This window comes from Cydia splendana, chromosome 19 (genome assembly GCF_910591565.1).
Source record: "Cydia splendana chromosome 19, ilCydSple1.2, whole genome shotgun sequence".
Taxonomy (NCBI): domain Eukaryota; kingdom Metazoa; phylum Arthropoda; class Insecta; order Lepidoptera; family Tortricidae; genus Cydia; species Cydia splendana.
In genome coordinates this window covers 2726287-2870465 of record NC_085978.1, presented here as the reverse complement: position 1 = coordinate 2870465, position 144179 = coordinate 2726287, and the positions used below count along the sequence as shown (strand labels likewise).

At 37.0% G+C, this 144179-nt stretch overlaps 3 protein-coding genes across 5 annotated transcripts; 1 reads left to right on the top strand and 2 right to left on the bottom strand.

Annotated features, from left to right (window-relative positions):
- The first annotated feature begins 35890 nt into the window (after window positions 1-35890).
- Window positions 35891-104189, top strand: LOC134799864 (uncharacterized). Of its 3 annotated transcripts, none has more exons than XM_063772269.1 (13): window positions 35891-37391; window positions 74616-74738; window positions 85851-85998; window positions 86900-87123; window positions 87619-87765; window positions 88807-88916; window positions 89781-89895; window positions 90940-91054; window positions 96416-96550; window positions 98024-98202; window positions 98981-99119; window positions 99694-99799; window positions 100426-104189. In XM_063772269.1, the coding sequence occupies exons 1-13, from the start codon at window positions 36150-36152 to the stop codon at window positions 100622-100624; spliced, it is 2982 nt and encodes a 993-aa protein (XP_063628339.1). In that variant the 5' UTR covers window positions 35891-36149; the 3' UTR covers window positions 100625-104189. The 3 variants fall into 3 exon arrangements, with proteins under 3 accessions (XP_063628339.1, XP_063628338.1, XP_063628340.1); XM_063772268.1 differs by having other exon boundaries at window positions 88804-88916; XM_063772270.1 differs by lacking the exon at window positions 96416-96550 and having other exon boundaries at window positions 88804-88916.
- Window positions 104190-116853: 12664 nt separating this feature from the next.
- On the bottom strand, window positions 116854-117497 carry LOC134799913 (uncharacterized). Its single transcript, XM_063772351.1, has one exon. The coding sequence runs from the start codon at window positions 117495-117497 to the stop codon at window positions 116985-116987; it is 513 nt and encodes a 170-aa protein (XP_063628421.1). The 3' UTR covers window positions 116854-116984.
- A 62-nt stretch (window positions 117498-117559) lies between these two features.
- Window positions 117560-118759, bottom strand: LOC134799903 (uncharacterized). Its single transcript, XM_063772339.1, has one exon. The coding sequence runs from the start codon at window positions 118457-118459 to the stop codon at window positions 117560-117562; it is 900 nt and encodes a 299-aa protein (XP_063628409.1). The 5' UTR covers window positions 118460-118759.
- Window positions 118760-144179: the final 25420 nt, after the last annotated feature.

Here is a 144179-nt window from a genome sequence, read left to right as displayed (position 1 = left end):
ATACTGTCGGTGAAATTTGTCGTAAAGCTTAAGCTTAATACGAGTATTCTCCAAAAATGGAATACTTTTATGGTTGTAAATGTTGTTGTGTTAATATTGCACTCACCCTCCTGGGGCCCAGCCATACAAGGAAAAAGTCTGAAATTTGCTATTGAAATTTGAATCTATAGTGTAGGATTCAGGGTTGATTTTGTTTTGTTTAAAATGGAACGAAGCAAAACAGATGCAACTCTGCTTCAATTAAACATTAGGTTGTGTCGCTAAGGAGCAAAATGTCATGGTTACGGCGACGGCAAACATTGAATCCTGAACGAAGCGAGGTATTAAAATGGAATACTGAGCGTAGTGAGGGATTCAAGTGTTAACGCCCAAAGTGAAAATAATTTTGCTACCATGTGACCCATACTGCTTTTCACATCACATAATATATGTATAAGGAAATAAAAAATAAAAATAAGTTAGATTAAAGAACCTAAAGTCTTAAGAGTTTAAACCTAAAGAGTCTAAAGAGTCTAAAGAGTCTAAAGAGTCTAAAGAGTCTAAAGAGTCTAAAGAGTCTAAAGAGTCTAAAGAGTCTAAAGAGTCTAAAGAGTCTAAAGAGTCTAAAGAGTCTAAAGAGTCTAAAGAGTCTAAAGAGTCTATGGAGTCTAAAGAGTCTATGGAGTCTAAAGAGTCTAAAGAGTCTAAGGAGTCTAAAGAGTCTAAAGAGTCTAAAGAGTAAATAGTCTAAAGAGCCTAAAGAGACTAAATAGTCTAGAGTCTAAAGAGTCTAAAGAGTCTAAATAGTCTAAAGAGTCTAAAGAGTCTAAAGAGTCTAAAGAGTCTAAAGAGTCTAAAGAGTCTAAAGAGTCTAAAGAGTCTAAAGCGTTTAAAGAGTCTAAATAGTCTAAAAAGTCTAAAGAGTCAGAGTCTCAAGAGATTAAAGAGTCTAAATAGTCTAAAAAGTAAAGAGACTACAGAATCTAAGTTAGAGTCTAAAGATTGTAAGAGTTTAAATAGTCTAAAGAAGTCTAAAGGTTCTAAGAGTCTTGAGAGTCTGAAGAATCTAGAGTCGTACATGTGTGCAGTAAACAGATTTTGTTGAAAATAATTATAATAAAAAAAAAACATTTTCCGAATAAATGTAAAAAAATTCTTCCACCGAACTTAGAAAGTACCTACTACAGCTGGTAGGACCGTGGGCCTTGGGAAGGTATGGATAGCTTAATAATTCTGCCGCGCCAGCAATGATTGCGCGGTGATCGATTACATTTGGAAACTCATGAAATGCTTATCTTGTCCTCCTTAAATAAGTTCTTTATTTAATTATTTAAACGAGTTTTCAAATGCAAGTACCGCGGTTATGGTGGTGGGGCGGGGTTGCTGATGCCGACTATGGTGTATTTAAAATAACTAACTAGACATTGACACAACCTTGCCTATAAATATGAAAACTAGAAAAGTCGAGTTTCATAGGCTGAAAAGACAATGGTATTAATGTATAGTTTATGCAAGATACGAGTTCCGTATAAATAAATACCTACAATTGGAGTGAAGACTCCGTGAGTGGAACCTAAGTCCGAATAAGGAAATACCATTGGAGTGAAAACTCCGCGAGTGCTGCATGGGATATCGGCCCATGTAGTGCAAATGATAAGTTCTTCAGAATTAAAAATAAATATAGCTCATAAAAAAATCCATAAAATTTAAATTGTTAGTAATATGTGACTATAATTAACGTTAAGGAGTGAAACTCAGGTTATTGTCACAAAGACTCGTTGAACTTTAATGTATGTCTTGGGGTCCAATCCTATGTATATGTGTCTACCTGTTCTGTTTGTTACACGTTAGGTTACTTCGATAACTCCTTAAGTACAGAAACTCGGTAGTTAGAAGGTACTTACCTAACGCACATGTTCCGTGCTTACTTACGGATAGTATTACAATGATGTCTTAATTGTCCGCTTTAGAATGTGCCTGAGTGTCGTGTGCCTGCTAACTGCGAGCACTCTTCCAAGTACGCACGTTTCAGAAGCTAGCGTAATGGACATTTTTAAAGTTGCTGTCGACAAATTATAAGAATACTTTTCGCAAAAACAGAGTTTGTATGAACGATTCGTGTTTCGACTGATGCAACAAGAATGGTACTTTGGAAATTTCTAATCTAATCTATTCCTAATGATTCTAAATGTGATTTCAATGCGGAAAATTGAGCCTCCGCCGATCTAAAGGGAAATATTGAATCTAGAGGTTTCAGTTACAATAAACAAGTGATTATGGGAACAAATTTGATAAAATGTTAGGAGGCAACTGAAAGAGTTTTTGGGCAAACATAACAAACAGGTAGACAGGATTGCGATAATGGCGCCGCCTTCCCCCTAAAAGATAAAATGTGCCGGCATGTGATAAATGTGCCTACAAAGGCCAATTCAAAATGCAAAGCTGCACTAGGACTAAATCAGTACCGATAAAAGTCGACGGGCCGACTAAATTAAAGTCCAAAAATAAATAAATTACCTAAAGCCAATCAACTAATTTTAGTGCCAAAAGAACACAATAATTTTAAAAATAAATAAATTACCTAAAGCCAATCAACTAATTTTAGTGCCAAAAGAACAGAATAGTAATTCTATAAATTTACAATCAGGTCAAAGGTCAATTTAAGGTAAATAAATAGACGCTGGGTCCGTCACAATGCCACACATTGTGTAGGTATCTAAAGTAAATGCTGAAAAAAATACAAAGTACCAATCAGTGACGATGCGTGAAACCTTGCACTCCCACTGCGCTACTTAATATATGACTTGTTCCTAATAGTGAAAACATACACATACGAACATAGTAACCAAATCCGTAAAATGGACGGCCAAGCGATGGCGTCAATATCGGACAGTTACCCAGATAGAGATGAGTTTTAATTAAGTGTAATAAAATGGCACGTTAGTGGGAAATTTATACTGTGTACGTATAAAAACGTAAGGACCAGACGTGATCTTGATTGCACCAAATTGCAGTTTGCCTAGTTGAGGTTGAAACTAACAAAATCAAACAAACCTTGTAAATTGAGGTTGCAGATCGAGCCTCTATATTTGCAAGAGTACATATATATTATCAAAGAGTTATTTACTTAAGTCGTTGTTTAATTATCGTACAGGTACTAAGTACCAAGTATGAACTAAAACCCAAAATGGCCTAGGGTTTTATTAAAGCAACGGAATAATAATAAAGTAAATGTTCATGGTAATGAAATTCCATTGGTTCCTTGTAAAATATACATAATTAGAGTTAAACAATATATGCCACCATCAAAATGAACATACACAGGTGCTAGTTTTGCTCTATAATATATCTGTAAGTAATTGAACCTAAGGGAAGCAAAATGTCTATAAAAAAAAATATTAATGTGACTGTAACCATGGTCAAATTAAGGCTGTGTATATTGTAGTCAAGGGCTACTGTAGACTATAGTCAAGGCTAAAATCAACTTCCAATTGTAAGCAGGGATTAAAGTTGTTTTCATAACATAAATAATATCATTCATTGTATAAGTAACATTAAGTTGCTAGATTAACAGTAGGTCGGTATACCATACTTGAATATAATTGAGGTCAATACTGTATTCAGCAAGTATTATAATTAAAAAACGGTAATAAAATAATGTATCCAATGCAATTTATAATAATAACGGTCAAATATGTAGGTACCTACATCATTTTACCCGAGTAATAGAAATCTATTTGTATAGATCATGGTTTGCGTAAATAACATACCAGTACACAAGTAAAACTAAATAGGTTGTGATATCTGGTATGACTTTTTACCTTACTTAACATTGGACCATTTACGTATATTATAAATTGCATTATATCTATATATTATACTATATTACCTATCAAACAGCCAAGTAAAACTGAGGAAATCAGTTGTTGCCAATAAATAATGTACATGTACGAGATGTTATTGGAAAGCGACCTGTATGTTACAATTTTATTGGAAATTCACGAAATAGGTATTAATTGTGTGAAACATGTATATAGCTTGAACGCTAATGAAAATACCTAGAAAAGTGTAAGCATCCAAAGAAAATATGTATCAATTAAGGTTAAACTCGTAAGATATTTAAACCTCGAGTTATTATCATTTTGAATAAAAGAAAGCAGAATCAAAATTCAAAACTGAAAAAAGGAGAAGGAGAGAGACTGATATTGTAAAAGTAAAACCATAATTGTATTAAAACACTTTATTACGCTAAACAAGTACATAACAATAAGAGAATAGAATAAATGTGTACAAAGGCGAACTCATCCCTTTAAAGGATCTCTTCCAGCTGACCGCTAAGCAACTGAGAGAGATACTAGGAATAGTGTAAATATTCCAAGGTTATATTGTTAAATAATGTTTATTGTTGAACTGTTGAGAAATGAATATATCCACACCTCGCCGAGTTTCTTCCGCCGGTTCTTCTCGGGTCTGAGGTTAACGCTGTTTTCCGAACCGGTGGTAGTATGTCGGAATTAGAATCTAAATTAACCTAGCAGTTATAAGATAAACAGATGTGAGATGACTGAACTATTGTTGCATGGCTAACGCAAAAAATAAATTAAATAAATCATTATAAAAAGGAAGAGATGTGACGTTTATACAATAAAAGTGCAATGCGAACTACCTGCAAGTCGACATTCTGTTGTCAACTGTCATGGCGTACAGGCGGGTCGCGGAGCACACGTGACTGACCAACTGAGTTTTATTTATCACCTTGTAATACAACAGAACCTAGACGTCACACATCCCATCGAATTTTTTTGTGCCGGTACATTATCAGGCAGTGGTGTACGGTTAAAATTGATAGAATTTTAGATTAATAGTAAGAGCATTGTAATATGCCTAAATTGAAGAATAAACCTTTATGGATTCTACTTGCGCTAAAAAACATGTAAAGTGTGGCTATTCATTTTCCCATTCTGCTACTATTTTCCAACTTCCCATACACTTTTTATAAAATTAACGTGTGGTAGGTACAAAATTTGCCTAGAAATATTAAGTTAGGACATTTTTTTCCTATTGAGTAGCATACTTAGCAGCTTGTTATCCTAAGTAGAAAAAAATAGCCGGGAAGACAACTCCTTTTGTCGTTTATTACTTGCAATTGTTTTGCCTAGCAAAACAATACAATAGACAAAGTTTGTATGTCTATTGTATTGTTTTGCTAGGTATATCATTCGTAAATTACCCACACATTGCTAGAAAATCTAGAAATATACATGGTCTTCTATTCCCAGAGTGACACAGGCCTACGTCACAATAACATGGCCGCTATATATAGCGCTATCGCATATTGTCATATAGCGCTGTCGCATGATGACGTAGCCTTGTGTCAGTTAGGTGACCTAGAAAAGACGGGAATGGAGTACCAGGCGGAGTATATTATTATACCATGGAAATATAGAAATAAATACTATAAAGATTGTCAACCCTAGATCCCCACGAGGGTGTTCCACACCCAGTCACCCAGCCCTTGGAACGAGATTTAAAAAAGATTGTATTATGCTCCGAAAATGCTGACGATCATTTACCGCTTTTTGTCGAACGACTGCCTTTTTGCTCTCGTATTTTTATTTATCTTTTACTTAGCGTTGCAAACTGCTTTATCATCCGTATACTTTGGCATAATGACAGTAAAAATATAGATATAAATAAATATCAATTTCAAATCGGAGGACCGTTCATTCTTTCGTCTATTTGCCTATCATTTTTCGTCCATCGTCTAAACTAAACTAAACAGTTTTTGACGAGTTTTCACTATGACATTGATGCATCAAGGCGGTTTGTTTACAGGTGGCCTACCGTGAAATGCGCAAAACGAAATTTCGTTATCTGCCTCTCTATCGATCGAATAGGCAAGAGTGATAGAGAGGCAGAAACCGAACTTTCGATTTTCGTGTTTCGCGGTAGGCCATGTGATTGTGCTAGTGACGCCCTCTACGCACAGTTTTGCGTAATATTCCCTATTACACACATACTAGTAGGGCATATCTACAAGGCTTAAACACATACAAATCGCTCATACAACATATCCCTTTGTCACGATCACGACAGCTTACACCGTGTCCAACAGGCCGATTCGAATCAACATTTTGTTACGGATTTGATCATGTTTTGAGACGACCATGACGATAGCTCACGCTGATTGGTGCGAGCGAAATAAACTGGAAGTCGTGTCATTAGATATCTCGCTCTCGCGTATTCACTGAATAATTGGCCTATCTCGTTGATTAATTAAAAAAATAAGTGAAGCTCTCTAATAAAGGGATAAATTTTGATCGGTATCCTAAAACCGATTTTTTTGTATTACAAACCAACCGGTTGGCCGGTGTAACACATATTTTGAATAAATAAAATAAATAAAAAATAAAAATAGTTTATTTAACAGAAAGAATACATACCTATGGTTTACTTAACCTATGACCGCCACACTAGGCTAGGCCTGTCTCGTGGAGCCAGTTTAAACAATTCCAATTTTCAATAGCTTTAAATATCTTCCTACGCTGTTCCGTTTTCGATGTGTACTAAGTAATACATATAGCTTAAAGTATTAAATAAAAATAAAAAGGCGTAATCTACACAAGAGAAAAAACACAGTTTAGGTCTAGTAAAAATTTACATCTATGCTTATTATTACTAATTTTTAGTTCGCAAGTCCCAATTTTTATGTAAATCTATACCAATCGTTGTTTTTCTGCCCTCCGACCGGAAAAAGTCGACTTTCGGCACGCTGCGGGAAACGACGATGCCGCTTTTCGGCTATTCTTACTTAACAGCCTTAGGTACAGTGCGACATGAAAGAGAAGAAATTAAATAAAATGGAACTAAACAATTTCAATACTAAATTTTTTGCCATGTTTAACCATTTTACGTCAAAAATGTCACAGTTACGAAAAAAGTGGCTTCCTCATTTATCTTCTGCTACTTTATCTCGCACTGTAAATAAGTAAGTAAGTAACACTTTATTGTACGGAAGAGAGGAATACAGAAATACATCAGATAGAACATAAATATAGTACCTACAAGGGCGAACTTGGTTATGAAAATATTTCTTTCAGTGTTAGTGCATATGAGATTCACTTTGAGCCTCGTCATTTTCATATCATAACAAAAGCCAAATTTGTAAATCAGAATCAGCTCCCAAGCCCTTGCGACAACTACAAGTATTAGCAGCTAATTGTCACCGTTACTGCAGAACAGGTTGCGCCGGCGCAAGTCCCGTTGCGCGCTCCGAAAGCGATAGATGTCGCGCTGCGGTCATTTCTTTTATTGTGCAGTCTTTTATGGAGAACACGGTTATTTGAGGTCACAAAAAAGGCTAAGGCCCACTTGCACCATCCCACTAACCCGGGGTTAAGCAGTTAAACCGTTAACCTAGTGTCAAATTGTACTGGTAACCACGGCAATTCCAAGTTTAACCGGCTAACCCCGGGTTAGTGGAATGGTGCAAGTGGGCCTAAGCCTAAGATTTTGATAAACCACGCAGTGCGAGTGTTATTTATACGTTATTATTTCATAGAAGTTTGACGTTTAAAATAACACTTGCACTGTGTGGGCTATCAAAATCGCTGCAGGCTTTTCTTGGTTTAACTCTAACTTTTTAAAGGTTTTTCATAAAAACAAGAAATTGATTCCCGTTGTAATATGCTATTCGCATTCGAATCGTTACGGTTTGATTGAATATAATAGGTAAATGAAAAAATGAAATGAAAATGAAAATTAAAATAAAAAATGAAAATGAAAATGATCGCAATATATGTTTTTAGCCTTGTGCATGCGTTTAAGAATTTTTGATATATAGTTTTTTATTTTGACATTTGATTTCACGAAAAAGTGCGATCCCCTTATATCTCGGAAAGTTGTGAAGATATGATATTAAAAAATAGGCTCAAAAGACGCATAATCACGAGAGCTGTAAGGTGCAAAAATAATTATTCGAGAAAGTCAAAAACAAAAAAAGTTATGGTCGAAATAGTGAAAATAAAATTCAATTTTTTCCGAATTTTTGATTTTGGTGCTCGATAATTTGGAAACGAAGAATGATATCAAAAATTTGAGAAAAACGGCTCTGGACAATTTAGTCAGCTACAATTTGAGCCTAAAACAAAGACGATCGGGTTAAGGGTTTGCCCTGTAGCCTAACCTTAAAATAGTCAAAAAGTCAGAACGACATTTTTCACAGGACATTTATGACTTTGTTTCGCAGAGTTCGTTATCGGTGTTTGTTGTGAATTATCGGGATTATGACGGCAGAATAACACTTGCACTGCGTGGGCTTTCAAAATCGCTGCAGATTTTTCTTGGTCTAACTCTATCTATCCTGTTTGAGACGGGCGTAGATAACGCACTATTCGACAATCTATGCATTCTTGTGGTGGTGGAAACAGAAATAGAGATAGAGGCAGAGGCAGAGGCAGAGGCAGAGGGAGAGGGAGAGCGAGAGCGAGAGCGAGAGCGAGAGCGAGAGCGAGAGCGAGAGCGAGAGCGAGAGCGAGAGCGAGAGCGAGAGCGAGAGCGAGAGCGAGAGCGAGAGCGAGAGCGAGAGCGAGAGCGAGAGCGAGAGCGAGAGCGAGAGCGAGAGCGAGAGCGAGAGCGAGAGCGAGAGCGAGAGGGAGAGCGAGAGCGAGAGCGAGAGCGAGAGCGAGAGCGAGAGCGAGAGGGAGAGGGAGAGGGAGAGGGAGAGGGAGAGGGAGAGGGAGAGGGAGAGGGAGAGGGAGAGGGAGAGGGAGAGGGAGAGGGAGAGGGAGAGGGAGAGGGAGAGGGAGAGGGAGAGGGAGAGGGAGAGGGAGAGGGAGAGGGAGAGGGAGAGGGAGAGGGAGAGGGAGAGGGAGAGGGAGAGGGAGAGGGAGAGGGAGAGGGAGAGGGAGAGGGAGAGGGAGAGGGAGAGGGAGAGGGAGAGGGAGAGGGAGAGGGAGAGGGAGAGGGAGAGGGAGAGGGAGAGGGAGAGGGAGAGGGAGAGGGAGAGGGAGAGGGAGAGGGAGAGGGAGAGGGAGAGGGAGAGGGAGAGGGAGAGGGAGAGGGAGAGGGAGAGGGAGAGGGAGAGGGAGAGGGAGAGGGAGAGGGAGAGGGAGAGGGAGAGGGAGAGGGAGAGGGAGAGGGAGAGGGAGAGGGAGAGGGAGAGGGAGAGGGAGAGGGAGAGGGAGAGGGAGAGGGAGAGGGAGAGGGAGAGGGAGAGGGAGAGGGAGAGGGAGAGGGAGAGGGAGAGGGAGAGGGAGAGGGAGAGGGAGAGGGAGAGGGAGAGGGAGAGGGAGAGGGAGAGGGAGAGGGAGAGGGAGAGGGAGAGGGAGAGGGAGAGGGAGAGGGAGAGGGAGAGGGAGAGGGAGAGGGAGAGGGAGAGGGAGAGGGAGAGGGAGAGGGAGAGGGAGAGGGAGAGGGAGAGGGAGAGGGAACTTATACAGAAAAACATAAAAAAGAAAAAAATGCCACGAAATGTTGCTGGCGGTTGCTAGCAGATAGCTGATGCTGAACCCTGGCAGTACCTAAAGGAACTCAGGTTTGTTGCAACATAGGCACACGCTGTTTTGGTCATCCGACTCGTCTTGATGAGCACTTAGGAGAGTAGTACCCAAGATAGAGCTGATGCTGAACCCTGGTTGTACCTAGCGGAACTCAGGTTTGGTGCAACATAGGCACACGCTGTTTTGGACACCCGATTCGTCATGATGAGCATTACCCAAGATAGCTGATGCTGAACCCTGGTAGTACCTATTGGAACTCAGGTTTGGTGCAACATAGACAAACGCTGTTATGGTCATCTCTCGTCGCGTCAAACTGCTGTCAAGAAAATTTCATATCTTGCAGCAAATGGGCCGCTGCCGATCACCACTTCTCGAGTTGACTACGGATTTGTCGTGTAATAATTTTCTTGTACTTTGAACATTAATATATCCTGCTTATTCATCGAAAAATGAAATATGTACCTATACTTATGCGCCACGGCGACAATTATTCAAACTTCGATACGCGTGTGGAAATTTTGCAATTTGTTTGTTCACATGCGTTATGTCCAGGATACTTGTGTTAGTCTAAGAATAAAATAATTATCATTCAACGTTGTAGTTTTATTTTGTAAATTTTACCTTATCCAGACTTTCTCGTCGCTCAGCGACAATATTTTTTCGATTTCCTTAGATTAATTTCCAATGTGCTCGATAGTCGTGTGAGGCACGAAATCTGTGAATTTTTTCAGGTAAGTGAGAGCCAATTAATAACTGCGGTTTGGTATGTAAATCATATTTCTGTGAAAATCGTAAAATACGAATTAGTAGTGGACCAGGGATGTCGCGTAGGTACGCATCTACACGTGGCCCATTCCATGGTGTGTGCTCTCAACCATCGCATGGCCATATCGCTGGGCCATCGTGTAGAGGAGGCGTAACCATCGCATGGCCATCTCGCTGGTCCAGCGCTGGGCCATCGTGTAGAGGAGCCATAAGCTTGAAGAGATAGATAGACGACTTACTTTCGTATACCAGTAATAGGAATTTAATTTCATGCTTCATCTTTAATAACCTTTTCCCTGCCTTTTCCTATAGAACATTAAAATAAAAATTAAATGCAAATTATCAAATTCAATAACATAAATGCAAATTATCAAATTCAATAGTTGAATTACACTCGAAAGCATTATTCAGCCCACACACGCCTATCGAATGTCGTGTTTAGACAGACAGACAGACAGGCTGGGAACTAGGGCGTAATGTCAGAACGTTCTCATGGATTGGTATTGGTTTATTTGGAATTGGTTGGTTATTTAATTATACTGGTTTTGGCCGCAGATATATACTGGATGTATCGAGTAGATCACTCGTCTGAGTGAACCATCTGTTGTGTTTGTACGCAAACCGTCTGGTTCTCCATTAGTATCAAACTGTGTAAATATTTGTTATGTTTATAAAGCTTCGCACGGGTTAACAAATTATACACCTAAATCTTCCTCAAGAATCACTATTGATAGGTGAAAACCGCATGAAAATCCATTCAGGAAGTAGTTTTTGAGTTTATCGCGAACATGTAAACAAACAGACAGACGCGGCGGGGGGAAGGATAAAGAGTACTTAGTGATATCGAAAAAAATCATAAAGTAAATAAGGTGGTGGTACTAGTGCTCGACATGCTAATGGCCTAATGCCCAATAGCTGACACCCTGCTGTCACTGTTGCCTCTATTGACAATGACTTAAGTTTCAAGATGACATATGTACGGGGACCGCGTCGAGCACCAGTACCAAACGGTTCTGAGTAGGTACACAATTCTTCATAATTACGTCGTAAAATTAATTGCTACTATTGCTATATGACTTCATAAATACATATATGCATGAGAAAATGTACTACAGTAATAAAAATAGAATATAATTTGGAATAGGAGGATAGAAAGGACATAAATAAACCGGTATGTAGGGCAGACTGTTTGGCGCCAAGTCAAAACGAAACAGTGGGATATTTTCGAAATTCCGGTGAGTTCCCGATGCGCCGGATACTTGTTTCGTCGGATTCCTGTTTCGCTGGATTTTATTTAGGACGTCACAATTCACAATCCGAGTAATATAGGAGAATCCGACGAAAGGAGAATCGGCGAATCGGGAACTATCTTACCAAAATTCCGGCCATAGGAGTATGTGATCGGCCAGTTAGGGCAGTTAGGTGCTGAAACCTTAGGAGGGTAACTTGACCCTTGGTAGGGTTAACAGATACAAATACGGGATTTCCTGACAAAATTCCTGATTAAATTTGTATAACGTACCTTTTTAGGTACATAAATTTAAATACAAAAGTCTGCTACCTCACTTTTCCCGACATTTTCGTATTCCGGCCGCATTCCTGACAAACGGCCAAAATTCCTGACATGTCAGGAAAATTCCTGTCATCTGGTAACCCTTGACGGTTGATTCTAGTTTAATGATTTGTTATAGTTTTGATCTGGTTTTGATACGACCTTGACGATGGTCTTGGTGATAGGCCCGCATCTTACGCACGAATTTCACTTCATTTAACATGCACCAATCAGCGCGAGCGATCTACAAGGTCAAAATAAGATCATAACCAAAACAAATTGTTTAATCTGAATCTCTCTGGGATGTTGCGAATATTCGCATCCGCATCCGCAACCGCGGAACTTCCGCATTATTTTCAATATCCGCATCTGCATCCGCATCCGCTGCATCCGCATAAAATCGATCCGGAGCTTATGCGGATGCGGATGTCGAACAAGTCGGTACATGAACGTCTTAGCGGCGGCGTAAGTGCTAGGTAATTTCGTCATTACCTATAACGAAATCGTCTAGATCCAGAAAAGTCGGCCAAGTTACTGTTTATTAAAACGCTTCTCAAATTCAAATTCTTGCTCAAATACTAAACGTTTCGTTTTTATTTCAATAAAAAATACTTAAAATTTTATATTTCACGTTTTTTAAGTACCTATATAATCATGACATCCGCATCCGCATCCGCGGATGTGAGCCTTTAAATATCCGCATCCGCATCCGCGGATGTCAAAAAATCTGCATCCGCAACATCCCTGATCTGAATCGACTGAAGTAGATTTTGCCATGAGAAAATGAGTCACTTAACGTCAAACTTCGGTAAATCCATTTCTCAGATTATGCGATTTTGGTATTAAGAAAAGGTAATAGGGTAGGTATTTGCTGAGAGGGTCGAATGGATTTAACCGAGTTTGAAGTTATTAAGCGACGCAAATGTAGGGAACTCTAGAAAATTGTCGAAAGAAATTAAAATAGGTACTTATATATATTTAATTACACAAACGGGTCTACCGCGATATAATTTCATTATTTTTACCTTTAATTCCGACGTTTCAGCTGAGTTGCACCAGCGTGTGTCACGGAAAGACTGACGTCCCAACAAATGTCAACGGAGATATTAATAAAACACCACTAAACTACCCGAAATTAGTTTATAAAAATGTTCGGGGTAGACAAAGAAATTGCAGCTACCCAAAAAAAAAAAACTCTCTAGAAAATTGTCGAAAGAAATTAAAATAGGTACTTATATACTTACAGAAATTAATATAGGAAGGTACTGAAGGCTTACCTACTTTAATTTATACATATATTAGAGAAGAAGTAAATGTCGATGTATTTCTAAATTATCAGTTAAGTTAAGGCACGATTAAAGAATGACTCACGTTAGACCAGGCCATGTCCGGGCCGGAGCTTCCGGGCCTTATTTTTCTATGACATGACAGGCGATCACGTGATGCTTTCCATAGAAAACGATGCGCCGGAAGCTCCGGCCCGGACACGGCCCGGTGTAACGTGAGTCATCCTTAACTGCAACCTTGTATTCTGAAATCCTATTAAGTAATGTATTGAAAGTAATGAAACGTGGGCCGCAGCCTTGCTGAATGCTGATTCACGATCGGTATCGGGGAAGCCTTCCAAATGTTAATCAATCACGGGTTTAATTAATTTTGCTAAGGATTCCCTCGTAAATAAATATAAAAACGCTCGAGCAGAAATCTGAGTCAAAATATTGATGATATTCAAAAGAAAGTTAATCTTCCTTGACGTTCCCTTCATATAAATTATAAAGGATTGCATTAATTATTAACCGTCGTATATTATATGAGACTTGAAATAGATGTCATATACGCATGGTTCCAAGACCTTGCCCGAAAACGCACATGTTGTTGGCAATAGCTGAAGACGCCAGTACGGCTACCACCAGTTTTGACATTGACAGATACGCTCGCGTCTACGTAAATTACTTTCTATACATCTCGCTTGCACTAATATGCGAATACGAGCGAGATGCATAGAAAGTAAAATACGTAGACGTGAGCGTTATGTCAATGTTAAAACTGCAGTTCGAATCCAGTCTCCGCCACTAGAGGGCTTCGTCAAATTTTCCTTAGAATATGATACCTATTTCAGTTTATCACCTTACTAGTGACCCGCCCCGGCTTCGCGCGGGTTAACAAATTATACACCTAAACCTTCCTCAAGAATCACTGTCTTGATAGGTGAAAGCCGCATGAAAATCCGTTCAGTAGTTTTTGAGTTTATTGCGTACAAATACACAAACAGACAGACGCGCCGGGGGACTTTGTTTTATAAGGTGTAGTGATGATACTAAAAATGTCATTGCCAGGCCGATGCTAAATTTATCGGCCAGTCCTCTGACCCGGCACTGCAATGACCGGCTACTTTTGGCTATTTTAGGGCGCAGGGCGAGCCTCTACTAGTGTTGGCCCAAACACTCAAGTCTGAGTCACGTAGGACTCTTGACAGTATCGAAAACTTTTGGATTCTATTAAATATGTTAGAGATTTGACTATTACGGCCAGTTCTCTAACCTAATACCACTGAAATGACCTACTTTTTAGTGCTGCTGGTGTTGGTCATACACTCGAGAGTCCTGTAAGACTCTTGTCAGTGTCAAAACTTGTGGTTTCTTTGAAACTTGTTAGAGACTTGGCTATTGTTCTGTTTGACCAACAGTGACAGTGAATTTTTCCACTTTTCATTTATTTCTAAGATTTATATATAGTGTCGTTTATGAGACGTTTATGCTTAATACAAAAAATAATTTAGACTCGAATAGTTACCAACTCTAGTCTGCTCAGTCCGGCGGACCGGACGGAAGTGACGGTTTTAGCCGTCTATTTCAGCCATTGTTTATGGTGTAGGCTGAAAAGTTATCGGCCGTGTCGTTAGTGTGATGCCACGATGTTTTGATTTGCAATTACGTATTTAACTAAACGTATCATGATCATGTGCATGGTTATTCAAGAACAGCTTTGATTGGCAAATTCGGTAACTTGTAGGCAATTGGATGAAATAGTTATTTGTACAACAAGACATCAAAGTTTGATATTTCTTCGAGTGCTTATTTTGAGTCCCGTGCAAGCGAAAGATTCTATACTCGCTACGCTCGTGAATCTAATTTAGAATCTTGAGCGTAGTAAGGGATTCAAAAGCGCACGAGATGTAAATAACTTTGATCTCGTGGGACAGAGATAATAGAACCCAAGTATATCGAACTTGTATTAGACCCCGCATGTTGAAATGACTATAAAGGTCACTTGAATGTCATTTTGTCTCACTCAGTGAGCAAAATGCGATTTTGCTCACTGAGTGAGACAAAATGACTCAGTGAGCAAAATCGCATTTTGCTCACTGTTTTTAAGAAGCAAAGTACCCTTGTTCGAGCTGCTGAGGTGAAAACGATTTTTGTTGTTTGGGTTTTCCCTACAATTCGTCATCTACCTACTGTGGAATAGTAGAAAATAGGTCCAGTACCTTATTTATATTTTTTTTGTCACTGGACTGAATGCGCTTTTAAATTCTGGTTAGATTTTGAAAATAATGCTTACTTTTTTACTTAAAGCTGCGGTTACATTTAGCTTACACCATGATCCGAGTATTACACCTTTAGAAAAATAGGAGACCCTATTTGTTAGATTAATTCGACCAAATGGACGTTCGAAATGAACACCTCCATCAAAACCTACAGACTTATAATAAACGAATAAAATATACCTACTTGCATTCATCGAAATACCTGCTTAAAACCAAAACGTCGTAACTCCCCACGCAGCGCATGCGCAGTTACGACCTTGCCGTTTCAACTCACGCGCAGTTCCGTTATGCAGAAAGCTCAATCAGACCGTTAGACTGACTTGTTTGGGTATTCGCGAATTTAAAATGGTATTGCGATTCGAATTATTTGATGGATTGGTTACAGATATTACTATGAAATTTCAGTGGTTTTGCAGCAAAAATTACCGTATTTTCGTAGATTAGCTTCAGGTCGTTTCTCAAAAAATGGACACCGCCAGGTTAAAATTTATGTTTTTCTAAAATTTTGCATTTTGCATTTTTTTTATTGGGATCGATAAAATGCAACTTAAACTATTAGAAAATGTGGAACTTGTGGAAGGGAAGCAATTCCTTCGATTAGTTTAGAAGATATAGGCGTTTGAAATTCAGGTGAATGACATCAATACGGGAACAGAAATACATCATCTGTGAAAATATCAACTGTCTAGCTATCACGGTTCATAAGTTACAGCCTGGTGACAGACGGACGGGCAGACGGACAGTGGAGTCTTAGTAATAGGGTCCCGTTTTTACCCTTTAAGTACGAAACCATAAAAACAAACCATAAAATTAAATTTCTAACATAACATAACATTTCGCCACTCATTCAACTGTGATGACTTGCAAGTGTGTAAAGGCCCTTATTGTTTGAGTCATCACTCATCTGACCGTGTATCCGATGCGATACATTGTTAGCCCATACTTAGAACGGCTTTGATTTGCGAGTTTGGTGATTTGTAGGTAATTGGGTGAATACGATTTTCGATTTCCCTTTAAAAATGTGTGTACCTAATAAATCTGGTAGAAAATACTATGTTGCAGTAAGCGTATCTTTTGTTACTGAATATTTTAATCACACTTTTAACACAGAATAAATAATAGTACTGCCGTACAGAAAGGAAAATGTCGAATCATGCTGTCCCTTTCTAATATATGGCACTATCCCTTTCGATTATTTAGGGGTGTCAAAATTCAAGCCATTATCTTATCTGTGGTCGTGCACGCAAAGGGACGACAAGTTGTGCCAACCCTAATAATTGCTCGGAGCAATGCTGAGCCGAACGGAGCCCAGTTTGCCTGAAGGCACCCCTACATTCTAGTTAGATTTAACAGGATAATGTTCACGGCATTATTATTATTTATTATTCAGCTATTCAAAACTGTATTCAAAGGCCAATATAGCTTATACTTAAGTATATTTTGGGTTAGGGAAGGAAACAAATATTACCTAATTAAAAAAAATGTCATATCATATCTACCTATCACATATAAAAAGTCTACTTATACCTACTTATGTGAAGCCTTCAAACTTTTGGAAACTTTTTCGTGACATTATCTAAGTACTTTATGATTGTATGTTGAAACTCACTTAAGTAGATTGACAAACTTCAAAACCTCAAGGGAATACATTGTGTCCATCTTGTGCCTAATCTATTTAGGTAGGTAGGTAGTCTATTGTTCTTGTGCGCGTTGCTCAACAATATTGCAATCATCCGTGTTGACATTACGGTGCGAGTTACAATATATCAGTGGTGTGCAAACTTTCTTCATGGTGGGCCAGAAAGTTTAGGAAATTTAAGTGGAGGGCCAGAATTGTAGTCAAGATTTATTTTGAACTGCGATAATCGTGGGCCAATGCCATATACTAAATATACGAATTATTTCATAGGACCGGCGGCGGGCCGGATAAAATCCATTCGCGGGCCGGAGATGGCCCGCGGGCCGTACTTTGCCCACCACTGCAATATATGGTTCACAATCCCGTTCATCGTTATACCTTTCTAATCAACCGCCATTCAGCGCGGCAATGCCACCAGCCTTCTGGGCACCCTACCAGACGGAGAGCTAGCTACGGAAACAGGTTTGCAATTTATAGAGCAACGAAATCCCTCTAGTTAGTGTGCCATACTATCATTATTAATTAATTCGGGCACCTGGCAGCTGTTCAGCGGTGGGTGTGAGAGGTGTCAAATAAATTGAAGGTGTACAATTTATAGAGCTCTGAGTTTGGTGTGATATAATAGCTAATTATGTATTTAATTGGAATATAACATTGTCAGGCGTTTTAATTGGGGGAAAAGTAGTGCCAGGTGACGTCCAAGATGCGCGAAAAAGTGCCAAGTCATCTCATTTACTGGGTCAAATTTTATCGTGTTTCGTTACCCAAAGGGTGAAAACGGGACCTTATTACTATAAGGTCCCGTTTTCGGTCCTCTCTGTAAATTGCACACCTTCAATTGTTTTTACAACCCTTTTGTTGCCCAACCACTGTCACACCCACCGCTGAACAGCTGCCAGGCGCCCGGATTAATTAATAATGATAGTATGGCACACTAACTAAAGGGATTTCGTTGCTCTATAAATTGCAAACCTATTTCCGTAGCTAGCTCTTAGACCATACCATCTGGCGCAGAGCTAGCTCCCATTTTTAGAGCTCCGCACAAAACAGTCCGCGGAGCTCTTATAGGATCACTGCGGTCTTGCAAATCGGTTAAATGCGTTTTTCTCAAAGACCGTTTGATGTAGGTACTTAGGTATTTTTACTTGTACATAAATATGTGTATAATAAATAGTTGTTATAGTTTAGTTTTAATTTTAATGTTTAGTTTATTTATTTTGGTAATTTCTTAATTTACTGCCATATTGCTAATCTAATCAAACTATAAGTTTAGCCCGCGACTTCACCCGCGTAGAACTCGTAGCAGTCGTAATAAAATGCCAACCCCACTTTCACTAGGGGTTGATTTGCTAATAAATAGTAAGGTGCAGAGGGACAATTTCGACTGTGGGGTAATTTCAACTAATCGAAATATCTTCCATGTTTTACATTATTTCTAACTTACACTGTCCCTTGGCACTGTCCCTTTCGACTATTTAGGGTTGTCAAAATTCAAGTAATTATCTTATCTGTGGTCGGGCACGCAAACGGACGTCAAGTTGTGTCAGAGCAATGCTGAGACGAACGGAGCCGAGTTTGCCCGAAGTCAGGAGTGTCTCCCCACTTATTCTGTGCCACCATTGTTGAGCTGACCCCGCAAGGCCGATGATTTATTTATTTGGAAAGGACTTGGATCTAGGCCGAAGAAAGTTGACTAATGAGCTATTAGCATTTAGATCTAACTGTTGCGGATTGGTTGCCGTTTATAATGTTAGCAAACAACACGGGAGATAATGTTTAATGTTTTTGGAAGTGTTTAGTTTTAAATCATTAACTTAATGATTAAACATACATTTAAAATATAATGGCCTCTCCAAACGTCACCGATAATCGAATGTGATTTGCAATACATTGCTACATTTGGTCGATAGATTGAATTCGTTGTTCCTACTTAGCCAGCAACTATCTGAAATTTCATGGCATTTGTTGCAACTTAAACTAATAACGCATAGACAGATACATAGATTTAATATATAGAGATCCCGTCTCAGCGAGCTGTCACTGTTGCCACTTTTGTTTAGTGTACGATTAACAATGAGGCCCACCTTGCTGTAGCCATGTCGATAAAGTCATATCGATAAACTATCGACATTTCTTGCAATTTTAATTTTACTTCAAAGGTTTAACGATACCTAAAATGAACAAAAACGCTTTTATTCTTGAAAGTGGTTATCAGATCACAATTTTATCGTCACGCCCCAGCAGAAAACTAAGGGAAAGTTCAGATATTTAATTAAAATACATAAATACCTACTAAAATATGTGTTCCGCAATAATTGAATTATTTTATTACATTATAATATATTAATTATCCATTAGCATTTCAATTATGTTTATGTTTAACGAAGATATTGAAGCTTCAATTAATCGCTATTTCGTTCCGCTGTGTAGCGTTTATCGATATATAATATGATTAAAATCGACTTTTCACATCCCTAAAAGAGCACACATATACGCTTTTACGCACACATACACAGCCTGGGCGCATCAAAAAAGGCAACACTTGATTTGAAGTCCATCTTGTCAACAGTACCTATGGTTGTGTTTTTTGACAAACGGCATTTTTAAAAGAGCGAGGAGAGAGAAATGATACTAGTTGCTGCGCCGTGAAAGAGAACAGAAAGCGTTGGGCCCTTGGACAGATAGTCCCCATACGGCTAACCTGCCAAAAGTGAATCCGAAACACGATCGATGTGTGCGTGGAACGCTCGTGTTTTACGCTCAGCAAACACACACATATATACAAAATATGTTGCCAGTATTCATTTACTTCTCTCATAGTAGGAGAATTTTAACAACATCCACACTTGGTTATTAATAATTTGGAAGTGTGTAGATTCGATTTTGTAGCAAAAGCTTTTTGTTTATTTTGGGATTTATTGCATTTCTGTACTTTATGAAATAAGGATTAAATAAATAGCTGATAAGTTTTTACTATTTCTTTTATTTAACAAATGTGCATAAAATAATAAGAATAAATTTAAGAGTCCATCAACGTGCACACTAGCGCCACTGCTAAATAATTGTGATTATTTAAAATTAACGACAGGTATTTAAAAAAGGGGGCCGCTACGTACTGTATTGTGTATTTAAGTACCTTTTGAATACATCAAACTAGTTTTTATGTTGCTGGATTCGTCAATGTTATGCGTCCAAAGTTAAAACGGCCGTTTTGTTTTGAGTTCCTAGATCGACGAATCCAGCAACATAAAAACTAGTTTGATGTATTCAAAAGGTACTTAAATACACAATACAGTACGTAGCGGCCCCCTTTTTTAAATATCTTTCGTTAAATTTAAATAATCACGATTATTTAGCAGTGGCGCTAGTGTGCAAGTTGATGGGCTCTTAAATAGGACAGAGCATATTCGACTGTGTTTAGTCGGTTTCCAATGTTTCCATATTGCGTCATTCCGATTTAGTCTAATTTTTTCCTTCCATCTCGCAGACAGAAGCAGATCAGTCAGAAAACTGAAATGAACATTACGCAAAATAAAAATAAGAAAAAAAACTAAATACCTAAATAATTAACTTAATTATAATTTTCTATAATTATACAATGAAATTCAATTGAGCGTATTTATTTTAGAATGTAGACGTCATGTCCCATTTGGAGGAAAAAATATTCACTACACTGGCAACATTTAGAAGAAATGGCGGCTGACGAAAATGTGGATTTTTGTATTTACAATTATGTAAAAATATCACATTAAACTCGATACTTACGCGTGAAATGTAATATGAGGCGGTTTGTTTTTATTATATGATGTGTTGTGACACCCATTCACTGTACAAACAGCCATCTTTCCTGTAGTTTCTGATTTTTAAACGGGAGGTGTCTCGGAGTAATTAACAATGGAGCCGCCATTAACAGGCGTTCCCCTCTGTCGAAAATAGGCGGCCAATGGTCAACCACATGTCAACCATATGTATGGACTGACGTTTATCTGACATGACGTACCTATACATTTGATGTGCCCCTCCCCCGCAAAAAACGGCAGACTATTTTGTACCGAAAATTTTAGACATGGCGTCTCCGTTGGTTATATCCTCTAAGGGAGGTGTACCCAAACCGATTTGACTTTGAGTACTGCGAGGGCCGTTCGAATACGATGATACGAGTGCGACGTGACGTCGCACTTGAAATGGCTTCACTGGGGGTGTACGGACTAGGAATCTATGCCTTATAAATCTATGTGTTGCAACATTGTGTAGAGTTAGACCAAGAAAAGTCGGCAGCGATTTCGATAGCCCACGCAGTGCAAGTGCTATTTACACGTCATAATTTCATAGAAGTTTGACGTTTAAAATGACACTTGCGCTGCGTGGGCTATCAAATTCAAAATCGTAGCAGACTTTTCTTGGTCTGACTCTAGAAGCCTCACGCAGGACCACCCCACCAGCGCTACGCTATGCGCAGCGCTATGGACAATGGCGTCGCGGCGCATTTGCGCCAATGTTGCGTCGAGCAGCAGTTGAGTAGACGCCGACGCTCGGGGTATGGGGCGAGAGGAACTGTATGGTGATCCCATACAAGCGTCCATCTGTCTCCCATTCGACTTTAGTTTTGTATCCTAGAACGAAATTTTAGATAACCTATACCCCTTAGACCCAGCTTAGATATACCAAGTATTGTTTTTGAATTTGGAACCCTTGTAAACACCCACTCGTATAATTTACCAAGGTATCTTGCTTACTGTTGCTACATCAGTAAAAGTACTTCTAATTTTGTCGATATTCGATTTTTTCTATAAATTAACCCGCTTTGAAGTTATACCAATGCACTTTAATATCTACATTTCCTAACACTAGCTGTTGGCAAACGAAATATTATAAAAACGTTCCGCTAGAATTTTTTATAGTGACGTCGGAGTTATTTCGGTTGTTATTCAATGGGGAAAATTATCAGAACTACACGGTAGTTAAATCCGAACCGATTATTTGCAACCACAGGCCGTGCGATTCGGTAATAAAAACACCATAACCTGCCATAACATTACTGTTACAAAGTTACCATAATAGTAAACAATGTCGCCACAGTCTATGCAGACGTCTGAAGTTTGTACGCAGAATCATTAGTTCCATATTTCGCCACCCGCAAATATTAAGTTTGTACGCTGAAACAATTTCACTTACGAACTACACAACATGTCAGTCATAAATTGTAATTTTATTGTTAATAATGCCAATTTCATTATTGTAACAATAAATTTTCCGTTTTATGGTTATGTCGGAGTATTTCTTGCACATGAATTTTTTTTCAGACTTATAGCGCCACCTAGTGGTGTATTACAAGAACACTCTGTCGTCTCTTGGAGCGCTTCGGTTGACGACTCATACGTAACTACGTCTTGTCATAGTTTGTCTACTCTCCGATAGATGGCATCCTATGTTTGTAATGAAATATGCAACTTTTTTACAAGATGATGTTTAAAAGCAAGTTGAAGCAAGTAATATACTTAGGTATATGAATTGTTACATTATCTATTAATATTATTTATATTTACCTAAATTTATGTATTCAAATATTTGATTAGATTACTGTTAAATTGCAATTTTTACATGCAATAAAATAATTTGGATATTGTAGTTCTGACGTTTACCGACAGATGGATTTTGTAGTTAATGAATATGCATAATTAAATTGAATTATGATTCGCATTCTTGTGGTAAATGCGTCATCGCATTGTGTTAGATATGTATATTTGTCATTCCATATTTTGCACGTAGGGAACGAAGAGTAGGTAATGCTAGCTGGTAGAGTCTGTGCGGAAAGGCGCCATTCATTTATTACGTAAGACGATAATTTTATGTATTAATTAGTAATGAAAAGTGACCACCCACCAATTTCCACACAGTTACCCGCAGCTTCATTTGGAAACCACGTTGCCTCGTAAAATCTTCGTCTTATTATAACCTAATTTGTTTACTAATCAATAATTAGGCAATACGATGAAATAAAAATGTTTGGGGTAGACTTATGGTTTCCTGCATTTGGTGTGTATAATGTCTGTTGGAGGTCTACCGGGGTACCTACCTATACTCTGTATCTTTAGGTAGGTATTTAAATAAAAGTAAACAAATAAATTGTACATTTCGGGAAGTTATAACATTTATTGGTTAACCAACCAAATATCAAACCGCCTGGATCTGTCACTGAACGACCTGACTTTAACCTATATTATTTGATCATGTAATGTTTTCATCTACCCTCAACTGTCTTAAGGAGCCATTTGAGGGTAGATTTTGTTTACTTTTATTTAAATACCTAAAGTTACAGATTATTAGCCAAGGTGACAATCGCTTGCGCTACGACAACGAAACGCTGTGAGACAGTTGCGTTTCGCTACGGAGCGCAAACGATTGGCATGTTGGCTGCGCACCCTGTAAGTAGAGTGTTGTTATAATGATCCAAAGTCACAGAAAATTTGTGATTTCAGCGTAATTTTAATTTCTCTACCTACACTCTTATTAGCTGGTACCATCTGGTACAGTCGCCGTCAGATATATCGAAGCGGCCAAGGCACTCACAAATATCTGAACACGCCTCTATTGTCAAGACGTTAGAGTGCGTGTTTAGATATTTTTGAGCACCTCGGCCGCTCCGATAATTTAATAACCTCAAATACTTTGTGCGGTTGTTTATATTAATTTGCAATAAGTAATAATATTTACTAATTATTTATGGTTTGTTTCAGGTAAGTCTCGCCCTCATAACAAACAGTTGAAAAACTGTAGGTAAGTTAATGAATATTTCGTTGAATTTACATTTTCTACCTCTTTGTCAAATATGTTTTATTTCGCAAAGGCAAAGATACATTGATTGAGTATGCGTAAAATCTAAGACAATTTCGTGCTTCGAATTTGACAAGTAAACAAGATGGCGCTGTACAGCTCCATACAATTTGCGGTAACTCTGATTGTCAAAAGTTGTTTGACAATTCAGTGACCGCAAAACATATGGCGCGCAGTACAGCGCCATCTGTTTTGTATGTCAAAATATGGGGCACGTTTTTTTCTTAGACTATCTCTATTACAATCAATTCTCTTTGGCAAAGGTGTTTCTCTAAACACTTTTTCCCCCTAATTTGCGAGCCTTTATAATCTCGCGCCATCAGTGGCTGATTTGCCCTAAGGCCCAGTAGGGGCCGGGCCTAGGGCGGCAAGATATTAGGGGCAGCAAATTATGACAACAATTTGCGGATGATAACAAAAAATAACTCAGAATGTAGTCAGTATGATTGCTGAGAAAGGGGCGGCTAAAGGGCCCGGGGCCTAGAGCGGCAAAGACTGCAAATTCGCCATTGCACGCCATGTGTTCTTATCATCTTCAAGCTCAACGTAATTTGTAGAGGGCGCTAAAAACCAGAGAAACTTACACCCACATTGCCATTACCTTCCACGGTGTACAAATGCCATAGCTAACCGTATATCACAATACATCTCCCCGTAACAAGTCCATACGTGCATACGTGCATCTAATTATAGACGCGGATGCGTTGGTTCCCGGTCAATAAATATGGATGTTCCTCGGTCCGTCGCGGGCAGAGTACGTGTAGGTATACAGTATTTCGACTTGGAACTACAGACACTGACCGACAAAGCTTCAAAAATTCAAACAAAAGGATATTATATTACCTATAGAGTCATTATTAATTTTTTTGTCGTTTTTTAATTTTTCTCAGATTTCGATTAAAATTTGGTGAATAGATAGAGTTCCTTATTCTGTACAACATAAGCGCAATTTCATTGTATGTTCTACAAAATCTTTAACTGAGTTACGGAAAAAGTATGGAATTTTCCGTAAGTTAATGGGAATTTTCATACATTTTTTGTCCCGAATTTGGATTTTGTGTTTCTTCCGACCAGAATACGGAGCTTTTCAAATCTACGAATATTTATCAATATCTGAGAAAAAAATAAAATCGGTAAAAGACAAAAAAGGGCCCATAAACTCTCTTGCTCTTACACCCACAACTCCTGGAACTTAAAAATTCCATGCTTTATAGCCCTAAATACCAATTTTTTTTCATAAATTTTGTATGAAGTCGCACGATGCAATATTATCGGGATATGCGGCGAGAAAAAGAGTTAATTTCGCTGCTCAGCTATCTGGTCGGTGCCAACATCCCAATCGCTATCGCTCCGTAGCGATCGAAACGCAACTGTCACTGTCGCACTAATATTGAAGAGTGATAAAGAGACACAAAGCGTTTCGTTGACGAAGCGATAGCGATTAGTTATCACCTTGGCTAGGCCGGCTGCGATACCGTGAAGGTGGGAGTTGACAGGTTAATTTTAACAAGAAAACTCCCGTGAAACTGAGACAAGAAGTACTATTAAAAATACATACATTTCGAGTGAAATGTATTTGACCTTAATTACATGAGTGACCCGTTTTAAATATGAAAGCAGATGAATTGGTGGGTTTTGAACAAGCCACTCGCATACAACGTATATTAATTGTCACCTTATCTATAAATAGTTTAAGAGTTTTTCTACAGTATGCAGTTACATACATACTATACGAGTAGAAACACTAACGTTTTATGTGTTTATGCCCATAGTTTCCTGAAAATAACTGATATTATTGATGATAGAAGAAAAAACTGTACAAATAGGGTTTATTTCGCCTGAGTAAATGATTTTTTTTTGTGGACTTTGCCATTGGGCGCCACGACGAATTTGTGACGCCAGTATTTTCGTTCTGGGGCATTTTTTCATACGTAGGGCTCTAATGTCACCATAAATCTAAAATTGGTGATTAAATTGAAGATTAGCGCCAATTATTTTCCTGATCAAATGGACCGATTTGATCAGGCCCATCTGGATACCACTTTAAGCTGTTAATTTATATTTCATGACCATGACGCATTGGTTACGACTGTAATATTATGTAAATATGTTGGAAATAAAATGTAATAAATCTATTGGCACTACACTAAAGTAACCTCTAATTTAAAGTCAATATACTGACCACACCTATACTGTGTGTATACATAATTCATGTATACGTCCACAGTGTTGTATGTTTGTACATTCCTGTGATACGGGCGCAGTAATAATAGGGGTGTGGTACTCTTAGGTGAAACTGGTTAACGATACATGTTCATTAGGAAATTAACCGTTAATGACGCGACTTGCCAAGTCCAGAAAGTGTATACATACGGTAGGACCTAAAGTATATAATAAAATCCAGCTGGAGTTGAAACAAACCACCAGCGACCTATGTTTCAATAAAAAACTTAAATCTAAACTGGCGTCTGACGCATACTACTCAATCGATGCCTTTTTCGAGACCTAACACTGTACCAAGTAGATAATACTATAATATAGGCACTTACACATTAATTTATCTAATAAACAACTACTAGTTCGCTGGCTCAGCCTTGCCTGTCGAACTATGTAAATAAATCTAATAATTAATTAATTATAAGACTTAGCATTAAGCATATATGTACCTGACATATAAAATTATATTTTTATCAATAAACAATTGAATTGAATTGAATGTGATCTTTAAGGGGCCCACTGATTAACAGTCCGCCGGACGGTATCGGCCTGTCAGCTAGAACAAAATTTTGACAGTTCCGAACAACTGACAGGCCGATACCGTGCGGCGGACTGTTAATCAGTGGGCCACTTTAGAGTTTGTGGGGCTAACTCTGAAATTAATTAATTAATATTAATACCTAACGGCTAAGAGAGTTTGATATAGAGGCGTCGTGACAATGCCAATTAACACCGTGGTCGCAAACCTTTCTAATACAAGTCAAATTTGCCTTTTTAGATTAAAGTTTTTATTACAGTGGAACCTGGATAATTGCAATCTCAAGGGACCGGCCATTTTTTGTCAATTAACCAGGTATTTCATTTAAGCAGGTCGTGTCAATTAACGAGGTTCAAAAAATCGTTGTGTCAATTATAGAGGTTTTCATTAATAGAGGTTGCGTTCTGACAAATTTCTTTTATGGAGGTGCAAATAACCATTGAAAGTAGATTTACACGCTTATGTTCTGGGTTTCTGGTCTATATATTGCTTCTGTCTATACTTGCATTTTTACACTACATTAATTACTACTTTATTTTCTTATCATTTCGGTTTAAAAAAATCCCTTGAATTGTAGAAGAAAGTTTTATTAATAGAATGTAAATAGCATAGGTACTTTGTTTTTGATTTTATCAAAACTATTTCACCTACTACAGGCTGTGATAGATACCCAATAAATACATTGAATTCTGGATGAAGATATAAATAAAATTATCATTGCTATTAAAATATTGTTTCTGCTGTCTACAACTACCTTATTTCAATTACAGAGGTAGGTAATAAGTAAGACTCGTTTCAATAATAGAGGCAAAAAAAAGAGCAATAATAACGGTTTTTTTAGCACAGTGTCAATTATAGAGGTCTTAGTTGCGATGTGGTCAATTACAGAGGCAAAATTACGAAAAGCACTAAAATCCAAATTGCAATTATAGAGGTTCCAAATTTTCAATTATAGAGGCCTTTTGGTCTCAAGGGACCGGAACCGGACTTTTGGTTGCAATTATTGAGGTTTTCCATTTATCCAGGTGCCAATTAACCAGGTTTCACTGTATTTATGATAAGTTTTATTTAGAGTTCAAATTCATCGTAGTGCGTTGCCGGTATATTGCCAATCCTAACCAAGACAAAGATGCTCGAAGAGCTCTCATTTTTTCGAAGTTGATACAAGTCTACAGAGCCAAAAAAAATATTACTTACCAAATTTAATAAGGACGGGAAAGATACATGATCCAATTTGACCCTATTTTCGTCTAAAATGTGAGCATTAAACGTGTGTGTGTCGTGTCGTGGACTGATGTCAATAAAAGTTTAACGATGTATCGAATTGACGTGTTAATAGGTCAATAAAGACTGTAAAGAGTCGAGGGCAGCCACTAGCATGGGCAGAGTCTCGACAAATTTTAACTCGTTTTAACATCTCACACATTTTAACTCGTTTTAACATCTCACACATTTTAGCTCGTTTTAACATCTCGACACATTTAACTCGTTTTATTTAACATATCACACATTTTAACATTTTAACTCGTCTACAGATGTGCAAGTTGCAGAAAAAATCCAAAAAGTTGGATATGTTCTAGAAATTTCAGGAAAATTTCACGGAAACATTGAAAACATTTTGGAAATGTTAAATTTCGATTCCTATGCAATAAATATGAGAAATTTCCCAAATTTTTCATATTTATTGCATAGGAAAATTTCACGGAAACATTGAAAACATTTTGGAAATGAATAATTTCGATTCCTATGCAATAAATATGACTAGTGTTGTGAATAACGCTCATTTCGAGGCTTAAAGACTCGAAACCTTAAGACTCTCGAGGCTTAACGCCTCAAAGGCGGCAAAGACAATTTCTTACATCCATACGCGTATAATAAATAAAAACAATTCTCAAATATAGTCGAGTCTTAAAGACTTACGAGTCTTAAGGGCTCGAGTCTTTAAGCCTAAAAATAAGCGTTATTCACAACACTGAATATGACACATTTCCGAATTTTTTCCAAGTGGATTTTTCACAACATTGGAAACTTTCTGACGGCACATTACTGTAACAAAAGTTTTTTGGTATATTTTTATTTTTAGTTGTTAAGAGAGTCAATCTCACAGCCAATGATTGTAACAAAATACCTCACTATGTATCAAGTTACACTTTGCTTCAACAACTTCAAAGTTACATCCATAAAAAATCATACGAGTATGTACATCAGTGCTCTATGAATGAGTGATATCACGAGACCGTTATATTTAAAAGACAACGACGGTAAGAAAGCGAAAGCTAAAAATATATTATGCGTTAAATGAAATACTTTTCTCGTATCTTAGACCATCGTAGGTAAGAGAAGTAAAAAATCTATATATATAGATGGTCCAGCAAATCTTGTCAGTAGAAAAAGGCGCGAAATTCAAATTCTCTATGAGAAATTTCCCTTCGCGCCTACATTTTTCAAATTTGCCGCCTTTTTCTACTGACAAGGTCTGCTTGACCAACTATAATTTCCTATTTTTCGCACTTGTATAGTAATGTACTATACAGGGTGATTTCGGGGTGGTGATCCAGAACCACTTTTTCTGACTCTATAAATGATCCACATTATCATATGGTAGTATTTGATTAAAAAGTAATTACTTGAATTATTCTTATTTTACAAGTAAACTTAATGTTATACTAAGTAATTATGGTCACCCTATGACTTTTGACATACGCTGTATGGAAAGCGACAAGACGTCACATTGAGTAGGGTCTCCAAATTGTATGCAAAAATGTTTTTTCCTACTTGTCATCTGGAAAATAATCATCATTATTGGTGATAAACAATAATTAACAACATCATTAGGCTCATCTTTGGATTCTGTATGATGTCTGGCTCTCTTGCTCCACGACCCCGAAATCACCATGTATAGACTAATTTATTTTTTTCCGCGCTTAGTGGAGAAAATATGAGCATGCTAGAGCGCTGGAGGGTCCCACCTCGATTATGCCATCTGAATCACTCATTTGAATATGCGGGCGCGCGTGTGTAACGGCCTTTATTTATACTTTTTAATTTTTTATTGTCTATGCCTACCAGCCGACTGTCAAAGACCTTATTAGTCTTATTACATTGTAAATTGGTATATTTTTGCTTGATTTTCACTAGTGTTTGGGTATTTTATGCCGGCGTTGAGAATTGATTGTATAGTAAAGGGTGAATTTGATGACTGATGGGATTTATAGTGACCGTGGCTTTTTTAATTTAAGAACAATATGAGTAGTTAATAACGCCTGTATGGCATGGTAAACACTAAAGTTCAGAAATGTATATGTAGATTCGTAACGTAAAAAAAATACATTACAAAGTTTTTATTATACTGTGCGTATATAGTGGTCAAAATTTCAAACCTCGTCGGTTGAAAAACCGCTCTCGAAAACAATGAAAAAGGATGAGTATAAGTTCTGTTACAAATATAAACAGCGACATTTCACATGTAGATACAGATGTACTTAGTGCATAATTGTATTCCATCGTATTTTCTCGGAAACGTTCGTATTTGTCATGCTACTGCAGTCAACCTCAGTAGGTTTTGTACCGAGACTGACTGAACAAGCAAGACTCGTTCGTACGTTTCCGTGAATCAAATACGATGGAAAATAAATATGCATGTGCATTATTGATTGGGTGAAAGTTCACCCAGTCAATTTACTGGCATATTTATTTTTTTAAACCGACTACTATCTCATGGTACTGGTTATGGTTCTGCCAGAAATGTATGCAGCTATCTGTTAGAGTGAGAAAGTAATATAAGTGCCTACTTAGGTATTACCATTACACTCTTCTGAATGCAATAACCATCAGTAAATACTAGGTTTAATCTAAGCCTTGTATTATTATTAGACCGTTATCAATGTTTAATTATTAGTAAGGCCGACCCATTCGCGAGTGAACGAGGAAGTGAATGAATGACTTGACCTTGTTGTCTGGTCGTGTGTGCCCTTTGTGCGCGGGCAGAAGCGTGTCGCACTCGCAAACCAGGGGGGCTACCGCCAAAACCGAAAATGATGCGGGGATCTTTCTCGTTTACTCCAACCAATGAAGCCGTAATTAGAATGACAGAGAAAGATGCCCGCAATTTGCGAACTTTGATTTTCGCGGTTGTAGCCCAGAGAGATCGATAGACCTTATCGCCTTTCTAAGTGTCACCGATAATCGCATGCGATTCGCGATACATTGCGGAATTTGATCGATCGATAGAATTTGTTGCTCCTAATTATTAATTTAGCTAATCTAGCTAGACCCCCAGATTGTGATGGATTGTGGTAGTAGCGCCCCCTACGTCGAGTTTCGCGTAATATTCCCTATTGTAAAGCTTTCTTAACGACGCACGTGCTCGGTAAGCAGTTGGAAGACACAACTATAGTTAGATATTATTCGCTGTTACCAATAAGGTCAACAACCCTTATTAGAGGACAACTTGATTGTTAGTTTGTTATTAACTTTATTATACTCGTAAAGGTATAAGTACTTGAAGTTAAACAATAGGTAGTAATGTCTTCATTTCCCATCCTTTTTAATATAAGCGCTTAGCCGGTTAGCCACCTACTTCTGACATATAATAAAAAAACAAAATACATTTATTGCAGATCAAAGATCCATATAATGTTAGTAACAATTTTGACTTAATAACTAAGTTAGTACCTAGGTACAGAAAATATACAAAACATGACAAATTGGCCCGAGATTGGTCGCGGCCTCATCCTATTTGGCCCTGCCGATGGCCACTTCGACCCAGTATTTAGTTATAGGGCAGTCAAGGCTCTCCGACAATACTTTGAGGAGGCCGTTGCCCGTTGCGTATAATAAACTTAGCTATTTTCTGTTGGCTGTATACAAAACCAATTGACACATTAGCTACGACCTGTAACTAACCCTTTTTCTGCAAATAAATATGAATATGAATATGAATATGAATATGCTATTTGGCAGTGGACAGATGTTCAATATTATGAAAAATTGGGACATAAAAGCAAACTTTTCGCTACGTTGGCCGCAATCATCGAATAAGATAGGTAGTATTCGCATGTAGGGGGCTATTCATAAATTACGTCATTTCAAATTAGGGGGGGGGGGGGTCTGGACATCGGATGACGGTAGCATGAAGTAGGAGGAAATGGGATCATTTGAAGCATGATTTTTGGATGATTATAGGGGGGGGGGGGTCCAAAATCGTCAAAAATCGATGACGTAATTTATGGACAGCCCCTAGCGAATACTACCTATCTTATCTTTGTTTTTTTTCCGCGGGTTAAAAGTCATCTTCTTATCAGTTACAGTTCTCTGCTGTTTGTGATTTTTAGTCTTCCATTTAGAAACCTAATTTATTTTACATTGAGAACTTATTACCTAATAATCATATATATAAAATTGAAAAACCAGAACGGGATAAAAAACGAGCGAAGAAGAGAGATGGCACCTTACAAATTTCTAAAAAAGTTTTTGACACGTATCTCGAATTTTCTTATCATACGTGCGTTGTACACGTATGATAAGAAAAAACTGTTTAAATCTATTATCTACATATGAGAATAAAACTAGAACATAAAAACTATCGCTTTCGATGCGTATTTAATTTACAATAAGGAAAAGCAATTTTCATAACAATCTTCATTTTACGACTTCGACCATTTCTCGGGAACTTTCGGTTGCTTTCGTTTGGCGGTGCTACAGATTAGACCAAATAATCCGTAAGTTAAAGTAAACTAAATTATGTTTGTCATGTTGGTATACAGGTATTTCTGAGTTTTTTTACACGAAGTAAAATAAAAAGTGCTGCCAACCTCAACCTTAGTCCATAGCCCATACGAGTGAATTATGCCATTTATGACATATCAATCAAATGAATATTATCGTATGATTATCGTGTTAATAATTTGTATTTTATTGTTTTAAATTTCTTTATGAGTTATTATTATTCAGATTGATTTTCATGGCTCGGCAAACATTGTCATTCGTCCAGGGAAAGGGCTGCCGAGATGAGCCAAAAATACAAAGTTATAGAATGGGAGACGAGCGTACTTGGGACAACAAAATGGGAGACACCCGATGGCGAGAGCTATCGCAAGATCGCAAGAAACATGACGTGATCTGGTATCGGAGGCCAGGTGAGTCCTTTGGATCGTTGCGTCACCTTAGCCGTAGTAATGTTAAGATCCAGAAAGGGAAATGGGGACTACCTACGTTTGTATGAAAAGGCGATTTATGGGTGGTGGTCGTCCATATTCGTGGCTTAAAGCGGAAAATAAGTAATCTAATGAACGTTTTTGCAACTAGGCTTACAACAATAAGTAATAATTTTATGTTAAAACAAGTTTTAAATAAATACCTACGTACGTTATAATAAATTTTCGAATTAAGTTATCCAAATTTAACGGCTACCTACTTGACAAATAAGAAATCCTTATCACAGTTATAAACCCTGGCAGGGATACATAATAATGTCGGTATTTAACTAAACATAAGACAAACTCTTTATTTCATTTACGCGAGCGGAGCTGCGGGCCCGTCTAGTAATTAATAAATATCGATGACTTTTTTTAAGAAGAATTTCTCAGATACGAAAGGCATAGTTAAGGGCATGTTAGGTTTGCCTTTATTAACATTTTTGTGTTTTAAAATTTTTTTTTATCTGTACGCTCTACTTAGCTAGAACTTAGTAATTAGTTCAATCTACAGCTTCATATTCAAACATAGTAATTAGCTAGGTCACTGAGGAGACTATAAGATATGAATGCACGAAAATGAATAAAATTAAAAAGACTTTATTTCAGGCAACTAGTTGCCCATAGAATAAATACCTTAAAACTAGCATACATATACCTACCCCATGCCATATATGTACAAATATATAGGCATATGATTATAGGTATAGCCGGACAAATAAGTTTGTCAGTAAAAAAAGGCGCGATATTCTAATTTTCTATGGGACGATGATAAGTCTTCTCGCCTACATTTTATATATTTGTCGCTCTTTTCTACTGACGGAAATTTCTTGACAGAATATATCTAGACATTTTTGACAGCTACCGACTCCCAGACAAGACAGCTGTGCGCCACGGTCAATTCAGGCAATTGCTCTAATCGTGGCTAATTGTACCCCATTGGCCCAATGTAGACCAATTAGTGCTTTTCCCCACCACATGGCTCATTGACACTCTTAGTCACACTTGCACCATCCCACTAACCCGGGGTTAACCGGTTAAACCTGGAGTTACCATGGTTACCAGTACAATTTGACACTAGGTTAACGGTTTAACGGGTTAACCCCGGATTAGTGGGATGGTGCAAGTGGCGCTTAGTCACTTTTGTTCAGTCATCATCATCAAATATCGGAGCGGCCAAAGTGTTTACAAATATCTGGACGTGGCCTCTATTATCAAGATGTTAAAGTGCATGTTCAGATATTTTTGAGCACGTCGGCCGCTCCGGTATGTGAGATGGCGACTGTCGTCGTTGACACAGTTGATTGACTATTTCTAGGCCTTATTACTATGTTGACAAGGCCCATCGAAGGGTAGTTATTTGTGTTGCTGTGAAAGCGACAGACGGACAGATATACAGTGTGATTAATGCATGGTGGGTATATAAATGTAATGCAATTTGGATGGACTATAGTAGCTTCGTGCGACTTTGTCTGCGTAGAATGATGATTTCTATGATAAAAACTATCATGTCCTTTCCCGGCACTTATTTATATCCATACCAAATTTAATTTTGATTGGCTTAGCAGTTTAGGTGTGAAGATGTAACAGAAAGGCTGAGAGACAAACAGACAGACAGTTTTGAAATTGCGAGAGCTAGAATTAAATCCGTTTATCTTAACTAATTTATTCAAGAAAATATGTTTTATTGTTGTTTTAAAATAAGTACGTGTCGTAAACACCATGATAATGTTTTCCTTAATAACCTTTAATTAGCAAAAGCCAAGATTATCTGTTAATTAGTTTTAAACCAATATTACACCATTTCCTTGTGTCCGCCATATTTACAAAGTCATTTACCAACATAACATGTTATTTTCATAATCAATCTTATGCCATCAAAACATAAGGTTTAAATTCCAAAATCGCATTCAAAATATAAGAGCATTTATAAGTAATTTCAAATGCTCTTATATTTTGACGAACAGTGTGTACTGACTGCTATTGCAAAACCATAGAGTAACAAAATGCCCGTGAACGATTACAGTATCTGTGGTTCGAAATTTAAAGTCTATTACAATTGACGTTTGCAACGTGTAAATACTACATTCTGAACGACTTTGTTGTGCGAATTTACCACGTTATCTTCGGTTTATATTATGCCAAACTAGTCTTTTTGGTAATGGGTTTAAGCCGTCATTGATTTCCAGGTTATTTTTGTAAATCTATAGGAATGCATGCCGAGTTCGCTCATTCATTATGGGAGCTAAGCTAATTGCTGCATGCATAGCCCGAATGCCACATGAAAGGTTTACATCGTTTGAGTTCGGCTTCGCTGTAAACTTCAATAGATTTAGCGACCTGATTTTTCCTTGTTTAGTTGGTGGGGTTTTTTAATTACCTATTCAAGTGAGTCATAAATAGATTACTTAAATATGTCGTAGAATTTATGATGTCAAGTATGGAATTTATGTAAAAAAAATATGTGAAAAAGAAAAACTTTGTGTAATTTCACAGTCAATGGAATTCTATAATTGAACATAAAACACAAAATAAATGAGTAAATTATAGCTTTTAATGAATGCATGAGATGGTATCGGATCCATAGTAAAGATAATCTAACCTGGAGCCTAGTCTGGAGTTATGTTAGATCGAAAAGTAATGCTGAAACATGCATAAATTTACTCCTGTGGTAAAAAAGCCAAATAAAAACTCAAATTAAAGAATCATTAATCGAATCAGCCACGGTGGTCTCTCGTCTGCATTGCATGATTGGCTATCTGTGTGCATGTAGGTAACGTGGCGCCGATCTGCTTCATTTATCTACTGCATTTGCTTTTAGTTTTTAGTGCGGTTACGCCACGCCGCTCCCATACAAACAACGGCGTATGAGCGGAGTAATTATAGGGATGAAACACCGTTTCAGATCGAGCGGGATCGAGTCGGAAATAACGTAGAATATCGGTCAACACAGACTCGACTCACATCATGGACTCTGAATTAATTGCAGCACTATAGCACCGGCCGCGGCGCGCGCGGACGCCTCGTTCGATTTTCGAACGAAAGCCCGCGAACGGGAAGGCGGGAAACGTTTTGAAATTGTTTATGGTTTCCTTTTTTATTTTTAACGCGTTTTGTTTTTAAGTTTTATTGGTCGTTAAAGTTTCGTGTTAAATAGTAATTAAATTTAAATGTTAAAAATTGTGCCAATCTTTTAGTGTTTTCGAGATAAAACTTGTGCAAAAATAACTAATCAGTAAGGTCAGAGATCTCCGCTGTTTCGTTCGGTCCGATAACGGGTGCAAATGTCTCAAAAGACAGAGTTGCTCGTAACTGCGAGCGAAGCACACGGTTACTGGAAATAAGTAAACAAACAGTGAATCATTAAGCGGTTATCAATGCAGGATGGCGTGTCAGGCCGCGAGTTGGATTCCGAACGCCGTCGCGACAATACTGCGTGCCGACAGCACGGCACAGCCAATAATCGCTTGGCTAACAACTATACGCGACTCTACGGAAGAATACGACCCTTTAGTGACTGTGAAAACGGATTTATCGGACTCGGAAGACTCGGAATCCACCACAACTACAACACCGGATAGCGCGTTCGATGAAATACTCTCGCAGTTAGGGAAAGAGATTTATAAATTAGACGAATATCAGAAGATTTTAGGTCCAGAGGAACAGGAAGTGTCTCTAAGCATTTTGAATATTTTTGACGAGTGTTTGGAAGGATTCGAAAATGGATTCGAAGTGAAAGAAGTGGGAAATGGTTTTGAAGTGACTCCGGTACAAATAAGTGCGCCGAGTGAAAACCGTGATGTTCCAGTGAAAGAAAACGGCGTAGCCAAGGCCAAGGAAAACGGCGACGAGGGTAGCGATTGTGAATCGACTTTATCTGACATCTCTTTCGTTACTAGCACGCCGGCTAAGTGTGAGAAAGTGAATGTTGTAAACACTATTTTTTATCACGGTGAAGGCACGCCGGTCCCGCCTAGGCGGTCTAGGTTAAAAACGCCATCGTCTAGTTCATCTTGTTATGACAATATGGAATTGAAGACTAGTGTAAACAATGGGGTTAAGCGAGATAGCGACAGCGATTCTGAGAGTACTTGTTGGAGTTATAAAGAATGCAGCGACGCGGACGATCCTAAAGACAGGTACGCTACCGTCTGGTCCCAGTCAACAGGGTTTCATAACTCTGATGAGATTTTACGAAGGGTTTTATCGCAGAACCACGCGACTATATCGCGATTGTCTTTCGATACGGCCAGTGACTTCACGCCGACGCAATACTCGGTGTACGCGCTGCACGAGGTGGGAGACAGGTGCGCAGTCGACGCCATGACGCCGGACAAGCCTGACGACGGCGGCTACGAGCCCGTCCGCGACGCGATCACCACCGACGAGAACATTTACGAGGAGATCGAGTACGGATACAGTTTTACGGACGAGGGGTGCTCTTGTGGCGGCAGTGTTGAAGTTGAAAGCTGTTCCATCAGTGCTAGCTCCGAAGGAGTCGGAAGAGACAGTCCTGTGTACGCGAATTTAACAGACAATGACGCCTATGCGGTCACCGCAGACGTCCTATACTGGAGAAACGTTTTGCTACTGGACCCATATTACAATGAAGACGAAGAAGATGAGGTAAGTGTTTAGATCATTGCAATGCGTGTTGAATTAATTATTTTATATAAGGCGGCTTGCGTCTACACCTCTTATATGTACGGCGTTTCCTGTTGTGTGTGTCATTAGTTTCGTTAAATAAATTGATCCCGGTTAGCGTTAAGAGTGAGCAATTTAGTTTTAATTAAACGGAAACAATGACTAATTGAGAACAGTAAGGTCTCTGTAATCATAATAACACAAACAATAATATTACGACGAATGCTAAATAAATGCAAACAAAATGTAGGTACCATTAGCCGCAAAAGTGCATGGCAAACATTGCAATTTTATTGCGAGTAAATAAATATAAAAAACTCAATAAACTACAACCACAATGTGCCTAATAAGTATACCTACTTAATAACATCACTACCTATTAAAAAAAATCATTGTATAATCGAAACCACTCTGATTTTCAAATTACATAAAGCTTTTTATCGAGTTAACATAACATCAAACCACCTTCTACAAAGTTTGCATCCTGACTTACCTACTGCCTGATACCTTGCCAGCATTACGACATTGGCATAACAAATCAAGCAACTAACTGGAACCAAAAACCATTTGCATTATTTGCTTCGTAAACAATACGCATAATGAAATTTAAAAAGTTTGCTCGCAAGTTCTGACGTTTCATTTTGGCGCGAAAACGCCAATGTCAACCATAGACACAGGAACTAGTGATGGCCTCTCAATCGTAAACATTATCGCTTCCTCTATAATTTTATTCACACGTCTTTGGAACAGAAAACTCTTTTACGGCGCCATTTCGTTCCATTCATAATTTCGTTCTAAATTTAACTTCGTAACTCCCATTCATGCGCTCAAGTGACCGAATTGAAATGACTTTTAAATTGATTTAGGTGTCTCTGTCTGGATAGTAAATACCACGTGAATTCTACTCATTCCTCATGTCAATTTAATAAGTTGTGTATTCAAGATAAACAATTATCTTTAGAAACTACTTAATACTCGTGCTATTTTAAAATAGGTAGCAGATTATGATTATGAATGGCTGAATGCAACGGCCAACGCCCGACGTCCTTAAATTAGGTCATTATATTCCGGTTTAGACAAAGAGATCATAAAAAACTCGAACGACATAATGGATAGCCGTCTAGGTTTTTTAGAACGGAATTCAAACTGTTCTGAGAATCGATATGCGATTAAGTTTTTCGAATACCTACCTATTTAACATAACAGTGTCTGAAATTATCAAATCAGTTACTCTTTATAAAACATTAAAATGGTAATTTACAGTCTAGCTTCATTTATACGAGTAAATTATAAGGTAATTCAAAAAATATCTAACGTGTAATTTCAAGTCTTTTCAAGCAATATCTTTTTACAATAGTATCAATAAATATTATTTTTAAATTGCGTTTCCCATTTAACAGGAAGGCAAAAATCTATTCACATAAATCAGAATCACTAACACAGCCGCAATGGAACTTTTTAATCTGAGTTTTTGTTTATGGTCATTCACCCATGACTTTATTATAAGTGGCAAAGGAAACAATATTCAGCCAACATGTTTTATTTTGTATTCTTATTCAGGTTAAAATAGCATGAGTTTAAAAATAATGTAAAAGTTACTCAACAGAAAATAATATGATATGACCTACTTTACAGTTCTTCGCATCGTCAATTACGTGGAAGTAGTTTATTAAACCGCAGAATACCACTGAATATTTCTATAATTTATTAATAATTAATGATCTGTGACATTTAAATACATATCTTCTAAACTCACGGGTATATACATCCTGGTCATTTGATAGGCGTGCGTGGGGATACAGATCAAACACGTAGAGGCCCTTTGGAAAAGTTTGCTGTTATGTAATACACCTGCTAGAACCCATTCACGGGTACAAATAGATACCCGTAAACATTTAAATATTATTGTTAAGCCAGTTATCAGTTCACAATACAAAGACGGCAGATTAAAAAATTTAAAGGCAATAGGTACGGCTGATTTCAATGGTTAGCCATAGCAAAGCCATAGATTTTTTTAGCTTACACCTTTGCAGGGCCGTCTTAAACTACTCTGGGGCCCCTGGGCACATAAGAATTTGGGGCCCTTTTGAAAAGTAACGAAAGCTAATTGAACTAAGGTTTTTGGACTATGATCTTCTATTTATTATGGGTAATCAAATAAACTGTTACCTGTCCTTCAGGCCCCCCTGAGGATAGGGGCCCTGGGCACGGGCCCCGAGTGCCCTTATGATAAAGACGGTACTGCACCTTTGTCTAGCAAACCAGCGATAATTTAACGTTATTTTTTTTAAATTGAGAATAAACAACACAAATACACGTTTTATCGTAAAGTTATTAAAACGTAGATTAATCACACCGAACACACGTTAAAAATATCTGGGTGCGTAGCCAACATGCCAATCGTTTACGCTCCGTAGCGAACGAAACGCAACTGTCATTGTCGCATTAATATGGAAGAGTGTTAGAGAGGCATAAAGCACGTTTGTCACCTTGGCTAGGCATCCTGACTCAATGACTATTGGTAGAGCAATAAATTTATTCAATTTTATATCTTTATTTATTTATTTATTTTTAAACTTTATTGCACATACAAAAAGTACAACAGGCGGACCTTTGCGTGCTTGTAAGATTATTGAAGGTGACTGTACTGGAAAATTGCAATTCCCTGTGAGCGTTAATAATCTTAATTATATGCCATAATCTTAATTAATTTAATACAAGCAGAAGTGTATGAAACATTGAATTTTACGCACTAGTGCACATTATTGCCAAATAAGTCGATCGAAACAACTAGACATTGCTAATTAGGTATAGTTGTTTAAAATAAATAGTTTAAAACAACGTAACTGTGTAAGAAATATAAAAGTACTTACTTCCATTTGGTTCTGGACATGTATAAGTTGTCATTACGAATAGATTTACTGTCATTACCGCATAATTAACCGGTTTCTATTATATGTTGTTATTGCTACCTATTACATACCATACTTTCAAACAAAAGGTTTTTCAACCATTATTAGCTAAAGTGTGTTAGGAGCAGAATAAATAAAAACATACTGTTATCCTTTTTGTAATGATAGTCCTAGTCCTAGTTAATAAATTAATGATCTTTGACTGTAGGTAAATTTAGTTGAACGGTTATTATTATTAAAGCTTAAACTTTAAATACCTTTTCAACCTTATAATTAGCCTAGGGGCTATTCATAAATTACGTCATTTCAAATTAGGGGGGGGGGGGTCTGGACATCGGATGACGGTAGCATGAAGTAGTAGGAAATGGGGTCATTTGAAGCATGATTTTTTGATGATTATAGGGGGGGGGGGGTCAAAAATCGTCAAAAATCGATGACGTAATTTATGGACAGCCCCCTACCTAAAAATAGATTAATACATATTAAAAGTATGAAATTTTCGAAGTTAGCAAACTAAAGAACAGGGCCTTATTACCAACTACTAAAAACTTAAAAACCTTTGTAAGTCATAGTTGCAAAACTCAAGTTTGGAAACGGACAGGAAATAATATGTTTACGTATTCATTTAGTGCCTAAATATACTGATTCTATCGCTAACTACATGCCTAGTTGCAATAACTAAATTCACTCATTACACGCGAACATTACCCTCCTTTCCGTGGCAATGTGGAAACGTCAGTTGACCAACGCTGCATTAGGTGTTGCAATGTTAACCTAAAATTGATAATTTATTGAGGATATCTTACGTGGTGTAACGTATACTTTATAAATAGTTTCTTGAGTTTATTAAGAGCGATGACACGATTTTGAACTATCAGACACGTTTAGTACCCAATGGATTTTTTTCTTTGGGGATACCTTAAAAGTAAAGTTTTTGAGACCAACCCAGTATCTGCTTGAGGAATTGAAGCAACGTATTCGCGAGGAAATGCAAAACATTTCGCGGAACACTTGTCAGGCCGTCACTGAAAATTTTCGCTCCAGGTTACGGCAATGCCAAAATAATGAAGGATCACATATGGATGATGTAACTTTTAATTGATAAACGGTTTTCATCTGATATAGTTATCTATAGTTTTCATTTTATTTTAGTTTGAAATGTAAAAAGACTTATGGTCCACCCTGTACCTATTAAGGAGTGGCAGATTTTGCCGCGTTGTGTCATCCCGGTACTTGTCGTATAGTAGGGTTGCCAACCGTACTATATTATATAGTATTGTACTATATTTTGGCTCTCCGTACTATATACTTTTGGAAAAATATATAGTACGCTAAAATACTATATTTCCGATTAAACGAATATTTACACTAATCTTTAGTATTTTATCTAATGGTACTATATTTTTTTGAAATGTACTATATTTTTGATGCCTTATTCTGGAAAATACTATATTCCACCAAAAAAAAGTTGGCAACCCTCGGTATAGATGCTGACTGTATTTACAATTTTACACACACTATGATCCTCCTTTTTTTCGCGCAGTTTTCCGACCCCTGCCACAGAGGTACTATACTTTACACACCTCACACATACGATCGTCCTGTTTTTTCGCGCACGGTTTACCGACCCCTGCCACAGGGGTACTGTACTTTACACTATTATTACGTAACTCCGAGATATCGCGGACGGCGCAAAAAGCTCATTGCGAATACGGCGCGTGCGCTCCTGGTTGCGGGTGGCTGCGCGCGCATGCGAGCCGAATCAACCGTGCCAGTGTAAAATGGCCTTTAGAATAGTAAAAACTACCCGTCCTAGCCCTTAATTTGTCATTATCTGTAATTTTGCCATTTATGTTTGTTAGAAAGGGACAAAATTTAGCAAAGGTTTGTTAAGTTTTATGAATAAGGGGGGCCAATCTTTTGACCTGTTCGGGAAATATTACTGGGTCGTACATAGATTTTTTACTGTACATAGGTATCTTCACAAATTTCAATTTGGCTCTTTAAGATAAATATTAAGTTAGCCTTTCGTAACTTGCAAATAATTTCTTTTTTCAAATATTTTTTTCTGTACTTTGATATTTTCTTGACTCAAAAGTTAAAACATTGGTCATAATGCCTACAATTTTGATATACCCGAAAATTAAGATCGAGACCACTTTTGAGCGATATAACCTCAACCAGAAACAGTCTCATGTAACATTTTTAGGGTTCCGTATTTGTTTTGTGTAATGATTCAGGTAGATAGGTATAAAGGCATGCAAATGAAACAGTTTTCGCAATAAAATTATCATTTAAACATCATCTTCCTTGCTGACCAGTCAAACAAAACTGTTTAATACTGGTCATAAGCCTTCGATTCTGCAACAGTTAGGAATGACACGCTAGTTTTTTTAATGGAACCGTCGAAGTGTATCCATGTAAATATACAGTTTTCTTTTCCATTAACATTGCTAATCAGTTCAAAATTGTACGGTAATGAGCAGGGTGATTAGGGATGGTAATCGTGTTCAATAACCTCTCGTTTTGTATACAATTACTTTAATAATTGGCATTGGCATTTAGTACTTAATAATTAATTCAGAACTTACTTTAATTAAGATTTACTGACCTATTAATTAATTAAGAATCCAGTAATCAAATGAAACGAGTCTATAATATTTTTCACATAATTAGCTTGGGTACCTATGGTGACAGACGATTATCAACGATTAGTTATATTTGAAAAACGTTTATGAATAACGCTAGTAGAGCGGACATATGGCCCTGGACATATGATATCACGTGTTCAATGTCGAATACCTTGTTATGCTAGTACGTAATTAATCACGCCTACGAAACCTCACCTAATAAGTCTTGTATTTGGCCTCCGTAATCGTACTTAGGAAAAGTGGCAAGATTAGTCAGGTTTAGATTCACTTAATATTTTACCTTATATACAAGAATTGCTCGTTTAAAGGTAGGTAGGTACCTTTAAACCGGCGGTCGGCAACCTGCGGCCCGCGGGCCGCATGCGGCTCGTGAAACTGTCACCTGCGGCCTGCGAGACTCTCTGGCTATGTAATATTGAGAAACGACAATGTCTGATAAAGTCATAAATATTAACAAAGTGCGGCCCGCGTCAACTTACTAATCGTTAACTACGCTACTAAAACTACGCAAAAAAAGGTTGCCGACCGCTGCTTTAAACGAACAATTCTTGTATATTTATACAGGGTGGGTAAAAAATAACTGCATTCCCGTTGCCAGGGAGGTTTTGGGATTATACTGAGCAACTTTTACTATGGGACCAACCCCGAAATCGCGAAAAAATAATTTGTCTGTTTCATACATTTTGGCTGGTCCATTTTCTATGGGCGGGTAATTTTTTTTTTCACGATACCGGGGTTGGTCCCATAGTAAAAGTTGCTCATTATAATCCCAAAACTGCCCTGGCAACGGGAATGCAGTTATTTTTTAGCCACCGCGTGTGCATCCGTATAGGAAATTCGTCATAGGCAACCCTATTTCTGATTAATAACTACATTGACTTAGCGACTGTAATTTCTTCTAATCACCCATATTTCATCTCCCGATACGGCAGCGATAACAGCTGATTTGTGATCTTTTCATCCTATCACCAACTTACTTTTTACTAGTGATTGAATGAGGAACTACATATTTGTTTATAGTTTTATTGTAGTTTAGGAAAGACAGTGGCGACATCGTGATGTGTAATTGTGTATGTTAGGTTTGTGGAAAGATGAATGGGTGATTGAAGTTGACGTTAAATATGTATGATCTTTTGTTGATGAGGGTCAGTAATTAAATTAATGTTACTTGAAGATTAAATGATTTATAAAAAAGTTCAAGTTGTAGTAAATACGTTTGAAAGATAAAATACCGTGTTCAGGGTTACGATAATAATATAATGCTGTGTCTCTATAATGGTATATTATCGTATAGAATAGGGTATATACTCGTACATAACTATTATAGGACTAAACTTTTTTTGCGTCATAAAAATATTAAAGTGACGAAATATTACGCTTTAAACGCCGTAATCTGAAAATAAATTGACTGTTTATTCGCTTTTTCTTCATAAATCGGTCCGTACCGTTCCTCCTAGGAAAAATAAAACGATGTTTTCTTTTAGCAAAAATTACTAAGAATCTGAACGTTTTTTTGAAGGTCTACCTCGTTTCGGATAATTGCTCCCACCCTGTATAGTGCATTTATCACTTGTTAAAACTGTACTGAATTAATAAAAAAATCCTTTGCGTGGTTAAAGTTTTTTACGATATTTCTAGGTTCATGAGTGATAAGTATATATTGTAAACTATATGTTACTTATATACAACATATATGCAACAGAGACACATGGCTCTGATAGGGCCCCAGATGCGCCCTAGATCCGATAAGTGGTGTCAACGTTCAGTAATATATAGTCCACTTCTATTGATCGTAATTCGTTGCATTTGGTGTTGCTATTGGGCCATATTTAGATGCAACGGGTCCTTGAGTTTGTGCAATGCATGCACCAAACAGTTTGTACCGTAAAACACTATAACATTGCGCTTTCAACATAACTTTGCCCATCGCGTCACAGTTCAGTATAAGCGAAATAACTTAAAAGTAGTTACAGGTAGGTACACTCTCTGAAAAAAGTAAAGAAAGTATCTGTAACTACTTTTAAGTTATTTCGCTTATACTGAAATGTGACGCGGTGGGCAAAGTTATGTTGAAAGGGCAATGTTATAGTGTTTTACGGTATTCAACGATATGATTTTCAAGCGGCCCGTAAAAACGCGAATTCTGAAGTTTTGCAGGTGCGAGTTACTTTTTCTGTGACAAAGGATCGAATATCGCGTCACAGTGCAGTATAAGCGAAATAACTTAAAAGTAGTTACAGGTAGGTACACTCTCTGAAAAAAGTAAAGAAAGTATCTGTAACTACTTTTAAGTTATTTCGCTTATACTGAAATGTGACGCGGTGGGCAAAGTTATGTTGAAAGGGCAATGTTATAGTGTTTTACGGTATTCAACGATATGATTTTCAAGCGGCCCGTAAAAACGCGAATTCTGAAGTTTTGCAGGTGCGAGTTACTTTTTCTGTGACAAAGGATCGAATAAATGCAAATGACCGTTATTCATAAACGCTTCTGAAGTCTAATAGGCCCTGGATAATCTTTTGTCCTTATCCGTCATTTCGACATTTGTGTTTGTAAGAAAAAGACAAAATTTGACAGAGTTTAGCTAAGTTTTATGAATAAAGGGGTTTATAAATTAGGCATCAAATTAATACGCTGCAAAAAAACCTTATTGACGATCGAATTAAAATGCATTTGTATGCGACAGCCCGTGGAATGGCTGGAGTAAGTTTTCAGTAAGAAATTAAAAAAAATATTCTTAATCGAACTCTATTATTTAAAGAATATTTATTTTTAATTTAAACGTCTTTTATATTTCAGTAATTGAACAGATAACTAAATAAGTTTTTGGCAAAAATTTCATTTTTGGTACAAGCTTTTATCGCTGACGCTGACTGAACTTTGTTTTCCACAGACAACAAATGATCATCGAGACAATTCTTAAAACCCAAAACACAATTAGGTTGCGTTGTTTTATCACAGAGTACCTATGGCCAACTCCTGTCTCCATCATCAGATCAGCTCGATTGTACCATCATATTGCATTGTCACCCGACTTACGTATGCATGCAAATTTTCAGCTTCATCGGAAACCGGGAAGTGGGTCAAATTTAACTTGCAAGATTTAACCCGTATAGAAACATAGTTACATACATTGCAATACATGCAAGTTAAATAAAAGCTTGTAATATTAAAACTGACAGATAATTCACTACGTTTAAGGTTCTCTCATGAAACTAGACAACGCATGACATTTGCGCGAGTATTTCGCGCAAATTCCACGCAGATGTCAGTTGAATAAATAAAGAAACACGTGTTGAATGGACAGATATGCACATAAAGATTATACCATACCGTGGCTGGCATGTGTAGGCGCAGCTGTTTTGTTGGCGCAGAGCAGAACAAACTGGCCGGTTAAATCATTAAACGATCTGTAAACACAGCGGAATTACTATACAATTCAAGGAATAGACATGTTTGGAAAGATCTTTGTAGGTAATGAGAGACATTTGTAGACAAAACGAGTGTCACTTAGTGTACCGATAACAAATATGCATACTTACTTAGCACAATACACTATCATAAATATAAACTTGCACCTGCTTTTAAATTAGTACCTTTTGCAGTTTACAAAGTGTCCTCTCTTGTATTTTAGTAATGAAATATCGGTTTATTCAATCTGTTATATTTATATTAGTAATACGTAAATAGTGTAAATAGTAAATAATAACAGTCAGTTGAAAACCCCATTACGCTAATCAGCATACTGACCTTTTCCTACCGATTCCAACTTTCGTCATACTAGTAGCTCGTTAAGTTCCTAATGTATACAAACTTTGATTTCTCTCTTTTACTCTATGCAAAAAAAATGGTATCTGTAATTTTTTTGTGCCGAAACGTTTTTTTTTACTGAAGAATCTCCGAATTTTAAAATACATTAGCGATAGTGTATTACTTGTCTTTGCCAACTATTTTACTGACAGCGTTTATTTATGAGTGCTCTTTTTGTTTTAATCTCTGACGCTATGATATTTCTCTAGAATGACTGTCGGTAGCAATGCAATGTTAATGTTCATTTTAACAACCATCTTTATTACTCTCTTTAAAACTCGTATTTAAAGCAGGTTTTACTGGCTAAGGTAATTACATCATTTACTTCCATACAAAGTTTGTATTTAAACATACTTTACAGGTGACGGTTAAAAACGACATTATCGCTTAAAGGCATCCCATCCAGTTCACCTTTGAGGATAATTGTACTGACGTATTAATTTTAAATGGTGGAAGGAAAATGACAGCAAGTGCAAGGTGGTCATACAAAAGATTCCAAACATGTTTCCGATAGTTTTATTATTTAATTTGCCTCTTTGTATATAGTCGACGTCAAAAGCCGCGTATCCATTAGAGGCAGCCTCGGGTCGAGCGGCTGCCTCGCCCCGAGGCCGCGCAAGTGGAGACGCTTGCTCAACCTGAGGCTCGCCGCGACACGAAGCAAATTCGTGGCCGCGAGCCGAGCCATATTTTGTCGGTTTTTTTACCGTGCTCAAAGGAGCCTCAGTCCGAGCCGTGCATTTGATGGAGACGATCGACGCGTTTTGGCTTTAAACTTGCGTTGCGGATCAAGCTGAGGCGATTCGCCTCGAGCTGATCACAACGTGCCTCGAGCCTTTGCCTCAGAGCGAGCAGCCTCAAACTGAGGCTGTTTGCTTCAAGTTGAGGCTGCTCGACCCGAGGCTGCCTCTAATGGATACGCGGCTTATGATATGTTTTTCGCCTTATTATTAAGGTGTAACAAGTGTACGTAAGAGTAAAGATGTTTTTGACGTTGACTGCTTCAAAATGCTTTTAAAATGTTATAGGTATCTATTTTGTGCAAGCTTTAAAGCGTATCTATCTAACTTGTAATGTTTACAAACAAGTCTTGTTTTCGAAAATTGCAAAACAAAATTTGACCACCTACCACCATGCGATTGGGCTGAATACTTAACTGCAATGGTTACCATCGAGCTGGTCTGAGGATGGAAACCGAAGGTGATAGGAACTGTCTGATGGTTGACAACTTTATCGAGCTTGGGTTTGTTAGATCGCCTTGACGAGAAACAACCATGCGATTGGGCTGAATACTTAACTGCAATGGTTACCATCGAGCTGGTCTGAGGATGGAAACCGAAGGTGATAGGAACTGTCTGATGGTTGACAACTTTATCGAGCTTGGGTTTGTTAGATCGCCTTGACGAGAAACATGCGCAGTCGGCAATAAACCATTCATCATCATCATCATCAAAAGTTTATTTTTGTCAAAAAATGTATTTACTTATGTTGTCATGTTGTATCTCTTTTTTGTATTAGTTGTGTAAACTGTGTGTAATTATTATTTCGGCTTATTGTATGTTTCTTTTTTTGTCTGTTACCTTCCGTGATTATTTCTCCCTTGATGGTCTCATCGGAAGATCAGCGCTTGAAGTCGCGAGCAACATGCTGAGATAGGGCCATTTCGTGACACTTTATTGTTCACTATGTTCTTTCTATGTATGTATATTGTCTGTGTGTTTACGAATAAAAAAAACAACGGGTTGCACTCCGGGAGTGCCGGCAGAAGTGAAAACTCAATGACATTGTAATAATAGCAGCGTGTGTTGTATTAATAACAGCGCCATCTAGTGCAAAATGTCTGCATCACTATGTATAATCGAGATTAACGCCACCTAGCGTTAAAGCAGTTAAAGGGAAACTCACTAGATGGCATTTGAATCAATAAAGAAAAACTCATTGTAACAGTTTTTCGATCAGGTCACGTGTCCGTCGTAAGACGTACGATCACGTGACACCTGTTACGAGTTTAACATTTTTTCCCCATCACAAAAAGTGCACAGCGCCGCTAAAGAAGTTTTCACTTCAAAAACTATTCTATTCTATTATTTAAATGGCGACTACTCATACGGAACCATGGACTCTACAACTTATATGTCATCGTGCATTTGCGAGATTTCCCGGTCAGATTGTAGAGGGACCTCTTTCTTCGTTTTGCCGTCTTCGACGACTTCGTCGTAACTTCCTTTCGCGGAATCACGTCTGCATTTCGATATGGCAAAATGTGTTGACCAGAAGGGACATTCGAACGGGAAATAACTGTCCTACTTATAAGTATATTAATGGTATTTGAGCGAGCTAAACGCAGTAAGAGTTAATTAATAATTAATTTGGAGTATCGAGACAAACCTTACTGGTTTAACGATACTTTTGTAATTAAGCTTAGATATTGTGTTGTAATTAGCTGAATAAATAAATAAAATAAATAAAAAATATAAGAAAAGGTTTCAATAGTCACAAAAAGAAAGATACGTCAATTTATTTCGGTGTTTACAATAAATTCTTAATTGCCGTGGTCCTCAAGAATCACACGAACCCGTCGCCAAAAAGGCGCTCCCATACAATCGAAGTTAACATGCTTAAATTACATGAAAGTTAACATGAACATGAACGTAACACGTACAGATGTCTAGCGCTAGTTTTCGTTCCTAAAAACAATGCAGAGATGTGAAAAATACTTTATAAAAAGTATTCAAATACAAAATACAAATACTTCCTTGATATACTATTTCAAATGCAAAATACAAAATAGTTTGTGAATTTGTATTTAAAATACAAAATACGAAATAGGTATTTTCAAAATACTCTTTCAAAATACAAATACTTTGCGATAAACGGTACTCTGAATAGTGAATACCTAGTCTAAATTAAAAAGTATTACTCGGAATTTCCGAGTTGAAAAGACTCTTTATTCTTTGAAAACAGCGTGTCAATCAGTCCTCTATCTAAAGTGCAAATTTCTAGTTGTTTGCTAATTGCATATTAACCGGTAGGATGGATGGATGATGGTTTTTAACGGCCAATTTTTAAAGCATTAATTTAGATTTGTAATGTTATACAGCTAGTATAATGCCTCTCGTTAGAGTGATGAAAACGTCTCGTTTGTTTTTCACCAGGGCAGAAAAGTTTGTTCTCCACTTGTGCCTTGAAACCCTCGCAACACTCAAGATTCCACTTTTTTAACCACTCACTACACAAGCGTAGCGTCATGTGCCACGTTACTAATAAATATAAACAGATTCAACAATTCCATGTTAAAAGAATGAGAGAGTTGCCAGGACTGTAACATCGTGGTAACATCAGAACTATCAGAAGAGATGTAACTCCTACCTACATTAGCTACTATAAAGTATTTTGTATTTTGAAAATAGAAAATAGGTCCCAAAAACTATTTCAAATAAAATAGAAAATAGTTTTCTTCAAAAGGTATTTAAATACAAAATAGGTATTTTGCGTTTTAAATACAAGTATTTCAAATAAGTCACATCTCTGAAACATTGTTATACAAGGAAGATAGAATGAGTAAAAGTTTTGTATAAAAAAACTTCTATTTGTTCTAATTTCCTTGTATATGACTCTAGCTTAGGTCTAAGTTCATGAGATTCTAAATAACTGATAAAATAAACAATCAAAATACGAGTATTAAAACTTCGGACATTCAACTCATTCAAATATTTAGGTCCCACTGTTTAGGAAGCCTATAATGCTGATATAACTAATTTACATAACACTTATACGACTTAGTATTCAAAAAGAGAATCTAATTGTCATCTTTATTCCTTATAGTCAAACGATCGTAACTCTCATAAAGTAGCCATTGCAAAATCAGTCTTAACATCAAGGGATAGAGTTCAAAATAGCTTGTGTCGATTGTTCTTTGTTTGGACTGCGCGGCAGGTTGCGCTCGCGCATGACCTTATAAAGGTGGTGTAGGGGCTTCTTTTTATGCCTAACAGCTAGTTAGGGCGTCCGTCTGTCTGTCTGTCAGCCTACGTGACTGTTTGCAGATACATTGTGCGTAATACTGTTGAGAATGATATATTTGTACGTTTATTTTTGCTTGCATTGTTACGTAATATCGTATGATTAGGTTTATATTCATTAGTACCTTGTTTCCATTGTAGATACCGACCTATATTATTCAAATTTTAGTAGGAACTATTTTATTGTGTTTTTGTTTTGTATATAATTCGACTTAGTTCTACGAGACTGCTTTTTTTTTCGAATTGAGTTGACAATTTAGTAAATAGTTTAATGATCGCAAATGTCATGAGTGGTTATTTAAAAAATCGAGCATAATGGTTGACTTATAATGTTAATGTTAAAATTAGGATTAGTGCAGTAAAGTTTAAACAAATACAAAATAATAATATCAAATCCAATCAATATGAAATTCTTACATTTAAATGAAAATATATAAGCAGTGTAATACGAATTGTTAAATTATCTATTTATAACCAAACAGTACACTATATACCTATATACAATATATGAACGAGGGAACCATTGATTCAACTAATACAAATAAATACAGATAAGATGTTAGTGTTTACATAAATTGTGTTATAATTACCTACGCAGTACTTGAAGAAAAGTGTGATAATATGACACAAATAGTTTTATTACTTTTCACCTCAGCAGCTCGAACAAGGGTACTTTGCTTCTTAAAAACAGTGAGCAAAATGCGATTTTGCTCACTGAGTCATTTTGTCTCACTCAGTGAGCAAAATGCGATTTTGCTCACTGAGTGAGACAAAATGACATTCAAGTGACCTTTATAGTCAAATGTCATTTCAACATGCGGGGTCTAATACAAGTTCGATATACTTGAGTTCTATTATCCCTGTCCCTCTAGGTATGTTCTCACTGCTTAGGGTGAAAAATTTTGTGTACTACACGAGATCAAAGTTATTTACATCTCGTGCGCTTTTGAATCCCTTACTACGCTCAAGATTCTAAATTAGATTCACTCGCTACGCTCGTGAATCTATTATAGAATCTTTCGCTTGCACGGGACTCAAAATAAGCACTCGAAGAAATATCAAACTTTGATCTCTTGTTGTACAAATAACTATTATCACATTAGAACAACATACAAAATTATTTAGTTTCACATGCCCCGATGTCTGTGTTTAATCAACTAAAAAATAACAATAAGATTAACAAAAACAAAAGTTTTCTGTTCTTTTTAGGGTTCCATACCTCAAAAGGAGAAAACGGAACCCTTATAGGATCACTCGTGCGTCTGTCCGTGTGTGATTAAGTTGAAATTTGGTACACATATGTAAATTCGTGACCCTAAGACGGACATCTTACGTAAACAAGTGAATTTTAAACATGGAAGCCACTTTGTTGTTTTTCAAACATGGTAAATGAGAAAATTAAAAAAGAATGTTTTTTAAACTATATCGTGTTACATATCAAACGAAAGAGCTCATTTTGAGAATCCCAAATATATATTTTTTTGTAATTTTAAAATAAATAGTTTAGAAGTTATTTAAGAAAATAGCCAAACTACTGGGTCTAAAATTTTGAAAACAAATAAATAAAATAGTTCTATTAGAAATATGCAGTCAATTACTTAGTTTTTGATCCGACTCCTACGGGTTTTTTAAAGGCAATTCACTCGCGTTTCACATATAAAAAATACATTGTTAAAAATTGGGTAATGTACGGAACCCTTGGACCGCGAGTCCGACTCGCACTTGGCCGGTTTTTTTCAAACAGAAGCCAATGCTGGTTGTGAGTTACCTCAACATCAGTAGGTATTTTAGGAATCATAAGAAAATAAATATATTTAACTTAGGTCCTTTCTGTATATACCCTGTATAGACATAATTTAAACATAATAACTTCATCAACCATCTTAATGACAAGGGTCTATGATTCGTAAATGTATCAAAATAGATACATACTTAAAATGACTTGGAAACATGTTTCAAATTCGATTCTTTTGCCAGCAACTTGTTTTAAAGTACATAATTCATGGCACTTACGTTACAATGTTAGGTACTGTATGATGTAGACTATATACTGTAGAAGTAGATAATCAACTGTTATAGAACATAGTTTGTAACCCTTACGTAACTTCAGTGTGCTATAAAGGTTTTATAATGCAGCTATAATACTAGTTAGCGAAGATCTCTTAAATAGCTATTTATATTCGGGTATCACGGAGAAAAAAATCTAGTGCTCTTTACCAGAATATTGTAAATTTAACTTGATTTTATTGTATTATATGTGACAACTAGACTTTTTTTACACATTAATAGAAAATTCTAGTTCTTTAAAACATCATTTCTAGTTCCTATTACCCACATACCTAGTATCGTCGAAATAGTTATTTGTACAACAAGAGATCAAAGTTTGGTATTTCTTCGAGTGCTTATTTTGAGTCCCGTGCAAGCGAAAGATTCTATAATAGATTCACGAGCGTAGCGAGTGAATCTAATTTAGAATCTTGAGCGTAGTAAGGGATTCAAAAGCGCACGAGATGTAAATAACTTTGATCTCGTGTAGTACACAAAATTTTTCACCCTAAGCAGTGAGAACATACCTAGAGGGACAGAGATAATAGAACCCAAGTATATCGAACTTGTATTAGACCCCGCATGTTGAAATGACTATAAAGGTCACTTGAATGTCATTTTGTCTCACTCAGTGAGCAAAATCGCATTTTGCTCACTGAGTGAGTCACAATCAGTGAGCAAAATGCGATTTTGCTCACTGAGTGAGACAAAATGACTCAGTGAGCAAAATCGCATTTTGCTCACTGTTTTTAAGAAGCAAAGTACCCTTGTTCGAGCTGCTGAGGTGAAAATAAATTTTGTGTAGTATACAAAACCTATCTGTAGCCATCATTATAGGACAGGGTAGAGTTTATCAGATATTTCATTAGTGTTCACCAGATTTTTTATTAGTTTTAAGTATAATTTTAGCTGACTGAAATAATCAACAATTTCTGTTTACTATATGCAGTATTGGAGAATACCAGATTTATGTTTGTGTTAAATATAATTGTTGTGGCATGAAATAAACAGTATGTTCTGTTTACTATATATATTGTAGAGTTAAACGGGTTTTATATTTGTGTTCAGTAAATCATTATTGCGGACTGAAATTGTAATATACTGTCGAGTGAACAGAGTTAGGTTAAATATCTTAGGTGAGTCTTCGCTTTAACATGCTTTTGTTGCGACGAAGACTTACCTAAGGTGTTTAACATTATTCTGTTTAACTCGGCAGTAAGTACCTACATTGGCTTAGTCCGCAATAATGATGTTTGTGGTATAGGTGTGGTGGCCTGAAACATAAACAGAAAAATCTCAATCCTAAATAATTACTATGAGTAAAGTAAAAACAAACTTTTTTTTAAATTCGTTTTAATTGACCGAAGCGAAGCGAAGGTCTACGTTTTGACTCGGGCATTTTGCTTTCGTATGTCCGGATGTTCTCCTCTACAGGTCGCAATTCTTAACCGATTCTCGTGAAATTTTGTGACCGAATTTTATGACTAAATAATTTTTTTTTGTCAATCCGGTTTTTGGAAATTTTTAAAAATGGCGGAGTCGTGATACCTGGCGCCTAAACAAATAGTCGTATCGATATCATAAGACTTTTTTCTTTTTGAAACATGTTTACAGAGTTAATAACAAAAAATGCAGAAAAAAATTATCGCTGGTTTAGGCGGTATTTAGATATTTAATTTTAACTAATTTTAATTTGAGAAGGAGTAGCTAAATTTCGTCAACCCATCTAAGAACTATTTGGCTCAGTTTGTAAACGTTCGCTTTTTCTGTTTGCACAGAGGGTCTGGGTTCGATCCCCAGTAATTGTATGCTGGGATATTATAACTTTTTGTATTTTTTTACACATAAATTTCGTATTGTTTTTCTTTAATTTACTATACACCGTGTTTTTATTGAATTCCGTTAACTTCGGGGTATAGTTAAGTACGTTTATAAGAACTAAATGGCATAGTTAATTTTCAAAAAAAAATTTTTTTTTTGTTTTCTTTTTTGTTTTTTTTTTGTTTAAAAAGTAATTAAATGTAGCATATAGCGTTGTTGTAACACGGGCATTACATTTAACTCAACCAAACAATTGAAATCTGTGACATATCAATGTCATTTCGTACATCAATCGACCGAGATTGTACTTAAGTTTAGTAGCAAATGTATGAACTCATTCTAAACACTAATCAATATGTAAGCCGGCCCTAAGGCAAGTGTACACGCTTGTAGAGGCCTTATAGTAAAAAAATAAATTATGGATTATCTCCGAAATGGACTTAATTAGAACATCGGTGTCTTTGAGAAAGTTACTTGATTTAAGCTCAGGAATGCACCCTTGAAATTAACGGAAATCAAAAAAAACACGGTGTATTTAAAGCTCTTAGCACCATGTTATTTCAAGCTCTGCTCGCGAGGTCTACAGCTCACAGAGCCACTAGTTACGTACTTACACAAAATTTCAACTGAATCGGAAATCGAAAAGTGGGTCAAATTCAGCTACCAAGATTTGACCCACACTAACTAACAAGGCAAGTTAAATAAAAGTTTGTAAAAACGATATTAATTTATCCTAAGTCCGAGAATAGGCCTGGTTGACATATTTCGTAACTACATATTACTTCTGTATTGTTTAAAACATGAAATTATGGCATGGCAAGCATCATTATGTCAATTGTCCCATCATAGGAGGTATGCAGTTTTACAGCTCCTATAATGGGATTGGGCCAAACACCACTATTTTTTTTACATCTGTGGAGTCACAGCATAGTGTGTTGTATACCTTATCTCATGGTAAATGCAATTAACAAAACACATTCTAGTTTACATCAAGTATTAAATAATTAAAATTTAATAAATTAACTCACCTCTCTTAGCGAAGTTGTTAAGAATTTTTAGTGATATTTTTTTTCAGTGGCACGACAACTTTTGGGTTGACGCACTTTTCTTAAAAAATAACCGAATTTAATAAAAATTCAAACATAATCAGCTCTAGGACTCTTATTTATGATAAAAATATATCCAGTGTTTATAAACTACTTTTATATACTTATTTTAGAGGAATTGTGTTTTTTTGTCCCATTACTGGTTCCGTGTCCATTATAGGGTATACTACTATATACAATCTGGTAATATTGTAAAATATTTTTTTCTCCGTGATAGTAAAAGTACCGTGTAAGACAGATTATCGGGAGGTATCTTAGTAGCTGACCGTTTTGATATGCTCTACCGTATAGTACCATAAAAAGTTTATAGTTACCAGTAATACTTAGGATTAAGTACCTACCTACATACGAACGATTCAAGTTATAAACAATGTAAAAACACAAACAAATTCATAAGTTAGATGTTAAAAATCTTCGGTTTAAAGGTTTCGGTTTGATCTCATGCCACAAAATAACGCAACTATAATGGGCTTGTGCACAAATCACGCGAAGTTAAGTTCGATAGGGGGGGTGGGGTCACGAAAAAAATCACGACAGATCAGGTTGGGGGAGGGGGGTATAAGGAGACCTCACGTGTATTTTTCTACAGTGAACGAAACTAAGAAATACCTTCCACATGAGAAAATACTTTTTCTCGGTTTCGTTAAACATAAATTTTCACTCCGCACTTCAAAATAGCGAGTGTATTTTACGAAATTTTGGAGCGCGTGGCCTTGACCGGTTGGATAGAAAAATTTCAAAAACATACACGTGAGATTATGTGGGGGAGGGGAGATTGCCAAAAACCTCACGAAATATCACCAAGGGGGAGAGAGGGGTCAAAAAGTAGCCGAAAACACCTCGCGTGATTTGTGCACAACCCCAATAATATATTGGTGACATAAATTTCGGCGAAATTTAAATGTAATACGATAATATGAGTTTCCTACAGAAAAAGGAAATTAGTTTACAGAAATATTAGGTAAGTACCGACACAAAAAAACCGGACAAGTGCGAGTCGGACTCGCCCACCGAGGGTTCCCTACGTTTTAGTATTTGTTGTTATAGCGGCAACAGAAATACATCATCTGTGAAAATTTAAACTGTCTAGCTATCACGGTTGGTGACAGACGGACGGACGGACAGCGGAGTCTTAGTAACAGGGTTCCTGTTTTACCCTTTGGGTACGGAACCCTAAAAACAAGGCCAAGAAAGTTGTTGCGCAGTCAATAAAAAACACGTAAAATCTCATAATGGAAGTGAATGCATTTATGACGTCTCAAGTTGAGTTTTTTTTACAAAATGGCACCAATCCTGAGACATTTAAGAGAAAAATTGTTGTTGATATTTCACTGATATCAGAAAGATGTTCTACCGATTGGCGCGTTAAGGGGCCCACAGATTACCAGTTCGCCGGACGATATCAGCCTGTCAGTTGTTTGGAACTGTCACCTTTTGCAATTAATTGCAGTTAATTTAAGTTGATTGTCCTATTTGTTCTTCATTATGTTTTTGACGTGTTTAATGAAAGATGCCCACTGCTTGCTGCTGCTTTACCTACGGTCAGGTGAAAATCCATTAACTTTCGGGTTATTCCTACTCCGAATCACGAGGACTATCGATTTAAACAGAAAATAAAATGGGGCCCAAAAAAAATGTTAGTTTTGTAACGCATTTTCACATACATTTTGTATGGACCGTTACAAAACTGACACCCAAAATTTGTATGAAAAACTAGGGAAACTTTTTTCTTAATCTCATTCAATAGTACTCGTATTTCTGAGTTTAGATAACCCAAAAGTTGATGATTTTTCGAGAAAAAGTAAATGGTACCATTTTTTCTGAAAACCCCCACATACCATGTAGTTACGTGACCCTTAAGTTTACGAGCTACAACAGAGTAACACGTACATACTTTAATTATAACCACAAGTGGCCCGCTTCCGTCCAGTGTTTATGACACGGTGTATGTATGTTTGTGTTATTGTCCGCTGCTCCCAATGTTAGGACAATGCTCTTCATAACTGACAGGTGAAATAACAGATTTCAATTCATCAATTATCAATCAATTTCTATACTTAGATGTCGTCTTTTTTATCACGTTCCACGTAAAAAAATACAATACTAAAAATTAAGTAACCTACGGAACCCTTGGAACGCGAGTCCGACTCGCACTTGACCGGTTTTACCGCATTCGGTACTAGGTACAGAAGACTCACTCTCTAACAAAACGCGTCTGTTACGATCAGGACAGATATGGCCGCTAGGTGGCGACAGCGCCACGCGCGGCTTATGGCTAGCTACCAAAATTGGTGTGGAACGGATGTACTTTTAGCTACCTGTAGCAAAGCGACGAAATCGCGGAGTGAGCCACGCCTGTTCATGGTCATCACTAAAGAACAGCTCACTAAGATTTAACTGCCAATTACCGCTAGAATGGAAAGAATCGTGTTTACGAAGTGAGTGATTATTTCCAGCAGATGCCAGTAAAATTGCTGCTTAAACATCGTTTGTTTAACCGAGGAATGTTTATTGGAATTGTTTACTAACGTCAAAGATACATTGATTGACTGTCATATCGTTTCTAGATCTTTTAATTGAAGTATCTTAAAGTTTGAATCGGGCCGTGAGTAAGATGCGTAAAATCTAAAACAATTTCGTGCTTCGAATTTGACAGGTAAACGAGATGGCGCTGTATAGCTCCGTACATTTTGCGGTAACTCTGATTGTCAAAAGTTGACGTTTGACAATTCAGTGACAGCAAAACATGTTGAAGTATAGCGCCATCTGTTTTGGATGTCAAACTAAGGGGCACGTTTTTTTCTTAGACTTTACCTCTCTATTACAATTCTCTTTGCCGACGTGCAGCTAACAATTGTTTTGTTACGTGTAACATGAATATCGCGTTTATTGCTTTTTTTCTTCTTTATAAAATCGCATGAAAGATAAGTTGCCTTGCGGTAGAATGTAACGATGTCGTAATTTGTCGTGTAATTACTTAGTTTTTGCGTATTAGTGATGCATAATACTGTAAGCAGGTGTTTATTTAGTAGCTGACGCACAGAATAAATAATAGACTAGGTACAGAAGACTCACTCTCTAACAAAACGCTCCTGTTACGATCAGGACAGGTATGGCCGCTAGGTGGCGACAGCGCCACGCGCGGCTTATGGCTAGCCACCAAAAATTGTGTGGAACGGATGTAGTTTTAGCTACCTGTAGCAAAGCGACGAAATCGCGGAGTGAGCCATGCCTGGCTGAAGTACTAATAAATTAATAATTAATAATCATGAACCTAACATGAAGCCGCTATACCCTCCTGGCGGCTTAGCACGGTCGCGTTTTTATCCCTTGTCACCATGCCTGTCACGTTCTAACAAGTATGTAAGTGCGAAAGGGACGCGCATAGTGATAGTCGATAAAAATGGAACCGTGCTGAGCCCGCAGATTCTAAATGTACATTACCATGTACATATTCGTGCAACCTAATTTGAACCTTACATGAACCAAGTAAAGTAGCATCTCTTTTGTTTCATTGCTTTTTAAAACAAACGAAATTCGTTCTAATTTACTTATAGAATAAGGTTCAAATTACAAAATTTTAAAACTTTATATGGTGGGTCTTAGGAGGATATAACAGAAGTTACGCTTTGCTCGGAAAACATATAAAAACTCAAAAATGCACGTTTTCCAGAAATAAGGCCTAGCTAGATAGAATTATCGCCCCTGATAACCCCCATATAGCAAACTTCATCGAAATCGTTAGAGCCGTTTCCGAGATCCCCGAAATATATTTATAAATAAACAAGAATTGCTCGTTTAAAGGTACCTACTTATTAGATAGATATATAGACAGATTCTGCTATTACGGAGAAACGAAAGGTCAATACGGAGTTGGATTCCTAATCAAAAAAGAATATAAGCAAAATATAGAGAGTTTCATTGGAGTCTCTGAACGCATATGCATCTTAAACCTTAAATTCGATAATTCTAAACTTACAATTATCCAAGCTCACGCACCCACTATTGAAGCAAGCGACCAAGATATAAATAACTTTTATAACCAGCTCCAGAATGTCCACTGTCAATACAGCAACCAGAAAATCATACTAGGCGATTTTAATGCCCGTGTCGGACAACAAGTACCGGGCGAAGAACGTATACTGGGAAAGTACTGTTACGGAAATAGAGACAAAAGAGGTGAAAGATTGCTCCAGTTCTGTTGGGAAAATAAACTCTACATTATTAATAGTTTATTCAAAAAGAACAAAAAAACGATGTGGACATGGCTCTCGCCAAAGAAAAGGAAAAGTCAAATCGATTATATATTAACAAATAGAAAAGAAAACATCACAAACCTAGAAATCATATCAAATCTAACATTTCCCAGCGACCACCGTCTCTTAAGAAGTACGCTACTTATTCAATCTGGAAAGAAAAGTAGAGCAACTTTTAAAAATTATAAAACTAAACTTGAAACGACAGAAGAAAAACAACAATTCACGGAAATATTAAATAGAAGCATAAAAGAAATGAAAATAGAAGAAAATGAAAACGTAGAGTCTTTATACAGCAAGATAAAGAAAACAATAATTACCAGTATATATTCGATCCAACAGAAACCACAAACAAAACGAGAAAACATCCCTGATCATATAAAATGCCTTATTACAAGAAGAAATCATTTAACACACAAGAAATCCTTATCGAAGGAAGAAAAAGAAGAACGTACGAACCTATACAAAAATATATATAAGTTAATGAAACAAGAACGAACACAACAAAGAATAAAAGTAATCGAAAAACACCTCGAATCTACAGGTAGCTTAAAAAAAGGCCTCAAGAATCTTAATACCACCAAACAATGGATACCAAACATAAAAGACGACAAAACTGGTAAAAAGATATTTTCAAGATCTGAAATAATAGAAAAGGCAACTACATTTTTCAAAAACCTATATTCGGCAAAAGAAACGCGTCTACAAATAGAAACTACTAACCAAAACTCTACCTCTTTGGCTAGATTTTCAGTACATGAAGTAATGAAAAAAATGGAATCCCTTAAATCCGACAAAAGTAACGGGCCAGATGGAATACCAAATGAAGCAATAAAACTGGGCAAACACATACTAGCACCCCATATAACAACTTTATTTAACAAAATTTTAGACAGCAGAACAATTCCAGAAGAATGGGCAAAATCCGATATAATCTTACTTTACAAAAAAGGAGACCCGGCCAATATTGGAAATTATCGACCAATAAGTCTTCAGCCAAATATGTACAAACTCTTTGCTTCATGTCTTGAGAACCGCTTAGCCATGTTTACAGAGAAATTTCAGCCTCCAGAACAAGCTGGTTTCAGGAAAAACTTTTCCACAACAGACCACATTCACACTCTAAATTTGATAATAGAGAAATATATAGAGCGCAAAATGCCACTCTACCTGGCATTTATTGATTACGCCAAGGCCTTTGACTCTATATCACATAATAGTATGTGGAAGGCTCTAAATGAGTGTGAAGTACCATCGGAAACCATAGATCTTATAAAAGACATCTATTACAAAAGCAAAAGTCGTGTTAAATTAGAGAGACAAGGTTCTGAAATAAATATACGTAGAGGCGTTAGACAGGGTGACCCCCTATCACCAAGAATCTTTATAGCAGTCCTCCAAAGCGTGATGAAAACTCTGAACTGGGACAGAAAAGGAATAAATATAAATGGGAAACTTCTCAGTAATCTCCGTTTTGCGGATGACATCATACTTTTTTCTGAAACAGCATCTCAATTAGAAGAAATGATTAATGGCCTAAATGAAGTAAGCAGTGAGATCGGCTTAGAATTAAATACTACCAAGACCCAAGTAATGACGAACCACCATAAAATACCAATAAGTGTTAACAACAATACACTAGAATACGTTCAAAGCTATGTTTACTTAGGCCAACAGGTGTCATTCTCCGCAACAAGAATCGAAGACGAGGTCAAAAGAAGGGTTAACATTACATGGAATAAATTTTGGAGCAATAAAGAAACCCTAAAATCAAAGCTCCCTATGAAGCTCAAGAAAAAAGTTATCGACTCTTGTTTACTACCCTGCCTAACATACGGCTCCCAAACCTGGATATATAATAAAAAAATAAAAAATAAAATTCAAGTAAGTCAGAAAGCAATGGAACGGAGTGTACTTAATATAAGATTAAAAGACAGAAAAAGAAACACTGAAATAAGAAATATCACAAAAATAATAGATGCTTGGAACACTCTAAAAAACTTAAATGGAAATGGGCCGGCCATATAGCGCGCATGGACAAAGAAAAATGGACACAGAGAATAACTACTTGGCAAGGACCAGCAAACAAAAGAAAAAGAGGTAAACCGAGAGAAAAATGGATTGACGAAATTATAAGAAAAGCCGGCAAAGACTGGATCACAAAAGCACAGGATAGACAGGCGTGGAGCAAAATGGAGGAGGCCTTTACCCGTTGAGGGGTCCATATTGAAAAACTTGCAATTAATAATTTTAATAATTTAATGTGTTAATATATTTATAAATTTAGATTTTTAATAACAGCTTTAACATAATTAGTGATAGAATAATGTAATTGATATATAGAGAATGAAACTTGATTTCTGCATGGAACTACAATTTGTATTAAGTTAATTAATCATGGTTGGACGACAATTTAATAATCAATGTATAAATTTAATAATAATGTTATGCATGTTAATTAAGTACTTCATTATGGAAATAAAGAGGCTTTATTATTATTATTATTATAGACAGATAGATAGATACAGCCACGCCAGCGCTAATAGGGTATTTAACTAGGGGTCATCCATTAATTACGTCACACGAATTTCTAGGTTTTTTTACCCCTCCCCCCCTCCTTGTCACACTTGGTCACATTTGGCAAACCCCTCCCCTCTGGTGTGACGTCACATTTCTTCAACGAAATCGGCAATTATTAATTTAATATTATATCAAAAGATTTTTGACAAAAGAAATATTAGTAATTTTATAACCCAAAACTGACTAAGAAATAAAATTAAACGAATAAAAACGATTATCGTTTCAAAAACTTGTTATTTAAATGTATATTAGTGTATAAAATAATTTAAATAAGTACATTTTCGGTTACTGATGAAGTTAAAGTGACGTCACAAAGTTTGTGACTCCTCCTCCCCCTTGTCACAACATGTCACATTTTCTTGACCCCCTCCCTCCCCCTAAACGTGTGATGTAATTAATGGATGACCCCCTACTAGTCAAATCAATTTCTTTTTCGAACTGTCAAAACGATTTTGCTACTATATGGAATTTATATGAAACGCTAGCATGTGACGTCACGATCAAATTACCGACTCTTTATAGTTTTATACGGGTTTTAAAATAGAAATTGTGTCTAAAAATAACTGCTGTCTACGTTTCTCTATTAATTTTCTGGTGCTTTATTTCATGCGGTGTAAAATAATTTGTTTTCAATATAGTCAAATACCCTATATGACGAGATGCATTAATTTCATAATACAACTAAACTTAGCTACGTCTCACAAGAATCCTAAGTCATAATTGCTTCATTGACTCGAATCATCCGTCTCTCTCACTCCACTATAATATATTCGATGTTGGAGTGGTACGGATTATGAATGGAGCCCATTCATTGAGTCAGGGGTTAATAAGGTGAATCAACTCGTGATAATGTCTGAATCGCAAGATGACAATGTTAGTAATGCTCCTGTTTACTAGTAATGTCACATCTCATATAATATACCTACCTATACCGGCTATACCACAGAATAAATAATAGTACTAGGTACAGAAGACTCACTCTCTAACAAAACGCGTATGTTACGATCAAGACAGATATGGCCGCTAGGTGGCGACAGCGCCACGCGCGGCTTATGGCTAGCCACCAAAATTGGTGTGGAACGGATGTACTTTTAGCTACCTTTAGCAAAGCGACGAAATCGCGGAGTGAGCCACGCCTGCCTATACCCAAAGAGAATATAGTGTAGGTATAAAGTTGGATTGTCAAAGTAAATTATGTAGCCACTGTAAATTTACTGCCATCTTTCGACAGAAGATTAAAATAGATTTCCTCTTACGGATGGAACTGGCAATCCAGTTGTGTATGATCCGACTAAACGTCAAAAAAGTCCCTTGTATTAAAATCTGTTTGATTAATTTTCTTGAGCTGTGATCAGTTCAAAAGATCATCACTATATTCACTATGATGAAAAATAGCAAAATACCTATATAGTAAAATACTTATATGTGATTGCAAAACATCATCATCATCACATTCCACAATGAATCAGTGTTTGACTTTGATCAGATAGTTCCGGCTTCCTACAATTATTGAATCATAGCGTTATCTGTCTGGACTTGTCGGTACGATTTGAATATGACGTACGTGACGCCGTATTGCGAAACTGGTGACGTACTTTATGTCGCTACATTGAAGTTTAACCAATACAATAGCATTTTATTTAGCTCTTTGAACGCCATGCCTATCCGGACGATATCAGCCTGTCAGTTGTTCGGAGCTGTCAAATTTTTCGTTTAACTGACAGGCTGATATCGTCCGACGAACTGGTAATCTGTGGGCCCATCATCGTGAACCTTGTCGAAATAGGGTATTTGACTACTAGTCAAATCAGTTTCTTTATTCGAACTGTCAAAACGATTTTCCTACTATGGAATTTATATGAAACACTAGCATGTGACGTCACAATCAAATTACTTAATACTCTTTATAGTGTTATACGGGTTTTAAAATAGAAATTGTGTCTAAAAATAACTGCTGTCTACGTTTCTCTATTAATCTTCTGGTGCTTTATTTCATGCATGGTGTAAAATAATTTATTTTAAATACAGTCAAATACCGTATACACTACGAAGGTTGATATTAGGCTATAGACGCGCGCGTCAGTTGACGTCTTTAGCAATGAAAAGGTTAATACAAGTAAGTACTTGAGCCATTTGGATAGTCATTTCGATCGCCGTATTTTTTGTTGGAGTCTTTAGGCTAAGTTTTGCGAAGCAGCAACAAAACTCCCATTAGGTAATCTCTCCACTCTCACCCTAGACCAAACGCTTCGACTTCAACTCTCTCCGTAGCCGAAAAGAAGAGACTTATTATAACAACCATCTACATGTGTTCGTTCAAATTCTTAGCACAAAAAACACAATCGTACTAAATGTTGTGCATAAATCATCAAGTATGGAATGTATGTGTTTAAAAATTGTTTACTGTTTTCTCGTGCGACAAATTTTTAATTCAACACTGAAAGAAATGTTTTCATAACAGTAACAATATTTTAACTTCCAACTTGGGGCTTGTGAACTATGTGTTGTCCACCGGCAAAATTTATGCGATGATCGGAATTTATTACTTCATTACTTAAGTTCAATTATTTTTTTAATTACTCAATGAGTTAGACTAATTATTATTCAGTGAAATTGTTTTATTCAACGATTGTTACGGCTGTTATGAGTGCTTGGGCATTAGAAACGCGTAAAAACGGGTGATTAGTAACAAAACGCTAACACTACAATAACACAGTGTTGTTCGGTTCGCTGCCCTATAGGTAACGGTATTTAGCGAGCAGCTAACTAAACGCAATGCAATCGTTTGTTTATCTTTACGGATACCTCGTTTTTCAGTTATTTATACCATAGTAGACTAACAGTAGCATAACTTGAACGTATTGCGTATAGAAAACGGCAATTTGCCTTTTTCTACAGCGTACCTACCTAAGTAATGAGGGCTTCCGCGATCGAGTTTTTCACTAGATGACAGCACCGTGGCGAGAGGTCTAGCTGTCATAATCCACCAATCATGTTTAACCATGTTTTTTTTATTGGTGGATTTTGACAGCAGCTGTCAAAAAGTCCTCTCTTCACGGTGCTGCCATCTAGTGAAAATCTCGATCGCGGAAACCCTCATTAGCGAGCTGCTAATTAAACGCATTGCAATCGTGTTTATCCTTACGGTGGTTATCGTGGTTATCTTTTTTTCAGTTATTTCATACCATAATAGAGGCAAATTGGCATATAGAATGTGAGTTGCAGTAGCGTATTACATTTACAGTTTGTCGTTGAGGGCAGGGCAGTCAAGTGAGCAGCGAACAGGGACACCAAAGCACGGCGGCTTTGAAGTCAACTCTGATAACCAGACATCGTAAATTTTATAGCATTTTCTGTGCACCGGAGTGGTGTTAACGGAATTGGTATAAACAATTTCAACCCTAATGATTAATTAGCGTTAATTACGTTAATATTAACCTTAATTTACCATTTCAGTTGGAATCATCTATACCAATTCCGTTAACACCACTCTGCTGGACCAAAAATGCAATACAATTTACGATGTCTGCTGATAACTCTCATTTCCTTATTTATGTTTTATTTAGCACATGGCTTCCTTATACATACCTATATACCTACTTCTTAGAGTTATCAAAAAACTTGGCTGGACACGCTACCGCGTGTCTAGATTAAAGTACCTATGAATATATCAATATCATTTGATATTTACCAGTCGCTTTTCGGTGAAGGAAAACATCGTGAGGAAACCGGACTAATCTCAATAAGGCCTAGTTTCCCCTCTGGGTTGGAAGGTCAGATGGCAGTCGTTTTCGAAAAACTAGTGCTTACGTCAATTCTTGGGATTCGTTGTCAAGTGGACCCCAGGCTCCCATGAGCCGTGGCAAAATGCCGGGGTAACGCGAGGAAGAAGAAGAAAAAGAATATATAAAGCGATTGAAAACGAAACTGTTCTTTACCATTGTTTAGTAGAGGCCATCAGTTGTAAACTTCGCGTCAATAGGGAGTATTACTGCAATGTTCTGCCGCCAGAGTGCAGCACTAATTTGTTTAGTAAACCATAGAGTAACTTATACATACTAGACCTTAAACAGTTTTTTGACAAGTTTTCACTATCACGAAGGTCATAACATTGATGCACCAAGGCGGTTGGTTTACAGGTGGCCTACCGCGAAACGCAAAATCTAAATGTCTTTATCTGCCTCTCTATCGATCGAATAAGCAAGAGTGATAGAGAGGCAGAAACCGAACTTTCGATTGTCGTGTTTCACGGTAGGCCAAGTGATTGACCTAGTAACGCATGAAGTATCATTGATGATGTCAATGATGTTTGTTTACTGTGTGCTAGTGGTGCCACCTACGCAGAGCTTTGCCTAATATTCCCTATTGATCTTCAAATTGGCTCCTCATTCTTAAACGGTAGTTAACGATCACTGGCACTCACGTTTACCGCATTGTAAAACACTTGGTTATCTAATCTATGAGTCAGTTCTGTCAGCAGCGGTGTGCTCAGGGCGTCGACCCACATACGTACACGAAACTGACCTTCCTGTGCTAATGGGAGTTCCGAAATCGGGGAAGAATGTTCCGAAACGTGTTGTATGACTTGTATCTTATTGACTTTAAATACCACTTGCAGGCCAATGATGGTTTCCGCGATCGAGATTTTCACTAGATGGCAGCACCGTGACGAGAGGTCTTTTTGCCAGCTGCTGTCAAAATCCACCAATAAAAAAAACATAGTTAAACATGATTGGTGGATTATGACAGCTAGACCTCTCGCCACAGTGCTGTCATCTAGTGAAAATTTCGATCGCGGAAACCCTCATTCAAACGTACACTGACATAAGAATGATGTTTGAATCATGTTATTTAGTTATCTTGCGTCTTTCCCGCGCCAATCTCGTACGGACACTAGTAGGTTACGAGCGAAATGCATAAAACAAGGGATGTACCGACTAGTCGGGAAAGCCGACTATCCGGCCTCATTTGTAGTCGGTGATCAGTCGGCGACTAGTCGGCAAAAATGGCCGATTAGTCGGCAAAAAAAAAATAAACAGCAAATATTTACCATAAACTTTCCACCTATTTTACCCAAAATCCTATTTAGGGTGCTAACGAAAACTCTTGTTCGTATTATTGCCCGTGTGGTCGCCTTCTTATGTCCGATTGTCCGGTTGTCGTATGAATAGTCTTAGGATTTTTTTTTGCGTTAATGTAATATGATGAATAGCGCGACGCAGGGGAAAAACGATTGTTTTTAAGTGATCTGAACCGAACTTAAACGAAACTAATGATCTGGCCGACTAACCGACTAGTCGACCGACTATCGGCCATCCGAGCGCCGATTAGTCGGCTAGTCGGCCAAATCAATAGTCGATACATCATTAATAAAAACTGAATGACATCAGTTAAAATAAATGTCATTCTGATATCAGTGTACGTTCTAATTGGCCTGCTAAACACAACTTGGTTACCGTAAGGTGCTAGTATTGACTGGTAGAGAATGTCTTATGGCATTAAGTCCGCTTTTTATACTGTAAATGTGCAATAAAGTTTTAAGTAATCATGCAAAACCAAAAAGACAATTGATATTGATACTTAATTACAGGTTGGACACCATATGTCCATGTTCCATGTATGTATGTATGTGTGTCCATGTATGTGTGTATGTGTTGGATCATAGTTGTGGTACAGCGTATTCGAATTTTATTTATTCGATCTGGTTAGATATGGATCATCTGCTATTATCATAACAAGCATTTCTTCAACCAAAAATGTCACTCTTGACACTGACAGATCAGATCCATATCTAAATCTAAATCGAATAATTAAAATTCGAATACGCCCGTTGGGTTGCTTTACGATAAGTATAGGTACCTAAGTACTAATACTCTAGGAAAACATTTTTTTGCTATCCTCTTATTATTCTTTGTCAAAAACTAAACCAAATTTAAATGTTCCTTAATTAAAACAATTAGCAAATATTTCCCTCCAGCAACCAGCTAAAGTGAAACCGATAGAATGCTAATGCTAGCATTCATCGTTGAACAATGCCCTAGGTCGACGTACTGACTGACAGACGCACAGACAATAGCTTTCCCTTGTAATAGATACTTTAGGTGAAGGGTAATTGAAGGTTTCTGGTTTGTTCTTAGTGTTTAAGGGAAAAAGAATATCTTGCTAATTAGCATGTACAGTCGCCATCAGATATATCGGAGCGGCCAAGGTGTTCACAATATCTGAACACGCGCTCTAACGCCCTGACAATAGAGGCGTGTTCCGATATTTGTGAGCACCTTGGCCGCTCCGATATATCTGATGGCGACTGTACCTTATCTTATCTTATTGTTTTCGGGGGCCCTTGCGGATACACTTCGACCCATAGGGATCTTTAGTGCAATTACTCCCTAGAGAAGATCCGTCAACTACTCAAGAGTTTTTCCCACCATATCCATGTGCCGGATGATGGAGCTCATGGGTAGCGTTTTAAAGTCCTTTGGTTCCAGATATCCTGCTCCAAAGTCCTTCATTCTTTGTCGGGCGAGGGCATGACATTCACACATTAGGTGTTTTACTGTTTCTTCCTCTTCGCCTGTAGCTATGTACCTATAGTTTGACCCCCTTTAAACTTTTGAACGCCATCTGTCAAACCCAGCAAGAACGTCATACACACGCCAATGTTGCCATAAGCTAGCAAATATAAACCGTACCTACTGGAAACGTTAAAGTTTACTAATAACGTACGCCATAGGACTTATACATATAGAGTTCTTGGCGCCAACTTCTTACGACGCCTTTAAAGGTTTTTGGCGTTCAAAGGGCTAAGGGATATGGAATTGCTAATTTGCATGAAACGTTTTACCCCCGTTAAGAAAACAGCAAACCTCTTTCATTTAATTTTTAACAAGCAGAAACGTCTGCGAACGATGCTATTATATAAGCTTAGAATAAATTTAAAAGTGGAAAACACAATCATAATTTCAAAGACAGACAGACAAGACAAGACAGTCATTTTTCCACTTTTAAACCTCTGTTAAATATTGTATTTTTCAAACAAAGCACAAATGTCGAAATGGCGGAAGGGACAAACGGTTATTAACAGCATTTTAGATTTGACGGAATTTTATGAACAACACTATTCTTTTCGCTCGCTTACTGGACAATTTTTATTTTTTACTGTGGCTATGGACAAGAGCTCTTTAAGAAACTCCACAGCGACCAGTCGTACAGTACTCTCGTTCGCCCACGAAACTTACCAAGAAACTGCAATAGGCTACTTTCCTAATCAGCTTCTTTTTTAGAACTGTCAAAACGATTTGCTAATATGGAATTTATATGAAAACAAGTATAGTGACGTCACGATCAACTCGCCTACTTTTTGTATTTCCATCCGATTAAACCACCCGATCCGATCCGATTAATTAGGTTTGAGTAAATAGAAACTGTGTTTAAAAATAACTGCTATCTAGGTATGTTTCTCTAATAATTATCTGGTGCTTTATATCGTGCACGGTGTGAAATAATTTATTTTAATTAGAGGAAACTTCCCTATTTTGATTTGTTAAAATAATAGTACATTACTACAGAGGCCGGGACGAAAGGGGTTGCCGGCCGAAGACATATAGACGGCCGAGCGAAGCGAGGCCGGATAGGTCTGAGCGCGGGCAACCCCATTTCCCGCCGAGGTATGTATAGTGCTTTTCTCAAACATGCAATGAAATAAATAAAATAAAAAATCCACGAAACCCAAGTTTTATTTATAGAAAAAACTAAAAGTAAACTACACCCAAAATATAACCAACACGTACCTATATCATTATCACGCGTATGTTTTACACGAGTCGTGTATTTTTACTAACCGTATATTTTCATGTATCTTTGATTTTTTCGCCTTGTATCCGTCTGACTGTCGTTTTCGTCACATAAGTTTACATAGTATTTCATGTTGATATCATGTTTCACATACATCGTTGCTTTATGCATGGAGTAAATAAGTATAATTTCCACAGTGTTGACGAATTTGTAGTTACATTCATTTAAAATATGCCACAAAACTGCTACTAATAAACTGTAAGCCATTTTTCTTAGTTTCTCAAATAATAAAATTGCCATAAGCAACCATATACATACTTCGTCTTTGACTTGGCGGCAGAGGCAACAAGTTATTAAAATCAATTCTGCTTACGCTGCCAATTCCAACACCTACGATTACAATTAATATTAATTTCATTATTTCGTCGGAACTCATATTAAAGTCAAAAAATCAACAACGCACCATAAATCCAATAAAACAGAATGAATATTTTTCAACTTTACCTCCATAACAATTTAAAAAATATAACTACGCGTGTTTGAGTAGACCTTTTTACCGCTAACGTTTAGATGAAATATTTTAAATGTTTTTATTTGTGTAGTTAAATTGATAATTTAAAATTATAAAATTATAGAATGTATTATTTATTAAGTTCATGTTGATTTTATACTAATAAAACTGCAAATTATAGCAAACATATTGTTTTTTGTTTTTTTTTATAGGCGTAGTGGCAGAGTGTCATTACGAACCATAAAGCAAATACTGCCTCTAGTTTTTTTTTATGGATGAATGCCACGATGCTGTGTCACAAATAGTGAAATGTGTCTGTGAAATGAAAATTAAAAAAGAGGACTTTGCCGGCCTAGGCCTGCAAGATGTGTATGAAATTCCATTAACGTCCTTTTGTCCTAGCCGCACCTGAAACGTCATACTTCGCAGCCTATTATAAGGAACATAACATCAATATTTCATTGCATGTTTGAGAAAAGATTCAAAATACGAATATAATTCGGTATTTAATATTTTAAAGTCTCTGGGCGGCTACTCCGCTAGTTATTATAAACCTTACCATAATCAATGGGCGTTTTCTATGACGTAAACATAAAGAAACAATGAGTGACGTCACAGCCTAGGCAACACCTTAACGATCGTAAAAGCGTGTCATCGTAAAACGGAACGGACGGAAATACCCATTAAGTCAAAATCCCCATTCATCCTTAAATAAAAATCAATAAAAGGACCTTATATTATCAGTAATAAAAGCTATTTTTCAAAAAACAATCGGCAAAAACAAAAAATCCAATAACTCTTATTGAAAAGTTCTAGCAACTTTGCAAATTTTGTGAAATAAGAATCTTATTAGAAGATGTGTAGAGTTGATAATCGAATGTAGAGTTTTGGTTGTGAGTATGTTAATAATGTAAGTGAATGATGTGGTCAAGTAACGTCAACGCCCGCGCAAGGTGAACAGGTTGCGAAACAGTTCAATCATTCAATGAATGAATGAATGAGTGAATCACGTTCGCTTTTTGTGAGGATCCGTTATGATCTCTCCTCTCAAAAAAGTTGTTGTCGTTAATCGGTTTTATGAAAAAGGTGCCAAGCTTATGCTCAATCAAAAATAAATAGATTTACACACATGTATTATTAAATCTCTCTCTGATTAGGATAATAAGCTGACACTTTACAATACACTTCACATGTAGATTTATTTTATGTCTAATGAACTAAACTGTACCTAATTTTACAACCCAGATACTAAAATATTATATTTAGCTAGTTATAGTATATACATATAGTTAGGTTTCCTAATCTGCCCAATGGACCTGCCCTTTTAGCACAAAACCAGAGAGATTGGGGCCGATGGGAAAAGTCCAGGCCAATTTCTTTGACAATTCCAGATTAAGCCAGCGCGGAGCCTGTAACAAATAATATCAAGAGGCTCTTCAAAGAGTCTTTGATAACACCAACTTAATATTAGATTAAAAAAATCAAATGACGTTTTTTAAGGGCAATCATATTAATCTTATGTCATAATAGGGTATAATTTGACTACTCGTACTAGTCAAATCGGTTTCTTTTTCCGAACTGTCAAAACGATTTTGCTAGTATGGAATTTATATGAAACACTATAGCATGTGATTTCACGATCAAATGACCTACTCTTTATAGTTTTATACGGTTTTAAAAATAGAAATTGTGTTTAAAAATAACTGCTGTCTACGTTTCTCTATTAATCTTCTGGTGCTTTATTTCATGAATGGTGTAAAATAATTTATTTTAAATACAGTCAAATACCCTATTATGTCCAGTTACTTATTTTGACGAAAATGCCATAAACAAGCAAGTCAGATACACGCAATGGTGTGGTAATGCTTATATTTTGTTATTTACGATATCTACATAACATTTACGAAAGTTTATAATCCACACAAAACAACTCGTTAAAATACTATTACAAAGCCTACATAACAGTTCTAATAACCTTTAAACTTTGTACTTTTTTGCAAGTAATCACATGTTTTCACTATGATCGTAACATTACTGTTGACAAACTTATATATTGCAGTCGGATAACGACGGAACTAAAATACTTTCATATAAATGTTGATATTTTCTTTAATAGTGGCGCCTAAGTGATGTGAAATTTACGTTTGTGTTTAGTGGTATGCAGATTATTGCAGATTTAAATGTCAATTGCTGTTATTATTATGCAATAATTGTGCGTAAAAATGTTCTTATGAAATTACTGGTAATACGAGTAGCACAAGCTTTGCGACAATCTAATATACAGGGTGTCCCTAGCCATTGGACAAAGCCGAAATGTACATATGCATTAGGGTATTTAGAACCAGTATACAAAGTATCATAACAATCAGTGTAGCGGTTACGAAGACATTAACGAATTATAATATTACGATTTTTTTTACTTTGGAGCAACCTGTATGTGTTAGTAGCTCCTGAGAGTCCTGAGGTAATAAATAAGTAGTATGAAACCTTCTTCGACCCCTTTGATTATCTTTTTTATTTATGACATTAATAAGATTCTGACTTTTCACAAATGTCATCATGGCCGCACATTTTCAAACAAATTGTCAAAAGCACTGCCAATGATTAATACAGTATGTTTCTTTTTGTTGTCGATTATTGGTAATAACTTTTGTGTGATTTTTTTTTTAATTTTTGTTTTAATTAAAACATATTACCGTTAGAGCATTTCTGAGAAGTAACGCTACGTGGGCTTTCAGGATTTGACCAATGGCTAAGGTCATCCTGTATATTTATCTAGGTCGCAGAATAAGTAATCCCTAGATCCTAGGTAATCATGTATCATGTATATTAGGTAATTTAAATAATCACATTGTTCGCAAAAAAGGTTATTCTTCGACGAAAACATTATGCCGTTGACTACACCACCTTGTCACTATAGAAAAGGGTATAAAAAAATAACAATATTCTCACCTTTTACAAGAATTACATATGTACTCACTTGGGTCATAATCTCATAATACACATTTTATTGTATGCTTAACTCGTTCGCGTCTTTCCTGTAGACATCACAAAGTAATGAGAATCAAAAACTATTCAGGTATTAGGTACCTACGCTGCATCTCTACAGGCAGAATACATTTGTTCAGTACTTGAGACTCAAATAAAAAAATATTTGTACCCACAGGTCGTTAACTTTTTACTATATCACCCACAAAGACCTTTTTCTGCTTAGTTTTGCCCGTTTAGACCATATTAGAGATTAATGTAGCACTGTACAAAATCAGTAGCTATCTAGAAATCAAGTTCCTGCGCACATCAGCCCAACGGACATTTGCGCGGATTGCGAATCAACTTCCTCTGCTCATGTTTCAGCGCACAGTGCGCATTATGCACGCGCATCCTGAAACATGGCGCCGCGGGGCATGCGCTGAACCGTGGTTTATTAATGTATCTCCAAGGCAATAGTATATATCTCGTATGCCTAAACTTACTTACTTCGTTGGCTAAGCGGAACAATCAGTACACCTTATAAAACAAAGTCCCCCGCTGACTCTGTCTGTTTGTGTGTTTGTATGTTCGCGATAAACTCAAAAAGTACTGTTCGGATTTTCATGCGGATTTCAGGGTCCATAAATGTTCATTATCCAAATGTACGTACGCTTACATTACTGAAGACCCCATACTCAGTTTCTTATTGTCTTTTCTATTGTTACAGTGGATCAGCCCAGAGAAATCCGTGGAGTATTCCCGAGAGATTCGACCACCGTTGGTCATCCCTCGCATCACGCAGTACCGTGCGCCGAGGAGAGATACTCGCACTGTCGCCTCTAACTATGAGGTAAATAAATATAAGATAAGATAAGTCAATATAGTAAATGATTAGATAATATTTAATCCGTCAAGCGTAAGACTTGAGATTCGAACGCCGTTGACCAACGGCCGTTGGTCATCTCTCGCATCACACAATATAGAAAGACACTCGTCGCACCGTCGGCGTCGCCTCTTTGAGATATCATTTTACACTCATGGACAAATTTAGAGGAACGAAAAATAAGAGTTTCGTTACTACTTAATTATGAAATTACTTTAGGTGCTGTAATCCAGTAATTAAACCTTTTTTTGCGTTCCTCTAAATTTAGTATACCTAGTAGTTGATTTGATGATACTCCGTCAAGTAAGACTAGAGATTCGACCACCATTGGTCATCCCTCGCATCACGCAGTACCTAACGTGCGCTGAGGAGAGATACCCTCATCTTCCTCTCATACTACATATTGCTAGACAATTTAGGAGCAGACCTCCTGAATAATATATGGCTGGATATACGCCCTTGGCTTGGGCAATGGTAAGCTCTTTTAAACATCTTAGCGTCAACAAAGTCACAGCTTTTCGGGCTTGAAATTTAAGCTTCGAATAGTTGTTTAAAACTTGGAAAACCAGGTTAGTAACTTTAAAAAACTTATGTTATATTTTGTATATGTTATACAAATCAATTTTATTAATGTTGTCCTCAAGGTAACTATATAAATTATATAATCCAGCATTCACTACAATCGTGGTATGCACGTAAATCAAACGAATCAATTACTATGTCTATTTAATTGGCGTCTAGTAGCCACCACACCCTATAGTTTCGCTTAAAGAGGTTATTACATTTACCTTCTTGTCGGACTCTTTCTGCTGAGTGACACCACAGATCTACAATCAGTGGCGGATTTGCCTTAAGGCCCAGTAGGCCCGGTCCTAAGGCGGCAAGATATTTAGGGGCGGCAAATTGTGACAAAAAATTGGATGATGATAACAAGAAATAACTCAAAATGTAGTCAATATGATGGGTGCTGAGAAAGGGGCGGGTAAAGGCCTGGGACCTAGGGCGGCAAAGACTCCACTGTGTACAATGACGCTTGCGCTTAATAAAAGAATTTGAAGAGTGTAAAAGGGAAGCCATTACGGATATGAACATTTCATGGGGTTGAAATAGGCAGACTAAAAATGAAAAACGTGATTCACGTTTGAGCTTCATAGGTATAGGTCGCTAGCGGCCGCTTGAATCTACCAAAAGTAAGGTTAGCGGACTGAAAAATACGGAAACCTGTATTCAGGAGATACCGTGGATGATTATATTTTGAAATATACTGCTGCAAATAATTTATGCTATCACATATTATTTATAAATTTTATACACACTCTGACGTCATTCCGATTTTGCTCGCACTTTAGATTTTTGACAGGCAATCTTGTTCATTGTACATCTGTGGCTGAAACAGAGAAAGGTATATGTTATTTCTTTCTCCATCTTAGCAGCAAGATAACAGAAAGTGCCCGATTAAAACGTAGATGTAATAACCCCTTAAGGCCTACAGATTACCAGTTCGCCGGACGATATCAGCCTGTCAGTTAAACGCAAAAGGTGACAGTTGACCGCGTTGAGCTGACCGCGGCCGAGGGCCTAAAAGTGGCCCAAAACGTCCTAAAGAGGCGTGCCTACGCGCGTCCGAGGCTGAAGGTCGAGCTGCGGGAGGTTAGTGCTCAGACAGAGAACAATAGTACAAGTCTCTGAATTCGATGGCCGCATTGATATAGAATAAGAACTGGATACCCAATCAGCCGCAAAAAATGGCCCCGCAAAAGTAACGTTAAAACAGATCACGCGTTACTTTTTCGTTTAGTCTTGTATGGACCGCTCAAATGTGAAGTTGTCAACAATGTCGTTAAAATATGCAAAAATAACAATGATAAAACAAGGCAAAAGCATGGAATGTATTTCTTTCGGTTAGTGCTTTGGATAGCATTACATAATTTATGTAATCTGGTGGTAATTTCATGGTTTTGAATAAATTATTTTGTTAGTACCAAAGAAGGGATGTGAAGGAACAAAAATCTAATGAGTCGATGTGAGGTTAATACTTTTTTATTTTTATATGGAATTCGTAACATATAATATTATGTTTAAATTCAAGATTTCCAAGAAAACTTATGCGACGTGCAGAGTGGACTGCTATTATAGCAAGAGATAGGGGTGATGCAGTTTTAAACAAAGGCAAAACGGCACTTGTGTGTTCAGCCCATTTCCTTGTTTCCGACATATACACGACCAATAAGGTCATCGACTAACTGTAAATGCTAAACCTGTCTGAACACAGTGACAACCACAGGATTTTTTGATAAAGACCATAACCAATCAGTACCAGTAGCGACCTAAATGTCCCCGTGCACTATATTGCAAAGAACTAAAGCGCGAAGAGTATTATGTAGATCTAAAATACACAGTTATTTAATAAGTTGAATTTATTTCAAGGAAAATAGTATTTAAAGACGAATGCTTACTTATTAAAAATAAATTTGTTTTATGATAACTTACAAGGGTTGTTACCATGAATTAATTTTATTTGAACTCCCGATCAAATTAAATTTGTTTCATTTATTACTTTGATTTTTCTGTACAGTAATACCTATTAAAATGTACCAAAGGGACTCTATTCGTTCATTATTCTCGTTTGACGTTGTTTGACGTAAATACAATGGTGACGTTACGTTTAGTGCCATCGGACTTAAAAGTTTTAACAGTGTTGGTACTAATGTTTACAAATTTGACACTTAATGCTTACGACAGTAAGTTCTTTTCCGTACAAAATATTTATCTTGACTCAAAATTTACGTAAGCGTTTTTATCATCAATGCAAATTTTCCGCTAATGTCATTCTGACCCACATTTTGTTGACGTTTTTGTTCCGCTCTGTGTGTCTATTTCTAATATTAAGTCAGTGGATGGCCGAAATGCCGAGCCCCGCGTGGAGCCGAAGGCCCGTAGCTTCCGACTTATGCATGCTTCCTGAAAATTCCACAAGTATCTTAAGGGGCCCACAGATTACCAGTTCGCCGGACGATATCAGCCTGTCAGTTAAACGCAAAATTTGACAGGTCCGAAAAACTGACAGGCTGATATCGTCCGGCGAACTGGTAATCCGTGGGCCCCTTTAAACAGTTGACAACTGACAGGCTGATATCGTCCGGCGAACTGGTAATCTGTGGGCCCCTTTAAACAGTTGACAACTGGCAGGCTGATATCGTCCGGCGAACTGGTAATCCGTGGGCCCCTTTAAACAGTTGACAACTGGCAGGCTGATATGGTCCGGCGAACTGGTAATCTGTGGGCCCCTTTATGTTTCGCAAAATAACCTAGTGAATAACGTAGTAGGTACCTAAAGAATTACATGTTCAACGGTGATAAATTCTTGCTATTTATTTACCTACCACGATTTCGTTTACAACATACATAAAACGGCCAAATACTAGCAAAGGGAATTGTTTTATTATAACAAAGGTAAATAAAGAATATTAATGACAGTTGTTTTTTTATAAATTTACTCTACACATCTAGTTTTTTTTACCCAGATAGAGATATTTACATATAGGGTGATATAGGTATATACCTAGATTATGTCAATGTTATAATATCCATTTTTGCTTCCGGGTAACCTCCTAAGGCCCAAGGTCCTACTTATAGTACTTATTCAGCTCGATGAAATTTAAATCATATTCAATTGGAACAGTCGCATTTGTTTTGTTTCGTTCAATTTTCAAACAAAACCAAAATCGGCTCTATTCCCTGCACGAAAGGTTCAAATTTCAGTGGCAAATTCAGGATTTTTCATTTGTATGCCTTAGGAGGAAATGATAAAAATTTTGAATTTTCCCTTTTGTTTATAAAAAAAACTGCATTACTTACCCGTTCCTCTTTATTTAGCATACCTAATTAATTGCTGAACATATATAAATAGTCTGTCAAGCCATTTCCGTCAATAGAAAACAGCGGCAAAACAATTTTGGCGCTTTGGGTATCGTCCCATAGATAATTTGAATTTTGCACCTTTTTCTACTGACAAAGTTGTTTGACAACCACAACCTTAGAGGGTATAACCAAACGGAGTAGCCATTAACAGGCGTTCCCCTCTGTCGAAAATAGGCGGCCAATGGTCCTACACATTGTACGGACTGACGTTTGTCTGACATGGCTATATTTACGTTACGTATACATTTGGACGTGCCCCTCCCCCGTAAAAATCGGCAGACTGTTTTGTACCGAAAATTACAGACAAGGCGTCTCCGGTTGGTTATATCGTCTAAGGCCACAACCGAAGACAGAACCGCAGCAACATAAAAAGTTTGATGAACTAGTTTGATGTATCCAAAAGGTACTGAAATACACAATACAGTACGTAGCGGCCCCCCTTTTTTTAATACCTATCGTTAAATTTACGTGCACGTTGATGGGCTCCTAAAAATATACTGTCATTGGTTTCCCCGTGCATTTTTCAATTGTTTTATGGTCACTTGTGTTCAGCACCAAATTTGTCCACACTATGGTCGTGAGTCAACCAGTCAACGGTGAATTTGCATCGAACGTTGTCTTAAATTATGCGCAAGCGCTGCGCTCATAGTATGCGCTGTTTAACTAGGGTTGTCAACTCAATTGTTATTTATTTATTTCTGGAAGTTGTTGATGAAGGAGTTCCTGAGAAATCGTAAGGGCGTCCGCTAGCTGGCGCGTGCGCAGAGCGGGCCTGTAAAATTTACAGTAGCGCCCAATGTAAGGCGTATCCAGATTAGTAAATTTTTCGCCAATCTGATTAAATTGCCCGATTGAATCAGGAGGTGCGGACGCAAACGGCAATTTGGCTCGCTGATTCGATTGCCCGATCAAATCAGGAGGTGCGGACACAAAAATGCTAATGTTCGAAGCTAGTATCTATGGAATGCTAGGATCTGTACGTGCGTTTGTTTATGGTTCTAAAATTGGTAATTAAATTGTGTAGGTACGTGTAGACGCTAGATGAAATTGGCGCAAATTATTTTCCTGATCAAATCGGTCGGGCCGTCTGGATACCTCTTTATACATGCAGGACCCACAATGTCTCATTTTTTGGAAATTCTTTGCTATTTCGCAAATCATCTTTCCATTGCATAATTAAATACAGTCTGGTTAGGATAAAAGTCTAAAAATACTAGATTTTGCGGTTAACTTTAAGGAAAATATGTTGTTTTCCGCTAGCAACCCTAAAAACAAAATGGCGTCCAATACATCCGGCGCCGCTCATCCGTACAATGATCGAATGAGGTAAATCAGCGATTTGACTCGCGAATTTGTGAAACAGTCGTTATGGGAGTGAAATCGCATTGTTTAACGCGTGATTGGTTGTGTCTAATCCATTGAGATGTACCTACTTATGTCACAGTTATTTTAGTTGTTGTGTCTATTTTATTTACTTATTTACTGTTTTATATTTGTAATTCAGAGACAAGTTGTAGGTATTAAACTTTATAGTTAGGCTTTATAGTGTTAGAAAAACAAAAGACTAAAATAATGTTTTTCTAACACGTCATGATTTGTATTATTTGTATGTTTGATATTAATTATGTAAGTATTAAATAAAAAAGTTTTCTTCATTCAGAGATTATATACTTACCTAAATATTTTGGCCTTGTCGCTTTTTTCGGTGTTATTACTTTACATTCACAAAGTTGACAACATTGACAACATTTTAGTAACATGAAGCTTAAAATTTTACAAACCGAAAAAGCTGAACATTGTAATGTGAGATTTTTTTTAATGTAAAGCACTTAAACGCTACACCTACCTACACATTTAGTTATTGTATTTCTAAGCCATCTAGTGGACGGTGCTATATCCTCTTACTCCAATACTTTGTGTAGGAAATGTCTGTATTAATAATGAATAATGATCAATGTGTCAATAGCCGATACTTTATTGAACTAATACCAATACCAAAGAGAATAGATAGTATAGAGGGCTATTGCCATAGTACATTTTGTAGTCACGGTACATTTACTGCCATCTATCGACACACGATTAAAACCTAAAATAAAATTGAAAATGTATAAATTAATCAAAATATGTATACGGATAAATGATTTTTAATTTTTATTGTTCCATACTGACCCATGTTCTTTCACTGATATGTGTTCAAATTGTTAAATATCAAACGGTGTCGTCGACGCCATCTAGCCGAGAATAGGCCAAAAGGTATGACGCCATCTATTCGAGAATGACTTATTCTTGATTTGCGAGGCACGTTTTTTTCTTAGACTTTATTTATCTTATACGGAGTTACATATATCTTTGCCAATACCAATACATAGAATTGTTAACTTGGTGTCACGTATAGATGGCGCTCTCAATTGGACAGGTTGAATATCCTATGTCCCCTTATTTCATACTTTTTTTACCTATATTAATCGTACAATTTTAATTAATACTTTTCAACTATATGTACTCGTCCCATCCATAAAAACGCCAAACCGCAGAATAATATTCCAAGAATTACACAATACACAACTTCCGCTGTAAAATATTACTTTTAAAATGAGAATAAGTATAATCTCAATTTCTGTATCCTTTTTAACGGACTTCAAAATTTCGAAACTAAACTCAATTCATCTGGGTTCTTGTTCCATTATTATCTAGTATATCTTACGATGGAATCTCTCTCAGAATCATAAGGATTTGGGTGTATTTAGTGTTCCGTACAAAACTTTGTTCACGGAATACTTATGGGATCACTTTGGTCTTGCAAATCGGATAAATGCGGTTTTCTCAGAGACCATTTGACGTATGATGTTGAATCCTTTTTTATTGATGTGGGGAGACTGGGAAAAATACATAGTTTAATGTAACGTGCATATACTTATTACAAGCGAGATAACGTTCGCGTCGCGTTCTGTCGGCTCTGATAAGGGTTAGGGGTGCGCTGGAGTCGATGCTAGTCGATGAATTTTATCGATAAATACGCTATGACATAATAATGGCAAGCTTCAGTAAAAATTAAAACCCTTTTTGTTTTCATCACATCTATTTTAACGCAAAAGAATCCTTGTAATACCATCGGTATATAACTTATTTCTTCCCCCACCCTACTTTCCTTTTCAATTCCATTTTGTGTCTAATATTCGAAAAAGCAGTGAAAATATTCTTTATGTTTTTGTACCTTAGCAGCAGAAGTTGGCAGACTAGATTTATTGATAAGGGAGTAAATGGTTAATGCAGATTGTTTAGACAATTTGACCACCTCACTCGCTTAGCTTCTTCAGAGTATAGCAGTTTATCTCTTTGTAGTGGGTTCAAGCTTTAACAAAGCGCATCTCACACTAATTGTCAATTGTAAGCATAGTTCACGGTCACGCCACGTCACCCATACGCTACGCATATTAATGTAATTTGCACACAGTCGGCAGACTCACGCTCGCCTCTGTCAACGCCTCAGTTTCCATCGACGTTTCCCCGCTAGTTTATCGATAGTTTTACCTCACTAGTAATGTTGTTGTAACCAATATTGTGCCGCTGTAGCTTGAATCGTTCGTCACTCTGTGATACATTTGTTCGATTTCCTCTATATTTTACCTTATAGCCGTCTACTTTAGTTTGTTTAAGCAGTGTTTAAATAGTGTAATCATGGATTTGACGTGAAGTGTTGTGAAAATGTTTAGGTTTAAACGAGAGAAGACGTGGTATGGAGGGGTATGTTTTAAATAACATTTAAATTGTAATTTGTACTCAATATATGGAAAAAGGCGGTTTTAATACGTGAAAGGGAAGTTTCGCCTTGCTCAGGTGCGTCAGTGAATAACTATTATAATCTTTTTAGTAAGCAACAGAACAATAATTTATGAAATTCCATATTATTCGTTTATAATAATAAGTTATATTCTACATGACATTAAAGCTCTCCAAAGGGACTCTACGTGTTGGATCTATATCCCCACGCAAGCCTATCAAAAGACCGGGATTTATATACCCGTGAAATCCAAGGAGTTATATTAATATTTACCTAAGCTACTTCAGGAAGAATTATGATAGTGAATATTCAGCAAATTTGTCTATACCTTGGATACAACCTTCTTGGTCTAGGTACATACCTAACTACTTTGCTGACTTTACCAGCCTATTAACCTAACTTAATAACAAAACTTCTGTGAGACACATGTAAGGTTTATCATTTTATTAACCTAACTATTATCCAATCCTCATACTCAAATACAAAATAGGTCCCAAAAGAGTGCCTTGGGGCACACCTCTTACAAAAGTCCTGACGACCTCTCTGGCCTAGTCGCTGTACCATCGGCTTCATAGGCAGGGTCACGCCTATGAAACCGATGGTCCCGGGTTCAAATACTGATCAGGGCATTTATTTTATGATGATATTTGTTCTTGATTCGTTGTTTTCTATGTATTTAAGTATTTACAGCATTACGACCCCTGTCCTATAATAAGGACATTACGTAACTACGTCGAAAATTTAAAGGGCCATATGTACTGTGAAACGTTGTACGATACACGTGCGAATACGTAATTCGCAACTCGATTTACGCTGCGCCTTTCCTACTTTTGGCACTTGTATCGTAAATAACTATTATATAACTCATAACACAAGCCTTATTGAGATTTCAGTGGGGCTTATCAATTTGTGTAATAATGGTCTATAATAATATTTATTTACCGATGTATTTATAATTTACGTATCATTTATTGCTAAGATTATATACTGTCTGTCTAGCTTCTATGCTAGGTATATAGCTACGATTTCAACGTTACACAAGGCATATTTTAAAACAGATATTCCTTTCAACTTATTCTTCTTCCTCGCGTTATCCCGGCATTTTACCACGGCTCATGGGAGCCTACTGGCATCCGCTTGCCAACTAATCCCATGAATTGACCGTAGGCACTAGTTTTTACGAAAGCGACTGCCATGACTTTCCAACCCGGAGGGGAACTAGGCTTTATTGGGATTAGTCCGGTTTCCTTACGATGTTTTCCTTCACCGAAAAGCAACTGGTAAATATCAAATGATACTTCGTACATAAGTTCCGAAAACCTCATTGGTACGAGCTGGGGTTTGAACCCGCGAGCTCCGGTTTGAAAGTCGCACGCTCATACCGCTAGGCCACCAGCGCTTATAGATATTCGTTTCAACTATTAATCAATATTATACAGGAAACTTACACAGTCAGTACCATGTTTATCGTTTTTATGAATCGAGGGAAAATTTAAATAAAATATAATGTGTTCAATGGGACATTCATTATTATGAAATAATTCAAATAATTAATGTAAAGTCCAGAGGGGCGATTTGGATTGCGGGTTAATTTCAACTAATCGAAATATCTTCCATGTTTTACATTATTAACTAGAGAGCCATATATGTCCAGATAGCGAAAAATATGTGTTGTGTGTGACTCTAGTTAATAATGTAAAACATGGAAGATATTTCTGCACTCTGCACCTTAATCATGTCAATGGTATTTGTTAAGTCATACATATTTCAATTTAATAACTGATGTCAGTTGACAACTGTTGATTTTTCCTTATTAATCGTTGTTATTTAAATAGGTACATAAGCATCAAATCAATACTAAAATAGGCACTTTGCTGGTGAATTACAAACTTGAGTTTCCTTGATTACCTAATTTAGAATGTTGTTATTATTGCATCTTCATATATAAATAACTAAGTAGTAAGTACCCATAGGGAAAAGTGGTATGAAACAGCCACATTAAAATTAGACACTTGCATTTTTACTTTTTAGATAATATACACAGGGGCTAAAAAATAACTGCATTCCTGTTGCCAGGGAGGTTTTGGGATTATACTGAGCAACTTTTACTATGAGACCAACCCCGAAATCGCGAAAGAAAATGTACCCTCCCATGGAAAAAGGACCAGCCCTAATGTATGAAACAGCCAAATTTTTTTTCGCGATTTCGGGGTTGGTTCTGTAGTAAAAGTTGCTCAATAACCTCCCTGGCAACGGGAATGCAGTTATTTTTTAGCCACCCTGTTATAGACTCATAAGCAGTCTATAAAACAATACAGTCATTTGACGAAGCCGTCTAGACAGGGCAATCGTGCGGGGTGCGAGGGGCGAGGGGTGGGTCGCGCGCACCCGAGCTGCATACATCGCCATTGTTAGTAGCTAGGTACTACTTACAGGGCTAGCGTGTCTTATAGTAAGTCAAGTGTTAGCCTTGGGCAGTTGTGTAAAAGTCTGACAACCCTTATTATGTTCTTGTGCGGTGTCGGCATTTACGAAAACATCAAAGGCGTCGGTCCACTGTCACTTTTTACACTGTGCTATAAGTTTAACTACTCACTTGTCTCTTACTTTTAGTCTCTTCCTCATGCCCATTACCTTCTTCATTAGCAAAAATAAGAAAAAATATCGGTCGTTTCTTAATTGCTTATATCATTAAATATAAAATAGGAACAACTTTATTAACTAACTAATTAGAAAACGATTATAAAAAACTTTAAATTTATTACAAGGTCACAATTTTGCAGGTGCATTGATTTTGTATCATTGGGTCATTTTTGTTTATTATGTACCTATTATTGTCTCGATCAATCCTGGTACAGTCGACGTCAAAAATATGTTTACACTTTTGCACCTCACTCCTTTGTAATAAGGCAAAAAGTGTAAACATATCTTTGACGTCGACTGTACAAGGGAAACATGTCCTAATAACAGGTATTAGATTCAGCCCTTCCCTTCCCTTAGCATTCTGAGCATTCTATCAGAAAAGTCATGTAAAAAAAAATGTGTATACCCAGAGGCGGATTTGCAGTCTTTGCCCTAGGCCCCAGGCCCTGTAGTCGCCCCTTTCTCGGCACCCATCATATTGATTATAAATATCATGGCGCCCTAGGCCCGGGCCTATTGGGCCTCAGGGCAAATCCGCCACTGTGTATACCTACCTATATTGGCATCGAAAATCCTCATGATTTTGCACCAAACAAGAGCTAAGAAAAACCTTTTTATTGCATTTTAAAAAATAGGTTCTTCCCAAACACACTTTATATCGTCGCTATTTTTACCTATGTACCTAATGTAGATTATCGAACACAATTTTCAACGTTTATACTTAACCATTTCAGGAGTGCACCGAATCCAAGCCAGTGACAGTGAAATCGTCAGTGCGTCAGTATGAGCGCCTGCAGGACTGGAACTTTGAGCCGCGGCGTATGGACGACCGCTATGGAGTCGCCGGCAGCCCGCCGTTCCAGAGGCTACATAAAAAGATGAGTAAGTATTAGAAACATTTATCAACACTGAACTGAAACTATTGAGAGTGAGCGTAAGGGCTCATTTAGACGATGCGAGAACTCGCATGCGAGTTTCATTACATTGCGGGTTTTGATCGGTCGGTTGAATTGGACATAACCAACAGTCCGCAATGTAACTAAAATCGCATGCGAGTTCGCACGCCGTCTAAATCAGCTCTAAATCGGCGTTGGCCGATAAGAGAAAGGTCTATTTTCCCGCCTAAAGATAGATATAAATGTAATTCCCCTCGCTTTGGTGCTTCATACTCCAAATCACCAGATACTTACCTGCGTGCGTAGCCAAGATGCCAAGACGCAGTAGCGAACGATACGGTTATCGCTCTATATCACTCTTCCATATCAGTGCGACAGAGACATTAGCGTTTCGTTCGCCACGGAGCGTAAACGATTGGCGGCTTGGCTAGGCACACTGTTATCCGTGTTTGTCAGAAGTTCGACAACTGTAATCTGGTGGTAAATTTTCGGATAGTGGAATTAACAAATGCCGTTATTCACATGCGTCTGTTAAGTTTAAAACGCCATTGACAATATTTGGTCGTTGCTCGTCATTTCGACATTATTTTTGTTAAAAAGATCCAATTTTTTTATGAAGTTTGCCATGATTAATGAATACTTAAGCGGGCAATCTCCGGCCAGTCGTTAAGATATGCGTCCAGCTTGTTCCGCCATCTCCGTCTGGCCTACCAGATCCTCGCCCGTCTTGCGGCACCCATACCGTGGCTATTTTGGTTCACCTCTGTGGGTGCACGCGGCAGACATGGCCAGACCAGTCCTATTTATCAGGAATGCGCATTTTTAAGCGCAGCGTGGAGTTACAGATATGTTAGGGGGATATAACTAACAAAACCCTCATTTTCCAGGCGGTTCCTCCGAGAATCTCCTAGCCGCTCGTCGCCCAGTCCACCTGCCGCTCCCCGCCTCCTCAGCCTCCTCGGGAGACAGCCTGGACGTGGAGGTCAGGGGTGGCTCCGGCTACGGACGGGCCAGGAAGTCCAAGAGCCTGGTGCCTTCAAAGAGGGGGCTGCGGTCCCCGGTGCCGGCGCCGAGGACCGTGCTGCCGGAGAGCATGATGATTAATGATGGGGTAAGAATGTTCTCAAGAATTCTGTAATATTTTCCACCAAAAATACTTACTATATACTCTATAATTAGCCTTATGCTTCCGCCCGCATCCTCGGTCAGTCAGGAGGGTCCAGTGAAAGTAAAAGAAACATTTTAGATTTCTAACAAATAAGTCTTGGCCTTAGTGCTTAGCTCATGTTTAGTAAGTACATTAGCTGTTGTTTTCTCGGGTTGTATTACGTGATTTTTCTAATAGAACTCCAGTGAGAGTGATGACACTGCTGGATGGTATACGTATGGGTCTATGGGTGTCAAAATTTACCTGTCTATTCTCAAATTACAACCCTCAATACGGAGCCCTATGCAACACCAATAAATACCCAAGTCATCCGGATGTTAAAGCCAGTTGAAAAAACTTTTAAATGGATGCAGCATTAGAATAGCAAATAGGTAATAATCAGAAAACATAATTTCGTCCTGTATTTCAATTTACTGACAGGCCTCCTTTATTCCCCAGTTCACCGTAATCCATGAAGGGCCGGTGAAGCGCACGAAATACTTCGAGGGCGGTAAGAAGAGTAAGAAGAACTGGGTGGACTGCTACATGGTGCTCACCCCATCGGCACTGCTCAGTTACAAGGATCTCAGGACGTATCAGGCTTCGGTAAGTGCCTCTTTATAAGGATCTCAGGACGTCCCAGGCTTCAGTGAGTGCCCGTTTATAAGAGTAAGAAGAACTGGGTGGACTGCTACATGGTGCTCACACCTTCGGCACTGCTGAGCTACAAAGGACGTATCAGGCTTCGGTGAGTGCCTTTATAAGGATTTCAGCACGTATCTATCAGGCTTCGATGAGTGTCATGTATAAGAGTGAGAAGAACTGGGTGGACTGCTACATATTGCTCACGCCGTCGGCGCTGCTCAGCTACAAGGATCTCAGGACGTATCAGGCTTCGGTAAGATGACCACTAGGGTTTATCATTTATTATATTGAGCACTGGAAGTATGGCACAGCGTTTAGGTATGCGGTTTTCAACCAAGAAGGTTGATTGAGATTGGCATTTTGGTTCGTACCTATGAGTTTCTTGGATCGTTTGAACGAAATGTCATTCGATATTTACCAGTTGCTCTCCGGAGAAGAAAAACGTCGTAAACAAACCTGACGAATTTCAATAATACTTACTCTCTTGTTAGAAGGTCGGATGAACAGCTTTCTTAAAAACGATTGAATGCTCCAGTCCTTACGATTAAGCAAAACATGACCCCAGACCCTATTGGAAAAGCACCAAGAGAATGAGATTGATATGTATAAACTCTTATAGAATAATTAGAATAGGGACAAAATGAGTCTTGGCCTCCGACACGAGTAAACGCCAGTTGTCTCGATCCTGCGCAATTTCCCGCCAGTTATCGGCTTGAAGATCGTGCAAGTCCGCTTCAACCTCATCATCCAAGCGATACCTGGGACGCTCGATCGGCCTTCCTTCGCCCTACCGAGCGTCCCAGATATATCATTATAGCGCCGTGATCCTCATCATTCTAAATACGTGGCCAAGCCAGCGGAGGCGGCGGGCTTTTGTCTTTTGTTTGAATAAACTCACTTATAATTCCCATTAGCAGGTGTTTCAGCTTAGTACATTAATTTAAGATGATGAAGTTGATGATGACGTAGGAAGTGATGCTTATAAACTTGTATCCACAGAAGATGCAGAAGCCTCCAGGAACGCCGCCTAGTCCCACCGCGCCGCGTCCGGAACTCATCCTCCCACTCAAGAACGCACATGTCATACAATGCGTACAGACACAGACTAGGAGGTAAGTTATGGAGTCAATTGACAACTTAACATAGCTTAGTATGTCCACACTGAATACGATTCCAAGCTAAAATGGTAATTTAAAGCCTGACCCGTTATATATAATCATGCGCCATGTTGTGGAATTTCACTGGAACTATTTTTTTCATACTATACTGAACCGTCACCCTATACATGAGATTATTCTCATCAGCGCCCTCTTGACAATGATCATATATTAATTACTGGTCAGGCTTTACATTAAACTATTATGAATTATGAAAAACAGAGTTACTCCGAGAAAATTGCAAGTGCAACTGTGCCGAAATATCGGTCTCTATAAAACGGATTTTTGGGGTTCGATGCAACCCATTTAATAATCGTGCCCGAATAATGTCGTCTGTGATCAAATTGCAGCACGACTGAACTTATTGAGATGACTTAATTCTTTTGGGTTCTGGTGAACACTGACATTACCTTAAGAATGTGTGCGATATTTGTAGAAGCGGAACTTTTGGATTCTGGTAAACACTATCATTTGATCACTCTCACCTGAAGAATTTTTGCGATAGGTATTTGTAGAAGCAGCACAATTTTTGGACTTTTAAGTAAGTCACGAATACCTTGTTTTACTACTGAGTGCGTCATTAAATAAATAAATAATTAAATATTAGGGGACATCTTACACAAATCAACCTAGCCCTTAACCTTTTATATAGTATCTACAAGTAGAAGGTGCTCTGGATGAACCCGGAGGATTTTAAGTGTAAATCATGTTGGTCTCAAGAATACATGTTTAAAATCCTTCGGCTTCTTTCTGAACACTTCAGCGTCTCCACCACTTGAACCTGATTGGCTATAAGCTCTAATCACCCTCACGTTCCAGGTACACAAAATCAATCGAGTTGACGGTCAGCCACGACCGCTTCCTACTCCAAGACGACAGCGAAGAGGGCGCCAAACGATGGCTCAGGGAGATACAAAATGTCATATACAAACTTGTACGTATTTTCACACTAATGCCAAACTTGGTGCTGTGATAGTCTACATTTTTATAGAAAACCAAACTGCATATGAACAATATTTCGAGTGTTTCCCAATCATTTTCGATCATTGTGTAGTTCCAGAAATGGACTATGACACGATGAAACTATGAGGATTTTCGAAAAAACCGCCCAAGTGCGAGTCGGACTCGCGTTCCAAGGGTTCCGAACATTGAGCCCGACTCACGCTTGACTGCACATTTCTAATAGGTTTTCCTGTCATCTACATATAGATAAAGAACTATTTTGTGTATTTTTTTTCAACATTTTAGGCTCAGAAGTTTCGGAGATAAAGGGGGGGAAAGGTCGGACAGACAGACAGATGCACAAGTGATCCTATAAGGGTTCCGTTTTTTCCTTTTGAAGTATGGAACCCTAATAACCAAATATTAGGTTTTTAGTGTAGAAAAGAAGAAGCTTTTAACTTGGTCTTCAGTGATGCAACATAATTTCAGTCTGAATAATGTTCCTAGAACCGCATTTGTCATAGTCACAGTCTCAATTGGCATACCATCTGGGTTCTGATCTGAAGGTCTTAAAAGAACATTTTCTCTAGTACTAAGTCGTTAAGGGTCTAAATAATTTTGCATGCCATGTTGCAGGCTTTGTACAAGCAAAATATGTATTTAAATAAATAAATATATCTTTATTTCAGACCCACAAGTCCATACATGGTTAGTTACATTAACTTAAAAGCTATATTAGTTACTTACACTAAGTGTTTATCATTAGGTACAGTTTTTACACACTAGGCCCAGTACCTACTTGACATAGGTCAAGGGAGATCTGACCTGCTCCATCCAGTGCCACATTATAGGGCAGCTAAACCTGTCCGCAATCACCTTCAGAATGCTGTTACGACTTTGCCTTACGCGACCCATTAGCGACGTGACCCATTTAGGCGTAGGTCTGCCGTAAAACTGGTAACACCGTTTTTCCCCAGCGCCCACCAAATATGGTATTATTATCGTCTGATGTAACAATGACACTTCTTTGCCTCAGGGCCCACCCACCGATGACAACCTCTCAATCATGAACCAAAGCAGCAACACGGACCTCGAGAGCCTGGGCCGCACGCCGCCGGCGTCCAGACACTCCAACAGGAGCAAACAGAAAGGTATTTTATTAAACTAACTTTGAACTGGCCCGCTGCACTGTGGAACGACGTCATACTTGTATAGTCTGAATCTTTAGGTATTAAAAATCAACGTAAACAAAGTCTACCCCCAAATGGCTTCTTAAGGCAGTTGAGGGTAGATGAAAACATTACATGATCAAATAATGTAGGTTAAAGTCAGTCGTTCAGTGACAGGTCCAGGTGATTTTGTATTTGGTTGGTTAATCAATAAATGTTCTAACTACTCGAAAATCTACAAATTATTTGTTTACTTTTATTTAAGTACGTAAAGATACAGAGTATAGTTAGACATAAGAATTCTCTGTTTTTCTTCGATAACTTTTTATTTCAGTAAATCTATAAAATTTATTAAGCATCTTGGTAATATTTCCAGGACAATCCCTCCCAAATTTTACGATTATTTGTCAATCAGAAAAAGTTATAATCGAAAAACAGAAAATTCTCATGTTCAACTACAAGTATGACGTAGTACTACATTGCCGCTGTGTTGGTCCTAAATTAAGAAACGTTTGCGATGGATTTTCCACCGAACACAACAATCCACCCAGACCCAACTAACTCAGCACTGCTGTAAATTCTATCCGTCACGATTAAAATAGGACAGAAACAAGACGCGAGTCTGCCAGGAGTCAGAGGAGACAGCAATGCACATTCTCTGTTCCTGCGGACCACTAATGTCAAAAAGGAGTACCTACTTGGGGCGGCACTTATTGCAACCTTATGAGGTACAGAACATTACAGCCCAAAGGATATGGGTTACCTCATTTACCGCGCCATGTATATTAGGTTACAGTCAGTCATAATACGAATTTATCAACCGTTGGATATTTTCCAATACTAAAACTAAAAGGTATCTACCGTACGTTTCGCACCAAACAGAAATTTATTCAGACCCAAAAAGTACCTACTTAAATTATGAGTTTCATATTATCATTGATTATTTGATGGTGACACTGCGGTTTCAATGGAATTTCCTTCCCTGAACGCTCCGGATGTGGAAGGAATTAAAGAATGAATGAGGTTTAATGCATTGCCAGGTTGAACCAATCTGCCATTGCAGTATATATATGTACCATCACGCTCCGCGATTGTTGTGCCATTTAGGGTCCTAGCTAAATTGGTTGTTCAATACTTATGCTATAGAATTTCCAAATTAGCAAGAACCCTAAATGGCATATAACAATCCCGTGTGGTGACTGTACCTACTCGTAAATATGTTTATGAAAACTGTTTTAACGATGTCGATAAAATTAACAATATAGGATTTAAAAAAAACCAAATAGTTATTAAATAGATACAAAACACATTCATTGGGAAAGTCGTTATATCGTTTTATATTGTCTTCATGTAGTTAATCTACATTGATGAAATTGACATAAATAACTTTGCTCTTTGAACATCCTCTAAAAATATCCACCAAGATTAAAAGTACATGCTCCTGATAGAAATAAATATAAATGACGTCAAGATCTGGCCTTTGCTCGTATGATTCGGATTTCAGAGTCATTACATCATTATTACAAGTGACATATAATTTTAAAAACAATTTGTATGTAATAAATAGAAAAACCAAACATAATTATACTTACGCATTAATAAATTTTATTTTGCCTATTAAGTATTAACTAATTGTGAGATGAGACGTTATCGTTTAGTGAGTTAGCATAAAAAACTACAGCTACAAATAAAATAAGTAGGTCCACTGCCTGTATCTAAATTTGCTGTAAATTTACACTAGCCTCTGTATTTTCCTAAATTATCGTTGAAGCAGAAGATAAATGCGTTATTTTCCTCTACCAATCTTCCTGGACCGGAAAAACGATATTAGCAGCTTTGTTGTACAATTGGTGCTTGGTACATATTCCGAACGATACATGGTTGTGGTCGACTGAGTCAACTTTTCCTCATTGAGTGAGTAGGTTCAGTTTAATTGACATCTTTAGTCATTCTCTAGTTCAGTTGTATTTATTGTCTAATTCCTGTGAGAAGAATAGCGGTTTGCGAATTTTATAATTCGATTTATAAATATTCGAGAGTGTAAAAGGTTCTTTGAATGTCTTTGAACAGTGAATTATCTGGGTCTTTAATTGATATTTAATTGTTTGCTGCTTTTAATTTGTATGAAGAATCCACAATAACGTTATTTATTGTTTAAACTAGTTTCCTAACAGTGGTCAATGCGTTTGCTTCTATTAAATTAGTAGCTTCATTGGGGTGTTTAATTCAATTGAGTTCGTAAACCTTATCACCGATTAAAATTTCATTGTAGTTTTGTGAATTGACGTCGTTGTAATCAAATGCCTACAAAAAAGTGTGTTTTCCTGGATTGGAAAGAACTATTGTGTTGAAGCCATTTCGTTTCTAAACTCGATGTGGTGTGAAAATGTGCAGCTGTATTCCTACCGATGGACTTCTGCGGACTGACTCTTGTAAGATATAAATGTTTGTTTCGTTTTTGTTTATAATTTATTCGTTTTGGCTCCTTTGTGGCCGTTTCGGACAAACATTTTCTGGATCTGTTTCTCGATGAGTTATTAAATCAAAATCGGAGAATCTTTTTAAGCCTGTCATTTGGAACTGTACAAATTCTATGTATTGTTTTATTGTAAGTACTTGATGTTATAAAGTTTTGATATGCGTCTAGTCTTATACGATTTATTTGTAGAATCTGTCCATAATACATAAAATATGAATTTCTGTATTAACTTCCTAAACCTACATAACGTGATATTGTCGAACCAATATCGTTTTTCTTATCAGTTCATGTACGAGTACATATTACGAATCAATTACCTTTATCACACCCATTATCAATCCGTTATCTCTCCGATAGCTAAAAGATCCTGTGCTAAACCTGTATATCAGTTCTGTATTGACAATAGGACAATTAATTTCAAAATCTATGTAACTTCTATTTTGCTGACCAAAACACTTGTGTTTCATTCAGTGCACATTGTAGTATAGTGAAGTGAATTCGACACGAATCAGTGATATTAAAATTATATAAGGAAGTGAACTATACTTAGATACTGCTGATACTCAATTTGAGATTTCGATATTACTTAGAATGCCACAGGACTAATGATTTCTGGTTCGATTTTATATTACAATTTTGTCTAGTTTCTGTAAGATTCGATCGTGGTGCTTTAACCCGGAAACACCTTTTTGCGTTATCTGGTTGACAAAATTTTAATCTTAATCATTATCACAAGACATCGGTAGATGAATCAGCAGTACTATTTTTTTAATGAAACTTCGATTTTGCAATGGAATGCGAAGTAATATTAGCAGTAGCCTATAGTGATAATGGCGGATCAAATGTTGTTATGAGTACAAATAAAAAGAGCCCTATGGAAAAGAACCTTGCGGACAAGAACCATAAGAATCTAACAATTAAGGACCAAACAAATTTAACGGGAAATAGTCAAAAGAGTCTAACGGAGAACAACCAAAACAACCCAATAGACAAGAACCAGAGTGGTCCAACGGGAAAGAACCAAAAGGGTCCGGCGGAAAAGAACCAAAAAAGTCCAACGCAAAAGAATCAAAGGAGCCCTACAGAAAGGAAGCAGAAGAGCCCTACAGAAAAGAAAAATCCAGAGGAGAAACAAGGGAACTTATCCAAACTCAAGGATTTCTTTGGATCGTCCCACAACTTGAGCGAGAAACATGATAAGCACGATAAAATAGAAAAGAGGAACAAAGACAATAAAGGGCGTGACAGCAAACGTTCATCGCGTATGTGTTCTTTTATTATTTATATATCTTGCAATTTAATCTATGTCAATTATTTTTGTTTTCCATTTATATAATTATTCTGACCAATAATAAAAACGGTACATCGGTACCTCATCGTGGTAGTTATTACCCGTTTCAATGCTTTCTGTTCTTTTAAGTTTAATGTTTTACTCGTTTTACGTTCGTAATTTACATAGCTTACGTTGGTATAAAACTTATCATTATTTAGTTACCGTTAACGTTCCTAGAATGATAAATAGCATTATTATTTAATATACGCATGTAAAATCAAAAATGCACTTCATATAATTATGTTTGTCTGATCCTTACAATTAGCAGCATGTCAGTTTACACTTTTCAAACTTCAAAAACCACTTAACCCGACGTTTAAGTTTGAGATACCGTTATCGTCTATCAGAACTTTATCAATAATAACGATATCTTCAAAGACAGTCTCTTACGTTGTACAAACTCAGTATATTTCAGGTCAATCGTCAATTCACTAACCAAGTTAACATATCTTTAGGCAAAAGAAATCTTCGTCGCCAGTAATTTTGAAATTATTTTTTCTAAGCCTTCAATAACCTCTAGCAATTCTTCGATTGGTTGCAAAATGTATAAACATTGTTGTATAGTGTTTTCAGGATTGTAAATAAGGTAAATAGATTATTACAAATATTTCTCGATACTGTGTACGTCCCTGCTCTTTTCTGGATTTTTGTCTGTTTCTAATTTATATTGTTCGCCAGAAACATATTCAAATGCTGTGTCGTATCTCGTTCTAACATTGTTCGTTTCACTTCTTCTGTGGTGGTGGTTTCTTCAGTTGACTAGCTATCTTTGCTGAATTTATGTCTTGGTCATTATTATCTTTACGACAATCAACGATGTATTCATGGTTATATCCTTGTCTAAATCGTTAAACTAATTATGATTACCTATTTAATTATTCATTGAAATAATAGAGGTTTCGAAAATCTATCAGACATCGGTTTCGGAATGGGTCTACCATTTTTTTATGAACTCGTAATGGGGAAGGCAAGTGTTAATTTAAATGTCTATGTCTTTGTTGTCGTAATCTATTGGAAAACCACCATCTACATTTTTTGCTAGCATTTATGAGTACAGTATTGGTTATGGTTGCCATTTACAGCATACTCTTTTTCTTTACTTAGATTGGTTATAAATTGAACTATGTATATCTACTATCTTACATTAATATTTACAACAGCGCTGTTACCTACTTAAAGTAAAATGTAAATGTATTCTGTTTTGAAAGATTCAGCACTTTTATACCTGACTATACCCTACAAATCATATTTTGTTTATTAGTTACCTACCTACTTCAGAAATATAAGTGTCTTCAATATCTTAAACTTACTAGGCAGGTGATTATTCAATTTTAACTTACGCTGGGCTCTGTCTTACATACCTATCTTCCGCATCTTCATTCATCAGCTTAAGTTTAACTTCTTCACTTTTTGCTATAACATCTGTTCATGCATATTCTAACTCTATGTGAACAGAATCGTCGATTTTCCCGCCATTTGTGTCTATGCTTTCTTTTTTTTCTTTTACACGGCCTTGATTCTTTGTTTTCAGCCGGCGGGAGCAGTAACGAAGATCTCAGCGATTGCACAGAGCCACCGAACAAGAGTCACGTGAGAAGCAGACTTAAGAAGTTCTTTCTCAAACGGCCGTCCATGGAGCAACTTGTCAAAAAAGGGATCTACAAAGGTTGGAATCAGAATTATTAAATTGGTGTGAGGAGCTTGCACTTTTTAAAATCAGTTTGCACTTTTAAACTTTTGTATCTCGGTTGATAGTTTTTTGGATGTGTTTGAAGCGTATCCACTGAGAAACAAAATGATAGGTTTAGGTTGCGTAGTCTAAATTTTGCTGGTGGTTTATTGGTAGATGCAATGCATTAGTATTTGTAGACATCCTAATAAAGAAACTTAAAATAGGTACCTACTTTAAATTCAACAGAAAATATAAGGTGTTTTATATTTTGCCGAATTTTAAGTTTTAAGTTTTGTTTATTTGGATGCTACATGTAGTTGGTGTTGTAGAAAATGTAGAAAGTATAAAATTTAGTTTTAGAAATGATTTAAAACATGAAGAAGTTAAGGAAATTGATAAACTTATTTTTTAAAGAAAATCTTACCTATAGAATCTTTATTATTATTTAGTGATTCTATTTTATCAACATATGATTTAAAACAATTTAATTTTTACACGTATCCCTTACTTCTTCATTATGTATTTAATTTATGTATATTTGTTTTTTGAGGAATGTGTAAAACACTTTTTTATACGGCTAGGTATCCAGTTTAGTAGAGAGCTTTATTTTTTAAACATTTGACCAGTTTTGGGTGTAATTTTATAACATTTTTTGTTGTTTTTGTATTATAAGTTGGAATGTAAAGATGAGCATTTATTGGTGTGAGTGTTTTATTTTTTTATCCAAACCTTATTTAACTAAGGATTGATAATCCTTTGTGTTACGGTGAGTGGTTGATTTTTATTAATACAATTATTTTTAGTTAAGTTTTAAATAAAACTGACAACATAACAAATTATCATTATGTATTTATTGCCGGAGTAGTTTTCTCTATTTGATTGCTAATGCTAATTGTAAATATTGTGAATTGTATATATGTATTTAATTTTGTAGTAGTAGTAGTAGTAGTAAAACACTTTATTGTACAAAAAGAAACATAAAACATGAAAGAACACGCATCATTCGTACAAAGGTAGGTTATGATTAGTTGTTCTCGGTTTTCCTGACCCACTTATTACCTCATTTGTTATATAGCTAAGACTATAACAGTTTCTTCAAGTTAATACTCCTTTGCACCATTGTTTTAGTTTAGTGCTTTTATCATACATCCTTTCATACTTTCTTTTATTTATAAATAATTCTAGAAGTGTTGGATGCATTTAGTATTTTAATAAATATAAATCCTGATTAAGCCTTAGATGATTAACAATTTAGTTATAATTCAAGTGTCTAACGTATAAGTAGTTACACATTGGAATAATTTTTAATCAATCAATCAGAAATGTTTATACTAAATCAGACAGATTCGGTAGTAGAACGGGCAACAGACGTGGTTGTTCAGTATCTGGGATATAAAACATGTAAACAATTCGCAAACATCGGTGAAAAAAAAACACAGAGTTTAATTATACGTTAATTTTCCCCAGATGAACCTGTCTTCGGCCGCAATCTCTCCGAGGTGGTGCCGGCGGATGCGAATCCGCGTGTGCCGCCGTTCGTCGTCGCCTGCATCAACGAGATCGAGAGCAATGAGGAGAATATGTGCACCGACGGACTTTACCGGGCCAGTGGGAACCTGAGTCAGGTGCAGAAGATACGGCTGGATGTAAGTTTTATTATACTTTGACGATTTACACGAAAACTGCACCTAAAATCAAAAAGGTCGAGGGTAAAAAGGAGAACAGATACTAATCAGCGCGTGCCGCCGTTCGTGGCCGCCTGCATCAAGAAGATCGAGAGCAACGAGGAGAACATGTCGGGCGGGCTTTACAGGGCCAGTGGAAACCTGAGTCAGGTGCAGAAGATACGGCTGGATGTAAGTTTTATTATAGTTTGTCGATTTACACGAAAACCGTGCGTCTGAGACCATATTATTAACATAATAAAATTGTTGTTGAACCTCCAGAATTTATCTTCATGAAAGGAGAAAAAATCACATTAGGAATACTTACGAAACGCCACCTGAGATCTGAGATGATTTATTATTATAGATATACAGATGTAGTGCATAATCCTTTACCGTCGTATTTGTCATGTTACTTCAGTTAACCTCAGTACTTTTTGTACTGAGACTGACTGAAGTAGCATGGGACGTTCGTACGTGTGAAAATACGACGATAAAGAATTATGCACTACATCTGTACTCACGTACCCAACTCTGAACCGAATGAAAGGTTTTCTCGCAGTCCACCAAGCTCAAAGAAGGGTTTCACACATTTACACTTCTGTAGTCTGATGATTTACCAGTAATGTAAGAATACTAAGAATTGTCAGATGATGATAACTGCAGATATTAAAGATATATTAAAATGATGTTGGTGATGACGATGATGATACTTTTAATGATGATGATGAATCTAAAAATAATTGTTTTTTTATTCCAGATCGATCAGAACAAGCTGTCGTCGATTGAGGAGAACGCAGATATCCACGTGCTGACCGGATCGTTGAAGCTCTTCTTCAGGGAGTTGAAGGAGCCGCTTATACCCTGCAACATATTCGACAGGGTGCTTGCAGCTTGCTGTAAGTGTAATCGTCTTAATACAAACTGATTTATGACATCCACCTTTATAAAACCTACCTTATTTACTTCTACCCAAATGGTGTCTGGAAGAGATGGCATTTTAGCGATAAGACCGCCTGATGTTACCTGGTTCTATTTTCCTTTGATATTTTTTTGTAGTTTTACATGTAGGTATGTAAAATGTATAATTATTGGTGTAATAAAAAAAAATTGTTTAAGCCGCATTTAAGGCAAGGCGTGTCCCCTGTAATCGCTGTTTGTCTTTCCTTGATATAGCCATGTGTTAGAAAGAGAGCCTTTTATAGAGCGCGTCCTAAATGGTTATTCAAAAATGCTACAATATTGATTTTCTTGAGAATTTACAGTAAATAAAAGAAGAAGAAGAAGAAGAAGAAGAGTTTAGAAGTAAATTATTTACTTCGTAACTAAATTCTGAATTGCCGCTGCAAAAATTTTAAACCTATGAGCAGCTTTTATGAGACACTTTGGTAGCTGTAGAGTTCACGCACAAAAATCTTCACAAATAATCAACTGCTAAGATGAATCCAAATAATAATAATTAATTTGTTACAGCAATAAAACCAAGAGAAGCGAAAATCAAAGAGTTCCGTGATATAGTGAACTCACTACCGCCGTGCAACCGCGACACACTGAAATATCTGCTGGAACATTTATTAAGGTAACTACCACTTGTTATGTTTTATTGTCATTAATATGTTTAACATGCGCTGCCTCACTAAACTTCTGAGGTTTTTCGTCTTTATGATGTTTGTTAAGAATTCTAAAGAGAGTGTAACTACTTTAGTTTATTCTTGTTAAAAAATATTAAGATATAAACTTAACATACTTAATTATCTCATTCTACATAATTCTCGTGGTTTTCCTCTTCCTCTCCTAGCTTCGATCTTGCCTTCTAACATAGTTTAAAAGAAAGTGTCGTGTCTTATCAAGTGACCTATCATTTTGTCTCGTCTATTCTCTATGGTCTCAGTAGGTTTCTCTTCTCTCCAACAATTTGCAAATGTCGTGTCTTCCAGGGACTTAAAGAACCTGGCCGAGGACCGCGAAAACTGGCGCATACTCCACCGACAAGAGCCATGCTCTTAAATTATGATGATGATGACATAATTCTCTTTCTTATAATTTCCCAAAATTTCTTCCATATAGAGAGGTGTTAGAGAGGTTTTATAATGCTCAGTTTTTAGACATCAATAAATTTACAATATTATTATTGCATCATAGCCTTAATTTCCTAATCATCTATCTTGAGTGTAATCCAAATCTTAATCTAATCTAATATTTCAGAGTAACAAAGTACAGCGAGCGCAATCGCATGCACACCGCCAACCTCGCAATAGTCTTCGGCCCCACGTTACTCTGGGCCCCCGCCGAGCAGGCCCACAACATCGCGATAGACTGCATCCAACAGAACAATGTCGTTGACACACTCCTCACAGAGTTCAACGAGATCTTCGAAGAAGGCAAGGGTAGGAGGAAGTCGTGACTCGGACTTTATAGGAAGCGAGTCTGAGAGCCCTTTGAATTTTAGATGGTGGGACTATGTTTCTAGCTATGCAGATACCGGATCAGTGACTGAAAAAGAATTTTAGCCTCTGACGCAAGATGATGCCTCTCTGGCCTATTCTACGCCACTTCACGCCAGTTGGGTACTCCGAGAGTGACCATGAACGGGGCACCGATTTTAGAATTTCGAGCGCTCGATTTCATCACTCGAAAATCTGTGAAAACGGCGAATTGATATTTTTTGAAATACGAGCAATAGAAATTGGGAATCTAGTGATATTGACCACTCGTTTTCAATTCTATTAGTAGCATTTAAATGCCTAGTAGTAGCGATATATTGAATCCACACGATATCGAGCGCGCGAAATCCATAAATCAGCCCCTGGTCTTTTAGGCCTTCGTCACTCCATCGGTATCATAAATGCAGATAGTGCGTCTGAAATGAAAAATTCCGAAGGGCTTGATGGTCAGTTTGAAGTAAAGAGACTTTCTTTGAAGTAAAAATACTAGGCCCTCATATATAGTAGGATCTTGGAAGTCCTGCAAAATCTATGTGATATGGGCTGAAATGGGCTATATTATAATCTATGCTTTAGGTCAACGTGCCAAATGTTGATGACCAAAGCGATTGATCAAATTGACGTTATGGCTAATTTGTGATTAATTTACTTTTGAATTCTTTATATATTATTAAATTGTGAAACGGGACTTAATCGCGTATTTACGTTTTGCGATTTAAATACCCAATTAAGTCCCGTTTTACAATTTAATAATGTGTAAAAATCGTGAAAGTTTAAACCAGTCTTTATCAATTATTTGCCGTCCAAAGTAAAATTAAATTGCTAAAATTGATGGATAATTTTTCAATGCATGTTATGCGAAATACGAGTAACTACATCGAGTGTTTATACAAAATAATTTATTTAAATTATACGTACATACATACATATATAATATTATACGTAATTTTTTTCATAAGTTAGTTATAACGTCACAATTATTTATGAATTAAATATATCTAGTTGATGTAATATTAAGTGTGGACTTATATTGTAACATATTTAATGCATGTAGAAAACTACTTAGTCTAAACATGTATATAGATGTGATACGTAATTATTTACTGAGAACTAGATATTGGCCTTTTAATATAACTAAATTATTGATACGCTAAAATAGATCAACTTTGTGTAAATCCATTAAAATGATTGATAGAAAATTCAATTGATCTCCGCTTAAAAGATTCTTTGATATAACAGGGTATTATAATCAACGGGACATAAGCTTCTATCTTTTTTCAATTAGACTGGTGGAAAAGAGATAGAATATTCAGGTCCTATATTACACTGGTAATCACAGTACGTAATCACTAATCAGATATAATTCACGAAAAGTATAGTTTTGTATAATGTTATACGAAAGTTAAAGGAACAAAAATATATTATATGGAATGTAAATTTATTAGTAGTTTCAAGTATTAAAATTACTAAATATATCCACTAAGGTGTGGTAAATAATGTATTGCTGCCGATGTATATAGTGTTGTGATCGCCAAGCAATTATGTTTGAAAGACTGCGGGACTTGGAAATATAATAAATGGAACATTTTAATTTAACATAAACATGTATTTTTGGGTAATCTTGTAAATAGCCCCCCATTATTATATTTAGAGCTAGTGGTAAATATATTTTTTTTTCACGGAAAATATGCCTAAGTACCATCAACCGGGGTGAATAGGGACGGCTGGGGGAATAGGGACAAAACTTTAAATGTGATTTACCTGACAATTTCTTAGCAAATAGCTTCACAAATCGTATCATTCCATTGAAAGCAATAGATGATTTTGTATAATTCAATTTGTGTGGGTATTTTTTAAGAAATCGTCAGGTACATTACAGTTTTAATTTCGTCCCTATTCACCCCACATTGCTCGTCCTACGCCACATTGTATGTTTCTTTGTTTTTAAATTATACAATTTAATTTAGTAAAAAACATAAAATGATGGAATAGGTTTTAAAATGACGTAGGAAAGGACTTAAATCGCCTACAATTGATTTTTCCTTTGTGTAACATGTAAATAAACGTACGACTATTTTTCGTTACACAATTGAATAAATGAATTATAGATAAAATAAGGGTCAGTCAAATCTTACCTATGTACAAAACTGACTCACTGAACATTTGTAAAACATTCTTATTATAAAAAATAAAGTATACAAGTGAATAATGATCATAGTATTATAAATACAAATATTCTCTATTACTCACCAATAATAATTGAAACAATACATATTAAGCATATAACTTAAACTATGATGACAACAGGCGGTCTTATCGCTAAAGACCGATCTCTTCCAGATAACCTTTATACTTGTTTGGTTGATTTTTTTTCATACCACTAGCTCTCAGTGTATCTATACTCAAGGTCATAAATATTTATACATTTCTTCAGCTTAATATAAAGATTTATTAAGCTGAAAATATATGTTTATGGCCTTGACTGTATTAGTTGTAGGCTTGAAGCCAATATGTATCGTGTGCCTTAAGCTGCATATGTATATATTCATCTTGGATGAAAACTTATGTGATAATGGTGTGTTGTTGTTTATGCAATTTATTTGGGAAGGTTATATTATAACCCTCTTGTTAACCCTTCAGTTTAGGGGAGAGAAAGTGTTAACTAGTCTAAGTCATGTAGAGTAATGGAAGTATACTCCGTTTCAAATAATGTCAAAAAGTAGATTGATCTGTGTAAAATTGTCCTATAATAAAAAAAAGTTAGTTGATACCAGTGGTATTACGTTATTTTTTGATGTTTCTTCGTGTTATAATATAATGCATATTTTTCATATCACAACATATGTTTGTACTTATGTTTTTCTCTGTCATACACGTTATCGTATATATACTATATATTATCCGTCATAGTATGGTATGTCTTGTATTTCTTTGTTATTCGCTGGACACAGATCAGAGGTGCGTGGCTTGTATAATTTTCAATTATTGAAACGGAGTATACTTCATAAAATATCGTTCTTTAAACGTAATTCAGCAAATATGTTGCTGAAAACGTCACTTTTAAGATTTTTTTGTTTTATTTTAGAAAAAAATATAGATCCTTATTTATGTTACAATTCAAAAGTAAATAAAAGTGTAACTTTTCACCGTGTAGGTTTAGGATTTTAAAATTCAAATTCAATTTTTATTTTATCTGATACCGTACTGGTTTTTGAAGCATTAAGGATCGAAGTTGTAAATAAGTGTCAATTTATTAGTTATACAGTAATCTGTTCTTTTGTGGACTGAAACTGTCATGTATATGAGTATATTATATATTTAAGGATATTTGTCGAGTGATTGTATGTCTGAAATACTCAGAAATGTAACACCAATGTAGATCGAATACTGAAGTTAAGCTAGGTACCAAAGTTTTATATTTTCGGCCGATAGGTAATATATGACTATATGACTATATTGACTATGTTAGAAAGCCAATGCTTGATAGAGAACGAAGTTACATAAAATAAAAATTCACCTATTTTATTTCTTTTGTTTTATTCCAAAACAATGATACGTTGACTTGATGATGGACTTTCTTCTACAATTATAAAAAATAAAATAAAAATAAAAATCGTTTAAGTATTTCAGATCGTACCTATGTATAAACTTAAAAACTTTGTTAATTACTTAAAATAAAAGAACGAATTAAAAATATGATATATAAATAAAAACTAATGATTAAAAACTAAGAGCTGTATTTGGCAGATGTGTGGCCATTGCGAGACGACCCCAAACCACCATTACCATTCCCAAAGGTATTATTTAAAATTAAAACCAATATTGAATGACAAAATAACGATCTGCCAATAGCTTTTCGGTCTCTTACATAATGTATTACCTGTACCTAAGCGATTTATACCTCTGACCTTGAACTATTAGAATACGTCAATCCGTTAAATAATTCAATTAGGAACGATCATTTGTTTAGGAACCTGTTATTTACCATTATTTACAATTTATTGTCGTTTGAATACGGGTTATTTTGTATTTGGGTGGTCAGTGGGCATTTTCTATTTAAATATACTTAATATTTAAAACCATCGCGTTTTGAACACATATTAATTAACTCACGACCAGTGAAACCTGTGTCGAAACGTCGGTAAATAAAGGTAATTCAATAAATTTCGCGTTTGACCCGTCTATAAATAAATGTGAGTTAATATTTCTCTTTAAAGTTGTACCAAATATTTTTGTATCAGTATCGGGAATTTTTATATTATCTCTACTCAGAATGACGAGCTGTTTCCATTTTTGCTAAGAAAAAGGTGTCCTCAAAAGGTTTGGTCTGTTTGGTTTCTATACATCTTCCTTCATGACCGTAACAAAACGGACAAAATAAAATTTGTATGAATTTTTTTTCTTCTATTATCTAGAATGGAAAAAGCTCGTGATTCTGATTGGAAATAATATAAAAATTATAAAATGCAAGTTGGGGATTGCCCAAGTATGAATAAACTAATTAATTGACCGAGGAGAGTTCCGTTTTAGCTTGAACAATATTGGTTTCGTTCGTATGTCCGGATGTGTATGTCTATATGCGAGTACAAGCGAGATGCATATAGAAAGTAAGTTAAGGTTGATTCACGCTAGACCGGCCCGGGCCCCAACCGATGCGTCCGACATGTCATTTTCTATGACGGCTGATCGGTGATCACGTGGTACTTTCCATAGAAAACGAAGCGCTGGAAGCTCTGTCCCGGCCCCGGCCCGGTCTAGCGTGACTCATCCTTTACGCAGCCGTTAGTGAATATGTCAGTTTGACAATGCGGCGGCGGGGTAAGCTGCTGATCAGCATGAGCGAACTTCAAAGTAAAATATAAATAAATATAATAAAATAAATAAATATCAAACTGAGCAAAGCTTGTACTATGATGGGTGGTAGGCGACGATATACATACTTATATAGATAGATAACAACCATGACTCAGGAACAAATATCTGTATTATCACACAAATAAAATGCTACCGGGGTTCGAACCAAGGACATCGGTTTCGCAGGCAAGGTCAGACCGGTCGTCAAAGTAGTATCAAAATAACATCAAAATTGTAACAAATTGTCATATCTGAATCGGCTTCTAGGTATATACTTACATTAGTACAATTATGGCCTAGTGTGCCCCCAGGAAATCAAGTAACCAGGCTAGAAGCAGGTAATACTGATAGTTATAATCCATTACCATTGTATACAGTACCATTATCATTCCAGGGCGCGGCGGCCAATTCAGCTTGCTATTATGGAGAAACATACATATATGCTTATACGACATACACGTACCTACAGCCTACAGGTATATGGGACTTAGTAGTAAAGCTAAGGCCATAAAGGTAAAAGTACAGGTCCATGGGTGATTTTCTTTTAAGACATCTACAATTGAATTGCCGAGGGGCCTAGGCTTAGAAGATAGGTTTTACGGCTTTTTTTTAAGTTAGGTTTAGTTTTAGCTATTATGTTATAAATACTTAAGTATTAAATTTTGTATAATTTACCTAAATTGTTAATCAATAATAAAATTTATTTAATTGAATTGATTCTATAATATTGTGTTATAGTTATAATTTTCGTTACACAAAGGAATCGAAAAAGTTATGGACGAATTAAAGTATTTTACTGTACTTTTTTAAATTATTATTATTTAATCATATGGCATGCATAAAGAAGGACAATCAGAGTATAGCTTTGAGGTCGCTAACCCAGGTAACCAACTCAGGCGTGACAGATTCAAAATCTTCAGGTGGTCCAGAATACGAGTAAAGGGGACAGCGTTGAAATATATGGCCAGTGATCTGCTCTTTTTGACCGCACTCGCAGAGTGGAGAATCTTTCCAGTCCCATTTGTATGTTTGTATTTGCGACACCAAAGTTTGCGAGGGAGGTCAAACCCTTTTGGTTTTTTTGTCGGGTTGGTTAAACTTTTTGTACTAATTTAAGTACTTAGGGAATGGAGGAATTGAGGGACGTTTATAAAACTTTGTCCTTGCTTTTAGACGTCCAAAAATACAAACAATAAAATTTGATAAACCCACACGTCAATCACAAACTCTAGTGCCCTCAGCTCACGGAACGTAAGCGTAAGAGACGCGTAAGCGTATCGTATAAACGTTACGAGTACGCGTAGAATACTGGGAACCAAGCGTCGCGTAAGCGTAATCGTTCTATTTGCATCAAATTTCTTTACGCTTACGTCTGTCGTAATTACGACAGAAACGTCATACATTACGCTACGACTACGCTTCGCGGACTTGTTTGAACTTGTTCCTGCACGTAGAGCTCTCGTTCTACGCGCGTATTACGATACGCTTGTTACGCGTCTCTTACGTTACGACGCCGTGTGCTGAGGGCCTAAGTCTACCACTCATACGCGGTGATTTTCTAGGGCTGCTATTTAACTGATCACCAGATTTAGTAAAATTTAATACCAAAAAAATATATTTTACCACCCTAAAATAATGAATGATCACCAAAATTATAACACCATTTTAATGTGAAATGATTACCAATTTTATTACACTTTACTATCCTTTTAAAGGAAATGACACCAAACTAATCATTATTAACCCAAAAATACTAAATGATTACCAAATTTCAAACCCCATTTTAATGTGAAATGATAACCAATTTTTTACATCTTGCTATCCTATTAAAGAAAATGACACCAAAATAATCATTGTAAACCCAAAAATAGTAAATGACCACCAAAATTAGAACTCCATTTTAATGTAAAATGATAACCAAATTTTTTAATCTTGCTATCCTATTAAAGCAAATGGCTCCAAAATAATCATTGTAAACGCAAAAATAGTAAATGATCACAAAATTGTAACCACATTTTAATTAAAAATGTGCAATCATTTAATATATCGTTATCCTATTAAATTAATTAATCCACTTCGTCACCTTTTTCTAGTAGCATTTTATTTCTGTAACAGTCGCAGTTCTAACCTAACCTAACCCACTTTTCTAGTAGCATTTTGTTTCTGTAAGGGTCGCAGTTCAAACCTAACCTAACCCACTTTTCTAGTAGCATTTCTTTTCTGCAAGGGTCGCAGTTCAAACCTAACCTAACCCACTTTTCTAGTAGCATTTCGTTTCTGTATGGGTCGCAGTTCAAACCTAACCTAACCCACTTTTCTAGTAGCATTTCTTTTTGTAAGGGTCGCAGTTCAAACCTAACCTAACCCACTTTTCTAGTAGCATTTCTTTTCTGCAAGGGTCGTAGTTCAAACCTAACCTAACCCACTTTTCTAGTAGCATTTCTTTTCTGTAAGGGTCGCAGTTCAAACCTAACCTAACCCACTTTTCTAGTAGCATTTCTTTTCTGTAAGGGTCGCAGTTAAAACCTAACCTAACCCATTTTTCTAGTAGCATTTGGTTTCTGTAAGGGTCGCAGTTCAAACCTAACCTAACCCACTTTTCTGATAGCATTTCGTTTCTGTATGGGTCGCAGTTCAAACCTAACCTAACCCACTTTTCTAGTAGCATTTCGTATCTGTATGGGTAGCAGTTGAAACTTAACCTAGCCCACTTTTTAGTAGCATTTCGGTTCTGTGAGGATCGCAGTTCTAACCTAACCTAACCCACTTTTATAGTAGCATTTCGTTTCTGTAAAGGTCGCAGTTGAAACCTAACCTAACATACTTTTCTAGTAACATTTCGTTTCTGTAAGGGTCGCAGTGCTAACCTAACCCACTTAACTGATAGCAGTTTGACTTACTTTTCTAGTAGCATAACGAAATGCTACTAGAAAAGTAGATTAGATAAGGTAGGTATGCGGTGCGGGGTAAGGGGGGTTGAGCGGGAGGGGCTAGTAATTTTGGCATCAGTTTACTTTATTGGGTAATATGTAGAAATTTTTTGGTAATCATAGTGGTTTATTTAGGTGAAAATATAGCTTTCATTTGATCTTCAAGATTTGGTGATCATTAATGATTTTTGGTGATCATTCAATATATTTGGTATTTGAATACAATTTGAAGTGCAGTCGTAATTAAAATGGTGGTACTTTTGTATTTTTAGGCCTTATTTTTTTGGTGTTCAGTAATTTTTTTGGTAAGCATGATTTTTTTATTTAGGGTACCAAAGTATTTTTTGGTGGTCATTATATTTGTAGCCATTTTCTAGTAACAGGTAGCTGAGTTTTGGGACTATTCTCTCTTACTTACCTAATCTAATACAGTGAAACCTGGTTAATTGGCACCTGGATAAATGGAAAACCTCAATAATTGCAACCAAAAGTCCGGTCCCGGTCCCTTGAGACCAAAAGGCCTCTATAATTGAAATTATGGAACCTCTATAATTGCAATTTAGATTTTTAGGGCTTTTCGTAATTTTGCCTCTGTAATTGACCACATCGCAACTAAAACCTCTATAATTGACACTGTGATAAAAAAAATCCGTTATTTCTGCTCTTCTTTTTACCTCTATTATTGAAACTAATCTTACTTATTACCTCTGTAATTGAAATAAATTAAATAATAGACAGCAGAAACAATATTTTAATAGCAATGATCACTTTATTTATATCTTCATCCAGAATTCAATTTATTTATTGGGTATTTATCGCAGCCTGTAGTAGGTGAAATAGTTTTGATTAAATCAAAAACAAAGTATGCTTTTTACATTCTAGTAAAACTTTCTTCTACAATTCAAGGGAATGTTTTAAACCCAAATGATTAATAAGAAAATAAAGTAGTAATTATAGACCAGAAACCCAGTGTATATAATAGACCAGAAACCCAGAACGTAAGCGTGTAAATCTACTTTCAATGGTTATTTGCACCTCCATAAAAGAAATTTATCAGAACGCAACCTCTATTAATGAAAACCTCTATAATTGACACAACGATTTTTTGAACCTCGTTAATTGACACGACCTGCTTAAATGAAAAACCTGGTTAATTGACAAAAAATGGCCGGTCCCTTGAGATTGCAATTATCCAGGTTCCACTGTAATACAAATCAGCTGCCTGTAGTCAAACAGTAGGTAGGTAATCAAATACAGATGTAGTGCATAATTATTTTCCATCGTATTTTCACGGAAACGTACGAACGTGTCTTGCTATTTCAGTCAGTCTCGGTACAAAAAGTACTGACGTTGACTGAAGTAGCATGACAAATAGTCAAATACGAACATTTCCGAGAAAATACGATTATGCACTATATCTGGAGAGTTAGACCAAGACAAGTCTGCAGCGATTTTGATAGCCCACGCAGTGCAAGTGTTATTTATACGTCATAATTTCATATAAGTTTGACGTTTAAAATAACACTTGCACTGCGTGGGCTATCAAAATCGCTGCAGACTTTTCTTGGTCTAACTCTAGAAGTAATTTTACCTGTAAAGACAAGGGGTAAAGAAAACTTCATCTTGCCGGTACTAAGAAACATAGTTTATTTCACAGAACATATAAAATTGTCGTCAGCTATTTTAAACTTTCGCAGTCTTTTTTCATCAAATATATATTTTATTTGTACAAAAAACAATCGGAATGTATTTATTTTATATTATTAAACAGAAGATCATTATATTCTTAAAAAATCCACTTATAATTAAAACAATTATTCCTCTCGTAGGGTTTATGATTTTAATTCTTATAAAAAATAACGTCAACGTAAATACTACTAAAATGAATAAACATAACGAGTTTACAATAATATTGCTTACAAAATAATATCTTAATTATGATAATTATTTTAAATTAATTAACAAATAACAAAGTTTTAATATAATGAATACAATAGTTTATTCAGAATAGTGCCATCAATTAAGTAAATAATTAACAATAGTATAATAAAACGTTAGGTATAAGATCAATGTGGCTAATTCCGTCATAGGGCCTATTCCGTCCACTAGCGTTTTTCTCGAACAACGAACAAAATTGTTAATTTCATAGACAAAGCACAGTTTCAGCTATCAAAAGCAAATGTTTTTTTTTCCTAAGATTGAAAATCAAAGAAATATACGCTCGTGGACGGAATAGTCCCTATGACGGAATTAGCCACATTGACCTTACCTACCAAAATTAGGAGTCAACAAAGTATCCCAATGCGCCATGTTTTCTTTTTACATTCAACAACAAGGATTTAATTTCATTATGGTTATTAAATAGTTCATAAATTATACCATGCATTAATGTTGTACAGATAACGAGTGTAAGTTAATGCTCTTAAAGAAAACTTTTGTGTTACGTTAAAATTAAAATAAAGATAATATTATGTACGTTGGTTTTAAAAAAACCGTACAAAAAAACACTAAAGATTAGTACATATTAAGTAATGGAGTAAGTGAACTATTTTTACGAGGCACACAAAGGAATTAATGGAATTTTTGACGAAATATTTTTTAGTCATTTTAGGACGTATATAATTTCTAGTTTGTAACATAAAAAAAATAATGAACACAATGGATTATTACAAAAGTGGCCAAAAATTCTAAAGCAAAATAAAAAATCATATGTGATATGAAAAAATATACAATGATTGTATGAGTTTAAGTAGGTAATATAACAAGTGTAAAATAATTAATCTTTAACCTGCAAACATTTATATGACATTTATTCTCAGTTTCTATAATGTAATTCGTACTTTTTCCTTACATTTCCTATTTTTACAATAGCTTTGACATTTTATGACCAAAATAGCTGACTAAACATTTAAACGCTTATAAAATCAAAGTAACGATTTAAAATAAAATCTAAATAACTATTGTTATAAAAAGCTATCTATACAATAATATTACGAAGCTCATGTTTCATATATTTTATACATAAAATGGTTTATTTCATTAACATATATCTCAGGACTGGCCTTACGGGCAATAACAAGGGGGCATAAATGGTGCCAGTACAGCGGTGCGACACCACTACAATTGGTGGCGATTGGTTGATGAGTTCGCATTACGCACGCGATTGGTCGCAACTAGTTGCTTCAGACTGCACGATTGGTTTGAATTCGTGAGTGACACCGCTGAACTAGTGCCATTTTTAGTGCCCGTAGGGCCCGTCCTGAGATATATGTTAATGGTTTATTTAGAATCTACGTCACAACAGCACGTTTTTATAATAACCTTCGGATGTACAAATATATAAAAAGTGCGTAAAATGTTCCAAAACGTGTCTCAACAATCCATTGTTCAGCCTACTTATCTACATTTATCATTACATTTTACATAAAAGTAGTCATTTTATTACGTACAAAAGTAAATTTACAACATGACCAGCAAAAACATTAAAAACCTAAAGTTGCCTAGGGCATCGTTCCCAGGACGCTTGCTGCGTTTCCCCGCTGAATTGCCAGACTTGCCGTAATAAAATGAAATATATAAGAAAAAAAAAGTCCTCATTAAATGATGAAAGTACAAATGTAGTGCATAATTGTTTTCCATCGTATTTTCACGGAAACGTTCGTATTTGTCATGCTACTTCAGTCAACCTCAGTACTTTTTGTGCCGAGACTGACTGAAATAGCAAGACACGTTCGTACGTTTCCGTGAAAATACGATGGAAAATAATTATGCACTACATCTGTAATCAGCACTTTTCCCATCTTGGGGCTTAGCTAAGATGACAATATAGTTAATAGAAAACGCCAATCGAAACTAAAGTAACGGCGCGGCCACGACATTGAGCGACTTGCGACGGCGGCAGTGACACCCATAGGTGGGAATGAAAGGTCCGATCGCTGTGTCTCGCTCCAACGTATGGTTATCGCTGCCGCCGTCGCAAGACGCTCAATGTCGTGGCCGAGCCGTAACGTATGGACACAGTCACGTGATATTTGGTAGTATCTGTCATCCCGATACATTTCTATTTTCGTTTGGCGTTGGTCGATGTACTATTGTCACCTTGACAAGCCCCCCTGTGGTTTCCCTGGATTTAGTTTGTTACAAGACACCATCGTACGAGGAAGCATCCCCAGAGACAAACGTGCAAGGTGGTACAATGCGCGGACTAGAACTTCAACCATATTTTGATTAGGTACAGTCACCTGCAATAATATGTTACACAACGAACGCCGCAAAAATATCTGACACGATCTTATTTGTAGGAGCCATAAGAGCCTGTCACATATTTTTGCGGCCTCCGGAGAGTAACATATTATTGCAGGTGACTGTACATCATTTTGATAATAAACTACTTTCATGTAAAATCGTGTCCACACATTTATAGAAGTATGGACGAAGAACATTGACCTAATCTCCTTTAATTAAGAAAAAAAGGTACATACTTAAAGCTTTAATTCGCCTTTGACAATTTAAAATGACTCCTTTGTGTAACGAAAAGTCATGACTTTTCGTTACACAAATGAGTCATTTTACTATTCAAATCTTAAGTCACGAATTAAAATCTTAAGTATAACATTTTTAAATTTACCCAATTGGCGAATGTTCTACGCAAATTATTTGCTTAAATGCAAGGACACAAAGTAATCAGCAAATCAATTAAAATGTCATCTACTTAAGCTCACTATTCGATTTTTCGAAGCATCACTTTCCTAAAGGAATTGTATAACCATACCAAATATTGGATATATACATAACAGCTTTATATACGTATGTATTGTATACTACATCAAAAACATTCAAAAACCTGTTTTTTTTTATTTGAAAATCGGAGGTGCATTAAATTTAATTATAGTTTTTTTTTTAAGTTAAACAACCAGCATGACGGAATGCGTTTTCAATATAAGGTGGTGGTACTAGTGCTCGACATGCTAATGCCCAATAGATGACACCCTGCTGTCACCTCTATTGACAATTACTTAAGGTTCAAGATGACATGCACTGGGACCGCGTCGAGCACCAGTACCTTAGTGTGCCGTTGGAAAGTTTTCCCAAAATTTGCCGAATTTCCATATCGAATCTTCGGAAACTTCTCATAATTATGTATGGGAAATGAGACTTCCCATTTCAAAAATTTCCATTTTGTTTATTTCTTGTGATTTTTTTTTTGAAATTTTCCAAATTTTTGGCAACTTTCTGCAACTTGTGCACAGCTGTAATCAAAATCAATACAATCAGCAGAAAAGATTTTTGGGCATCAAAATCAAAACCCTTATTAACTTAGCAATAGGTGAATATAGATTTTTGCACAAATCATTCTAGCCACATCTGCTGTACCAATCTTATTTATACCTATTATGTGATCGTGGAACTTTAAAATAACATTACCAATTAAATATTTCCAACGATGATCTAACCACGTTTGGTATGAGATCGCCCTTGCGTGATGTTTACTCGTGGTTTCTATTTTAATGCTTTATTTTATCTATCCTTAATAAGTCTTGCATTTAAAATTGTACTTAGTAACGGACATTCATTTGGTCACAAATTTCACAATTTAATTAATCCACTGTGTAACGAAAGATGCCCAAATCAATTTATGACTAATTATAACTATCGCTCGTTACATAAGAAAAACAATTAAATTGTAGACAATTGAACGATCATTTAAGGTCTGAACTATAAAAAAATTAAGGTTTAGTCATAAGTGTGTGAATGTAATGGTATCTATAATGTAAAAAGTATCAAATTGTAAAAGAGTCTTATAACCTCATGTTGTATTTAAATCCTGTGAGGCGTTTGTGGTTTTAGTTAGCTTTGAATAATATTGATACTTGTCTTCTTTTGAAAAAGGTTTTTCTTCATTACTTAGTTTTCTGTAACAATAGCTACGCTACGAGAGCTACGCCATAACCCGTAGCAGGGTTTGTGCCGCTACGACAAAATCCTCCGTTTGTTAAAAGTATTGACGCAAATAAAAACTAATTCGGTGTATTGACGTTAATAAAAAATACATAACATGCTCGTACGTGAATTGAAATGAAGTACTTCGACTTTTGATAAATGAGACTAAACAAAAGGATTTTTCTAACAGTACTGTATACAGTTGTTAGTGTTTTTTGTAGCGTTGATATTTCTTTAAAGTTTTCCTACTGCAATAGTACTTCCACACTGTTAATGTTTATTTTACTTCATCATCATATCAGCCAGAAGACGTCCACTGCTGGACATATGCCTCCCCCAAAGAGTGCCACAATGACCGGTCTTGCGCCACCCGCATCCAGCGGACTCCCGCGACCGTTACCAGGTCGTCAGTCCACCTTGATAATAACCAGGTCTACCCACGCTGTGTCTTCCGGTACGTGGTCGCCACTCGAGAACCTTTTTTACTTCAATTTTCACAAAATCTTCAGTGAAAACCTTTTCTAATGTTAAGTAACATGACCTAAATTACAATACTTTCTACATTGAAACGATTAACGTAACCCAAAATAATGTTAAACAACGAAAAAGTTTACTTGAACCAATTTGCATTCTGCATAACCCCAATAAAACAAAACAAACTTCGCAAATGAAGTGTTAACGTCGAACCCACTTCCCATCGCGTGTCAAGGGCAATATTTCACCTTTCACCCTTAATTATTAAACCGCTAAAGTGTTTTTTGCTGAAAATAAGCAGTAAAAATTGGACTTTTGCCAATTGATTTGTAACCTGATTGAACGAGGACACAGTAAGTTTTTGCTTGAAGAAAAATATGATTTGATTAATATTGTTGTTGTATTGTGTGTTTACCGTAGGTATTGCTCGGCCTGCATTTACAGAGCAAAAAAGATAATAAAAGACCTTACTTTTTATAGGTACACAATAAGGTCTCAATTTATTAACAATTTTAAAAACTACTTTGTGTTACGAAAAATAGTCATATATTTAGGTACATGAATACTTTTTGTAACACAATGGAGTCCATGAAATTGTTGACAAATGAGAGTCCTTTATACTTAATAGGTATTATAAGGTCCTTTAAATACCAAAAATTTCGAATTTTAAATTTGAATTTGATTTTCGTTTACATTTTCAAGCAGTTCTTGTTTCTCATAGAACGATATTTCTCATGCTAAACATTTTTTCTTGTACGAGTAGTACCCAGGTTTTGCTAACGACATATTTGCGTGTCCACGTTCTTGATGACTGTAACATCGAGATTCATGTGTGGACATGAGACAGTCGCGTGTTAGCGACGTGACATGACACGACATGTCAAGTTTTTGCATTTTTGCGGATTGCGTGCGCCACGCATGCAAGCTGTCATTGCTGAAATGTACGTAAGTATTTGTTGTTTTTTTTTTCAGCAAAAATGTCAAGGATTGCTATATGTCATGTAAATAACAAAATTTACTATTCAGTGCGTTATTATAAAGTAAGTAGTGTTACAAAATGTTGAAATAAGAATTCAATTTTGACGCTAACCTAACTTGAATATCGCTGAGTATCGCTTGTATCTGTGTAGTTGCAGATATGTATGCCGAGTACCTACTTGTTGTTATAATGAAGGCAGTATTCAAATTCAAGTACAATATTAATAAGTATTTGCATTGTATATTAAATAAAATAATGAGGTCCTTACCGTTATTCCGTTCGTACTTGAGTAGCTTTTGATCGCCCACATTCTTTCCTACAATAATAGGTACGAGTATATGTTTTTAAGTCGATGTTTTGCCGAAGGAAAATGTATGTAGTGCATTATATTTTCTTTGCAAGGTGAGAACATTAAGTTTTAAGTATGTAAGTTAGTTCTTTGTTCTTTATGACCAATACTGCTGTCGTAAGTAGGTCATGTTACTTTAAAGTTTCAACAGAATTTTCCCCTGGTCAATATTTTCTTAGAAAACAAATTCTCGAAGCACCCCCGACTGCAAACTTTCGTCATGCAGTTCACATAGTTCCATGGCTGCTTTTAAAGCTAAATATGAATAATTCAGTCCATTATAAGCAAAATAAACCCGTTTAAGGATGAATTTTAAAAGAATGCCTTTAGTTAAGGAGTTAATTCGTTTTTAATTTAGTTCAATTAGGGGGTCAATGGGTCATTCTCTGAGAATATGATTACGGTGGGTATAATTGCCACAACTCTTTTCATATATATTTTATGGGCGGCGGCAATTAGACTGCGAATATTTTTTTGAGAATGGCTCTAAATCGTGTAACGAAAGTTACCCGTATATGACTAATGACTAATTTTCGTTACACAATTGAACGAATTAAATTATTTACAGTCAAAGTAAATCTTAACTGTATACATTCTTATGAAAACCATCCTTTAAGTTCAATCCTAACGATTCCAAGCGGGATCACAATAAACCAACAGAAATAATTAGGAACATTTTAATACAAAATAAAAATCTTACAAAGTACACTATCAACATTAGTAACTCCATCGTTACAAAAGCGTTCTATCAGTCCGTGGCACCAATGTACACTAGTCTACCATCACTACTGGTGCTATATCTCGTCAGAATCCGACCTTATAGAGTCATAATTGGACGTTTTACTTTTTAGCATCCTGAGGAAGGAACCAACGGCGAAAATTGTCCTCCTGTGCCTGTGGAAGATACCCTGGTATAGCGCTTCTCTCAGCGCCTTCCGATCGTCTGACATCGACGGCTGACTACTCAACGTTATGTCGGAATGCGCCACTATCGACTTCTGATGCCGAAGACTTCCATGTTTCTTCTCTAAACTCTTCTGATTCGGCAAACTCATCGTCGACTCTAAAGAAGAGTTCTTCGTCTTTCGAAGATTTAGAATCTTTTTACCAGAAGACTGACTCTCAGACGTCGAGCGCTGAGGCGCGAGTTTAGACCTGTGTAGAGGATTGTTCGAACCTTCTGGATGCACCACGATTTCCACAGACTTCTGGCTGACGGCACTCGATCGCGTCAGCGTTTTTTGCGGGCCCGTCGACTCAGGCTTCGGCACCTCTTTGATCGGTTGTTCGGACTCTATCGCAATCATGATTAATAGAAACGCGCGGCGAGCGCGAGCGTCGGCAACGATTTAATCAAGCGGGGCTAAGGTCACATCGGCGGGCGCGTCTCATCAATGCAATCAATGGAGGGCACGGCCAGATGGATGACGACGTCCTTATTATTCGGCAGTTCGCTTCTACCTCCGTCAGAACAATTGCTGAAGGTTATCGTCGGAACTTTCGCATCGCCCAGCGTCACGCCGTTCAAGTTTTGTGCGAGACAGTCGACGGAGTCGCAATTCTCCTGTTGGTCATCGGGCGCGCTCATGCTCGGTGCGAGCCATTCCTCCTCGTCGTCGGTCCCGGGCCGGTCGACGTCCGGCGACGGATCGTTCTCGTGTGGCACCGGCGAGCACGCTTCCCCAGTCACGTGAAGATCGATAAGACCGGCCAAGTTAACATTGAAGTTTCCGCGCTTTCCACGCGGCTCCTCCTGGATTTCCTTTGTGATAAATTCGTCAGTCGCTGTTTCGATTTCCTTCTTTAAGGTGTGATCGTCTTCGTAGAACTCTTGTAAGTCATTAAGGTTGTCTAAGTTGTTCCCTAAGCTTTCGTTGTCGGCGGCGAGAGTCTGCCGGTAGTGGTCGATGAGCGGCTGGAGGGAGTCCTCGTGTTGTCTGAAGAGGTAGTGGTAGGCCTGGCTCACGGCGCGGAGGGAGTAAGAGGACCGCGGCCGGTGGGCTGAGGCAGGCGTCGGCGCGGCGACACTGCGCCACACGTGTCCGCGGCGTTCACACAATATTGCATTAGAATTAAGAATCCTTTCAAAGTCCGACACTTGTTCGGCTTCGCTGATCTGCACCAGCAGCTTGTTCTCCGTCTCTTTCCCGCCGGTCGTTTGACACAGCCTCTTCTCGCCGACCTGTTTAGGGGGATTAGAAGACTTAGTTTTGTTGTGACCATCGATTCTGCTTTGCGTGGAGGTTGAATGGGTGTCGGCATATTTCATCGGTATAGAGAGGGTTTGGATGGAGATCGCGCACGGGATTTTTTCGATGGTTTTGCGTTTCTGTTGTTTGACCGTGACTTTGGTTGGTTTTGGTATCTTTTTGCCGACGGATGGGGGTCGATGTGGGAAGAATTGTTTATCGCACCTAAGTCTGGTGGGGTCCGCACTGCGAACGGTACGTGCATAGTTGGATTTGGGGCGTTCAGATAGGCTGACGCTCTGAGCTCGGAAGAGTACTTCAGGCCTGTCTTTAGCGGCCAGTTTGAGTTAGGGTAGGGTGAGAACTGGTGAAAACTAGCGCGCTCTCCGAGCGACTTCGGCGGACTGTTGTACCGTATTCGTATCGGTAAAAAGTTAATTTATCGTTGTGGCATGTTGAGACGCCACCGCGAGCCAAACATCGTATGGATTGTGGAGTGGGGATGTACTTAAGCTTGTACAATGTTGGGGGGTTACTCGATCGATTCCGGACCGGCTAAATAAAGATGCGCATAAAATTCGCCAAATGTCCTTGGTTGCACGTGAGGATGACAATGCTATGAATTTTTCAGCGAATGTTAGACAGTACCGCCGGTACCTTAGTACCTTGACATAAAAGTTTACTTTTTATTGGTATAAAAGTTTTAGTTGATCACGATATAAATACCAATATTATTTATTTATTAATAACAAACAAAGTGAAAAATAATATGAATGTTTTGATCCAAATACTACAAATACAAAACATGTGTGTTTATTTCGCCTTCAACAGTTTTAGTGAATTTCCAAAGATCTTTCCTAGTCAAAAAAGTTTTTTACTAAGGGATGACTCACGCTAGACCGCGGGCCGTGCCCGGGCCGAGTCGTCCGACATGTCAAATTTCTATGACGGCTGACTTTCCATAGAAAACGACGCACCGGAAGCTCCGGCCGGTCTAGCATGAATCATCCTTAATTTAACTTCTCCTCATCGAAGCAGACTGCTGCCTACGAAACACCACAACCAGCCCCCTACCAAAACTACCAGCCACTACCACTACTGCCAGCTACCAAAATTAATTGAAATCATGACAAATGACTTGACATTCCAGTTCAAGGTACGGTTAATACTGAATATATTAAAGTAGGTGCGAATTACGCAAACCGCTCATTTACGATTCCATTTCTCAAACTACAGCACATTTCACGCTTTGAATAATACTGTAACTTCTCAAACCTCGTATCTCACTTAGTCAACACAACACGCTCAAAATTTGTCTTTATACCATAGGTATTAGAACTGAAATTCAAAGGTACAGTGAAAGGGGATACGAAGGTGTGACGCTTGGCTTGTGCGTGTTCAATATTAATGGTAAGCTCTGAACTTGAATTTGGTGTTTATTTGATTTTAATTTGTAGTGTTGGTTCATGGTCATTGTTTACAACTTTATTACCATTAAAAGTACATATTTGCATGTACTATACACTAAACAGGTTATGTACAGTGAAGGTATTTAATAATGTCCGACCCATTTCGTACATTGTCACAGTAACAATCAATATATTCCGTTGCCGGGCGTCAGACCGTCAACATCTCCTGAGGATGCCTCGTAGAGAGGCGAAACACGTCGAGTTTTGTTCTTTTGGTGGTGGTTTGTTATATTTATTTGCGTATTTATTTTTGCAGAGGGAGGGTGGGAACATTAATTGCATGTAAAAATTACGCAAGTGTATAAAGGGTTAGCACTGATTGACTAGCACGTCATCTTTTCGCGGATAAGCAATGTTTGTTTTGTATATATATTATTTGCAAGTTAAATAAATTAGTTTACAATAACATATAGGTACACAAGTAAGTATAAGCAAAGTAATATTTTGGTATTAAATTAATATGAAAGTCGCTAGAGACCTCACACTATTCTCACTGTGACAAAGTATAAAATGGGTAGGAAATTAAGTACACCCTTTACGGGTGTACTTTCAATTACTAAAAAATGTAGTGATGACTGATTAATTTGATAAAACTCGAAACACAGACAACACCTAGTTATTCTAATTAATAGTGGCCTTTCAGTACACGCTAAAGTGTAATTAATCCATGTCTAGAATATTCAAACTTTTTCTCGAAAATAGATAATTCATTACATTCACTTAACAAAGTATTTTTATAACGTTTGTGACAACTTAGTTATTTATTTTCGAAAGTTTACAGAAAATTACGACGACCGGTCTGGCCTGGTGGGTAGTGTAGTGACAGTGACCCTGCCTGCGAAGCCGAGATGGTCCTGGGTTCGAATCCTGGTAAGGGCATTTATTTGTGTGATGAACACAGGTCCTGATTCATGGAGATTTGTTCCTGAGTCATGGTTGTTTTCTATCTATATATATATATAAGTATGTATTTATCTATATAAGTATGTCTATATCGTCGCCTAAGTACCCATAGTACAAGCTATGCTTAGTTTGGGGCTCGGTCGATCTGTGGAAGATGTCCCCTATATTTATTATTTATTTAATTGTCTGATTTTATTTTGATCTGTGTCTGATTATAATTATTTTCTCTTACTGGGGTGTGTATGATAGTGCCCAACTGAGAACGGATTTATTAAGAAAGACTAATTAGAATTCTATATTATATAAGTCTAGCCAATCATGATCTGAAAGTAAGTAAGGATAGTTAGAAAGGGATATCATGATTCGACCCTGAATCGCTGTCAAACTTTGGTTTTGTAGGAAGTGTCCTTTCTGTACGGTAGTACTATAGGGATGTTTCCTGTACTTAAAATAAATTATTTCAAACCGTGCACGAAATAAAGCACCAGATAATTATTAGTAAAACATAGATAGCAGCTATTTTTAAACACAATTTGTATTTAATAAATCGGGTCGAAATATAAAAAGTAGGTGAGTTTACCGTGACGTCACTATATTCGTTTTCATATAAATTCCATATTAGCAAATCGTTTTGACAGTTCTAAAAAAGAAGCTGATTTTACTAGTAGGAATGTAGCCTATTGTTTATTCTGTGGTATGAGTAACGGGGGGCCTACCGCGAACATCGAATTTCGCAAATTGCGGGCATCTTTCTCTTTTACTCCAATAAAAAAATCCAATACAATTCAATTAATTAAGGCGTAATTAGAGAGACAGAGAAAAATGCCCGCAATTTACGAACTTCGGTGTTCGCGGTAGGCCCTCTGTTTTGAATTACATTAAATGCTTACTAATAATAATTCGCAAATACGGAACTGAATTTAGTACTGGTATTTGCTTTAAATTGGTTTGTTGTTTTAATGGAGTTTGTGAAAGTTGGTGATGATTTTATACTTGATAATAAAATAAAAGTTATTTACGAGTTTGGTAAACTCGTAGCCATTTTCAATTTCATTTTAAATATAACTAGCGACCCACCCCGGCTTCGCAGTGGTTAACAAATTACACTTAAACCTTCCTCAAGAATCACTCTATTGATAGGTGAAAACCGCATGAAAACCCGTTCAGTAGTTTTTGAGTTTATCGCGAACATACAAACAAACACAAACAGACAGACGCAGCGGAGGACTTTGTTTTATAAGGTGTACCTAGTGATGTCATTTTTAGGGATTAGTATACCGTACCGTTACGTATAGGCTATTATTGTCTATTATATGTTACTTTTCTAAAATTTTCTTCGTTGGTAAAAACTAGACAAATCAAATCCTTTATTATTTCAGGATTTTCTAGACAGCACAGAATTGGCACCCATATAGATCTCTATTATTTTATCGGCGAGTCAACAACGACACATATTCTTAATATTGAATTTGGCTCTCATTTCACATTTGTGTTTTTGTTGGGAAAACGTCCGTCGGGGCGTCCCAGATACCGCTGGAGTGACGAAGCCCAAAAAGACCTGTCCGCCCTCGGAATACCCAACTGGCGTGAAGTGGCGCGGAATAGGGCAGAGTGGCGCTCTCTTGTGTCAGAGGCCAAAATCCTCTTTGGGTCACTGAGCCAGTGATGTATGTATGTTTTTGTTGGGATATCTTATTTCACGGCCACCTTAAACACTAGCTAAGCCTAACCCAAGGTCTTATCTATTCGGTAATCTAACTTAAAGGTAATTGGATTACAATTACTTCGTAAGCCGTATTAATCTTCAGCTAATTCGCACTGAAATCCTTGTGGTGCAGTATCAAATTAGGAAATTGTTTCTACTAGTGAATGAAACTTGATATCGGAAAGCTTTAGGTACTTAATAATATATGTGAGTATTTTTTCCATTTCATATTTTTTATTAATACATATTAATGTACATTGACTACACCAAACTTACAATAAAAAGTAACCTAAAATTAAAACTACCTACAAAACTAAAACTAAACCTAAAAAAAAAAATACCTAAAAATCTATATCTAAAGAGGGTCCCTGGGGCATTGTGCCAAGAATGCTGGCAGCATTTCCTCGCTGGATCGCAACGTCAATGCGTTGAGCGAGGAAGCTGCCAGCTCTTTTGTCCCCAGAGACCTCAACAAGCCGTTTGGACAAATCTAAGAACAGACTCTCAGCTCCCGGGCCCCACGGACCGAGGGTCTCGACACCGAAAGGAATAAATTTTTAATTGTCGTCGAGACCCCCTGTATTCCCGCCTTTTGAGGGTCTCGGCAGCTTCGGCAGCGGCACCCGCTTTCTTTGTGGTACCGTGAAGGTGAGACGGTGCCAGTGTGTCCACACAGGTCGCGTCCCACACCAACACTCGTCCCATCCTCCACGGAATCAGTGACATACCATCCGGTCTCTTGCCATCGTCCCGGGCTATACCGGTCGGCTCGAGTATCGCTGGCACGTTGACGGTGACAAGAGAGCGGCGGATAATGTCATTGAGCGCGGCGTGACGTGACAGTCGCCTCGCGCTTCGCTGGCAAGACAGACCATGACGCCCAAGCTGGTCCACATCACTTCCACAGTGGCATTTATGCGGTGCACAGATTGGAACCCCCAGGCGCAGCCCAACTGCCACACGGAGGGTGTTTCCATCTAAATGAGTGCCAGTATTGGGCGAGGGATATGCGTTGAGCCAGTGGCCAGCCTCCCTACACCCAACTGCGATCAAACGGGCGCGTTCAGCTCCTTCGCTGTTATCTAAACATGTGGTATATGTTAATTTCGATAAAGCATCATCCCAGCTCCTCTGTGATTTTAGATTATATGGAGGGTCTTGTCCCGGACAGGCAGACAGCCAGGCATTTCTAGCATCGTCCAAGCCTGTGATCTCATAGTTTGTGGGTAAAACCCTTAGGATTTTTCCTACAAGATCAGTGCCAGAGCTATGGACAGACGATAGAAATGCCGGCAGTGATACGCTAGAAATTCTGCGCAATCCCAGCCCGCCGTACCGAACGGGTAGCGATGCTTGTAACCACGATTGATCGGATAGCTTTAAATTGAGAATACGCTCTAAGGTAGTCTGGACCATGATGTCTATAGGTAGGAGCAAATTTTGATGTTTCCAGAAAGGGCTGCAGCGAAGCACATACATTAACTTTGGAACAAAAAGGCAAAATTTAAGAATGATGAGGGCTGAATTCTAGAAGACGGTCGGCGTAATTTTGAAATTTAGAAACGGAGTTACTGATAAAAGTTGGAAAATAATTGTCAAAGATTGGAGTCCCCAGGAGGCTAAGAGAATCTCTCGTGACAGTGGTAAATAATTTAGGTTACTTTTTCGAAGCTAAATATGACTCAGGATCCTTGTACATATACATCATTGCACCTTATAAAACAAAGTCCCCCACCGCGTCTGTCTGTCTGTAGGTTCCCGATCCCAATAAACTCCAAAACCGGACAATTGCGAGTCGGATTCGTCCACCGAGGGCTCCGTATTTTTTAGTATTTGTTCTTATAGCGAAAACATACATAATCTGTGAAAATTTCAACTGTCTAACTATCACGGTTCATGAGATACAGCCTGGTGACAGACAGAAAGACGGACGGACAGACGGACAGTGTCTGAACTGTACAGATCGCGCGAACACACTAGTTTTCTCTCCTGTGGGCAATAGTTAACAGCTTCTGAGCATGTAGATAATGATTTTATCATACTTATCCGAATAAAACTTAACTTTTCATGTGGAAGGGTTAAATTTATGATTTATTACTTACCTATTTTCGTTTAACAAAAGTTAATCTACACCATAAGTCACTCAAAAGTATTATTTCATATCCATAACATTGAACCTCGTTAGCATCAAATATTCATAGTTAAAATGATTTCCTTTCACACACGCATACAACACATACGTCGTATGAACAACATTATGTTGAGTTATGTAGCCAATACATATTGATTGGCCCTAGTTTGAAATATTAATGATGATCCTACGTTAACTAGATTGATTAATAATGAGGTAGACAACCATTGTGATTTTGAAGAGTTGTTTCGGAAAGCTGCTAAATGATTCGGTTCAGTTGTGTTCTAATGTATGGGGAAGACAAACAAATTATAGCCAGCCTTTTATGAATGTAGTATGATACCTTTGGGTATGGTGCTTTACCCACGCTAGCGTCCCCTTCCCTCCCCCTGCCGCAACCCCCCCCCCCCCTTTTTGCATGAAATATGTCCCGGTTGACGGTTTTTATTAATATTTGAGAAAAGTATTAGAATTAGGAATAAAGTGTCAAGGTAAGAAATAATCCTTAATAAATTCTAAACAAAACAGGTTATATGCAACTTTTTGGTGAGACTCACCATATTCATGTATTAACTTGTTGAAGTTCAATATCACATAGTACGCGATAGTACTGAAAGGAGTCTTATACGGAGAAGCTTGTAAGGTTATTCTCCGTGTAGGATTTCTTTCAGTTCTATTACGTACTATGTTATATTGAACTTCAACAAGTTTTTCAACGGTTAAATTTTGTCGAAGTTCATCTAGCCATAACGTGAATATGGTGCGTCATATCAAAAAAAATATATAACCTTTTTTGTTAAGAATTTAATAGGAATTATTTCTTTCATTTACACTTTTTTCCTATATTGTATACTTTCCCCAAAACTTGAAAAAAAAACTGTGAACCGGGACATATTTCATGCAAAAAGGGGGGGTTGCGGCAGGGGGAGGGAAGGGGACGCTAGCGTGCGTAAAGCACCATACCCAGAGGTATCATACTACATTCATAAAAGGCTGGCTATAATTTGTTTTTCAAAAAACACAATTTGACCGAATCATAAATATAAACGGGAAAAGTTGCTTTTGGATAGTCGAAAAGCTGCTAAATATGAACGGGATAAAGGTTAAATGCTAAAATGTACAGAAAAATGTTGCCAAGTGGCAATTTTGGCATAAAAACTGCTAATAGAGCACGTAAGTTGCTGAGTTGGTGACTATCAAACAAAACTAACAGTCCCGATACGAGTTCTAAAGTTTTGTATGAAAAATTTAACATTCGCTGTATTTTTTTAACTATGGTATCTGAAGCTACATAAACTAATTATAGGACTAGATATACCCTATCCTATTGTAAGTACAAAGTTTCAGAGCAATCTAGCTAGTAATTTTAAAATGGGAGTGTAACTACGTTTGTATGTAGAACCGTGATGGGGACTCTTAAATCTACTTAGAATGCGATAAACTTCGTCGTGCTAGGTTGTCAGTATTTTGTCAAGGTTTGCAAACTAGACTCCTAGACAATGTAGAAAAGCTAATTTCCTAAAGTCTAGACTGGAAATCTAATTTGGAACATCTTCACTGGAAGTAAAGGGAATTAAGCCAGGTCAAATGGTGTCTTAACAGTGTCACTATACAGGATAAAATTTTGCATTGTACTATTTGATATTTGGTTTAGATTGACATTTAAATAAAAATATGACGCTCTTTGGAACTCAATGGATTAAAAAAATACAAAAGTTAATTCAGTTTAATTCATCTACCATTTCAACGAAGTGAGGAACAAAAATCCTCATATAGGTACATTATGACTATTAGTTACACAGTAGAATGAGTTAAATTGTTGACGGATTTAGAGATTTAAAAGTTAAGGTACCTAATTAAATATATATTTATTTTTATTCACCCGTGTAGATTTTTGACTTATATTTTATTAAAAAAATTTTCATTTAATTTTCTGCCTCAATTTACAAAAACAATAACTTTTATTAAATATGAATGATATCAAATAATAATAGCTTTTATAAATAACAACCTATAGATAATTTACTTCGGAAAACTTACACCTCAGACACTTCACAAAAGAAGCCCATACCATCAATAATAAATAAACACGACAGCGTCAATGAATACCGTTATTTATTCAATAGTAAAATAATTAGGTACACGTCCGACAGACGAAGAAATGAATAAAAGATGTTTCTAAATATAGCCTGTTTGTCCCCATCGATCTGGCGATTTACATTCGTTGTTTAAAGTGATTGATTGTAGTTATAAATTCTTTATTAAATTCGTGAAGAAGGATATGTTTTATTTTTTAAGTATATTTAGCGAGTTGTCAAGATACGTACGGGTAGAAATAAAATACGGTAGCCCATGGGTCTCTGAAATCTTTGAGACGCCAAGGCCCTAGATTTCGGCTGCCGCTTCCTTTCCGTGGTAGTAAGTTTAGTTTAGAAAGCCCTGCGTTAGCCTATGGATGCTTGCTACGAGATATTAAATGTGCGTTGCCGGGCCTTTAGGTATACGTCGGGCAAGAGCTTACGGGACAAAGAAGCTGTCTTCAAGGTAACCACCCAACTATCAGGAACAGGTCACCAACACTATCAGGAAGACAACACAAAATGTCTATGTACCAAAATGAGTGTATCTAAAAAATGTTGTGATTGTTTCACTGGATGATCTCATCGAAAGATCAGCATTGGAAGTCGCCAGCATCATGTCAGACCATTTCGCGACACTTTCTCCTTCCTGTGTTTTTCTGTTTAATGTAATTTTATCTTCTGCTGTGCTTACGAATAAATTATTTTTATTCTATTCTATTTTAAAGAGTAATCGTACAGCAAGCAACATCTGTGCCTGATGTCAGCAGTTGAACACGACACTCTGCAAAGAGTATTATAACGGCAAATGAGAATATTTTAAAACTAACCCCATGGTTAAAATCACCCTGTAATAGTCACGTGAATGATTATTCGATACGAATCTTATACGAATAGCTTGCAACAAAATGTTAGTTGTTATTAAACTTGTGTTGCATACATTTTCAGTGCATTTAACGCAAATGGAGTACACGTAGTAAACACTGTTGTTTGGTAAGTGCTGCTATAAAATATAAGTAACAGTCAAAACACAGATCACCCATATAGATGGGGCATTTATATCAAGGTAAAATTTTATTTAGTACCTATTTTTAGTAAATTACATAAGTAACAAATATCAAAAATATACATTGTTAGTATAACACTACCTTCTGGTCACAACTTTGTCGGCGTAGAATGATGATGGGGATTGATAAAAAATATCCTATGTCCTTCTCCGGGCTTTAAACTATCTTCATACCAAAATTTCGTCTAAAACCTTAGAGGATATAACCAACGGAGACGCCATGTCTAACATTTTCGGTACAAAATAGTCTGCCGTTTTTTGCGGGGGAGGGGCACATCAAATGTATAGGTACGTCATGTCAGATAAACGTCAGTCCATACATATGGTTGACATGTCGTTGACCATTGGCCGCCTATTTTCGACAGAGGGGAACGCCTGTTAATGGCGGCTCCATTGTTAATTACTCCGAGTCTAAAACGGTCCCGCAGTTCATACGTGAAGAGATAAAGTTACAGACCGACAAAGTTACTTTCGATTTTTTTATATTATGTATACTTAATACACATGTCTATTTCAAAAATAACTACATATGTTAAAAAGCAACTCGTTTAATATCTATCTGTCTGTGTGTTATACAGAATGATTTCGGGGTCGTGATCCAGAACCACTTTTTCTGACTCTGTAAATGATCCACATTATCATATAGTAGTATTTGATTAAAAGATAATTACTTGAATTATTCTTATTTTTCAAGTAAAATTAATGTTATACTAAGTAATTATGGTCACCCTATGACTTTTGACATATTACGCTGTATGGAAAGCGACAAGACGTCACATTGAGTAGGGTCACCAAATTGTATGCAAAAATGTTTTTTTCTACTTGTCATCTGGAAAATAATCATTATTATTGGTGATAAACAATAATTAGGTTTACCCTTAAATTGCCGACAGACATTTCATCGAATGTTTTTTCGAAGACAACGTTTCAAGTATTTTCATTTCATCGACAAGTTATCGCGTCGAAGAATCGATACTAGTAAATTTAAATCGGGGACTTTTAATTGGTACTTGAGTTATTTTGCATATAGTTTATATCGTGGTATTTCTTTACGGGTTTTCTTATTTAATTTTGGATTGTATTTAATAAAATTGATTACGCGTAAAATTATTTCAATTTGTAATATTTCGTTATCGAAACTAAAAGCAGTCACGTCAGTCGGCTCACTCTACTCTAATCGCGCGATTATAGGTATGTGGGTAGTTTAAGATATAAAATTGTTTTTTTGGACATACATAATTTTGAGAAAGCGGCAATTTCAAGTTTGCGCTCTAATTTTGAAGATATAATTTTACAAGGCTGCCATTTTCATTTTGGGTAAATTATAAATAGGTTGGTAACAATAATTTAAGCCGTTCATTTATGTGCAGGGTCGCAGTTCTAAACTAACCTAAACCTACTTTGAAAGCCGTTCATTTCTGTGTGGGTCGCAGTTCTAATCTAACCTAAACCAACTTTGATAGCCGTTCGTTTAGTCTGTGTGGGGTTGCAGTTCTAACCTAACCTAAACCTACTTTGAAAGCCGTTCGTTTGTGTGGGGTCGCAATTCTAACCTAACCTAAACCTACTTTAAAAGCCGTTCGTTTCTGTGTGGCGTCGCAGTTTTAACCTAACCTAAACCTACTTTGAAAGCTGTTCGTTTTTGTGTGGGGTCGCAATTCTAACCTAACATAAACCTACTTTAAAAGCCGTTCGTTTCTGTGTGGGGTCGCAATTCTAACCTAACCTAAACCTACTTTAAAAGCCGTTCGTTTCTGTGTGGGGTCGCAGTTCTAACCTAACCTAAACCTACTTTGAAAGCCGTTCGTTTCTGTGTGGGGTCGCAGTTCTAACCTAACCTAAACTGACTTTGATAGCCGTTCGTTTCGGTGTGGGGTCGCAGTTCTAACCTAACCTAAATCTAAAATTCTTACAACAGAAATATGTATAAATGTGTAGTACGGTATATAAAGATGTATTAAAGTAATACGTCGAACAAATGAATTGCAATGTTTAGTAGTTGTGCCAATTAAAATAATTTGAAACGAATTAGCGATCAAGTAATATTCGTAGAGTAGTACTTCTACGTAGTAATAAAAATTGAAATAAATAATATATGAAACAAAATAACGCCAAACAATATTACTAGTACTAACGTTTCGATGAATCGTTGTCGATGAAATAATATTCGATGAAAAGTTTGTCGGCAAAACAAGGGTACACCCAATAATTAACAACATCATTAGGCTCATCTTTGGATTCTGTATGATGTCAGGCTCCCTTGCTCCACGACCCCGAAATCACCCTGTATATTCAAGCTTTAATCGCTAAAACGATTTAGTTGAAATTTTATATGGAGAATCTGGTTCGAGTGGTTCGATTCCCGAGAAAGGACAGAATATATGGTGGAAACCACCGCAAAATGTCTGGTTAAGGGAATCTGTGGGAGATTGTCAGTTGTTCGGAGATGTCAAATTTTGCGTTTATCTGACAGGCTGATATCGTCCGGCGAACTGGTAATCAGTGGGCCCCTCTACAGCGGTGCACGGTGTACAACTATTATGAGAAGCTCTCGTAAAAACGTTAGCATCTGCCGGATTAAGACCCGCCTGGAATGATATTTATTTTTACTGAAGGATATTTTTAGTTTCACCGAAGATCGTGATATTGAACACATTTATTGAGGGTATAAACTTACAACTGCGCAAAATACCAGGACTCGAAATAGGATATCGCTGCCCCAATATTACAGGGTTCCATGCTACATTTTCAAGATAGTTGAAATTCGACTTAATGTCACTATGACAATGTTCAAATTTCAGTTCGATAAAAGTGAAACATAGAACCCTGTAATATTGCGAACTGACAATAGTCTGACCTTGCTCAGATTTTTACTGGATAAGTTTGAAAGAAATATTAATAACTATAGCCCGCGAGCCAGGGACAGATTTAGAAGACCAATAACATTCCGGGCGATAACTCTTAGTGGTCAAAGGTGTGTAATGAACCCTCGTGGACGTCAAGTACCGCCCCTTGTGGAACGGTAGCCACACTTAAGACTATATAAGAACACAATAGAACTTAAGACTAGGGAATAAGTCCCCCATACTACCTAGTAAATAAAATCTTAAATATTAAAGATTGTAACTAGGTTTAAGAAATTGTAATGCTATTATTATTTGAAATAAACAGTATTTTTTTTTATTAAATATTTTTTTTTTTACACAAAGACGATCGATGCAATTGTGAATTTTAAAAATCGTCCGCCGGTTGTATCGTGGTGCAAAGATCGTCAGCTAGTCACATGGATAATATGGATATGTAACAAATATGTTTTTTTTTGTCTTCGCGTCCCACTTGAAACTTTGTCACATGATAGTTTATATGCTATATTATGAATACATATATACTCGTATCACTAGACCTTATAAAACAAAGTCCCCCGCCGCGTCTGTTTGTGTGTTTGTATGTTCGCGATAAACTCAAAAAGTACTAAACGGATTTTCATGCGGTTTTCACCTATCAATGGAGTGATTCTTGAGGAAGGTTTAAGTGTATAGCTTGTTAACCCGTCCGGTGCGGGTCGCTAGTATTTAATATAATAAGCCGACTGTATAGCTGTGGAAAACCCTTCAGCTGATGCCCTGAAGGCCATAACAGAGAAGCCACTATCACTTACTTAAATGCACCACCCACCAACGGAGCGGCAGCTGATGTTTACAGGGCATCATTATAAATCCTTGTCTGCGATAATATTTAATTTAGAGCTGCACCGGATATTCGGTTACTATCCGGTATCCGGCCTATCCGGCCATTATTTTGATATCCGGCCGGATACCGGATAGTGACCTACTAGCCGGCCGGATACCGGATAGTAACATTGCTTGATTTTGGAGTAAACAAAATTGGGTTTAAGAAACAGTCACGGCCATAATCGTTCTCGTTATTATTTTAAAACAATTTAAGCATTCCACAGACATGCACGCGCACTCATTTCGAACCTAGAAATGAGTCCGCGTGAACGTTCACTACGTAACAGGTCAAAATCTGCAAAATGCGCACCTGGAAAACCAAAATGTAGGTATAGTTCCGCCGGCCGAACGTTAGGCGGCCGGATACCGGGTATTCGGCCTATGGGCAGGCCGAATATTCGGTATCCGGTATCCGGCCAAACAACTATCCGTTGCATCTCTAATTTAATTACTATCGAGAGTAATTAAGAGCAAAGGACAAAACGAATGAGGATGATAGAGTTAGACCAAGAAAAGTCTGCAGCGATTTCGATAGCCCACGCAGTGCAAGTGTTATTTTAAACATCAAACTTCTATCAAATTATGACGTATAAATAACAATTGCACTGCGCGGGCTATCAAAATCGCTGCAGACCTTTCTTGGTCTAACTCTACTCCCGCTAAAGCAATTATACTTTTTTATTTTTTGTATGAAACCTTTATATTTAATATATTGTAAAATATGACGCGGTTTGTAAGCTTAGTGAATAGCTTCTCAGTTCTCGATCGATGATCTTGAACTATAACTGCGCGCGCGCTACAAAAATACACGAAATTACGCTTCATAATATTTTGATAGCCTATTTACATTGCGTATCGTGGTAAACATGTTTTGGCTACTTGACCTGTATCTCTATCTATATTGCATTATTAATTTGTTGACAAACTTACTAGAATTTAAAAATGTAAAATAAAAAAAAACGGAGCGGAAAGATATTATATATAGTTGGTTAAATCAATTTGTCGTCAGTAAGTACCAGGAAAACTATACTCATTCTTTTCTTTTGGGTGCTAGTGCTAGTGTAAGACAAAGATAGGATGATTCTCTCTGTCTATGATTGAAATGAGACAGTCCTTTGACAAACTATAAATCAAAATTTGTTTAGGGGTCTCCTTTTGACATGTCGTTATTTTTCGATTCGGCTAAGTATTGATGTACAGAAGCGGTATCATGGTCCCATTTTATCACCTGTCATGCCATGTGTCACTTTCGCACTTACATATTTGTTAGAATGTGACAGACATGGTGACAAATGATAAAGAGCCGACCATCTTAACCCTACGCATTCTATTTATTTAACTGAAAACTTTAATATTTTTTCCTTAAATTGTTTAGGTACCTATTACGTAACCTTACACGCGTCGGAAAATATTATATTTTCTAAGCAACAGTATCGAATAATATGTTAAACATAATACATATTTAAAACATTCTCCATTATTCAATGCGCATGTTTTAAACAAGCAATTTATTTACATATATAAATATGTGAGAAGGTTAGGGCCAAATTTTGCAAGTTATGTATACGAAACGAAGGTTATAAGAAAAAAACCGGTCAAGTGCGAGTCGGACTCGCGTTCCAAGGCTTCCGTTCATAAGTCCGACTCACGCTTGACTGCACATTTCTAATAGGTTTTCCTGTCATCTATAGGTAAAGTACTAAAATGTGTATTTTTTCAAAATTTTAGGCCCAGTAGTTTCAGAGATAAAGGGGGGGGGGGGGAATGGTCGGACAGACAGACAGACGCACGAGTGATCCTATGAGGGTTCCGTTTTTTCCTTCTGAGGTACGGAACCCTAAAAATGTTTATTGATCAAAATTTTCCATACTTATCAGCCATATTTATGTCTTTTAGCGTTTGGTAGGTATGTAATAAAAGTGATTTATTATTTGATTTATTACTTACATAATTTTGAATTTTATTTTTAACGTTCCCTCTAAGCTAAGAGTATATAGGTACCGGCTACACACGGCTTTCCTGTATCGTGGTAGTCATAGTGGTAATAGGTATCAAAAAACCTAATAGGTATACTAAAACATTTTTATCACTCTAAACTGACATTATTTGCATGTAAGTAAATAGTATGAACTACCAACAAATAAAATTACCACTACAGTTAGGTACCTATATATAAAATAATAAGCACTCTATATTTACACTAATAAAACGGAAACATAAGGGTTTGCCCTTCGTATGGCATTTAATTTCAGGGACAGAATATTGAAAAGCTGTCAATTAGTGTCATTTTGATAAGGGCTCGGAAGCGGAGCAACGTAGCAATGTCATGAGGGCTGTTAAATAGGCTGTCATCTGTCTTACATTCATATTTTCTTGGTATATATTCATATTAAAACGTATAAACATGTTTATTCACTCTCTGAGTCAAATTACATCCTCTATTAGTTTAATGTACAAAGTCATTAAATACGAATTGTGTTAATGGAACAAGATTTATATAAAATGCGTAAATAAATTTATTCGGACTCGTGAATAGCACAATATAACGGTATATCACCGTGCCAGGCACCGATTCGCCGGGAATCAATACCCTATTCTGTAAACAAAAACATTTATACCCATTCAACCTCCGTAGCAAAACGTTTTTGTGAAAAACATAAAGAGCGCGTAAACGGCTCCGAAAAAAGAAAAACTGTCTATGAGTAATCGTTCCTTATTTAAAATGCTGAAAATGGAAAAAGGTTATCAATGATGAATGAACTGACCTACTTTACTCACCTTTTATATTGCGGCGTATTACCAATAACACTGGACAAAGGCACTGTTTTACTAACAATAATTATAATTTAAAACCCACAGCACGTTTTAACGAGGTGAAACGTAGTTCTGTACAAAATTAAGACACTGTTGCGTTATAAAATCAATAGACGGCCATAGAACAACTCTGTTCGCGATTCCATTCAATACTGAGGTACGGGCATGCGTAGCGAAGACTCACAATTCGCGGGAAATCTGACACATTGTTTTTTTAAAGATGACCGCGGATGACATTTTCAGACGTCAGATAAGACAAAGATAACATGTTTGTTGATTGTTAGTTTTACTTTGTTTTAATATTAATGAGCTATGATAATGTCTTCAAGGTAAATAGAAATAAAGAGATATGTTTGCCATTTTGCAAACAATAAAAATAAGCATTTTTTACTTATTATTTCAGTAAATGGGTAGGTAGGTTAATCGGTTAAACCGTTAACTCAGTGTCAAATCGTATTGGTACCTATGGTAACTCCATGTTTAACCGGTTAACCCCGGGTTAGTGGAATGGCCAAAATGAGTCTTTTAGGGCGACGGCGATATTTTTATTAGTTTCGTAAGTGTCTTCGTTTCATAAAAATAAACAGGTTTTGTTTATTTATACCTATCTTCTTCTTCTTCCTCGCGTTATCCCGGCATTTTTGCCACGGCTCATGGGAGCCTGGGGTCCGCTTGACAACTAATCCCATGATTTGACGTAGGCACTAGTTTTTACGAAAGCGACTGCCATCTGACCTTCCAACCCAGAGGGGAAACTAGGCCTTATTGGGAATTAGTCCGGTTTCCTCACGATGTTTTCCTTCACCGAAAAGCGACTGGCAAATATCAAATGATATTTCGTACATAAGTTCCGAAAAACTCATTGGTACGAGCCGGGGTTTGAACCCGCGACCTCCGGATTGAAAGTCGCACGCTCTTACCGCTAGGCCACCAGCGCTTTAATATAATTTATTTATACCTATGTTTTAGTTTTATTAATTAATTTTAAATGTCGCTGGACATCCTATAGGTACCTATATACCAACATATTAGTTATTACATTTACACCAAGATAAGTCTGCAACGAATTTTGATAGAGTTAGACCAAGATAAGTCTGCAGAGATTTTGATAGCATACGCAGTGCAAGTGTTTTTATACGTCATAATTCCATAGAAGACGTTTAAAGTAAAACTTGAACTGCGTGTGCTAGAGTTAGACCAAGATAAGTCTGCAACGATTTTGATAGCACACGTAGTGCAAGTGTTATTTTAAACGTCAAATTTCTATGAAATTATAATTATGACGTATAAAAAACACTTGCACTGCGTGTGCCATCAAAATCGTTGCCGACTTATCTTGGCCCACAGACAAAACATCCTCCAGACTGAGCATATAGTCGCGCTACCCCCTCTGCCACGCATACGGTAAATTTACTCCATGTTCGAGTCGAAAGTGTCTTTGTGTGACGTCCGTGAACTCGTTCGTTGTTTGAACGGACCAATCACGGCACGGGATCTCGCTCACCTCATCCCGCGCACCCCCGCATTTTTGGCATCATCGGTTGCATGAAATAATTGCTCTAAACTCGGTCTAGAGGATTCCTAGTCTATGTCTTGGCCTAACTCTAAAATCAGCTTACTTACATACATGTCTACTATTTAGTTTAATAAATGATTACAAATTACACCCCAAATTGCAGCCTAGCGCTCACCCCTTAAATATATTAAAGCTCTCCCCTCTTCCGTACCGGGGAAGTAGAAACGGTTAATATATCTAAATATAATAGTTATATAACTAACTTAATTTGAAACCTTGACCGTATCGAATAAAATCTGGGCGTAATTCAGAATAATTCGACGCTTTGTTGATATTACTTTACCTATCTTTGTTTGACCCCGGGACTTTTAAAGACTGTTCTAAACCAGGGCTCAAAATAAACTGGTCAAGTATTGTTGTTGGCATTGGAAGCCATTTTCATTACGATAAGGAAAAATGGTTACGAGTCACGAAGTTTGATTTAGGTTTAACAATGGGGTTGGCAACTGTCAAATGTTTGCATAGAAGTGGCCATCATCATCAGCCCCTTATTCTATGAGATCCGGCTTAAAGTGCTGGCATTCAGCGCATAAAATTCCATTAAAAAAACAACAATTTTACACAATAGGGTTCAAATCAGTTTCTTTTTTCGAACTGTCAAAACGATTTTGCTATTATGGAATTGGTATGAAACACTAGCATGTGACGACACAATCAAATTAGGTTCTTTATAGATATATCTTCTTCTTCCTCGCGTTATCCCGGCATTTTGCCACGGCTCATGAGAGCCTGGGGGTCCGCTTGACAACTAATCCCATGATTTGACGTAGGCACTAGTTTTTATGAAAGCGACTGCCATCTGACCTTCCAACCCAGAGGGGAAACTAGGCCTTATTGGGATTAGTCCGATTTCCTCACGATGTTTTCCTTCACCGAAAAGCGACTGGCAAATATCAAATGATATTTCGTACATAAGTTCCGAAAAACTCATTGGTACGAGCCGGGGTTTGAACCCGCGACCTCCGGATTGAAAGTCGCACGCTCTTACCGCTAGGCCACCAGCGCTCCTTTTTTTTTTTAATAGATATACAGGTTTAAAATTAGAAATCGTGGCTAAAAATAACTGCTGTCCACGTTTATCTATTAAATTTCTGGTGCTTTATTTCAAGCATGGTGCATGGCAATTTATTTTAAATACCTAATATCTAATATATAAATAGAATAGGGATTCTAGGGATTGACAGGGCAAGCTATGCTGGCGCCATCTGCTAAATACTTCGACCAGCCAACCCCATTGTTAGCTCGCGATCGCTCGCGCTGATTAGTGCATGCGAAATCAAATGAAAGTCGTGCGTGAGTTGCTCGCCAATCACTAACCCCCTCATTCATAAAACTTTACGGGCCTGATTTAGTTAAATTATGTTTTATCCCTTTCTTACAAATACATAAGTCAAAATGACAGATAAAGTCAAGCGATTATTAGCTAATTGGGTAAGACGATAGTCAAGGTCGAGTCAAAACCAGTTCCAAACCTTAACAAATGGTTATAACGGAATCGGGTTCCAGTGGTTTGTGTCGTTCTCCGTAAAAAGAGTCCTTGCTGTGTTATATTGTAAGGTGTCGCATTTATAATGGCTATCTGCAAAGTGGTGGTTTATTAAAAACCGGCCAAGTGTGAGTCGGACTCGCACACACACGAAGGGTTCCGTACCATTATCTATAAAAACGGTCACCCATCCAAGTACTGACCCCGCCCGACGTTGCTTAACTTCTGTCAAAAATCACGTTTCTTGTATGGGAGCCCCACTTAAATCTTTATTTTATTCTGTTTTTAGTATTTGTTTTAGTATGTGTTTAGAAATACATCATCTGTGAAAATTTCAACTGCCTAGCTATCACGGTTCATGAGATACAGCCTGGTGACAGACGGACGGACGGACGGACGAACGGACGGACGGACGGACAGCGGAGTCTTAGTAATAGGGTCCCGTTTTTACCCTTTGGGTACGGAACCCTAAAAAAACAATGAGCGCTGAGGATGTGGCGCAAATATGAATTTTAGTGGACTAAATCATAAGGTAAACGTACTAAGTGCTCGACATGCTAATGCCCAATAGATGACACCCTGCTGTCACCTCTATTGACAATGACTTAAGTTTAAAGATGACATGTACTGCAATGGGACCGTGACGAGCACCAGTACGTTTACCTTACTACTTATTTGACATAACATTAAATTTGAGTTTAAATAATTTAGTTGGCATTTTCTAATGCTCTGGTGTCCTTTTATTAGAACATCACATAACCTGTAGCCGTAGACAATATGACATTCGCTGGAGATACACCAAGAAAAGTCTGCAGTGGTTTTGACAGCCCTCGCAGTGCTAGTGCTAATATTTTAAACGTCAAACTTCTATGAAATTATGACGTCTTAAAGAACACTTGCACTGCGTGAGTTATCAAAATCGCTGCAGACTTTTCTTGGTCTAACTCTAAGGCTACGTAGCGAACGAAACGCAACTGTCACTGTCACACTAATTTAAATGGAAGAGTGATAGAGAGACAGACACAAAGCGATTCAATGGCGAAGCGCAAGCGATCGTCACCTTGGCTAGGCCGCCTGTAGCCGTAGGCCGCTAGTTATATTAATAATTAGGTTAAATCGGCAACTAGTATTCATAATGCTAATAGGTAATGCGAGTATTATAGTTATTAGACCGGTCACACAGTTGGTGACCTTAGTTTCAATCGCGTGTTCATAGATAAATCAATATCTATAAGGTAAACGTACTAGTGCTCGTCACGGTTCCAGTACATGTCATCTTTAAAGTTAAGTCATTGTCAATAGAGGTGACAGCAAGGTGTCATCTATTGGGCATTAGCATGTCGAGCACTAGTACGTTTACCTTAGGATAATCTAAGACAAATCGACCAAAGTATAGGCCAATTCGAATTTTAGTTATCCGATCTGTTTCAGATATGATAAAATATATCATCATCTTACTGTTGTATGTACCTAGATGTATCGTCATATGTTGTGCGTAGTCACGTACATTGTATTAAGGCGTATCCAGATTAGTACATTTTTCGCCAATCTGATTAAATTGCCCGATCGAATCAGGAGGTGCGGACGCAAACAGCAATTTGGCTCTCTGATTCGATTGCCCGATCAAATCAGGAGGTGGGACACAAAAATGCCAATTTTCGAAGCTAGTATCTATGGAATGCTAGGATCTGTACGTGCGTTTGATTATGGTTCTAAAATTGGTGATTTAATTGTGTACGTGTGGACGCTAGATGAGATTGGCGCCAATTATTTTCCGCCAATCGACCGATTTGATCAGGCCCGTCTGGATACCACTTTAGGCCGATTTTTGTGAAATTACTCCATAATATTGATTTATTTAATTTTAGACTTTGTTGAATATCAACACCAACATAACATAGCCAAACGAAGTGAGTTCCCCAACAACAGTCCATCTCGACCATATTTGTTCGGAACACGGCGCTGATGGGAAAAGTTGCGGACAATATTAAAAGTTGGAGGACGGGACCTCGGGACAAAGTTACGGAATGCTGACATCTTTGTCCTTCCTCGACGAAACATATAAATAAATAGATAAATAAAACATTAATTTTAAAAAATACAGGTCCAAGTAACGCTTGACTTAAAAACTATCTACATAAGTATATGATGAATAATCACAGAATCGGGGTCCCTTTGTTTGACAATTTTTTTAAAGTCATAATGTATTGTTTGTCATATTTTCATTAGTCCTAAAACTGAAACCGTTAACTTTTCAGGAATTTCGTAAGGTTAATATCTTATAGGTAGATGGGTTAGGTTATTAGGTTTGTTTTATGGCAATCCTGAAAAATTACGCGTTTCTGAATCAAACAAATTATGACTAACGAAAATCATCATCATCATCATCATCTCAGCCATAAGAGGTCCACTTGCTGAACATAGGCCTCCCCCTTGGACCTCCATACGTACCGCTTGGAAGCGACCCGCATCCAGCGTCTTCCGGTGACCTTAACAAGGTCCGTAACAACGAAAATGCGGACCATCAACAATACATTATGACTTAAAACTTTTTGGGAAACAATAGAGACCCCCACAGAATCATCACTACACGTTTTAAAACAAAGTTCCACGCCGCGTCTGTCTGTTTGTGTGTATGTATGTTCGCGATAAACTCATAAACTACTACACGGATTTTCATGCGATTTCCACCTATCAATAGAGTGATTCTTGAAGAAGGTTTAGGTGTATAATTTGTTGTTTTGTGTAACCCGTGTGAAGCCGGGCGGGTCGCTAGTTATCCTTAATTCTTATGAATGATTGAAAATTTATTAAACCTGTAATCTACCCCTAACAACCCCACTTAGAACCCATCTTGCGTAGCCCTCCATTATTGACAGGCAGGCCCACTAACCTCTTTACCCCGGACATCAACCCTGACAACAGACCAAATATGATACTACCAACAATAGGACAGAACAAACTTATGTTCATCATTTTGATTTGGCCGGGTAACGCGGCAGACAGACGATGGTGCCAAGAATATTGCTTCCTTTACTGATTTTTATGCTGTAGGTTATTCTCCTATCCTTTAGAGCTAGTAGGTATAGTTATTATCTAGGAATTATTCAGGTCTAGAGGGGCAATGACACTAATAGTCGTGATCTAAATTGACAACAGACATTTCAGATCACATTACACACATGTACACCATAAATATGGTAGACTGCGGAAAAGGACTTGTATCACCATTAACATCTTTTATATTTGTACCTGTGGTCTGACAATAAATAATTTCATTTCATTTCATTAAGTACCTATGTTTGCATTTTATGTAGAGGCATGAGAAATATAAGTCACTTACAGGGAGTTACAGGATAATAATTTACAGTAGGTACATATGGTGCTACTTTACCGCCCTAGGGCGGGATTACGGACATTACCTACGTGCCTATGTCAAAAATTTAAAGGACCATATGTACCGCCTGTAAAACGTTGTACAATACACGTGCGAAAAGGTTTTTTTTTTCAAATACCTATGTAATAGGTAGGTTAAACATTCTTACCTTTATAATACTTTTTTCTAATATGTTTCTCTAATTTTTTTTTCAATAAACTTAAAAATATTAACGGAAATAAAAAGAGCAAAATAATATATTCCTGTAAAAATCCTTTTCGTTCCATTTATTTCACTCCTAAATACAAACTTATCCAATTTGGCCGATCTTTTTATACCGATCTTAAAAGGCCCGATTGCCGCCCGAAAGCTCTATAGACATTCAGCCCTGAAAGCTGAAAGCTTTCGTAACTGTGGCTACTGAATAATTCAGTCTACCTGAAATCTTCAGTATATTGTGATACATAAAAGCCTCAGTTCAGTTTCTTTATATGCCACAAAAATGTCTGTGCGTATTTTGGAAAATATAAAATCAAAAATTGCCGATTAAAATCAAAACTATCTAAATAACAGAAAATGAAGTAGACCTTTTTGTGATTTTTGTATTTATTATTTTGTACATAAATACATACTTGCATTGCATACATGATTTTGTAGGTAACATAACAACGCATTTAGGGCCACCACACACTAGTGTCTCCAGAGCGTCGGCGTCTACTAAACTCAAAGAATCTGCTGCTAGACGCAGCGTTGTCGCAACTGCGCAGCGACGCCAATTTCCATAGTGCTGACTAGACGCCGGCACGCTTAAAAGACGCTAGTGTGGGGTGCCACTTACTATAAAGCCCTATTTAGACGATGCGAGGACTCGCATGCGAGTTTCATTACATTGCGGTTTTTGATCAGTCGGTTGAATTGGACGTAAGTGACGTAACCAACAGTCCGCAATGTAACTAAAATCGCATGCGAGTTCCCGCGCCGTCTAAATCAGCCCTAAGTAGTAGATATATATGCTACAAGCCTAATTAGCAAAGTAAACGCACAAACTTTGAACAGAATTGTAATCTGCTGAAAGGGAGACTAAAGGAGGAGAGTAAATACTATGCATTTACATACGTCTTTATTACTTCGAGCATTTAATAACCGGAGTCGCCTTTAAGAGCTTACCCCTCTGCCGAAAACCTAGCACAATTGTGCAAGGTATTCTATGGACTGACATTTATCTGACATGGCTATTTGTACGTTACATGACGTTACTTACAAAGCATGTAGAAATAGCCATCGTCTCGCATGCAGAAATAGAAAACCTTGCACAATTGTGCAAGGTTTTCTATGGACTGACATTTATCTGACATGGCTATTTGTACGTTACATGACGTTACTTACAAAGCATGTAGAAATAGCCATCCCCTCCCTCGCAGTCTGTTTTGTACAAAAAATAACAGCCAATAAGGCGTCTCCAGTTACTAAATGCTCTAAGCTTTATTCTTATCTTTAACTGGCGTCAATGCCCGGGAAAAACAAGGCCCTATAGGTATATATTTATTATACTAAGCGTAATTAAGAGATGATGACACGATATATATGTTAATAGAGTTATTCATAAGCGCGCTACAAGGCTCAATTAGCTATTAAGGATGACTCACGTCAGACCGGGCCGTGTCCGGGCCGGAGCATCCAGAGCTTCGTTTTCTATGAAAAGCATCACGTGATCGCCTGTCATATCAAAGTAAGCGCCGGAAGCTCCTGCCCGGACACAGCCAGGTCTAACGTGAGTCATGCTTAAATCGTTTGTCTCTTAATCTGTAATTTTGACTTAATATGTATTTTTGTATGATTTCCGGTTGAACTTTAAAATGCCGTAGGGGCCCCGGTATTTTTGTGTGTTTTACTCATTAATGTTGCTTAAAGTGTAATATTGATATTCTTGATAGTTTACTATGCAGTAAACTAATTTGGAAGTATGCAATATCGTAGTTACCATTCTGTCAAAATAGGCCAAACGGGGGCGATTAATAGTAAAGTATGTACATTAAAAGCATAGTATGTATGTACCTTTGTTTGCAGCGCTTTGTAGGTACTTACGTCTTTTTACAAAGAAAAGAATATTTTTTGCAATAACTCATAAAGGACTGTACCGATCATGTTCGCTATAGTTTTCATTTAAAGTATTTATCAAGCTTTTGTTTCAAGACTTTTTCATACTTTTTGGACCCATGGTTCAAAGGTTAGACAGGGGGGGGTTCAAATTTTTTTTTCTTTCGGTGCGACTATTTCCGAAAATATTGACTATATCAAAAAATGTTTTTGGAGACCCTTCCTATCCGTTTTGAAAGACCTATCCAACAATACCCCACACTATTGAGACAAAGCAAAAAAAAATCATAAAAAAACATTTTGTATGGGAGGTAGGTACTTACCATAAAAAAAATATATAATTTTTATTTGACCGTTCTGTCGCAATGCATGATTTAGGTATGTATCCATGCCAAATTGCTGCTTTCTAGCACTAAAGGGGCCCACTGATTAGCAGTCCGCCGGACGGTATCGGCCTGTCAGTTAGAACAAAATTTTTACAGTTCCGAACAACTGACAGGCCGATAGCGTCCGGCAGACTGTTAATCAGTGGGCCCCTTTAACGATCACCCAGCAAAGCCTCGGACAGCAGACAGACAGACATGGCGAAACTAAGTAAGGTTTACTCGGGTAATTCCGAATGTCGAAAACTGTCGGATAATTCCGAAAAGAGACTTTTATTATGATGGAATTAAGGGTGATTTTCATCTGAATTTCGGAATTATCCGACATTCGGTAATACCCGAATACACCTTATAAGGGTTTCTAATAGGTGACTACGCAACCCTAAAAAACTGAACTGAACTTATGTATTCACAAGAAAGGGATAAAACATAAATGAACACACGAAAAACTAGAGCGTGATTATGTAGGTAGGTAAATAGGTATAGGTAAGTAAACATAGCTACGCACAGAATAACAAATATTAGTTCTAAGACATTGTCAACACCTGTCTACTCTAAGTCGAAATGACACGCCGGAAATGAATTACCTAAAGTAAAAGGTATGACATAAATCCCCAAGGAAAAACACCGAAAAAGTATCTTTTCATTTATAGAGTAGCTACCCACCCCGGCTGGTACTCCATTCCCGTCTTTTCTAGGTCACCTAACTGACACGGGCCTACGTCATCATGCGACAGCGCTATATGATAATATGCGATAGCGCTATATATAGCGGCCATGTTGTTGTGACGTAGCCCCGTGTCACTCTGGGAATGGAAGACCATGTTTTATTAGACTATGCGTATAACTCAGATATTTAAGGAACTTATGTACAGTCGACAGCAAAAGTAGTTGAACAGGCGAAGTGTTCAATATGACTATGTCGGGACTTGGTGAGCAGATGATTTTGGACACTTAACGCGCTTAGCCACTTCAGTTACTGTAC

What these genes read in the sequence shown, in the direction of transcription:
- LOC134799864 (XM_063772268.1), top strand. Translation starts at nt 36,150, where the DNA reads ATGGCGTGTCAGGCCGCGAGTTGGATTCCGAACGCCGTCGCGACAATA. An exon ending in CTGTCGCCTCTAACTATGAG is followed by an intron (nt 74,739 to 85,850) that starts GTAAATAAATAT and finishes TAACCATTTCAG; the next exon opens with GAGTGCACCGAATCCAAGCC. An exon ending in CTGCTGGAACATTTATTAAG is followed by an intron (nt 99,800 to 100,425) that starts GTAACTACCACT and finishes CTAATATTTCAG; the next exon opens with AGTAACAAAGTACAGCGAGC.
- LOC134799913 (XM_063772351.1), bottom strand. Translation starts at nt 117,497, where the DNA reads ATGATTGCGATAGAGTCCGAACAACCGATCAAAGAGGTGCCGAAGCCT.
- LOC134799903 (XM_063772339.1), bottom strand. Translation starts at nt 118,459, where the DNA reads ATGAAATATGCCGACACCCATTCAACCTCCACGCAAAGCAGAATCGAT.